This window comes from Mustelus asterias, chromosome 16 (assembly GCF_964213995.1).
Source record: "Mustelus asterias chromosome 16, sMusAst1.hap1.1, whole genome shotgun sequence".
Taxonomy (NCBI): Eukaryota; Metazoa; Chordata; class Chondrichthyes; order Carcharhiniformes; family Triakidae; genus Mustelus; species Mustelus asterias.
The window spans coordinates 27522987-27667165 of NC_135816.1; the positions used below are offsets into that span (position 1 = coordinate 27522987).

The window sequence follows — 144179 nt, forward strand, 5'->3', positions numbered from 1 at the left end:
CTCCTAAACTCAATCCCTCGATTAATGAAGGCTAGTACGCCGTACGCCTTCTTGACCGCATCCTCCACCTGCGAGGCCGATTTAAGAGTCCTATGGACCCGGACCCCAAGGTCCTTCTGATCCTCTACACTGCTAAGAATGGTACCCTTCATATTATACTGCTGCTTCATCCCATTGGACTGCCAAAATGGATCACTACACACTTATCCGGGTTGAAGTCCATCTGCCACTTCTCCGCCCAGTCTTGCATTCTATCTATGTCTCGCTGCAACTTCTGACATCCCTCCAAACTATCCACAACACCACCTACCTTGGTGTCGTCAGCAAACTTACCAACCCATCCCTCCACTTCCTCATCCAGGTCATTTATGAAAATGACAAACAGCAAGGGTCCCAGAACAGATCCCTGGGGCACTCCACTGGTCACTGACCTCCATGCAGAGAAAGACCCCTCCACAGCCACTCTCTGCCTTCTGCAGGCAAGCCAGTTCTGGATCCACAAGGCAACAGCCCCTTGGATCCCATGCCCTCTCACTTTCTCAAGAAGTCTTGCATGGGGGACCTTATCGAACGCCTTGCTGAAGTCCATATAGACCACATCCACCGCTCTTCCTTCGTCAATTGAATGCTGGTGCAGACTCGAAGGGCCAAATAGACTACTCCTGCACCTAGTTTCTATGTTTCTATGTTTCAATGAAAGAAACATGGGTTAAGGAGCCACATTTAATGGTCTAAATGATCAAAGCTCAGTGTTCGATAATATTGTCAAAAAATCAAATATTGTTGTAAAGAGAGGCATGTTGCTGAAGCTTTTTGTCTTGCACTCATCAGAATAAATACAAGAATGCCAAATTTCAAATCAGTACAATAATTTATACGATAGGAGAAAAGGGTGATGATTGGTCTGCAAGTCAACTCTGGCCAAGATGCCACCATGGAGAAAGCAACCGCCAACTAGACTCCTCAGGTTGCTGGGTAATTCCAAAATTGCACAAATTTTGAACATATTCCTTTTGTTTGCAGAGAACAAATTGCTGTGTATGTCATGGCTAGCAAGCATAAAAGAGCCACTTTAGGAGCTTGGTTGATTATTAGATTGGCTATTAGTGTAGCTATTAGTGCTCTCAGGATTGCTTAGCAAGTGCTGTCCAGTCATGGAATCACATCAAACAGTAGACATGTTGTTTTGGGTATTGCAAGCGTGAGCTGATTCAGAATGGTCTGAAATCTGCCCATTATAAAAGAATACGCTGTTCGATTCAATCAGCCAGACATTGTGACGCATGACCTCCGTACCTGGCATTGCACTGGCACTGAAATTCAGACATGGCATTGCCCAATTGTGTGGTAGGCGGAATGTCTTTTTGGACTGACAGCAGCATTTTGTGAGTGGGAAATACCACTCATGTAGCCAATGCAGCAGTGTGAAGCAGCTTGCTTAACCTGTTGTTCATTTTTTTTTAGCTAACTTTGCCTTTCAAATATTTAAAAACTCACTGACTGCCCGACAATGAAATGGATTTAACTTTGGCATGTTTTGACACAGAACCTGCATTAGAGTGCTGCATGTTCACAAAGGACCTCTAAATACTACAGATGAACCACCTTTTAAATGAATAATTTATTATAGTTGAAATGACCTGAGAACATTTATTTCTCAACAAATTAATGAACTTTTATATTTTTCTTCTAAAAATCACAATTCCCCCTTTTTTTCCCCCCCTGTATACACAGGCAGCTAAATAACAACAATTTGTGCTCCGTTCAATGTCACCTCCCAGCACAGGTGGCTTCACAAAGTGCCTGAGCAACTGCTCCTCTAATTGCTGGAACACGGCAGGATTTCTCCTGGGACAGCTGTCACGTCCTACATAGGTTTTTCCTGCATCCTGCTAGGGTCTGGCAAGGGATTGAGTAATAGGACTACAGAGCTGCAGCCCCAGGGCAGCAGATGATGAAGGCAAGCTCTCGGGGGAAAAAAGAACACAAAATGAATAAAGAAGTAGATCTTGAAAAGACCAATTAATTTGTCATTGATGACACTTCCCATTAATCTTCGAATGGGAGGGTTGTCAGCCTCACCCAAGGCTCTGTGTAAGGATTGAGTCTACTTTCCTTTAGCTGACGACGTTGGAGATGAAACGTGACTTCCTTTAATGTTCAAATTTTAAGTAACACGTTTAGTTTAAATGCATGCTTAGAACTGCATCGGGATTGCATTAAATCACAGGATTACTACTGTGTTACTTAAGCAATAGATTTCTCTTCTTACCAGTGCATGACCTACTTACATATGTTATGCACTGCAATAAATATATTGATGGAAGATATTCACTGGGCTCCTTGGGTGCAACATTAATCAAATGAACTGTCAAGATCAAATAAAGCACAAGTCATGTGTGCGTCATGATATTTAGTCCAGTTATTGAAAGAAGATTGAATTTAAAATAGAGAAAGCGTACAATTATAAAGCAACTTAACATTGTGTCTCTGAAATGTCTAAAGGACTCTGCATGCAATGAATTACTCTCAAGTGCAGTCATTCTTGTGTAGGTGGAAGAATTTTGATATCATTTCTGTTTCCATTAGAATGTTATAGAATGGATGCATTTATTGCCAAACAAATATTATGAAAAGGAATGTTCTTGGATAGGATATCACTTCTTGTAATTTAACGTGAGGTGCAGTTTTTTTGTTCACTGTTTGCAGTTTGGATCTAGTGAGTCTTGAATCTAGATATAGCTGTTCTGAGCCCTGTAGCATGTACACAGTGACGATGCTATTAACACTTCTCAGTCACAGATCAGTGCATTAGCTGTTTGTTACTTAGTTTTAAACAGCATAGTAACCAATGAGCTACCATTGGGAAAAGAGAACATGCTATTTTGCACTATTGCATGTTTATTACTTCATTGTGATTGGGCATGACATTTGCAAAACTACGTGAAGGCTTCTCTCTCCTTGGGGAATTCATTAGCGTTTCTTTGCTTTCCCTGAGGTGAACACAATTTTGAATGTTACTTTGTTTAACATTAAGCACTAGTCACAATATTTACAGGAGCATGCCAGCAAGGCATGTGTCATTGGCAATAAAGGTTTTTCTTCCGGTTAAACAGCCCCTTACGACCCTGGTTCATGATCATGTGATCCCACTGCTGTCAAAATTTCACTTTGGAAGCTGGTTAGCTCAGTTGGCTGGACAGCTGGTTCGCGAGGCAGAGCGACGTCAACAGTGTGGGTTCAATTCCCGTACTGGCTGAGGTTATACATGAGAGCCCCGCCTTCTCAATCCTACCCCACACCTCAAGTGATACAGTCAGGTGTGGGGTAGGATTAAGAAGGTGGGGCTTTCATGAATAACCTTTCATCACCACCAGTCAGCTCGCCCCCTCAAAGGAGAGAGTAGCCTATGGCCATCTGGGACTATGGCGACTTCACCTTTGCCTTTTTTCATACTCCACCTTACTTTTCCAAACATACATGTTAAATCTACATGATAAAACGTACAAGATAAAAGCAAAATACTGCGAATGCTTGAACCTGAAACAAAAACAGAAAATGCTGGAAAATCTCAGGAGGTCCGACAGCCTCTATGGGGAGAGAATAGAGCCAACATTTCGAATCTGGATGACCCTTCGTCAGAGCTCTGACGGAAGGTCATCTAGACTCGAAATGTTGGCTGATAAAATGTATGGCAGCCACCTATGGTAACTTAAACAATTCTTATTGGAAAAGGTTAGTATGCACATCCTTTAGTGCCTCAATCTGCATTACATCATATTTGCATAATATCATTGTGGCACATCAAAAACAGACCTAATGTTTGGCTCCACTGGCCATTTTCTGTGCCAAAGAATGTCTTGAACTAAACTGGAAGCCTCACCAAAAAAATTTCCAACAGCTTCTAATCAAACAGGATTGCTGTGCAAGATGCCAAGATTCCTAAGTGATATTATTTTTGACTGTATCAGCTTTGCTCCTACATAAAATGACACCGCAACACAAAACGATTCATAATTTGGCAGTCATTCACCAGTCTTAAAGGGGAGATCTATAGCCATGACTGCTGTTGGCAGAGGTTGGCAGAGATTGTCAGGGTGGAAGAGTGGCAGGGAGGAGCACTCTGACTTGTATCCAACCTGTTTTTTTTAACCTTACCTTGAAGTACTCCAGAATTACACTTTATATAAAAGGAGGAATATTTTAATTCTCAAAAAGTTCATCACTCACTTTGAGAAGCACATTGTTAAGATTAGACGACCAAACAAATCCTGCTGAATATTTTTCTACTGTTAAAGAACTAGTAGAGTGAAACTGTATTAAACACTAATCAGAGGTCAGCTTATAATGGTTAGTGTGCTTAACAAGGTTTCAGCACAGACCAGGAGAAACATTTATTATTGTTCAAGATGGTTTTTAATAAAAAGGATGCTCCTAAATTGCATGCAGCTGTATGCAACTTAGGAGCAGTTAACTAAAAGCAACACACATTGACCCAGATACAAACTACATCTGGTTTTTAATCACTTGAATCTTCGGGAGAACAAATTATGAAGTGCTCTGTTTTAAAGGTGTCCTGTAGGAAATTGATACAGTTTCTGTGATTGGTCACATTTTGCAGGGACGGTAAGGAATTAGAGAAAATAGGCTGGTAGCTCAGCATGTATCCCGAGGTGCAGGGGTTTTGACTATCAAAAAAATACTGCTTAGTTCTGGGAAAATGTACTCTTTATTAGAAACAATTATTAGTGCGAGCATAAAGAACGTGATTTTTACTTTATGTTCTTTTATTAACTCCTACTATCGCTTTGATATTTTACGAAAGAATGATACTGACCCCTAGCTGAATTTACTTGTCAAAGTACAGAACAGAATTCCAAAAGTCTTAGCAGAATTTCTCTTGATTGTTAATAATGTTTGCACCACGATTGCGTGTGTGGGAAGTGTTTTGCTTTGCATCTGGGAAATCTGCAGAGATGACATAATTTTGATGTACGAACAAGAGTTTTATTTATGATGCTTTTAAAATGTCTGCTGTCGTGCTTACAGCATCTTGCTTCAGTTTAGTTCCTCTTTCTCTGTAACCATACCCAGGCTTGACTTACAGCACACAGGACAGAGAAGAATCGACGGACAGTATAATTTGATGCCAACATTGGATTGTTGTATTGCGTTGTCAGGTGGTGGTGAATTCTGTAATTTCAAAGTTTAAAAAAGTTTATTTATTAGTGTCACAAGTAGGCTTACATTAACACTGCCATGACGTTATTGTGAAAATTCCCAGCATATTGGATGTGAACCTAATTACATTGCAGATGAGGGGCGGGGATAATCGGAGATCACTATCGCACCGGCGTGATTTGCAATTTCCAGTTTTTGCCGAAATATGAGCCTTCTCCGGCAATCTCATACATTACGGATTAAGGTCTCACCCAATATCTCAGCATAAGTGATCGCTCGTTCAACATGGGTTTTTATGACAATCGACAGTAGTTTCATGGTCATCATTACAATTCCACCATCTGATGAGATGAGGAGGAATTTCTTCTCTCAGAGAATGGTGAATCTGTGGAATTCTTTACCGCAGAGGGCTGCAGAGGCTGGTTCCTTTGGTATGTTCAACGCTGAGATTGGCAGATTTTTTAATCAGTAAAGGAATCAAGGGTTTATATGTAAAAGGCGGTAAAGTGGAGTTGAGCATCATCATATCAGATCAGTCATGATCTCATTAAATGGCGGAGCAGACTTGAAGGGTCAATGACCTACTTCTGCTCCTATGGCTGGAATTTTACCACCCCGCCCGCCACAGAATCGAAGCGGGTGAGGGGTGGACAATGGAAAGGTCCGTTGACCTCGGCCGGGATTTTAGGGTTTCAGGCCGAGTGAGGCTATAACCCACCCTACGTCTTATGGTCTTATGCTTATGGGTCACCCAAAAAACTGTGACAAAAAATGGACCTGTTTGTCTCGCAGGAGTTTGAGAATTTTTGAAGAAGTAACTTAATTCTTCATATCACCTCATCACCATCCACCAATGGATTAGCAGAGAGATTGGTTCAAATTATGAAATGTGCTTTAAGATTAGCACAAGGGCATTCCCCCATTCAAAAAGTCTGGACACATTTCTGCTGTGGAGATGCCGGCGTTGGACTGGGGTGAACACAGTAACAGTTTTAACAACACCAGGTTAAAGTCCAACAGGTTTATTTGGTAGCAAACACCATTAGCTTTCGGAGCGCTGCTCCTTCATCAGATGTCCATTTCCACTCCACCTGATGAAGGAGTAGCGCTCCGAAAGCTAATGGTGTTTGCTACACATTTCTGCTGACATACTGAAACATGCCACATACATTTTGTTAGTTGAGTTCTTGGAGCAAAAAGAAGCTGCAATGTTGAATCACCTCTGTGCCTTCGTGTATTGATTAATCTACCTGCATCAAAGTTTAGTTTAAAGTTAAAGTTTATTTATCAAGTCACAAGTCAGCTTACATTAACAGCACAGTGAAGTCAATGTGAAAATCCCCTATTAAAATTGCATTAAAACATAACAAAATCCTTTCACACAAGCAAGCAAGAAAGCAACGGTGAGTATCCAGTTCTTATTGGTATATTTCCCTGGCACGTCTATAACTCCCTTGGTTGCTGCTATCTCCTTGTTCTGCTTTCACTGGCTAGTTCCAGGATCATAGTTCCACATCATAGTTCCAGGATGCCTGGGAAACCCGTGGATCCAAAGGTTAAAATTGTACTTCATTTCTCTGTTATTAAGGGATTAACATCCTGCAATTAAAACCACCCTTTCCCAAGGAGCTCACAGGTACATGACCAAATTCATTGGAGTTAAATATGGAAATCTACAGGTTGGCACAAGTCTCACGATTAACTCATATTTTTCCAGGATTTAAAAGCACCACCACCGTTCACTCCATACCTGCACACAAATCCACACTCACCCACATTATATATTCCTCGCTGCCCCTCCCAACAATAAATGCCACTGTTCTCATTTATTTGCCACTAGGAAAGAGCACACAATTATTGGCAGTGTTCACTCAATTCACACAATAGAATTTGACACTTAGCAAGGACCAATTCACATCTGCAGCACTCAAGATTGACTTTCTAGCCTACAGAGTGACAGCGGCTGGAGTGTAGCCTGTTCACAACAATGTCAAAGCCATTCATGCGCTTTTGACACCGTCAAAAGAGTTGGCATTGTTCCTTGATACTATTAACTTTTACCACAAATTGGTTCCTAAGGAGGCGGAGATTACAGAGGCTCTTAAGAAGCTGCTGTGCAAAGATCCACAATGGTAAAGGACAATAGTACAGCAAACGGCATTTGAAATGATAAAGGTGAAGGTAACATCTCCATCAGTCCTCACATATTTCAATCAACACGTATGTTGCACCAGAAGCATCAGGAAACTGCAATTAGATCTGAATGCTCACATTACATTAAAGGAAGTGAATGACCAGCTGCTTGCATGATATTTCCGTTCTCACAACCCTCGACTGGAGAATGGGGAGCATTCGCCTGCATCTACGCATGTGAACAATGGCACATATATCTCTGTGGTAGAACATTCAATCTCTGCACCAATCTGCAAGCACTCTCTACATTGTTCGCTACACCAGAATCAGGTCATCAATTTCTATGCATCTGCAAATGGTCAGATCATCTTCATCAATATAACTTTGAGGTAGAGTATCTTTCAGGTTCATGCAATCTGACATGCTTAGTCATGCTACTTTCATATGATCTCACATTCATAGATCTAATTGCAGACCGAAGGGTCCTTTGTATCTCAAAGACTATTTATGTACTTAGAGATTATAGACGAGTGGATGTATTTATGTTGACTGGTTAGGATGATTTAATGCAAAATCAGATCTTTAGTTAAAAGAGGGAAAGAGGTGATGCTGAATAGTTTAATCGATCTGTGTTTGATTCTGTTGGTCTGGTCACAGATTGATTCTTGATTGCTTTCGCCTGTGGATGGTGCATGAGTGTCTAGTAATCGATTCCCCAAAGAAGATTCTAACAATAGGCATGGATCTGGGCTGACAACATAACCTGGGAAGAGAACAGGAAGAGTATCCTTGCAGTCAATCTTGCAGTCTAGGAAGAGTGTCCTTGCGGTCCGGGTCACCGTGAAGCAGTCTGGGAAGAGTGTCCTGCAGTCAGCATTGCAGTGAAGCAGTCTGGGAAGAGTGTCCTGGCAGTCAGCATTGCAGTGAAGCAGTCTGGGAAGAGTGTCCTGCAGTCAGCATTGCAGTGAAGCAGTCTGGGAAGAGTGTCCTGGCAGTCAGCATTGCAGTGAAGCAGTCTGGGAAGAGTGTCCTGGCAGTCAGTTCTTTTGAAAAAAGCAATGAAGGATATCTGAGAAAAACCTGAGCGAGTGCAGTGAGGAATCTGACACATCTGGATTATTGTGTGCAGTTTTAGCCTCCTTATTTGAGGAAGGATGTTCTGCAGGAGGGATGCAGCAAATGTTTACCAGATTGATTCCTGGGATGCTGCGGCTAATATATGCGGCAGGTTGGTACAGTGAATAGCACTGCTGCCTCACAGCGCCAGTGACCCAGGTTTTATTCCAGCCTTGGGTGACTGTGTGGAGTTTATACATTCTCCCTGTGCATTCTCCCTGTGACTGTGTGGGTTTTATCTCGGGTGTTCCAGTTTCCTCCCACAGTCCAAAGATGTGCAAGTTAGATGGTTTGACCATGATAAATTGCCTCTTATTGTCCCAAGCATGTAGGTTAGGGGGATTAGCAGGGTAAATATTGGGGGTTACATGGATAGGGCCTGGATAAGATATTCCGTTGGATAGTTGGTGCAGACTCAATGGGTGAATGGCCTTCTACACTGAAGGGATTCTATGATTCTATGACAAGATTGAATCAGCTAGAATTACATATGCAGTAGTTTAGAATAATGAGGGGGATCTCATAGAAACCTATAAAATTCTAACAGGACTAGACAGGATGGATGCAGGAAGGCTGCTCCCAATGGCAGAGGCATTCAGAACCAGAGATCACTGTCTGAGGATATGGGATAAAGCATTTAGGACTGAGATGAGGAGATATTTCTTCACGCAGAGAGTGGTGAGCCTGTGGAATTCTCTGCCACAGAAAGCAGTTGGGGCCAAATATTGTATGTTTTCAAGAAGGAGTTAGATATAACTCATGGGGCTAAAGGGATTAAACGATATGAGGGGAACAGGTTACTGAGTAAGATGATCAGTCATGGTCATGATGGGCGACACAATGGCACAGTGGTTAGCACTGCTGCCTCACAGTGCCAGGGACCCGGGTTTGATTCCTGGCTTGGGTCACTGTTTGTGCGGAGTCTGCACCTCCTCCCTGTGTCTGCGTGGGTTTCCTCCGGGTGTTCTGGTTTCCTCCCACAGTCTGAAAGACGTGTTGGTTAGGTGCGTTGGTCATGCTAAATTCTCCCTCAGTGTACCCGAGCAGGCGCTGAAGTGTGGCGACTGGGGGATTTTCACAGTAACTTCATTGTAGTGTTAATGTAAGCTTATTTGTGACACTAATAAATAAACTTTAAATTAATGAATGGTAGAGCAGTCTCAAAGGACTGAATCGCCTATTCCTGCTCCTATTTTCTATGTTTTTATGTTTCTGCATGTGTCAAAATCCTTTAAGTGAAGATATTTTAAAGTATCTCAGTTGTAAATTTAGAACTAGGGTTATTTCTGCATTGTCCTGAGATAAGTATAACTAAGATATACAGCAAACCCATGAGCGCATAATGAGGTTTATCTACAGTCATACAGTCAAGGACTGCAATGGTTCAAGAGGTCAGTTCACCATGTCCTTCTTGAGGGCAATATGGGATGGGCAACAAAGCCAGTGATGCCCACATCCTGCGAAAGAATAACAAAAATCCCACTGAAACATAAGGGGGGGGAAATGTATTTAAATAACACTGCTTCAAGCAGCACTGTGCAGAATTATACCAATTCCCAGGGGTAGGCAACTCCATGCGTTGCTATCCGGGTGACCCACGCCATGTTCTTAATTTGCATAATTGATTTCCCCAATGTAAAATTCCTAAATAGCTTAATAGAATTGGTGTTCCAAGGATGTTTCTCCTGGAGTCTAGAACAAGCGGAAATTATCCCCTTGAACTCGTGACCGTGGAATTTTGGGAAGGATGATAAGGTTCATCAGAACCTTATACAGGGCGGCACGGTAGCATAGTGGTTAGCACTGCTGTTTCACAGCTCCAGGGACCTGGGTTCGAATCTCAGCTCGGGTCACCGTCTGTGTGGAGTTTGCACATTCTCCCTGTGTCTGCGTGGGTTTCCCCCGGGTGCTCCGGTTTCCTCCCACAGTCCAAAGATGTGCGGGCTAGGTTGATTGGCCATTCTAAATTGCCCCTTAGTGTCCCGGGATTAGTGGGTAAATATGTAGGGATATAGGGATAGGGCCTGGGTGGGATTGTGGTTGGTGCAGACTCGATGGGCCGAATGGCCTCTTTCTGCACTGTAGGATTCTATGATACAGAACAACGTGAATGTGCAATTCCAAAGCAATTCACAAACTTTATTGAGCAGTTCCAACTATACTTTCATTTATATTAATTCATTTAAGAAAATCAAGGAAAATGGGGAGGTACAGTTGAAGTAGAAGATCAAGCGTGATCTTATAAATGGCCATGTGGCATATTCCAGCTCCTATTTATAATGTTCACGATCCCTTGAAATAATACTTCATTCCGTTCAAGGTCAATTTCAGTTGTGCAAAGTTACGACAGGAATGAGGGAATTGATAAATGGCAGTGGGTTTCCCAAATCAAGATTCCACACACAGTCATCAACTTGCTTCTGCCAGCCATGAGGTGGCATGCCAATCCCTTTACCAAAACAGAGTTCTGCATCGGAAATAGGCACTTATATCTCAGACTCAATGTTGACTCTTATTTGGATGCATAATGCCTGGAAACAGACATAATTTAACATCCATTACATACAATATCCACCTGCATAGAACTGCACCCTCAATTACAAACTCATATTGCAAGATTTTATTTAAAAGGAAGCTTATTCACTGCAGAAATTCACCAATGATCCTCAGCAGCACCTTCCAAACCCCCAACCGCTTCCATCTAGGACAAGGGCAACAGATACATGAGAAGCTAACCACCTGCAAATTGCCCTCCAAGCCACTCACCATCCTGACTTGGAAGTACATCGCCATTCCTTCACAGTCGCTGGGTCAAAATCCTGCAATCCCCTCTCTAACGGCATTGTGGGTCAACCCACAGCACATGGACTGCAACTCTTCAAGAAGGCAGCTCACCACCATCTTCTCAAGGGCAACTAGAGATGGGCAATAAATGCTGGGATGAGGGAATTGATAAATGGCAGTGGGGTTCCCAAATCAAGATTCCACACACAGTCATCAACTTGCTTCTTAGGTGGCATGCCAATACCTTTCCCAAAACAGAGTTCTGCCTTGGAAATAGGCACTCAGACTCAGTTTGACCAGCCAGCGATGCCCATGTCCACGATTGAATAAAAAAAACCCAAATCTCTGTAACAGTATGAATAATTCTGGTTAAATGGCGGGCCACTTATGAGCCTTTTGAAAGAACAAATGGCCAACCCTCCTAACTCACACCCGGTATGTTTGTAATGGCCAGGTTTTTCAGCAATTAACAAATTGTCACAGGCAAGTGCCAAAACAAATAGCTGACTTCATGTGAGGAAAAAATGATCTGCACTGGCAGAGGTCCTCATAGAATATAACTGTAAATGATAGCAAGTCCAAAGATGTGCGGGTTAGGTTGATTGGCCATGCTAAATTGACGCTAGTGTCAGGGGGATTAGCAGGGTACATATGTGGGGTTACGGGAATAGGGTCTGGATGCAATTGTGGTTGATGCAGACTCAATGCGCTGATAGGCCTCCTTCTTCACTGAAGGATTCTATGAATCTATGATTCTAAGACCATTGATCACCCTCCCCCTACGCCCCCCCCCCCCACGCCCCCCCCCGCCCCCCCACCTTCCACTTCTTCACTGTTTCTAATTGGATTAGAAACTCTTAATCCAAATTGTCCAACTTCAAGTTTTTTTAATAGATCTGAATGCCCCAGTACTAAGTTGTGCTCAGAAATTTTGTTTATTTCTTGACAAGCTTGATCTAATTTCCTCAATGTAAAGGTTCTGGCTATATAGCCTGCTGTAAAAGAATCAATTTTAATCATCCTGTTATGACATTTCACACAGATTTGTAGCTGAGAACTGAGGTTGGGAAGAAATGGGGGACAAAATTGGGCCCAAAAGCAGGTGTTCTTTGTTGGTACAAGGCCTCTTAAGCTTCCAAAATGATGTTTATGATGTTGATGTAAAGCTTACTGGGGTTTCATATTGATAAATCATGGCAGGTCCAGCAGAACTTTGCAGTCTAGACAGATCATGATGTAAATTAGCCTGTAGCACTAACTTGACTCCAGCGCTACTATTTTGCAGCTCTACACTCCACCTAATGCCCATTCTTAACCTTGTCGAACTCAAGGGCAATTAGGATTCGGCAATAAATGCTGGCCCAATCAGAAATTATATCCCATCAAAGTTAAGGAAAAGAAAGCAGAATGAACAAGATTCACTTCAGTGCTGTTAAAAGGGATCATCAGTTGCCTAAATTTTAATTTCTGGTTAACTTCTGGCTGTTGCAGTTCTGCGTGTTTCTGGTGATTTCCACAGTTGGTTCACATTTCTAAAGTTTACTGGAAATTTTGCAGCAAGAGCAAAAGGGCTTTTTTTGTTGACTTCAAGATTTCTAAACAGACCATACTCATGGGTGTACTAATCTTAATCTTGGAACTGGGAATGACTGGGAGAATGAGCAGAGGCCACATAGAGCAAGACAAGCTGCTGAAGAGGGAGGAGGAGAAGGGAAAGTAAAGGAAGCAAAGCTCTCAACAGGAGGCCATACGTGACCAATGTGTTCAGAGAGCAACCCTCTGACCTGAACCTCAACAAGAACCAATGTTTGAGATGTCTGTGTATCGCTAAAGGCGGTGTCACTGAAATCTGGCATTCATTGCAGTTGCAACTCCAACCTCAAAGCATTTCAGTTGTTGCAATGATGACTATGATGATGAATGTTTACACACCTATTTCATAGTTTGCTTTGCACTGTTTCATACAAGAGGCGACTGATGCTCTTTATTCAAAGGCAGATAACTTCATTTCATTCCTTGTTGTTAGAGAGAAGCAGGTCTAGTGAACACAAGGATTGCAGGTTTCTCCACAGTGCTGGGTGCCATTAAGTGCATGCGCGATGCTTTGTAGAACATCAGGTTAACTCTATACTCAATCACAAAAGAACTCCAAGTCCTTCAATATGCAACCAGTATGTTGCCACCGGCAAAACATCGTGCAGATAAATGTATGGTATCCTGGCAACAGTCATGATGCCTGCTTTCTGAGGCAGTATGTTGTACCAGCTGCACGTCAACCACCATGGTCCATCAAAGGTTGCCTACTGGGTAACAAGCGAAATCCTCAGACATTATTGCACACATACACAGCATGCATACAGTGAGAGTCATGCTATTGCAAGACAGTTGATAGAACAGACCATTTGCATGCTGACAAAACAATTCCACTGTTCTGAAGGAGACCTGCAGTGCTTTGCTGTGTCTGTCTTTGGATTTGTGGATTGGATGCTTTCATTCATGAAGGGACAGCCCTTGTCACCACTGATCAGGCGAGAAGCTAAGAAACAGGATCTCGCGACAGGGGAGAAGAGCAATATGGAAGATAAGCTCAAGAATGGTCCGTCACCATTTACCTGCTACTGCTGTTTCTTTCATTTCCCTTTGAAGAAAAGCTCAGTCCCTGCCCAGTGCCTTATTAACCTGACTGCATGGTCAAGATCAGGAACTTACAAGAATAAACCTATGATTTGTCACTGTCTCAGCATTACACATTCCTCTAGTTCTCTGTTGTAATATTCCATGTTGCAAACTACTTTGATGAATCTAATGGCAAGAAGAGAGGAGATTTATGAAAAACAATGAAGGTTCGTCAGTGCTAAAATATTCAATAATTTCTTAAACAGAAGCCTATCTTTCTACCAAATTCCTACAACGTTTCACGTCATCTATTGGCTACGAGGAGAATTTCCACAAGTACGCTGTTTCAGTGAAGAGATGGGCCCTAATGTTTGCTGATTGCTATAAAACAAAGTTGAACTTTGCACTGAGGCACTCCGGAAATACAGATCTGGTTTTCGTAATCAAAACAATTTCGATTATGTGCAAGCACCCGGAAGAACCGCACCTGTGAATCCTTTTATACTTTCACAGAAACGCTTACGTTTTTAAAACATATAGGGAGAAAAAAAATGAGTTGTCAAACAGGATCCGAAATAACCACCTGATAATCCACTTTCTTTTATCTTTCATAGTGAAATCCTTTACTCCCATTTGGAAACATGCTTAGCATTGTAAGGTAAGTGGCCAGTATTTCTTCCTTGACATGGTGCCTTTGGCTACACTCCATCATTCATTGTTAGAAATATTTTAACGGTTCATAACATTAGACTTATTCTGATGCTCTTGCTCAGGTCAAATGATTTACAAGGAAACTCATTTTGCCAAAGGCAGTATGAATGTTCAGACCATTAGTAGTGAACCCACTTATCATTTTGTTCTCACCAGTGATCAGTATTATTGGGCTGGATTTTATTGGGCTTTGAGCTCCGATGTGGATTATAATATGACTTAAAATAGAACATGGGAGAAATTTATAGATGGGGGACAAAACATTCATGTGTCTCCACGTACAGAGTTTTGCATGTAAATGTAAAGATCTGTAATTTGCATGAATGTACCCCATAATTTTTAGTCATTAAAGCTAATGAAAATGAACTGCTGATTTTCAAACAAGAAAAGCCATTAAAAATAATAGATGCATTCCAACTCAGTGAGACCAAATAATTTCTCACAGATTTCCTAAAACTATGCTGAGAATGAGTCCAAGGTGTTATAAGGACATAATTATACTTAATAGTATTGAACAGTCGTTTGATAGTAGAAGACTTGAGTGTTGCTGAAAAAAGACTTGTCAAAGCTTTTCGTCTCGCACTCATCAGGACATTCGCATATGTAAATTAAACAACAATTTATACACCATGGGGAGAGATGCTGATTGGATGGCAGGTATCTCTGATTGGAAGAGGCATTGCCATGGAGAATGCACCAGTTGGTTTGTTTGAATGTAAAACCAGGCACATTAGGCGGAATTTTACCAGCATATACGCCTGAGGTTCGTACGATCCCGCTCGAGGCCAACGGAGAATGTCATTCTCCGAGCCTTGCTTACTCCTGGAACTGGGGCGGGCGTGCTGGTAAAATTCCAGCCAGAGTCTCTGAGTGGTCAAGGCATTACTCTGGGGAATGAACCAGAGCATAGCCTTCACCTATTTTATTTAGTTGAAACAGGTACAATGTGTGTACATACTCTTTCTGACCCTGATAAGTGTGAGGTGATTCATTTTGGAAGGACAAATGTGAATGCGAATTACAGGGTCAATGGTAGGGTTCTGAGGAATGTGGAGGAACAGAGAGATCTTGGGATTCATATCCACAGATCTCTGAAGGTTGCCACTCAAGTGGATAGAGCCCTGAAGAAGGCCTATAGTGTGTTAGCGTTTATTAACAGGGGGATTGAGTTTAAGAGCCGTGGGGTTATGCTGCAACTGTACAGGACCTTGGTGAGACCACATTTGGAATATTGTGTGCAGTTCTGGTCACCTCACTATAAGAAGGATGTGGAAGCACTCAAAAGAGTGCAAAGGAGATTTACCAGGATGCTGCCTGGTTTGGAGGGTAGGTCTTATGAGGAAAGGTTGAGGGAGCTAGGGCTTTTCTCTTTAAAGCGGAGGAGGTTGAGAGGTGACTTAATAGAGGTTTTTAAGATGATGAGGGGGATAGATAGAGTGGACGTTCAGAGACTATTTGCTCGGGTGGATGTAGCTGTTACTACGGGGCATAACTATAAGGTTCGTGGTGGAAGATATAGGAGGGATGTATGAGGTAGGTTCTTTACTCAGAGAGTGGTTGGGGTGTGGAATGGACTGCCTGCTGTGATAGTGGAGTCAGACACTTTAGGAACTTTCAAGCGGTTATTGGATAGGCACATGGAGCACACGAGAACGATAGGGAGTGGGATGGCTTGATCTTAGTTTCGGAAAAGGTTCGGCACAACATCGTGGGCCGAAGGGCCTGTACTGTGCTGTACTGTTCTATGTTCTACGTTCTATGTTCTATGTTCTGTCTGCAAAGAACTGAGTTCTGTCTATTAACATATGAAGTTTCTAGCATGGATAAATGTACCACACCATGAGCCCTACTAATAATCTCCCCTCATTATGTAAAATTGTTCTTCCCTTTACATTTACATAGAAAGTAGGAGCACGAGCAGATCATTTGACACTTCAAGCCCACTCCATCATTCAATAAGATCATGGCTGATCCTCTTTCTCAACATCATGCTCCCATGCTTTCCCCATATCCATTATTGCCTTTTGAGTCTAGAAATCAATCTCTTTCCCTCTTAAATATATTCTGTTAATTGGCCTCCACTGCCCTCTGTGGTAAAAAATTCCACAGGTTCGCCACCCATGAGTGAAGAAATTTCTCTTCATCTCATTCCTAAATGGCTTGCCCCATACCATGAGATTGTGGCTCCTTTTCTCGGTATGCCAGTCTGAGGAAACATCATCCCTGCATCCAGTCTGTCCAGCGTCAGAATTTTATAAGTTTCAATGAGATCCCTTCTCATTCTTCTAAACTCCAGTGAATACAGACCTACCCAATCTCTCCTCATCGGCAATCCTGTCATCCCAGGAGTCAGTCTGGTGAACTTTTGCTGCACTCCCTCTATGGTACCTATATCCTTTCTTCGGTAAGGAGACCAAAACTGAACACAATATCCAGATGTACTCTCAGCAAGGTCCTGCACAGCGGCAGTAAGACACCTTTGTTCCTGAATTCAGTTCCTCTTGCAATGAAGGCCAACATACTATTTGTCCTCCTAACTGCTTGCTGCAGCTGCATGCTTGCTTTCAGTGATTGATGGACAAGGAAGCCCAAGTCCCTTTGTACATCTACATTTCCCAATCTATCACTATTTATATAATACTCCACCATTCTATTTCTCCATCCAAAGTGTATAATTCCACATTAATCCACGTTATACTGCATCTGCCATGTATTTGTCAACTTAACTTGTCTAAATCACCTTGAAACCTTTTAACATCATCCTCATCACTCACATTCCCACCAAGTTGGCTAAGATATATTGGAGAACTTCATAAAAAGGCATGATGATAGATAGGAAATGGCAAATATTTAATGAATTATTCCATGCATTACAGCAGTTATACATTCCTAGTTGGAAAATGGAATGTTGTCCTTCAAGTTTGTGCTGAACTTCACTGGGACACTGCCAAGGAAACAGATACAGGGGTGTGTATCAATATTTCACTGAGGAAGAAGTTTTAGGCCCTGAATGGTTCGAAGCAAGGAGGTAAAATGGAGGTCATGCATCTCCTGTGCTTACACGGGAAGACGGCATTTAAAGGTCACAGCAATAATTGTGAAAAAAAGTACTTTTTCAAATAAGAAAAGTCATTAAAAATAATAGATGCATTCCAACTCAGTAAGACCAAGTGTCATAATTTCACACAGATTTCCTAAAACTATTCTAAGAATGAGTCCAAGGTTTTATAAGGACATAATTATGCTAAATGGCTTTTGAGACAGAGGATCAGATTTTCGCTACTCAGACAAGTAGCTCGAATCAGGAAATGTCCCAACTTGGCAGACCTACCTGGAATTTAAGGGCCTCACTGGACCCAATTTTCACTGCAGGGAGGTGGGCAGGGATTGAGTCTGGCTTTCCAATCCTGGAAATGGATCATAAGTGGCCACAGGGGCAGACGAGGTTCTCAGGAACTGGTCTTAGTTGTATTGGATGCTGTTCATCCCTCTCCTCTTACCCCTCATACCCCCATGACCCCTCCACGCCAGCTCATGACCCCACGCACCCCATACGTTCTCAACCCCTCCAATCCCACACCCACACCCAGCCGTGGCTCCTCATACTCCTGTATCACCTCCATAGACACTCATCCAATATCCACCTCAGGAAACATGTGGAGATGAAAAAAAGAATTCTAACAATCTAACATAGCTCTCACTCATATACACTTGCTGGTGAAAATTCATGAGACCCAGTCAAAACTTTTAAATTGAATTGATTTATTATTTTCACATTTATTGGCATACAGTGAAAAGTATTGTTTCTTGTGAGCTATATAGACAAAACATACTGTTCGTAGAGTACCTAGGAGAGAAGTAAAGGATAGGGTACAGAATGTGGTGTTGCAGTTACGGATAGGGTGAAGAGAAAGATTAGCTTAATATGTGACAGGACCAGTCAAAAGTCTGATGGCAGCAAGGAAGAAGCTGTTCTTGAGTTGGCTAGTGTATGTTCTCAGACTTTTATATCTTTTTACCAACGGAAAAGGTGGAAGAGATTTCGTCCAGGGTGTGGGGGTCTTTGATTAAGCTGGCACCTCAAGTGTTCAAAATGTTATAAAAACAAACAAACTACTATTCAGTACCCAAACTAAATACAGCTAATTCTTTAATAGCCTTTTTCAAAGTGTCAATCAAACTGTGAACTCAGAATCCTGTGCAAAGATAATTGTGGTTTATAAAACTCAACCAAATATTCTTAATGACGGAACAATAACTCTTGGGAATGTCCATTAAAACTGTGGAACAGATTGTCATGGTTTTTTCTGACATGAATCAGAGGGTCTGTCAATCAAAGCAGTCCAGCAGTTTGTGTTTTTAACTCTGATAGTTTAAGCTTGTTTTTTTTCAATTTTGATGAGCTGATAATTTAAAAACCCTCAGATTCTGATACTTAAACCGATCTCATCCACTCTCCAAGAATGTTTCAGTCTACTCCATTGACGTGTGACACCCGCACTGTGGGTTAAAGCCCCCAGAAACACCAAACATCGAGCCAGTTAGAACTCAGCTCTATTCTCAAATGACTCTGCTGAGCTTGGTTTTTATAGAATCATAGAATCCCTACAGTACAGAAGGAGGCCATTCGGCCCATCGAGTCTGCACCGACCACAATCCCACCCAGGCCCTATTCCCGTAACCCCTCATATTTACCCTGCTAATCTGAGGTTTGTCTGCTATTTTTAAAGATCTCTAATGTCAGCCCAACTCTGCAAAAATCAAGCCCAGAATTAGGCTTGAAGTAAATAATTAAAAGACAATGAACACCTCGATGGACAAATTTAATCATGCTTAAAGAGAGATGCTTGTAAAATGTTTTTAAGCTAAGAATATCTATCCATTAGTGTTCTCCTTTGTACATAATTTACTCTGCGTATTTCAGGCTTTTTCTGCATAACTCTTTTTGCGTTTGTCACAGAATTTCTTCATTCCCGACTCTCATTTTTTTGGCTTTTTATACTCTTTATACTGATCTTCGTGTTCTCCTTTAACTTTCACTTTTCATTTCATTGTACGTCAATTCTTAGTAATTTGTTAATTGAAGTTGAGTACTTAATTCCCTGGTATAATTCCGGGTCATGCCATTGAGGGTCAGCCTATACCAGCAGAGTAGAAGCCGAGTGTGTTTGGATTGGATTGCTCACGATTGTGGAATCACTTTGATTTGCATGGTGAGGTTAGTAACACTGAAGAGAATCTATAATCTATGATTCCATTTTATAGGCACACAGATACAAAAACTTTAACGAAACATAGTTATACAATAGTAGGTACCTTATGGCAATTTGTAGTGAACCTGGTAGTTACTGATCCATAGTTTATCTGGTCACATCAACGAGACTTGTCTTGGCACATTTTGTACCCTGTAAGGATGAGATTATAGATATACATATCACAGGAGGTTTATGAAGTTTGAGTTATTTTGGCTGAACAAAAATAGCAATGCATAGAATTGTAAAACATTAACAGTGCAGGAGGAGGGCACTCGGCCCATCGAGTCTGCACCAACTCACTGACAGAGGATCTTACCCAGGCCCTCTCCCCCGCCCTATACCTGTAACCTTACACATTTACCATGGCCAAGCCATCTAACCTACACATCTTGGGACAGAGGGACAATTGATGTAAAGTGATTTTTTTTTAAAGGGGTCAAGCAAACAAAAAAATGTTAGTGGACTCTATACCTTAATTAATGATAAAATAATACCTGCCATTCTTTTGCACAATTCTCCAAGCTGATCTTTACACATGCACTATGACAGGAACAGGTGGTGATTTTAACCCTACTTGCTTGTTGTATGTCGGATGGGCAAGCAGTTAACAGTCAGCACCATTCCCACAGTCTTTTATTTCAATGGCCCCCAACCTTTAATTTCACGGCACACCTCTATACTATGAAAGAATTTTGAGGGACACCTCCTACTTTCTCTGAACTGCCCTCTAGCAAAAGACATTTTGGGAGCGATTTTGAGCCTGCTTTTGTCATCAGAGAGAACAAGGACATGGATGGGAATTCCAGAAAGAATTAGGAAACGTGGGTTTCCATGTTTTACTGTGCATGTGTGGATGCCAATTTCCACCATAATAATGTTCAGCACAGTTTCAGTTGCAGCTATCGCAAAAGCTGGGCCATCGATTTGGAAAGATGTGAATAATACAAACTGTACAAAGGGAACCTTGATTTCCTTAAAAACACAGTTCACAAATAATTCATTCAGATCATATGAGATTTAATATTTTGAAATGGTTATCAACATGAATGTTGACTGTTTTCCAGAACTAGGGCGTCATAGTTTGAGAATAAGGAGTAAATCTTTTCGGACCGAGGTGAGGAGAAATTTCTTCACTCAGAGGGTGGTGAATGTGTAGAATTCACTACCACAAAAGTAGTTGAGGCTAAAACCTATGTCTGATTTCAAGAACAAATTAGATATAGCTCTTGGGCTAACGGGATCAAGGGAGGTGGGGGGAAAGGGTGATCAGGATATTGAATTCAATGATCAGCCATGATCAAAATGAATGGCAGAGCAGGCTCGAAGGGCCGAATGGCCGCCTCCTGCTTCTAGTTTCTATATCTATGCCTATGTTTCTCTTGACAAGGACGGCCTAAACTGGGATGTTGGATTTATGTCACATTATCAGTAACCCCCACAGCTTGTCTCCTGGACTTGCAGAATTTCACAAGCTGTTCTGTCTGGAGACAATACACATCTCTTTAACCTGTGTTGAATGCTCCCTCCACCCACATTGTCTGTACATTTAAGACCTGGCTGGCTGTAGAGATTTGCATTCTAATCAGTATTCTGTGTAATTTGATTTCTGTGTCTGTGCCCTGTTTGAGAACAGATATCCACTCCATCTGACGAAGGAGCTCTGCTCCGAAAGCTTATGGTATTTGCTACCAAATAAACCTGTTGGACTTTAACCTGGTGTTGTGAGACTTCTTACTATGTTTCTGTCCACAGAAAGATTATCTGATTTTTTTTCTTCTTATGTCAGATTTCCAGCTGCAGTATTTTGCTTTTGTGTTAATATTTTGAGTACTGTTATGTTAGAATAGAAAAATAAAGTATGAGAAAAAAGTGGCATCATAATCAAAAAAGAGGAGAAAGCCGAAATGCAGTCCGGAAGTCCCAGCATAATGCTAATCTCATATCTAGACATTAGCTCGACATAGATATAGATACAAGTTATTACCACAGTTTCAATATTGTGATTTTTAGAATAGCATATACCAGCTTTTACCTCTCTCCATCTCTCTTGTTTCTCCCACGGTTTTTGAGCCCTTTCTGAGAATTAGCTATTTGTGCAGGTGGACGGGGCCTTTGCCTTCAGCTCCAAGTCCCGTTGGTTCATCAGGTCTTGGAAATGCTGACCACAGAGCTGAAGATGAAGGTTAGTTTAAGTCTAATTCCATGAATGGCATTGTGCCAGCTGAAATCCTGCTGCCGCTGGCTGGCCAGCTATCACTTGCTACCCATTTGGTACAGGTAGCTGACCAGAGGTGGGAAGGAGTCCCAGCAGTTAAAATAGTTGCATCTAGCAGAGGAGATGTTAGCAGCAGATACAATGGCAACATTCAAGAGACAACTAGGCAGATACATGAATAGGCAGGGAACAGAGGGATACAGACCGCGTAGTGGCAAAATGTCTTTAGCTTAGCAAGGTGTCATGTGTCAGCTCAGGTTTGGTGGGATGAATGGCCTATTCCTGTTGCTGTTCTTTGTTCTTTGTTTATTAGTTCAGGCCTCGAGCTGCTGAACACCTGGAACTATAGATTTCCCAACATAATGGATGAAAGTAGTTCATCAATTGCCAAGACTAACAACTTTTTAAAAATCATTAACAACCATTTTTAGAGAATAGAAATAAAACTTAACTCCATTTTCAGCTTTGTAAACATGACAGCTGCTTTAAAATAATGGACACACATGAAAATTGCATTGACAACATTCCCTCTGCCACAAGTTAGATATTTGAGGTTACATTTAAGCATCACATTCAACAGTTGACCAGTTCCCAATTTAAATATATTTTCTCATTGGATAGCTTCCAAACTTTCAGGTAATGACAAGCTATTTTTTTAACCTTCAGTTTACGTGACCCTGCAGAATTGTAACCCATAATAAGTACTCAGTGATTTTCAACAGGGATAACAGCTTTTGTTCAGATATTGGGGCTGATTTTAATTGTTCCAGTGCGCTGTAATTGTGTGTCATTAGATCAGTGGCCCATTTTATACTCTCCATCGAATGGCATCAATCAGCAAAAAAATGTGTGGCGTGACAAACAAGCTATCCACCTTTGATTTTCAGTGAGACCAGAAGAACTCCAACCCTTGTAAGTATAAGAAAATCAACTTAGCAAAGCACTGTCTTGTAATTCCAAGAAGATGATCCTTCTAAGGACTTTCAAGAATATTGAGTTTCAGATTGTTTCAGCTACTGGATTAATACTCTGCAAAATATTCTGGGCTATTTCTAAAAGAATAAATTATCGAGGAATTTAAGAGAAAATTGTGGAAATTGTTATCTGTTATATCCCATGGTTCTGTTGCACTGCTTGTATCAACTTGCTCTTTTATGATTTATGACGTCATCTGAACAATCTAATGTATTATTGTATGATGGAGATCACATTATCTGTAATCTCTATTATACCGTGAGTGTTTGGCGATGGGACAAAGGGATTCAGATCACTGAATTGTACACAATGAAATCTTTTATTTTAAGCTTCTAAGATGTCCAATTCCATCAGATAACATAACAAATGGTTTTATTTTGTTAGTATGTAGTAGAGAGAACTAATTGTGAGCCAATACAAGCTTGTATGATATGGTTTTTGATCTGTTTAAGCTTATTCTTATACGGTGGGTTTTTAACCATTGAGTTCATGGATCAAAATATTAAATTGTGACAGTATGATGAACCAAGTGTTCCGATTTTAGAAGGCTTCACAGAAAGCTGGATTGGAATTTGACTTTTGACCTCTGCTCCAGGTATGAACCCAGCCGCCTCATTACTTCAGGCTGCCCAAAGTTCAAAATGAATGCCATGAAATGTAAATGCTTGCTTTGAGAGATTGTTATAGGTATTACAAGACATGGAAAGGTGTGTCCTTGGCTAGGTAACTCGGGCACATTACCATATACTGAGATAAAAAGAACCACTATTAGCAGTGAGGTAAACAAAGGTGTGGATTGTAAAACCGGTCACTGTAATACAGGACTCCATAGATATGAAGGGTGGGACGTTGGTTTATTGTTACGCTAGATAAATTTTACTGGAATGTTTAAATGACGCTCATTTTTCGAGCAAGCAAAAAACTGCCGTTGCTATATTCCAATTTTGACTAACTTTGATATTTTACAGTGGCCATTGTGTTCATCAAGGGATGGGGATGTTAATACAGAAGGAACTAGAGACATGTCCACTACAGGCACATAATAGCACCAATGAGCAGTTCTAGTTCAGCATATTGCAGCTTAGATATCCTGAATGTACTTTGACCAATAATTTGCCTTCATACCAAACCTCAGAAGTGTACTGTGTAAGCATCTCTAAATAATATTTCATTCTTGCGTCGCTTGCGGGCTGGCTTGTGCAGTGCCATGGGATTCCTTATGGGTACTTGAAAAAACTGAATTTCACCTGAAGGTCAGCACCTCTGATAGTGTAACGCCCCCTCGGTACCACACTGGATCATCAATCTAGAGGCAAACTGGAGACAAACACACATTTGTTTCCAAATTGGAGGTAAGAGTGCTACCAAGGGACCCACAGGTGACCAGAGGGCAGGGTTAGAAGGGGGTGTATGGGGATGTGGGTGGAGAGGCAATGGGTGAGGGAGCACTTGCAAGGGACAGACCTTTTTGAGGGGGTGAGGTGGTGCCTGATGTTGAAAGGAGGCTATTGATGAAGGTGTCACACCCATGCCCTATGGGAAGCCTGAGGAGAGTCATTTTCTGGACTTCTTTCCTGCCACTGAACACCTCCTGCTAGCTTGAAAATTGAGGCTGGGCAGGAAATGGCGCTGAGGTGGTCATTAGTTGACCACTAAGGGCCTTAATTTGGGCAAAGGCAGGCCAGCCTAGGCCTCATCCATCCCACGTAAAGTTCAGAGTTGAAGAAGGCAGTGGGAAAGCCATCTGAGGAGTTTTACATCCCAATCCCCCGGCCTGCAAATCCACCGGTGGGGGAATGTAAAATTTTGCTCTATATTTTGATAAAAGGATAATATAATGGGAGTGATTACAAGTATCTTGGGTATAATGGAATTTTCCAAATATTAAATGAGATTATTGCCTTGCACTGAACTACATAATATTCTTCTGTAAAAGAAAAATCTCCAGGAATGCTCTGGGTGCTGTTACGGGGTTTCAATATGGCTAAATGTGAAGTCATCCAATTTGTAATTTAAAAGGTTGGAACTGATTACTTTTCTAAATGGCGAAAAACTAGAAACAGTCAAGGTCCAAGGCGACTTGGGGGCCCAGGTACTTAGATCATTAAAATATCATCAGCAGGTTCATAAAATAATTAAAAATACTGATGGGCTGGTCTTTATATCTAAAGGACTAGCACACAAGGAGATAGAAATCTTGTTTCAGCCATACAAAGCTGTGGTAAGTTTGCACATAGATACTTTGAACAGTTCTGGGCACCGCACCTCAGGAAGGAGATTTACCTAGGAGGATATGCAGTGTAGGTTTACTAGAATGATTCCTATGTTAAGGAAAGATTAAGTTTTTAAGTTACTAAAGGGAACAGATGGGTAAATTGGGAGAACCTACTTCCGCTAGATGGAAATTCTAGGACTGGAGGATAATTAGAAGCATACTTTTCAGGAATGAAATTAGGAAACACATCATGCAGAGCTTGAGAGAGGTTTGAAACTCTTGACTGCAAATGGCAATTGGTGCAAAATCAAATGCTCATATTGTTACAATCCCCATAGAGACTGATAATGTTAAAATAAAGAAATTTGAACATCCAGTTGATAGCAGAAAGAATGACACAACATGATGTTTTAATAGTTTTACTGTAAAGCACAGACTAAGAGTGTTATTAACTAAACATTATTTTTAGCTGGCAACTCATGCAGCCTGATATCTTGTAACCCCAGAACTGTCCTTCACTGTGAGAATTTTCTTTGAGATTCTCTGTCTAGTGCAAGCTAGTCAAATCTTCCAGCCTCATTTTAACTCCACACAAATTTAGGCTATTTAATTCAAGCATGGTCATTAGCCTTCATTCCTGGCGAGTGAACTACAGAGACTTTCAGCTTACAGTTGCTTTCTCTCCAAGATTCTGGCAGTCTGACTATGTCTGTGATTTTTATGGATAGCTGAGAAACCTTTCTTCTCTCAAAGCCTATTTCCATGGCAATGTGAATCACATGGGCCTTGGATCCAGGTAGAAATGCTGATTAGCTGTCCTTGAGACCAGAACTCTTTTTTTTCTCTTGGAAGTAAGTGGACAGTTTAACACATAACTGTTTACAACCCAACATTCTCAACACCTTCCTGGGACTTTGGATACAAGTGGTCTAACCACTGTAAACATAAATGCTGCCGTAATTGTCTACAAGTGTGAACACCTTGTGCTTCTTTCCAGCAAAGCAACTTGGGCGCCCCTTTAATTTGTGGTGGCCATGCTACCCAGGCCATTCATTAAGCAGGCTTCAGAACAGGTCAAATTACCTCCTTCATTTTACCTTGAAAGGGCATAATTGTCCCTTCCCACCAGTGGCAGGGTGCATGGCTGTGGGGGGCGGGTGGTGGGGGGGAGGGGGGTGGGGGGTGGGTGGTGGTGTGGACATGATCATTATTGAATGAGCTAAAAAAAATGGGCTTCCTGATGGCAGGAAATTGCAGTCCCAACCATCATGGTGGGTTGCCACTCCCACCAGAGGCCGTGAGGAAAGTGTTTTGCATCCCATTGTCAGGATTCAAATGATCACCCAATTTGAATTCTCTCCCCACCCACAACCCCATCAAATTCACCTCAGCCGTCAGTGGTATTTGACACTGATCCAAAACATGTCTGGACAAATGTGGCATGCACATGTCGGAACTTGCTTGGATGGAGGCGTGGAGCAGATTGTGGCCCCCGAGAATAGATGATTCCACTAACAGTTCCAAACTATAACAGTCATACCTCATAATTGTAACAATTTAAAAACTGAATTTGATAGTTTCTTTAAGTCAATGGCATTAAGGGTTATGGTGTAAGAGTGGATATTCAGATCAGCAATTATCTCACCGAATAGAACATAGAACATAGAATAGTACAGCACAGTACAGGCCCTTCGGCCCTCGATGTTGTGCCGAGCTTTGTCCAAAACCAAAATCAAATTATCCCACTCCCTCTCATCCTGGTGTGCTCCATGTGTCTATCCAATAACCGCTTGAAAGTTCCTAAAGTGTCTGACTCCACTATCACAGCAGGCAGTCCATTCCACACCCCAACCACTCTCTGAGTAAAGAACCTACCTCGGACATCCCTCCTATATCTCCCACCATGAACCTTATAGTTATGCCCCCTAGTAACAGCTACATTCACCCGAGGAAATAGTCTCTGAACGTCCACTCTATCTATCCCCCTCATCATCTTATAAACCTCTATTAAGTCGCCTCTCATCCTCCTCTGCTCTAAAGAGAAAAGCCCTAGCTCCCTCAACCTTTCCTCATAAGACCTACCCTCCAAACCAGGCAGCATCCTGGTAAATCTCTCTGCGCTCTCTCCAATGCTTCCACATCCTTCTTATAGTGAGATGACCAGAACTGCACACAATATTCCAAATGTGGTCTCACCAAGGTCCTGTACAGTTGCAGCATAACCCCACGGCTCTTAAACTCAATCCCCCTGTTAATAAACGCTAACATACTATAGGCCTTCTTCAGGGCTCTATCCACTTGAGTGGCAACCTTCAGAGATCTGTGGATATGAACCCCAAGATCTTTCTGTTCCTCCACATTCCTCAGAACCCTGCCATTGACCCTGTAATCCGCATTCAAATTTGTCTTACCAAAATGAATCACCTCGCACTTATCAGTGTTAAACTCCATCTGCCATTATTCGGCCCAGCTCTGCATCCTATCAATGTCTCTTTGCAGCCTACAACAGCCCTCCACCTCATCCACTACTCCACCAATCTTGGTGTCATCAGCAAATTTACTGACCCACCCTTCAGCCCCCTCCTCCAAGTCATTGATAAAAATCACAAATAGCAGAAGACCCAGCACTGATCCCTGTGGTACACCGCTGGTAACTGGTCTCCAGTCTGAAAATTTTCCATCCACCACCACCCTCTGTCTTCAATGAGATAGCCAGTTATTTATCCAATCGGCCAAATTTCCCTCTATTCCACACCTCCTTACTTTCTTTATGAGCCTACCATGGGGAACCTTATCAAACACCTTACTAAAATACATGTATACGACATCAACTGCTCTACCTTCATCTACACACTTAGTTACCTCCTCAAAGAATTCAATCAAATTTGTGAGGCAAGACTTACCCTTCACGAATCCATGCTGACTATCCCGGATTAAGCTGCATCTTTCCAAATGGTCATAAATCGTATCCCTCAGGACCTTTTCCATTAACTTACCGACCACCGAAGTAAGACTAACTGGCCTATAATTACCAGGGTCATTCCTATTTCCTTTCTTGAATAGAGGAACAACATTCACCACTCTCCAGTCCTCTGGCACTATCCCCGTGGACAGTGAGGACCCAAAGATCAAAGCCAAAGGCTCTGCAATCTCATCCCTTGCCTCCCAAAGAATCCTAGGATATATCCCAACTGGCCCAGGGGACTTATCGACCCTCAGGTTTTTCAAAATTGCTAATACACCTTCCCTCAGAACATCTACCTCCTCCAGTCTATCAGCCTGTATCCCACTCTCATCCTCAAAAACATGGTCCTTCTCCTTGGTGAACACTGAAGAAAAGTATTCATTCATCGCCTCTCCTATCTCTGCTGACTCCATGCACAAGTTCCCACTACTATCCTTGACCGGCCAAGGACTTCTCATGCCCCTCCTAGCTCTCCTAAGCCCTTTTTTTTAGCTCATTCCTTGCTACCTTGTAACCCTCACGTGGCCCAACTGAACCTTGTTTTCTCATCCTTACATACCCTTCCTTTTTCCTCTTGACAAGACATTCAACCTCTTTTGTGAACCATGGTTCCTTCACTCAGCCATTTCCTCCCTGCCTGACAGGGACATGCCTATCAAGGACACGTAGTATTTGTTCCTTGAACAAGCTCCACTTTTCATTTGTGCCTTTCCCTGACAGTTTCTGTTCCCATCTTATGCTCCCTAATTCTTGCCTAATCGCATCATAATTACCCCTCCCCCAATTATAAACCTTGCCCTGCTGAAAGGTCCAATCCTCTCCATTGCAATAATGAAAGACACCGAATTGTGGTCGCTATATCCAAAGTGCCCTCCCACAACCAAATCTAACACTTGGCCCGGTTCATTACCCAGTGCCAACTCCAATGTGGCCCCACCTCTTGTCGGCCTATCCACATATTGTGTCAGGAAACCCTCCTGCACACACTGTACAAAAACTGTCCCATCCGAACTATTCGACCTATAAAGGTTCCAATCAATATTTGGAAATTTAAAGTCACCCATGACAACTAGCCTGTGACCTCCACACCTATCCATAATCTGCTTTGCAATTTCTTCCTCCACATCTCTATTACTATTTGGGGGCCTATAGAAAACCCCCAACAATGTGACCGCTCCTGTCCTATTTCTAACTTCAGCCCATATTACCTCAGTAGGCAAATCCCCCTCGAACTGCCTTTCAGCAGCCATTAAACTATCCTTGATTAACAATGCTACTCCTCCACCTCTTTTACCACCTTCCCTACTCATACTGAAACATCTATACCCCGGAACTTCCAACAACCATTCCTGGCCCTGTTCTAACCATGTCTCCATAATGGCCACAACATCGTAGTCCCAAGTACCAATCCACGCTCCAAGTTCACCTACCTTATTCCGGATGCTCCTTGCATTGAAGTAGACACACTTCAACCCACCTTCCTGTCTGCCGGTTCACTCCTGCGTCCTTCATACCCTCCTCAGTACCTCACTACACTCAACACTGGCTCCCGGACTACAGCTCGTTTTCCCATCCCCCTAACAAATTAGTTTAAACCCCCCCAAAGAGCCGTAGCAAATTTCCCTCCCAGGATATTGGTGCCCCTCTGGTTCAGGTGCAAACCGTCCTGTTTGTACAGGTCCCACCTCCCCCAGAATGTGCTCCAATTATCCATGTAACTGAAACCCTCCCTCCTACACCATCCCTGCAGCCAAGTGTTTATCTGCACTCTCTCCCTGTTCCTCAACTCGCTAGCACGTGGCACCGGCAACAAACCAGAGATGATAACATGGTTTGTCCTGGCTCTCAGCTTCCACCCTAGCTCCCTAAATTCCTGTTTTAAATCCCCATCCCTTCTCTTACCTATGTCTTTGGAACCGATGTGTACCACGACTTGTGACTGTTCCCCTTCCCCCTTAAGGATCCTGAAAACACGGTCCGAGACATCACGGACCCTGGCACCCGGGAGGCAACATACCATCCGTGAGTCTCTTTTGCTGCCACAGAACCTCCTATCTGTCCCTCTAACTATCGAGTCCCCAATAACTATTGCTCTCCTGCTCTACCCCCCTCCCTTCTGAGCCACAGTGACGGACTCAGTGCTGGAGATCCGGTCACCGTGGCTTACCCCTCTGGGTAGGTCATCCCCCTCAACAGTATCCAAAGTGGTATACTTGTTGCCGAGGGGAATGACCACAGGGGATCCCTGTACTGACTGCTTCCACCCAGCCCCTCTCACCGTCACCCATCGATCTTCATTCTTCGGAATAACTACATCCCTGAAGCTTCTATCTATGGCCACCTCTGCCTCCCGAATGATCCGAAGTTCATCCAGTTCCAGCTCCAGATCCCTAACACGGTCTTCAAGGAGCTGGAATTGGATGCACTTCCTGCAGGTGTACTCAACTGGGACACTACTGGTGTCCCTCACCTCAAACATCCCACAGGAGGAACATTGCACTGCCTGCACTGACATCCCTGCTAACTTCCCTTACTAAGAAACGAAAGAGAGAAAAAAAAAGCTTACCTGCTCTCACTCCGAGTCCTTTTTAGGTTAGAGGAGGGGGGAGGGTGGGGGACTCTAAACTGAGATTAAACCCAAACAAACTGAGATTAAATCCAAACAAACTGAGATTAAATCCAAACAACTGAGATTAATCCCAAACAGAGATTAAACCCAAACAACTGAGGTTAAACCCAAACAACAGAGATTAAATCCAAACAACTGAGATTAATCCCAAACGAACTGAGATTAAATCCAAGCAACTGAGATTCATCCCAAACAAACTGAGATTAAACCCAAACAACTGAGATTAAATCAAAACAACTGAGATTAAACCCAAACAACTGAGATTAAATCAAACAAACTGAGATTAAATCCAAACAAACTGAGATTAAACCCAAACAACTGAGATTAAACCCAAACAAACAGGAATAGAGGAACAGGCTTGAGGGGCTAAACAGCGGATGTAGTCTGTTAGAATCTTCAAGAACGTCAAAGACTATTTAGGCTAAGCTCTTACTGTTTATGATTTCAATTCTTCAAAAAGTGAGTGCTTTATAATTTCTCTCAGGTATGTCTAATTTCATGTTGTTCTATTTTTCCAGTTGCTACAGCTGTGGTATGTGTTATTGTAATCTTAGCAAAAACAGAAGGATTTAAGCAGACTTAATTATCCAAGAATGCTTCGGGCCATTTGTGAAATTTACACCAACATTCTCTTCCCATATACCTGCATAGCAATTCCTGACAAAACACCCTACCTACCCCGATCCTGTTCACCAATATTGTTTCTCTAATTTACATTGACTTTACTCCACATGACTGCTTCCGAGTGCTGTAAATGATTGGATACAGGCTCTGATTTAATCGTGCAATTTGGTGTTAGGAGAGGAAAGTGTACCAAATTAATTACTGCGGGTGTTTTTCGGACCAAAATCCAAAATTGGTAAGCACAAAGCGTTACAATTATCTCTGTTTCCTTTGACTCAAAATAGCAGAATGAAACTTGGGATAATTTCTGATTCGGTTATAATTTATAACAAAACAAAAACTCGAAAGGCAAAAACAAACACTCAACATCAACAGTTTTTGGACTAATTCCTATGGTTATACTTTGCATTTACAAGGGGTTGTAAATTATTATTGTGAATCATTGTTCTGTGAGTAAAAGTTAAATGAACATAATTTGCAACCTTAATCCTGAGAGTTATGAACAGAACACTAAAGCTAAAATAATCAAATTCTGTTTTCTCCCTCCAGCTTTTGAACTTGACATTTTCTTTCTTTTATTGAAATTCTTTATCCTTTTTGTTTATATTCCCTCTCCTTAAACTTTTCACACTGAAGTGCATTCTAAAAGAGAAGTAACAACTGTTGTACCAGAGTGTAACCAGTGGGTGAGGTTTACAATCTGGATTCCAGTCACTCACTGATTTGAACTAAATGCTGCAACCTAAGGTTTTAAGTACTGTAACAGTTAATTACTGTACAGTTTTGTGGTGGCTGAAGAAGCATAACAATTTAACAGAATTAACTTTATGTTGAAAGAAGAACTCGGTATCAGCTTCGAGCAAAAATAGACCTCAAACCGGTCATGGGGTTCAGTTCACATATTTACAGCTGTCCCCTTAATCCCGCTATCTCCTAAAACCCACCTTTTCCTGTAATTCTAGTGTTGCCAATCCCTTCAGGATTATCTGAGAATCTCCATGAATTCGAGATTAATCTCCAGGACACTACTTCCAGCAATACTGTGACATTAAACAAAAAGTGTTTTTTTTTCATTTCCAAATATTGAAGTTGGAGGAAACAGGCTGTTTGATTGAATGGGGACTATGAAGATGTTATTTGATGAAACCACCAGGATTATCCATCTAACCAGAGTTGCCAAGTCAACATTTTCTTGCATTGCCCTTCATAGCAAACCCTTCTAATAAACAGCATGCTCGAAAGGTTGACTTGTTACTCTCCACAGAATCTGTCGGGCTTTCTAAGTGCTTCCAGCATTTCTGATTTCAATTATTGTGCCAATATCGTGACATGAATATGCGATTCAAAATCAGTCAGCTCAACATATCTGCGTACGTTTTGCATTTGGAAATCAAATTTATGAAGACTTGTGCCCCATTTCCATAGTGGCGAGCTCTAGGAAATGCTTTCATTTGCCTCTACTCCTGTATTTGTTATTCCACCTGCTGAGAATGTTTAAGTAATAAAACCACAGAATGGGGAAGCTGCACTGAGAGGACAACACTGTGGAACGAATCTGTTGGTGACTCAAACAGAGGTTATAGAATATGATTACACAAGTAGCTTTTGTATTGTTCTATATTTCGGGAGATTCAACTTGCTGTATGACCAAATTGATTGAATATTAACGCACCTCGCTTAAAACCCATTTGAAGCCCATTTGAAACAAATCCTGCTTTGTGCAACAGGATCCAGCGAAAATGCTCCTGTCTTATTTTGGTTTCTCGGGGATGTTTTTCTTTAATAAAAAGAGAGGTTAAATTGGTTGCAACCTTTGAGTCAATAATGTTACTGCCAAAAATATCAGGGTGCAGTAAGAGCAGTTAATCAGTAAGTGGAGTTCAGACTGTTGTTATTGAAGCAGTAACTGAGGCATTTCACGGTGCCTCGCTTTTTGTGTCTATTCAGTGAAGGAAAGGACAAGTTGAATCTCTTAAAGGAACACTTATTTTTTTATAATGGTTTTCACAATCTAAATATTTCACAAACTGTTTCCAGCCAAAGGAATTCTTTTGGAGTGGAGTCCACTGTTGTGTCGGTAAAATTCGCAGCCAGTTTGTGTACAATGATCTTCTAATGAGGTGAATGACCATCTAATCCATTTTGATGGTGTTCCGTGAATCAACATTGGCCAATGTTGCCAAATTGTGCCATGGGAACTTTTACAACTACCTAACCCGACAGACAAAGGCCTTAGCTCAGTGGCTCATATAATCGACACTGCCACCAATGCAGCTCTCCCACACTGAACAATTAGTTGCTCAAACCCTGGAGTAGATATTTTACCTTCTGTCTCAAAACTGATCATACCACCAAAGAACTAAGGTCGTATGAATACAGCAATCCTGGGATGCATATTTTGGACAAGGGGTTAAAGCGGGGTTCAGTCTGACCTCTTGGTGGATATAAAAGATCCTGCGACACATGCACAGAAAACCATGGAATTCTCCTGTTTCCCTGACCAATACTCATCCTTCAGACAACATCCTCCAAAATAGATCATCTGGTCATTTATCTGTTTGCTATTTGAGGACATTGCTGGGTGCAAGTTGGCGTTCACCTTGCCGATATTACAGCAATCCAACATTGCAAAAGTACTTAACAGTAACATGCCCTGAGTTTGTGAAAGGTTCTGAATAAATGCTAAATTATTTCTGTAACGGATACCTGACTTTAACCAACAAATTCACAGGCTTTGATATTACAGGGAGGATGAGGGCGGGGGGCAATATCTCAAACTGATATTTTTAAAGTGCGTGGAAAATTTCAGAAGAATGAACATTAACTTTACTTAATAAAAATTCTGCTGATTACAGGTGAAGCTGAACCCTGGAGTGACTTTAAGATGACGACAGGTGTGTTTTATGACAAATGCAAAGTATTTGGTTAACACAATCTTATCGTGTTCTTACCCTCCTCCCTCACTGTTACCCTCCCCTCCCACTGTTACCATCCTCCCTCACTGTTACCCTCCTCCCTCACTGTTACCCTCCCCTCTCACTGTTACCCTCCCCTCTCACTGTTACCCTCCCCTCTCACTGTTACCCTCCTCCCTCACTGTTATCCTCCTCCCTCACTGTTACCCTCCTCCCTCACTGTTACCCTCCCCTCTCACTGTTACCCTCCTCCCTCACTGTTATCCTCCTCCCTCACTGTTACCCTCCTCCCTCACTGTTACCCTCCCCTCTCACTGTTACCCTCCTCCCTCACTGTTACCCTCCTCCCTCACTGTTACCCTCCTCCCTCACTGTTACCCTCCCCTCTCACTGTTACCCTCCTCCCTCACTGTTATCCTCCCCTCCCACTGTTACCCTCCCCTCTCACTGTTACCCTCCCCTCTCACTGTTACCATCCTCCCTCACTGTTACCCTCCTCCCTCACTGTTATCCTCCTCCCTCACTGTTACCCTCCTCCCTCACTGTTACCCTCCTCCCTCACTGTTACCCTCCCCTCCCACTGTTACCCTCCCCTCTCACTGTTACCATCCTCCCTCACTGTTACCCTCCTCCCTCACTGTTACCCTCCCCTCTCACTGTTACCCTCCCCTCTCACTGTTACCATCCTCCCTCACTGTTACCCTCCTCCCTCACTGTTACCCTCCCCTCTCACTGTTACCATCCTCCCTCACTGTTACCCTCCTCCCTCACTGTTACCCTCCTCCCTCACTGTTACCCTCCTCCCTCACTGTTACCCTCCCCTCTCACTGTTACCCTCCTCCCTCACTGTTACCCTCCTCCCTCACTGTTACCCTCCTCCCTCACTGTTACCCTCCTCCCTCACTGTTACCCTCCCCTCCCACTGTTACCCTCCCCTCTCACTGTTACCATCCTCCCTCACTGTTACCCTCCTCCCTCACTGTTACCCTCCCCTCCCACTGTTACCCTCCTCCCTCACTGTTACCCTCCTCCCTCACTGTTACCCTCCCCTCTCACTGTTACCCTCCTCCCTCACTGTTACCCTCCCCTCCCACTGTTACCCTCCCCTCTCACTGTTACCATCCTCCCTCACTGTTACCCTCCTCCCTCACTGTTACCCTCCCCTCCCACTGTTACCCTCCTCCCTCACTGTTACCCTCCTCCCTCACTGTTACCCTCCTCCCTCACTGTTACCCTCCTCCCTCACTGTTACCCTCCCCTCCCACTGTTACCCTCCCCTCTCACTGTTACCATCCTCCCTCACTGTTACCCTCCTCCCTCACTGTTACCCTCCCCTCCCACTGTTACCCTTCTCCCTCACTGTTACCCTCCTCCCTCACTGTTACCCTCCCCTCTCACTGTTACCCTCCTCCCTCACTGTTACCCTCCCCTCTCACTGTTACCCTCCCCTCTCACTGTTACCCTCCTCCCTCACTGTTACCCTTCTCCCTCACTGTTACCCTCCTCCCTCACTGTTACCCTCCGCCCTCACTGTTACCCTCCTCCCTCACTGGTACCCTCCCCTCTCACTGTTACCCTCCTCCCTCACTGTTACCCTCCTCCCTCACTGTTACCCTCCCCTCTCACTGTTACCATCCTCCCTCACTGTTACCCTCCTCCCTCACTGTTACCCTCCTCCCTCACTGTTACCCTCCCCTCTCACTGTTACCATCCTCCCTCACTGTTACCCTCCTCCCTCACTGTTACCCTCCTCCCTCACTGTTACCCTCCTCCCTCACTGTTACCCTCCTCCCTCACTGTTACCCTCCCCTCCCACTGTTACCCTCCTCCCTCACTGTTACCCTCCTCCCTCACTGTTACCCTCCCCTCTCACTGTTACCCTCCCCTCTCACTGTTACCATCCTCCCTCACTGTTACCCTCCCCTCTCACTGTTACCCTCCTCCCTCACTGTTACCCTCCCCTCTCACTGTTACCATCCTCCCTCACTGTTACCCTCCTCCCTCACTGTTACCCTCCTCCCTCACTGTTACCCTCCCCTCTCACTGTTACCCTCCCCTCTCACTGTTACCCTCCTCCCTCACTGTTACCCTCCCCTCTCACTGTTACCCTCCTCCCTCACTGTTACCCTCCTCCCTCACTGTTACCCTCCTCCCTCACTGTTACCCTCCCCTCTCACTGTTAACCTCCTCCCTCACTGTTATCCTCCCCTCTCACTGCTACCCTCCTCCCTCACTGTTACCCTCCCCTCTCACTGTTACCCTCCTCCCTCACTGTTACCCTCCTCCCTCACTGTTACCCTCCTCCCTCACTGCTACCCTCCTCCCTCACTGTTACCCTCCCCTCTCACTGTTACCCTCCCCTCCCACTGTTACCCTCCTCCCTCACTGTTACCCTCCTCCCTCACTGTTACCCTCCTCCCTCACTGTTACCCTCCCCTCTCACTGTTACCCTCCCCTCTCACTGTTACCCTCCCCTCTCACTGTTACCCTCCCCTCTCACTGCTACCCTCCTCCCTCACTGTTACCCTCCTCCCTCACTGTTACCCTCCTCCCTCACTGCTACCCTCCTCCCTCACTGTTACCCTCCCCTCTCACTGTTACCCTCCCCTCCCACTGTTACCCTCCTCCCTCACTGTTACCCTCCTCCCTCACTGTTACCCTCCCCTCTCACTGTTACCCTCCCCTCTCACTGTTACCCTCCTCCCTCACTGTTACCCTCCTCTCTCACTGTTACCCTCCCCTCCCACTGTTACCCTCCTCCCTCACTGTTACCATCCTCCCTCACTGTTACCCTCCTCCCTCACTGTTACCCTCCTCCCTCACTGTTACCCTCCCCCCTCACTGTTACTCTCCCCTCTCACTGTTACCCTCCTCCCTCACTGTTACCCTCCCCTCTCACTGTTACCCTCCTCCCTCATTGTTACCCTCCTCCCTCACTGTTACCCTCCCCTCTCACTGTTACCCTCCCCTCTCACTGTTACCCTCCCCTCCCACTGTTACCCTCCTCCCTCACTGTTACCCTCCCCTCTCACTGTTACCCTCCTCCCTCACTGCTACCCTCCTCCCTCACTGTTACCCTCCTCCCTCACTGTTACCCTCCTCCCTCACTGTTACCCTCCCCTCTCACTGTTACCCTCCTCCCTCACTGTTATCCTCCCCTCTCACTGTTACCCTCCTCCCTCACTGTTATCCTCCCCTCTCACTGTTGCCCTCCTCCCTCACTGTTACCCTCCTCCCTCACTGTTACCCTCCTCCCTCACTGTTACCCTCCTCCCTCACTGTTACCCTCCTCCCTCACTGTTACCCTCCTCCCTCACTGTTACCCTCCTCCCTCACTGTTACCCTCCCCCCTCACTTACTCTCCCCTCTCACTGTTACCCTCCTCCCTCACTGTTACCCTCCTCCCTCACTGTTACCCTCCCCTCCCACTGTTACCCTCCTCCCTCACTGTTACCCTCCTCCCTCACTGTTACCCTCCTCCCTCACTGTTACCCTCCCCTCTCACTGTTACCCTCCCTCCCTCACTCACTGTTACCCTCCTCCATTTCACTGTTACGCTCCCCTCTCACTGTTATCCTGCTCCCTCTTCAACGGAAACGTTTAAGAAATTTTGAAAAGTTTGCTTATTAATGTCGCAAGTCGGCTTACGTTAACACCACAATTAAGTTACTTTGAAATTCCCCTAATCACCACACTCCGGTGCCTGTTCAGGTACACTGAGGGAGAATTTAGCATGGCCAATGCACCTAACCAGCACATCATTCAGACAGTGGGAGGACCGGAGCACCCAAAGAAAACCCACGTAGACACGGGGAGAACGTGCAGTCTCTGCACAGAACAGTGACCCAAGCTGGGAATCGAACCCAGGTCCCTGGCACTTTGAGGCAGCAGTGCTAACCATTGTGCCACCGTGCCTCCGCAATGCAGTATTATTGTTATCCTGATTCCACAGTCCATGCCCCAACCATTTCCATCCTAAAAAGCAGTTAATTTCTAAAAGGGAAAGGTATACTTATCAAATACGTGATAGACCTTTACAACTTGACGTTTTTATTTATAGAATCCCTACATTGCAGAAGGAGGCCATTTGGCCCATCGCGTCTGCACCGACCACAATCCCAACCAGGCCCTATCCCCGTTTGCCCTAACTAGTCCCCCTGACACTATGGGGCAATTTAGCATAGCCAATCCACCTAGCCCGCACATCTTTGGACTGTGGGTGGAAACCGGAGCCCCCGGAGGAAACCCACGCAGACATGGGGAGAACATGCAAACTCCCCACAGACAGTGACCCAAACTGGGAATCGAACCCGGGTCTCTGGCGCAGTGAGGCGGCAGTGCCACTGTGCCACCGTGCTGCCCCTGTTGATCAGTCCAGGTGAAAGTGTCAATAGATTTGAGATTCCCTCGCTGACAGTGATTTCCATGAAATCCTGTCCTCGGGAGCACTCGAAACTCTGATGAATAACTCTCTTTCTCTCATTACTAATTAGCAAAGATGGTTTCCAAAACCTCAATTTTCAATCCTTGAATTAACATTACCTCACCTCAAATTGAGTCTGTTGTTTAACAATTGTTGGTCTGGTCAATTGTTGCAGATGGGTTAATTTTATTGGATTTGACCATTGTGCCTGTGGAGTCCAGGATGCTTCCCTTATCTGAATTTGTATTAATCTCCAATCATTACCCTGCACACTCTCCAGATGGCCATGGATAAAAATCTAGATTTGCTGCCAGTGGTACCTTACCCAAAGACAAAATGTACAACAGCAAATTCATATTTTTAAACATATCAATGTTAGTATATTTCAAGCCTTAAAGTTGATTAATTACTTATTTTTCAATCCTAACATGTTTGTGGAACACAACACATTCAATCATTTGTTTCTGACTGGTTGGTAGAATAATTCTTGTTCAATACATGTGTGTGGATTTTTAGGTTGTAAAATTATACAGATTACAAAATGACTTCTTTGGCCAAGTGAGGAACCAATCCCTGAACTCACAAACAACATCCAAATTGAATTAATCTATAAATTCAGTTGGGATCTGGAGATGCCCTCCAGAAACGCAATTATCAATAGCACCAACAACACACCAGTAATTGAAAATCCGGCTCATAGTATGCAGAAAGTGAGACTTTCCATTTGAAAACCAACGTACTCATGTCCATTCTTTTTTCCTTTTACCTTTTTCTCGTAGGTTGGAATCCAAGTTTGCCAGAAGGAAAACCCCAGAACAGTTTGGCGGCAAAGGGTTTCCGTAGTGTGAGACCAAAGTTTCTTACATCTGGCAGAAAATCACCAGTTCAGGTAAAGTCTAAAAATCTCTTTTTACCAAAGACATTGTTCTTGTAATTATATAAATCAGAAAACCCTCACTTGAAATCTTAATCATAGAAAAAAGAACATCACTCTCAATGTAAAGGACTTACTCATATTAAGGAGTATGCTAGTATGGTGGTCATGCTATTTGATTAATACCCCAGTAGCCCCAGACTAATTTCTTCATGTGACTGGGAAAATAAATAACAACTATCTGGAATAAATGAAAACCAGCATTGTTTAGGGAAGGAAACATGCTTACCTGTTCTGATGTGGAGATGTCGGTGTTGGACTGGGGTCGGCATGGTAAGAAGTCTCACAACATCAGGTTAAAGTCAGGTTTATTTGGAATCATCAGCTTTCGGAGCGCTGCTCCTTCATCAACAGAGGTCCAAAGGGCCGAATGAATTCTAAAACAACTGAGATAATGGAAAACATATCAGAAGCAGCACCAGGCATTTATAAAAACGAGGTGTCAATCTGGTGATGCTACAACACGGGACTTCTTGTATGTCAAACGGCATGTGCAGTAAGTGATGGATAGAGTTAAGTGAACCCACAACCGATGAATCAGGTCTAAGTATTGCAGTCCTGCCACATCCACTCATGAATAGAGTGGACAATGAACAACTCACTGGAGGAGGAAGCTCCACACAAAAAGTGGGACAGATCCACCCCAACCAATTACCACCCCATCAGTCTACTCTCAATCATCACTAAAGTGATGGAAGGGGTCATAACCAACTCTATCACATGGCACTTGCTGAGCAATAACCTGCTTATGGACACTCAGTTTGGGTTTCACCAGGAGCATTCAGCTTTAGACTTCATTACAGCCTTGGTTCAAACATGAGCAAAAGAGCTGCACTCCAGAGGTGAAGTGAGAGTGACAGCCCATAACATCAAGGCCCCATTTAACCAAGTATGACATCCAAGAGTCCTAGCAAAACTGGAGTCAATGGGAATCGGGGGAAAACATTCCACTGATTGGATTCTTATTTGGCCCAATGGAAAATGGCTGTAGTTGCTGGAGGTCTCAGTTCTCAGTTCTAGGACATCACTGCAGGGGTTCCTCAGGGTAGTGTCCTAGGTCCAACCATATTAAGCTGATCCATCAATGACCTTCCCTTCCTCATAACGTCAGAGGTGAGGATGTTTGATGATTACGCAACATTCAGCACCATTTTGCAACTCTTCAGATACTGAAGCAGCCCATGTCCATATACAGCAAGACCTAGACAATATTAAGGGTTGAGCTAACAAGTAGCTAGTAAAATTCACACAAGTATCAAGTAATTACCATGTGTTGCCATTCCTTCATTGTTGCCGACTCAAATTCCTGGAACTCCCTCTCTAATAGCACTGTGAGTGTACCTACACCTCATGGGATTCAAGAGGCTGCTCACCACCATCCTCTCAAGGGCAATAAGGGATGGGCAATGTCTAGCCAGCAATGCCCACATCCCAAAAATTAAAAAAAGCGAAGTGTAACGTGCACGTTTTAACCAAACTCATCTCAGGACTTTGTGGCCACCTACATCCTGTTTCCAGGGTCAACAGACTTACCTCTATCCCCAACCACCATCCCACCACCCCCATCACCCTCCCCTCTGCAATTAAAATTGTATACATCAGGGCTCTTTACCAAAAAACTTTCCAGGGTTCGCTACCTGCCTTGGTAGTGAAAATCTGGCCCTTGGTCTTTGGCACTAAAAAGTTAAACATAGGTGAGTTCATGTTTAATTGCAACATAACAATGGCAAAACAAGTAATGGCGCCATACAAATAGATGGACGCTGAATCGTTTCAGGAGATAGCTGACCACTTAATTCATTAGCTGCCTCCACTTAAGTGGGATTTTGCTAGGCCAGGAGTGTGAAATGCAAAATGTGGCAGATTAGACTTGGTGAGATCAGATCTGAACTTGGGGTTTTTTTTGGATAGGCCGGTACCCCTTTGGAGAGGTAAGTTACTCCTTTTGGATCTGGTCCCAGGATATCTTTTGTGGAAGGTCAGATGCCCTTTGGAATTTTTTAAGATCAGGCAGAAAAGTACATAAAATTTGCATGAACTCATTAGTGTCAAACTCATTGAAACTGTAAACAGTTAGAAGCACTTGAAAAAAGGAAACCTTCAGAACTGTCGAGATGCCTATCAAGACTGTCAAGAGGACCTATCAGAACTGTCAAGAGGACCTGTCAAAATTTCCTAAGGGAGCTGTCAAGCTCTCAAGACATTTAAAAGACCTGCTCTTTAAATCTTTGAAAAAAAATGTCTGGGGTGGTTTTTAAAAATTGCTTTAATTGGGTACGGGGCATATGTTGACATGGGGGGTATGGGATGGCCATGAATTTTGGGTACAGGGGCATGAGGTGGCATGGGTTGACATTGCTAGGGTATGAACAGGGTGAAGCATAAGGGCTGGAGGGATGTTTTTTGCTTTAATGTTTTCAATCTTTCACACAATACCAATGCATAGAGGTAGGCCTTCCAGTCAGCTTGCCCCTGGCACCAGTAGCATCGGCACTTGGTCTGGGATCACAGGGTCCAACTTCTAATCCAGTTCACTCCAAGAACAAAAACCTACTCAGTCTCGTATTCCTGGGTTAGGTTCATGGAGTCAGAAAATGTCTCAACTTGGCGCTCCTGACCCGGGAGCAAAACTTTAGGTCAAAGAGAGTTTTTTCGATGGAGCATGGACCAGAGCTGAGAATTAAATGTCATTTGATTTAAATTAGTGATGATACAATTTGTGTACGTCCTTGCCTGGGCTACATTAACTTTTTGATTTGATGTTCTATGAAATAAAGTTATTTGCTTATTTCTTTGTCAGTTTCAGCCTTCAATCCACAATGGGATGGAAGATATCAGAGAAAACAGCCACAATGCGAGGACAAAAGAGACTTTCTCTTCAGTATTACCAAACCGAGACGCTTTTTCATTGATGACTCAGTCCAACATCCCATATAACATAGAAACGGAAAACCTATCATCTACTCTTGGTCCAAACCACAATGTACCATCCACCACTGAAAGGGAAAGCCCAGTGTCTTCAGTCAGCGCAACATATCAGATCCTGTATAACGTGCAAGTGGATAACTCTCGGTCTTCAGCTGACCCTGGGCACTTGCATAATGATGAAACAGGTAACCCAGTCTAATGGATTGCAAATTAAGACAAGTTGAATTGTGAATTAGCAACTGGTGCTCAATATTGGTTTGTGCTCAGGATTCCTCACATGGTGATTTCCAAACGCAGCTGTGAAATTTGACAAGGCAGTAAGTAAAGACTAAGCTCATATCCACAAAGACAGATGGAAAACTAGAATATAGTTCTGGGTTGCTCCATTGACTCCAGCATGGCACTGATAGAAGCCTGACAGATGTCCTCATTCCTGCCTCATAAACAAGTCGTGGTGTATGGAATTCAGGCACATTGTGACTGGATAACTAAATATTTTCAAATATTCCAAAGATTTATTTTGATTTCCCCTTAAGTAATTAATCTGTGGATCTGCAATAAATATTTTAGAGTTATAACGGAAAGTGAGAAGAGTCAAAGGAACCGATTCATGATTTACTCCTTCAGAGAAATATAATGACGACATTAAAATCACTATAAGGAACAGCTGAGTCAAATATATGGGCCAATTGCTTGAAGGTTCTTTACCAGTCTTTAAGCAAACATTTTGAGTTCCTAATGTTATATTTCATTCCATAAGAATTGCAGGTCCCAGAGAATATCCCATCGGATTCGGAGAATGAGCTGGATCCAGTCTACAAAACCAACCTGCGGACAGTCAGTGAAAAGATGAACGTTGTCTTCAGATCATCTCCTATTGCTCTGTTGACTTCAGAAAGCAAAAGATCACCACCTTTAATAGCAAAGAAAGTAGGAATTACATATATTTGTGAAAAGTAATATCTTTGAAATATGCAATCCATAGCACGGCATTGATATTCAGCTGGGCTGTCAACTTACTATATCCCATGGCCCAGTTTAAAAGGGAACAACAGTGCCTCCCTTCTTTCTTTCCTTCCTTCGTCTCTTTCCATCTTCCTCCTCCTTTTTTATCTTTCCTTCCGCTTGCCCTTCCTTGCATTCCTCCCTTTTTTCCCTTCCTCCCCTCCATTCCCCTTTTTCTCCTTCCCCCATTCCTTCCCTTTATATTTAAATGTCTTGTCCTTCGTTTAGCTGAGCAATGTTAGACCTAGCCTGGTCAATAATCATTCTTTGTTTATTTCATTGCATAATTCTACACAAATAATCCATGGCTGGTTTCTAGCAAGACCCTAATCATGATCAGAGAAGTGTTAAACATAGTTAAATAGGCCAAAGTCACTCTCCACTGGCATTGCACCTGCTCACTCTCTAATTTATGATGAAATTATTGGAGAGGAAATGATTGCTGCACATTTTCAGTTCAGGAGGATGGACTGTGTGAAACCACTAGAGGGAAGCCAAGCTTCAAATTACCTCCCTCCACTAAATCTATCACAAGGAAGGAAAGGATTTGTAGTTGCATAACACCTTTCAGGTCCTTGGGATATGTCAAAAAACTTTAAAGCCAATGAATTGCTCTGAAGTGTACATAGCGTTGTTCATACATAGAACAGATTTTCTAGTTTTTGTACACTTAGCCAGTATAGTCTGAACATCCAGTATATTCCTGGCCTGGTTATCTCAGTGCACATCCCCTGACAAGGTTGCCTGGGAGTCTCATAGAATGGGACATGGGTCTCCCCTCTCAAGAAATCTTCACATTTCAAAATTGCTGCACAGAAACCTCCCTCCTTCTGTATCATGCATTGAACTGCAGAGCTGTCCCTGGCGCAGTGTAGTCAGTCTTACACACTAAACCCTCCAACACCCAACCCATCCAACAAAGAAAGGGGGGAATCGAGCTGAGGGCAGGGTCTCAGCAGAAAGGTTGCTGATCAGGGAGTTTGGGCATGAGCGGTTATCGGTTTTAAGGTTTAATTATTAGTATCACAAGTAGGCTTGCATTAACGCTCCAATGAAGTTACTGTAAAAATCCCCTAGTCGCCACACTCTGGCGCCTGTTTGGATACACTGAGGGAAATTTTGACATAGCCAATGCACCTAACCACCATGTCTTTCAGACTGTGGGAGGAAACCGGAGCACCCGGAGAAAACTCATGCAGACACGGAGAGAACATAGAGACTCCGCACAGACAGTGACCCAAGCCGGGGATCGAACCCAGATCCCTGGCACTGTGAGGCAGCAGTGCTAACCACCCTGCCGCTGGGGGAAGAGCCTGGGGATTAGGGAATGGGGAAGAGATTTTGGGGTGCTGGGGCTCAAGCGGTAGGGAGGGAGAGAGAGAGAATGGCACTGAGAGAGAAGCAGCAGTAGAGGAGAGAGTGAAACAGGGAGAGGGGATTTGGAGGGGGGAGTTTGCGGCGGGGGGGGAGGTTGGGGGGAGGGGGGAGAGAAGGGGCTTACCCTTGGTAAATGTTAAAAGATTGTCTCTTTCCACTGATGAGTGACTGGGAGAATGAATCAAAAGGGAAGGAAGAAGAAAGCTTTTCACACTATAGATTAGGCGGATGAGTAATTCATTACAATTGGCTGTTGAGATGCAGGCTGCAACAAAAACCAAAAGTGAAAGGAATGAATATTTAAAAAGAAGAAATATGAAAGGGTATGAGGTTGGATGGGATTACAGGAGAGAGTTCCGGATACTCAGTTATCACCCGCTGTGATGTAATCTCTATCATTCTATGAAAGCTCTCTTTTTTTCAGTCCAAGTTGGTGCTGAGTTGTGTTTTGGACAATGGGCCCCGAGTGATGTGTCCCCATCACTGAGTCTGCTGACATTTTCTGTGATCCTTTAGTTAACTTCAGCCAAAAAGGTATATTTGAAGGAGCACCTGAAAAGAGGAGAGAGTGGGAATTCCAGAGCTTACGGTCGAGGCACCTGAAGACATGGCCACCAATAGCAGACTTATTAAAGTCAGGAATGTATAAGGGGCCAGTAGTAGAGGAACACAGATATCTTGGATCATTGTAGGGCTAGAGAAGGTTACAGAGATCGAGAGGACTGAAGCCATGGAGGGATTTGGAAAAAAAGATGAAAATTGAACCAGCACATCCCGAGGATGTGAAAGGTTTCAATCTAATTATTAATTTCAGGGGAAGAAAATATGATAAAATAATTTGTGGTTATTTTCAACCACTGCAAGAGAGAGAAAAACCTTCACGTATGATACTTGCACTGATGTCAGTCAAGAAGAAAAATTACAGAATTATGGAGTTAACATTTACAATTGGACTGGAAGAAATGATTTATAACTTGGATGCTGACCAGAAAATGACTGACTTTTCGAAAGCAAGTCATCTGCATGATTGCAGAATTTTTGAAATGATTTTCTCTGCTAAAAGTTATTGCTCACTGTGTGTTCCTCAACTACACCTTTTAAATCTGGTCCTTGGGATATCCTGTACTGTAACATAATGTTCCAGATTAAATTGATAGTTTATTATTCTAGACGGTGAGAAAAAGTTTGGGGACCACTGCAGTGGAGGAATTATTCATAATTGCTTACTTTTATCAGAAAACACTCTCTCTGTAATAGGTTCAAGGTTCTGTACCATTTTGCAATTTCGGTTGCAGTAATTCATGCAGAAATAATAACCCCACAGGTTTCCAGGTGACAATATTACTTAATGCTGTATTTTCGTAATCAGAAAAAGTTTGCAGAAACCATAGACAGGCTGGTGCAATGAGCAGACACAAAATTCAACATGGAAAGCTGCGAGGTGGTGCATTTCATTAACAACAGTGAGGTGAGACAAGTCAAGCTAAATGATACAATTTTAAAGCTGTGCAGACAGAGATCTGGGGGTGCTTGTGAACAAATCCATGAAGATGGCAGGACAGTTAAGCTACACTTTTATATACCATTAATTCGGACCCAGCTGGGATATTATATCCAATTCTGGGAATCACACTTTAGAAAGGACATGAAAGCTTTGGCGAGGGTACAGAAGAAAAGTTCTAGGGGTGATATGGACAGGCCGCAGAAAGTTTGGCTTGTCTTCCATAGAGCGAAAAAGGCTCTGTGAAAAAAGAAGGGATTTCACAGAGCTTTTTACAATCATCAGTGGATCAAATAGAATAAATGGAGAGAAACTGTTTCTGAGGGTTGGGAATAAGTATGTTGCTGGCCATTCCACATCTTATATTCTCTTTTCTTATCAAGTGGATTAGATTTTTCTCACATGTTGACTGATCCTACTGAATAAGTAAGAAGTGGAATCACTGCACCACATTCTTTGGTGACTAAATTAATGAAACATCACAACTGGTTAACAATCTTGCAGATGGCTAGATAGGAACACTGTGGGAAACATCTTTCTGCATTTTGTAGCAATGTGGTAAAATATTCAGATAAATACTGATTTAATTCATCTGTTTCAGGTATCAGTTGAGGAAGGATCAAAGGCTTGGTATAAATCAATGTTTAAAAATGATTACAGTGTACTAAAGGCAGGTAAGCAACATTCCATTCTCTGTTGCATTTACATGGAATTAATACCTAATACAAATATATAACTATGTAACCTCTCCAGTCCAGAATACTTGGAACAAACCATTTCTGCATTTTGGAATTTCCTGGGTTATGGAATTACTTGAGATTTTTTTTAACTCTTTGATGGGATGTAGGTATAAGTTTGTTGCCCACCCTGAATTGCTCTCGAACTGAGTGGCTTACTAGGCCATTTCAGAGGACAATTGTGTGTTGTGGTGTGAATCTGGAGTTGCATGTAGGCTAGTTAGGTCAGGATGGCAGCAGATTTCCTTCCCAAAAGGGTTTACCCAATAGGATAGTTTTATAGAATCCTAAGAAGGCCTTCTGGCCCATCGAGTCTGCACCAACTCTCCAACAGATCATCTCACCCAGGCACACATGCCCCTGCCCCATTCCCTTAACCCCATGCATTTTCCCCCTAACCTACATATCTTGGGGTACTAAGGGGCAATTTAGCATGAACATTCCAATTACCTAGACATCTTTGGGCTGTGGGAGGAAATCAGAGCACCTGGAGGAAACCCACGCAGACACGGGGAGAGTGTGCAAACTCCACACAGACAGTCACCCGGGGCTGGAATTGAACCCAGGTCCCTGGGCGCTGTGAGACAACAGTGCTAACCACTGTGCCACCATTATGGTCACCATTCCTGAGACTAGCTTTCAATTCCAGGCCTTTTATTAATTGAATTTAAATTTCATCAGCTGTTATGAACCCATTTCCGTAGAGCATTAGGTCAGGATTACTAGTCTAGTGACATTACTACTGCACTCCCTAAGCATTCCTAACTACAAGTACGTGAACACACTGTAGATAAATATTTACCTGCAATATAAAAAAGTGACAAAACATTATAAAGCAGTAATGAAAAATATTTTTACTTTCTGCTCCCAAAGTACTGTGCTAAAACAATGCTATAAGCTGCTTGGGTTTTCTGGATAGCTGGTGTTTTGGAACAATACATTTCTGAACTGGAAAGGTTCATTGCACTTAAATATTTGTTAGCAGTTGTTATCAGAAAGGTTTGGAAAAGCTTCATTTTGTACTGTATCTGTGTATATGTCTATATATGTATATCCTGTTATCAGTCTCCAAGACTGACATTTGTGCATTTGATAAATGACCATTTCAGGATAATCTTTTCCCCATTCTATTGTAGCTTTTATTAGACTGTTTTGAAATGTGAAAATAATGATTAGATTTTTAGAGAGGATTAGTACAGATCTCATCTACATCACTGGCTGCATTTTGCAATCTGAGAACTCACATAAAAGTACAATGATTTATTTGTGTTCAGTTGGAATACACTGTCAGAGTCCTGATTTCTGAACTCATTGCAAAAGGTGGGGGAAAGCTACACGCAGTCCACTCCATCTGATTGCTATTGCAGGCAGGACCATAGGGTAAGGATAGAATCGTGGTTCAGTGGCCTATCTCTCAGAACTTAATAACCTAATATTTGAGATGGGAAAAATATACTAATATTCCAGGGACCTTTTTCTGTTTTCTTTCAATTTCCCCCTACCTTTATTTTCATGTCCTCAGCTCAGATAAGTCAGCCAAGGCTGGAATTTGAACTCTGATCTCTTAGCAGAGAGGTTAAGCACTCTTTCATTATAGTTAACAAACCAGCTTGTTCTGTTCACATCTTGAAGGGACATCATTTATCACTGACAATGAAGGATAACATATCTTATTGTGATGGCTACAATGGAGCAGAGATCTGTTGGTTTGTTTTCCATAATAGACTTTGTGTAGATACTTTTACAGGGCTTTATAGCTGTGATTATTTTACATTGATCATTACTTTAGCTGAACACTGGAATGACTATTTGCAGTACATACATTCTCTATGTTTAATTGTTATTAAGATGCCTTTGAATTCCTTTTTCTTCTCTGGTGCTTTTAATTACATTTCAGGAAATGACCAAGGACTATTTACCAAGTTGTTTGCAAACTGCTGCCATAGTAATTGTCCATTTCATCTAGGAATTAATAGTTCAGGGATAAGGGAATCATGTTCATGACACGTCTGTTCAGAAAGATGTAACTGTTTAAAAATGTGAATACCAGGCTGCAGTAAAGACACAGAGCTATTTGTTACTGCTGACTCACCAAGGGGATATGAGTCTGTTCCACCAGGCATTTCACCCTTGGTGTCTGGAGCTGATGTTAATTGACAATGTCATGGCCAGAGTCGGACTGACAAAAGAATAAATCTATAGCATTTCCCAGTTCTCTTTTTCAGTGTTGCCATTTGGGTGGAGGCAAGAGCCATTCAAACAAGAACACACAGTGTTTACATTAAACAGCTAACAGTTCCCTGACTTTCTTTGAAAGGAACACTGTGGAATTACCTAACGTATTCTCATCTGCTGGTCTTGCTTCCGTTTAACTTTATTCCGAATCAACTTGATACACAATGTAGTCTGGCAGATGTAATCTGTCAGATTGCTACATGTTCATACATTGAAAGGACCTAGAGGGCAAAAAGTATCCCCTGCTACAGTCAGTAAACTTATTAGCAAGGACGGGGGATTTATTCTGCAGTCAGATATGCTGCTTGCAAGGTTACAGCGCCTAAAAACTCAGGTTTCGGTACTTTAGAAGTGTGGGCTTGCCTGTGGAAATAGTTTTCCACGCTGCACACATGGCATAATGGCCGGAATTCTCCAGTCTCGCTTGCCCTGCTACTGCTACCAGCGAGAACCGAGAACTTGGCGCACAGCCAAGTGGGGAAGCGATGGCCTAGTGGTATTATCACTCGACTATTAATCCAGAAACTCAGCTAATGTTCTGGGGACCCGGTTTGAATCCCGCCACGGCAGATGGTGAAATTTGAATTCAATTAAAAAAAATATCTGGAATTAAGAATCTACTGATGACCACGAAACCATGGTCAATTGTTTGAAAAGCCCATCTGGTTCACTCATGTCCTTTAGGGAAGGAAATCTGCCGTCTTTACTTGGGCTGGCCTACATGTGACTCCAGAACCACAGCAATGTGGTTGACTCTCAACTGCCCTCCAAGAGCAACTGGGGATGGGTAATAATTGATGATGTGGAGATGCCGGCGTTGGACTAGGGTAAATACAGTAAGAAGTTTAACAACACCAGGTTAAAGTCCAACAGGTTTATTTGGTAGCAAAAGCCACACAAGCTTTCGGAGCTCTTAGCCCCTTCTTCAGGTGAGTGTGAATTCTGTCAGGTGAGTGAGAATTCCCACTCACCTGAAGAAGGGGCTTGGGGCTCTGAAAGCTTGTGTGGCTTTTGCTACCAAATAAACCTGTTGGACTTTAACCTGGTGTTGTTAAACTTCTTACTGTAATAATTGATAGCCAGCCAGTGATGTCCCTGTCCCACAAATTAATATGAAAGAAAAACCAAAGCTCTGTTCCTTGCAGAAGGACCGCAAAATCCCAGTTGCAAGCGAGGTCGGAGAATTCCGGCCAATATCCATAAAGCTTTAAATTACAGAATAATTATTTTAACCATGATGCCCAATTGAAGTGATTAAGTTTGCATGGTTGTGCAATTCACCATTTGGAAGAAGATTTAACTCAAAGCTGTTCATCTTTAAATTATTTGCGTTCTTTTTGATCACTGCTTGAAGTTTATATGTGAACATTTTTGTGTGTAAAATGTGGAAATACTTGGAGAGTTTACAATTTGTTGAGGCATTTAATTATATTATTGCCTCTCTATTGCAGAGAATTATGGGATGTCTTCTAATGTTGATGCCAGGATGAAGCAGTGGGAGCCCGATTCAACAAAACAGCAGCCTCTTTCCTGTTCTGCCACAGATTATAGATCAAGATCTCAACTAACTGGACCCTTGCCCTGCAGTTCAACAACAAAGGACAACTGCACAATTAAAGGGCCACTTTTGCCAGGGCCACTCAGCAGCTCTGATAGTGAAAATCGAAAATGCAACCCTCAATCACAGTGTCTGCATCCCAACATTTCAGACAGCAAAAGTGATCAAAGCTGCACAATATCTTTATCAGCCGACCTTCGTGATACCCTCAGTCGGAATTGCACAGCCCCCCCAAGTGTTTGTCAGCCTACAAAACCTGGAGAAGTACCCTGCAATTCACTGGCAGCAAAAGATCCTCATTCATGTCCTTTTACCAAAGCTACTGGTGAAGAGTAAGTTGTGTATCTCTTGTCCTAAGGAATTTATTGAACAAAGGCTCCAGATATTACAAGCTGCTTGGGTCACAGAGCAAGCGCAGAGAGGTACTTCCATTTTACATAACTCATAACCCACCCCCACCCGTTCTCATCAGGAAACTTTCTGGCAGGGGGCACATAAAATATAATGGTGGCTGTGGTTGGCCTTACCTCACACCTGCCCCCTCTCTGCCCAACACAGTCCCCATAAACCAGGCAGCCTGCCTGCCATTTTAATAAAAAAATTATTAATGGGCATCTGAGGTTCGTAACAAGCTAATTGACTCAAATATTACGCTGCCCATACCCTAATGAGAGGGTGGGCAGGAGCTAGAACTCAGTTTTTTAAACACAACTGGTTAAACGGCAGGAAGGAAGACAAGTATGTCCTTTGCGGGGGGGCTTTGTTGCCCTTACGGGGCATCTCCCAAAGACAATGCCCGTCCCTTTATGCTTCCTCTTCTGGCCTCCTAAACACATCCCCACCCTCTCCCACCACCCTCTCCCTCAGGTGCCATATTCCTTCCCGTCCTAAGTGCCCTGGATTACCCTTAGACCCGGATCCATTGCTCTTCTTCCAGGGACCAGCTTGCAATTCCAGAGCATCGCTGAAGGGCAGGGCTTCTTCACACTCTGCTCGTTTAGGGTGTCCCTGAACATAATGCCACTGGGCGGCCTTTACTTAAATTGGTCAGGTTGAAACTGACTTTTGCACCATGGGTGAGTTGCCATAGGTTTTGGCACCGTAATGGTGAAGTTGGGCAGGTGAGTGTGGGTGGGGGGATTATCATCTACTCCGGCCACTCAGAGAGATGCTATTTCAAAAATTACACCTGAAGTCTCAACTTTAGGTGTATAAGGAGTATAGTAGGGAGCTGAGAACACAGCCTTGTGGAGCACTGGTGTTGAGGATGATCATGGAGGAGATGTTGTTGCTTATCCTTACTGATTGTGGTCTGTGGGTTAGGAAGTTCAGGATCCAGTCACAGAGAGAGGAGCCGAGGCCCAGGCCAGGGAGTTTGGAGATGAGTTTCATAGGAATAATGCTGTTGAAGGCTGAGCTGTAGTCAATAAATAGGAGTCTGACATAGCTTGTTATCTAGGTGTTCCAGGGTTGAGTGCAGGGCAGGGAGATGGTGTCTGCTGTGGACTTGTTGCAGCAGTAGGCAAACTGTAACTAGGCAGTCCGGGAGGCTGGAATTGATTCATGCCATGACTAACCTTTCAAAGCACTTCATAATGATGGATGTCAGAGCCACAGGACGATAGTTATTAAGGCACGCTGCTTGGCTTTTCTTTGGTACTGGGATGATGGTCATCTTCTTGATCAGGACCTCAGATTGTTGTAAAAAGAGGTTGAAGATGCCAGTGAATACCCCCGCCAGCTGATCTGCGCAGGATCTGAGTGCTCGCCGGGTACCCCATTCGGGCCAGGACACGGATCCAGGTTCAATTCCCCGGTGTCACTGTCTGTGCAGAGTCTGCACGTTCTCCCCGTGTCTGTGTGGGTTTCCTCCGGGTGCTCTGGTTTCCTCCCATAGCCTGAAACACATGCTGTTTAGGTATTTGGCCATGCTAAATTCTCCCCAGCGTACCCGAACAGGTACTGGAGTGTGGCGACTCAGGGATTTTCACGGTAACTTCATTGCAGTGTTAATGTAAGCCTACTTGTGACACTAATAAGTAAACTTTAACTTTAAACTTCATGAGAGTTAATGGAACAGAGTTAATTGAACAGAGTCATATTGGCCTCAAAACATTATCTCTGTTTCTCTCTCCATTTTCTGCCCGACCTATTGAGCTTTTCCAGCATTTTCTGTCTTTGTTTCAAATCTTTGTTTCAAAGTCTTTGTTTCAAATGCAGCATTAGCTGTATTTTCCTTTAATATTAGTTGGGGAGCTGGGAGGAGATTACAGATAGGATGAAGGAGGGGTCCACAGAGGGAATGGAAAATAAAGGTGATCATTTAAAGAACAGGATGTTTCTTGACTGAGAGCCAGTGTAGATCAGCAAACACTGGGGCGCAGGGGAGCAGAACTTGCTGAAAGCTGAGACAGAGGCAGCAGAGTTTTGGATGACATCAACCTTTTCGAGAGTAGAATGGGCGAGATGGAGTGCATTGGAGTAGTTGGGCCCAGAGATAACAAAGGCATGAATGAGAGCAGCAGACTGGCTGAGATAAAATTGAGCGATGTTACCGAGGTGGTAATAAGTGGTTTTGCGATGGCATGACTGAGGTCGGAACCTCACCTCGGAATGAAATGTCACATCGAGATTTAAAATAGACAGACTTAATCTTAAGATCAAAGCAAAATACTGTGGATGCTGAAATTTGAAACAAAAACGGAAAATGCTGGAAAATTTCAGCAGGTCTGACAGCATCTGTGGAGAGAGAATAGAGCCAACGTTGCGAGTCTGGATGACCCTTCATCAAAGCTGACTTAATCTTAAACGATTCCCAAGGAGAGGGAACGGAGTTTGGAAGGAAACTATTCTATTACAATCACATCTGTTATATTGGGTACCTGTGTAGAGTGGGCAGCTCTGACACACTCCACAATCATAGTGTCACGGTCGGTTTAACTTATCCACCCTTCAGTCCCTGCTCTCATCCACACAAACTGCCAAGGATCTTGAACCTGATGGACAATTGTAGGGGCTGAGACTTCTCCATTGCTACCTTGTGGGTCCCTAGATCTACCTCTTCACATCACACCCTCCTGTCCCTGATCACAGACTGAATCAGAAGGACTTAGCTTAATGGATGAGACTGCCACCTGGAATAAAATGCCCAGGTAATCTGTCGCAACCTCTCCATGACCTTATTAATCATAAGCAAACAATTATCAATTTAAAATAGTCACTATTGTTCTATTTATAATTTTTGTTGGGGCTGATCAAATGGTGCGATGACAAGTATGCGAACCAATCCTTTCCTTGTGTAATGCCAATGTCAACATCAAGAGCTCACAGGCCAAGCAAAGCCTTTGGGGTTCACTCTCGACTGTAGAGAATAGTGTCCATCAGCCAAATGATAATGTCTCCTATTACAACTACATTCCTTTTACTCCCACCACTTTCCTTCACAATAGTGTCACGGTCGGTTTAACTTATAAAATATCCAGATAACTCTCACCCTCCCTGTTGCACTGCAGTCTCTGAAGTTCATGCTCCAGCCCATCAACTCTGAGCCAATGTTCCTTGAGGTGTAGACATTTATTGTCGATGTGTTTGCTGTGGATCATGCTAATGTCCACCAGCTCCCAGTGCTGCAGCCACAACGCATCACCTGCCCTGGCACCTTTATCGTGTTTTTATAACCAATTATTTTTCAAGTTTAGACATATCTTTCAGTCATTATCCACAGTTAGAAAATGAGAACATAATAAGAACATAAGAACTATGAGCAGGAGTAGGCCATCTGACCTCTCGAGCCATTCAGTAAGAAAGATCATGACTGATCTTTTTATGGACTCAGCTCCTTTTACCCGTTTGCTCACCATAACGCTTAATTCCTTTACTGTTCAAATTTATCTATCCTTGCCTTAAAACATTCAACGAGGTGGTCTTAATTGCTTCACTGGGCAGGTAATTCTACAGATTCACAGCCCTTTGTGTGAAGAAGTTCCTCCTCAGCTCAGTCCTAAATCTGCTCCCCCTTATTTTGAGGCCATGCCCCCTAGTTCTAGTTTCACCCACCATTGGAAATGCAATACTTATATCTGCCCAGCACTGGTTTACTGCCCCATTTACAGGGATCATCAATGACAATAGTAGTTACATCCTGCTTTTGGGAAGCAGGAAAGACCTGGCCCCATGAGATACTTCACAGTGTTTTTTCTTCTAGTCCAGCCAAGAATGGCAATTTGCTCTCTGGCAAATCATTGACGCAGACCCATACTGTATTGTGTTGCCGAGGTGCGCACCACCATGCAATCATTGTAGTGTACTGACAATAACAAGGCAAAACATGAAATTTATTGCTAATATTTGAACATTTTTCATCAGAAGCAATTGGTTACATACAAATGACAAAGTTGATGCCTGTGGCTATCGTGTTAAACCAAGGAGTGTGTTTGATTATGAGCCTGGAAAATCGTCAGCTTTAGACCATGACTATCCAGTAAGTGCTACTATTTTATTCTGTGTAAATATAGTTGTGAAGTAGTAAATATTATAGGAACAATAGACATTTGGGAGCAATCCCCGGAGAGGCTCAGGTGGTTAAGTAATAGATACTTGGAAACAATTATAAGGTTATCATTTAGTCAAAGGGTTTGGGTAGTTTGATGAATGAGTAACAGCAGAAATATAACAGAGTATTTTTGATTGGAAGCCCTATTTATTTCAATTACAAATGGCTGCCTTGAGAATTTCAATTACATGATGATTACTTGTTCATATTGTTACAAGCTTACACCTGGATTTAATGAAGAAGATAGTACAAATGCTATGATATCATTGAGAAAAGGGGTGAAATTGGCAGAGAGAAAACCATTGCTTGGTGGTATAGAATTTGAGTATTACTGAAAAAAGAGACATGCTATAGAAGCTTGTCACTTTGCACTCATCAGGGCAGCCACAAGAATACCAAATTTCAGAAGGAATAACAATTTATGCTGCCTGAGAAAGCATAAGCTGATTGGTTGGCAAGTTGGATCCAATTGGTTGAGATATTGCCATGGCATATGCACCAGGGAGTTATATGCTTTTGTTTAAAGAATGCTGCATTGTCTGGACATGTTCCTTTTGCCTGAAGAGGACAGGTCCCTGCGTAATGAATATATGTAGTTTCTAGTAAGCATATGTGAACTAAATTGCAAATCCAACTGATAATCTTAAATTAGTTGTTAGTGTAACTCTTAGCACATTTGAGATTGTTCATTAAGTGCTGTCCAATCGCAGAATCACATCAAATGGTAGACATTATGGGGGTGTTTCTCCCATCCTGCTGCACTGATGTTTTAGCGTAACAGGCCAGGAGATTGAAGCAGCCCTCGATTCGTGGGATCCGCACTGGGTGTCCGGGCCTGGGCGCGTCTCCCAGTGCCGGATTTCTGGCACCGTCAGCTCCGCACCTGAAATAGGCACGGAGCTTAATGAATTATGCAACAGGTAACTTATATGCTATATCAATGCTAGTAGCGGGCCTGGGACTGAAATCTGTGGGCCCAATAGTAGCTATAGTAGCCACAGAAGCTACAGTAGCTCCCCACTTGCGGGGAACTGGCAGCCCGATCCCTCTGGAGTGAAGGGGGGCAATCGAGGCCCCCCAGAGGGATAAGTGTTGGGGGTGTGCCCCCTGAGCATTGGCACTTTGGCAGTGCCAGCCTGGTCCCCCTGGCACTGCTCAAATTCAGTAAGAGTTTTAACAACACCAGGTTAAAGTCCAACAGGTTTATTTGGTAGCAAATGCCATTAGCTTTCAGAGCGCTGCTCCTTCGTCAGATGGGGGCAGCGCTCTGAAAGCTAATGGTATTTGCTACCAAATAAACCTGTTGGACTTTAACCTGGTGTTGTTAAAACTCTTACTGTGTTTACCCCAGTCCAGCGCCGGCATCTCCACATCATCACTGCTCAAATTGCCAATGTCCAGGAGGCATTGCTGTGGCAGCAAAAGTGGTGATTTGCAAGAACAATATTTAGACATCAGGCCAAAAAGACGTCCTGCCTGACACACAAATAAGCAATGGGGTATATGACGTTCAATGCCAGTGCAATTCCAGGTCCATATTCAACCAACCCGCAATTCCACAATTGAGCAGCAATTTCTGAACAATCTTGAGTGTGCTCAGAATTACATGAACAACCAATTCAAGATTATCAGTTGGGTTCACAATGTAGCTCACTTCTGCTTGCTGAAAGCTACATCAGTTCAAATGCAGGGACCAGTCTTCTGCAGGCAAAAGGAATATATCCAAACATTGCACCTTGCTTGAATAAACAAAAGCATGGCGACAGCAGCTCCCCGGTGCATTTGCTATGCCAATGTCTTGACCAATCAGAGTGGCCTTGCCAACCAATCAGCCACCCTCTTCTCATCCTATATCAATTATCAATATTCCCTTTGAAATTTGGCAATCTTGTGTCTCTCTTGATGAATGCGAGATGAAAAGCTTTGGCAGCATCATGTCTCTTTTTTTCAAGAATGCTAAAGAAAAAAATCAATCAGAAAAAGAGAAAAAAAACATTTGTTTCCCCACTATTATTTATCAATGTTAAGAAATCTCCAAATTAGACTTGGATTATTCAGATGAGTTACAATGGGAGTTCAATTTAAATTTTGCAAAATAAATATTAGCATGAGGGTAATGATCTCAAAATGAGAATGATAGACTTACCATCCTGTTACCATCATCCTCTGCCTCAGTCACTTTCAAAGTGAGCTAACATTGGGCCCCAAAGCACCTGTTTGAGGCAGCAGACCAATTTCAGTTGGCAATTTAGATACATTCCCCGTCAGAATGGATCAGGATGTGGACTGAACGCTCTCTGACCAGTTTTATTAGTGACAGAGCTGGTGCATAAATGTTCAATTATTTATCTAGTGACAAGAAGAGCAGGAGTGCACCTGTAGGCCTCCCAACGATAATCTGAGGCACTGCCACCCTGGGCTCGTAATAATGACCATTAGGGGAGGCGGTGGCATAGTGGTATTGTCACTGGGACCCAGAGACCCAGGGCAAGACCTGGCGATTCAAGTTCAAATCCCACCATGGCAGATGGCGAAATTTGAATTCAATAAAAAAGAATCTGGAATTAAAAGTCTAAGATGACCTTGAAACCATTGTCGAGTGTCGTAAAAGCTCATCTGGTTCATGAATGTCCTTTAGGGAAGGAAATCTGTCATCCTTATCTGGTCTGGCCTACATGTGACTTCAGACCCACAGCAACGTGGTTGACTCTTAAATGGTCTCTGAAATGGAGGGCAGTCAGGAAAGGGCAATAAATGCTGGCCCACATCCTGTAAATGAATAAAGGAAAATAGCCCTCATCTCCTTGATTTCCCACACCACGCAGTTGGTGTTGGCAGGCTACTTAAACATTGAGCATTAGATCTAAGCCAGGTACAGTCCCAATCTAACATATATCAGCATATCTACGCTTTCCTATGATGAGCTGAAATGAATCACTTTCCACAAGGCTGGACCAAAAACTGGAGACTGAAGCAATCACTTCCTCCTCAGGCCTACCAGCACCCTGCTCAGAAATAACATCAATCGATGTGCAATAAATTATGCACAATGATTTGGTGCAACCAAGTGCTGGCTCTTTCAGGAAATAGAGCTGCTCCAAAACATTCCAATACAGTATTGAGTACCTTCAAACATTATTAGTTTTTTTTTTAGAAGGTGCTTTTTAAAGTTACCAGTGGCGAAAACTCGCCACCCTTTGTTTTCAAATAAAACAGTGTGCTGGTAGGTATTGTCATTATTCCTGTGTTTATTCTGGTTTCAGATATCAATACAAAGCACTACGTCAGGGTCTGTACTTCGCAGTAAAACTAGGTATGTACTTGTCTGTTTACTTATTCGCACATGACTGATACGTTGAATTTTACAGCACTTAAAAAATTTGTAGCCAAGGAATGTTTTAGAGCCACAGACAATACCTCGATAAATGTAATCTTGGTTCAATTCCAGTTTCCTGATTGTACGGGCAGAGTCAAAATCAAAGCCCTAGATCTAGAGATCTTAGGTATGAGGAAAGACTCAGGGGAACTGACTTCTTCACTCAGAAAACAAGTTGTCTTGTCGTCCCTGTCTTGAGAGGGAGAAGCTGGAATCAGATGTAACGGTTTTCGAATTAAATAAAGGTAACTGTGGTAAACCACTGTCGTGCCTTCGGCACGGTTGAGCTGTATATATTGTTGCCACTACTGTTCGGATATGAGACTCTCCCTGACACCTTTAATTCGGCTGCACCTTTAACTGGAAGCTCCGCCCTCAGGGTATAAAGGCTGCAGCCCTCCCCCTCCAGCCTCAGTCGGGAGATCCTCATGCTCAGTATTGTTCTGTTTATTGTCTGTTCCACATCGTTCCTTTTTAGCGAATAAAAGCCTTCTGTTCCTGGCAACATCAGCCTTGTCTATTTATCAGACGCGCCTCAGTAACTACAAAGACATGGGTGAGGAGCTGGCCAGACTTGATTGGTAAGGGAGCCTAGCAGGGAAGACAGTGGAACAGCAATGGCAGGAGGGTTATGCAGGAGGCACAAAAGAAATTCATCCCAAGGAGTAGGAAACATGCTAAGGGGAGGATGAGGCATCCATAGCTGACGAGGGAAGTCAAGGACAGCATAAAAGCAAAAGAAAAAGCATACATAGTGACGAGGATTGGTGGGAAGCCAGAGGATTGGGAAGCTCTTAAAAGCAAGCAGAGGACAACTAGAAAAGCAATAAGGGGGGAAGAAGATGAAATATGAGTGTAAGTTAGCTAGTAATATAAAAGAAGATAGAAAGAGTTTTTTTCAGTATATAAAAGGCAAGAGAGGGGCAAAAATAGACATTGGATCACTAAAAAATGAGACTGGAGAAGTAATAATAGGAAGCAAAGAAATGGCAGAGGAACTGAATAGTTACTTTGCATCGGTCTTCACGGTGGAAGACACCAGTGGGATGCCAGAGCTCCAGGAGAATTGGGGCACAGGTGACTGCAGTATCCTGCAGTGGCCATCTCTAAGGAGAAGGTTCTGGGGAAACTGAAAGGTCTGAAGGTGGATAAATCACCTGGGCCGGATGGACTACACCCCAGGGTTCTAAAAGATATAGCTGAGGAAATTGTGGAGGCAATGGTGGTGATCTTTCAGGAATCACTGGAGGCAGGGAGGGTCTCAGAGGACTGGAAAGTAGCTAATGTAATACCGCTGTTTAAGAAGGGAGGGAGGCAGCAGATGGGAAAGTATGGGCCGGTTAGCCTGAGTTAGGTCATTGGCAAGATTTTAGGGTCCATTATTAAAGATGAGATCTTTAATAATGGAAGTGCATGATAAAATAGGACTGAGTCAGCATGACTTTGTCAAGGGGAGGTCATGTCTGACAAATCTGTTAGAGTTCTTTGAAGTGGTAAAAAGGAAGTTAGATAAAGGAGAACCAATGGATGTGATTTATTGAGATTTGCAGAAGGCCTTTGACAAGGTGCTGCATAGGAGACTGTTAAGTAAGTTAAGAGCCCATGGTGTTAAGGTTAAGATCCTGGCATGGATAGAGGATTGGCTAACTGGCAGAAGGCAGAGAGTGGGGATAAAGGGGTCTTTTTCAGGATGGCAGCCAGTGGCTAGTGGTGTGCCTCAAGGGCCAGTGCTGGGATCACAACTTTTCACAGTATACATTAATGATTTGGAAGAAGGAATTGAAGGCACCGTTGCTAAGTTTGCAGAGGATACAGGTAGTATTGAGGAAGCAGGGGGGGCTGCAGAAGGACTTGGACAGGTTAGGAGAGTGGGCAAAGAAGTGGCAGATGGAATACAATGTGAAAAAGTGTGAGGTTTTGCACTTTGGAAGGAGGAATGGAGGCATAGACTATTTTCAAAATGGGGAAATCAGAAGCACAAAGGGACTTGGGAGTCCTTGTCCAAGATTCTCTTCAGGTTAACGTGCAGGTTCAGTTGGTAGTTAGGAAGGCAAATGTAATGTTAGAATTCATGTCGAGAGGGCTAGAATACAAGGGCAGTGATATACTTCTGAGGCAGGAGAAGGCTCTGGTCAGACCCCATTTGGAGTATTGTGAGCAGTTTTGGGCCCCATATCTAAGAAAGGATGTGCTGGCCTTGGAAAGGGTCCAGAGGAGGTTCACAAGAATGATGCCTGAAATGAAGAGCTTGTTGTATGAGGAGCAGTTGAGGACTCTGGGTCTGTACTCATTGGAGTTTAGAAGGATGAGGGGGGATCTTATTGAAACTTACAGGATACTGCGAGGCCTGGATAGAGTGGACATGGAGAGGATGTTTCCACTAGTAGGAAAAACTAGAACCAGACGGCACAACCTCAGGCTAAAGGGACGATCCTTTAAAACGGAGATGAGGAGGAATTTCTTCAACCAGAGAGTGGTGAATCTGTGGAACTCTTTGCCGCAGAAGGCTGTGGAGGCCAGGTCATTGAGTGTGTTTAAGACAGAGATAGATAGGTCCTTGACTCATAAGGGGATCAGGGATTATGGCGAAAAGGCAGGAGAATGGGAATGAGAAAAATATCAGCCATGATTCAATGGCGGAGCAGACCCGTTGGGCCGAGTGGCCTAATTCTGCTCCTATGCCTAATGGTTTTCCCAAAGGGTTATACAAAATAGCAAATGGTATGGAAAAGTTAAATCTGTACATTATTTTAAATTCAATTAGGAATAGGACATAGAAACATAGCAACTAGAAGCAGAAGACCATTCGGCCCTTCGAGCCTGCTCCGCCATTCATTTTGATCATGGCTGATCATCAAATTCAATATCCTGATTTTCCCCCCCTTCCCCCAATATCCCTTGATCCCTTTATCCCTTGATTCCTTTTGGACAAAAGGATATAAGATGAAAGTAGTAAAAGGTCATTCTAGTATTAACATCAGGAAGCTCTTCATGCAGCAAATAGAAAATGTTTGGGATAGACTTTCAGTTTCTGAAGACAAAACACTGGATTTATTTAACATCCAATTGATTTGATAATAGGGGTACTTTAGGGTGCACCTAGATGGGTGAACAAATATTACCCAAATAATATTCTTCATCCATTAATATCTTTAAATCTTGTGAAACAAGACCAGCCCAGGGAAATCACATATATTGCTCTGTGATTAATTGGGGAGCATTGATATACCCTTTTAGTACTATTGATACTCTTATGGTACTGATATGCTGAAGTCAATTTTCACCTTCATCAAATCGGCAGTAATTAGACATTGTGAACTGTCCACCCATTGTAGAACAGTCTTAATTGTCATCCTGATCGAAGAGGTAAAGTTCCCTTTGTTTTCTTCACATCTGAGATCCCGAGAGGATTTCATTTTTAATCTTCCATCCCACAGATCGGGGTGAGTTGATGGGGAATGGGTAAAATACCAGAAATTTCAGTGGTAATATTTGCAGGACCAGATCATGCCCTGGACTAAGCTCCCGGCAGTAGCAGATGGTGGCAAAAGCTGAGCCTGATGATGTTCTCAGCATGCAACATAATTTTAGCCTCACCACAGGTACATACAAAGGGGGATTCTGCACTGTCCGTGGCCTAGGAGATGAAACAAGGCTGGAGGATTCAACTAACTGAGAGAGGCAGTGTTCAGTTTTACAACTTTATTTGTTTTATGTTTTAAATTTAGGGGCTAAATTGCCCCTTATTGTTGGGGGATTAGCTAGGGTAAATGCACGGGGTTATGGGGATAGAGCCCTGGGTGGGATTGTTGTTGGTGCAGATTCGATGGGCTGAATGGCATCTGAATGCACTGTAGGATTCTAAATTCCTTCTGGACCCAGAGAGCAAGACTGCACCAGCCCCATTTCTTGTACCACTGGACCCACCCATGTTTCATAAAAAATGCCTCCCCAGCTGTGACAATGCTGATCTCTCAGATTTATATCCCTCTATCTCAGTCATGCCATGATAACTCAGACATCCCCCTCACCGCCTTCTCCCCTCGTTTCCACCCCCTCTCCCCCCCCCAGATCACTGCACCAATCCCTCAGGCTGCTCCCTCCACTCCTGATGGCAGCTCTCCTGTCTGAGAGTCTTCCCTCTCCACCCCCGATCAAAGCCCTGATCTCTCAGGCCGACTCCATGTCCCCCAAACTGATTGCCAGCTAGTGACCATTCCAATGGGCTGCCTCTGACTGTGGCCTTCTGCCACTGATAACAGCTCCCAGCCAGAGGTTAAGCTAATCTCCTGGCTGGCTGTCAGGTGGGAGACTGCAGTGATTTATTAAAACGAGTCCCTAACACTAAGATTGGCTGGGCTTCCATTTCCCAGTGCTTGACAAATTCCTTACCAATTACTAAAATCCCTCGCACCCTCTCTGCGTCTGTTAGTCTCGAGGAGCAAGGAGCTGGCACATCCCTCTTGCACTATCTCCACAGTATTTCCTTGGCAACCAGAATCGGGTGTAGTACTCAAGCTGTAGACTGACAGATTGACCACGAGGGCCTGTGACTTATATTCAACTTTTTTTTTGATTGTCACTTTGTTTCTACCCATTTATCCTTGAAATATACAGATTCTTAGGTTCCTTTCCACTTCACCACTTTAATACAATTCATGAAGTATGTATGTTGCTTTTTTAAAAATCCTATTGTGGTGAACCATTGTTGGTTCCCACCAGGTAGTGCTGAGCCATGGTCTGGCCAGTACTATGAGTCTGTAGATATGTTACTGTTGGGGTTAGGGTTGGGCTGTTCGACCTGTTAATATAGTCCTATGGTACACCCCAGTTGGCTCTGCCCCCTGGGAGAGGTATAAAGGTCACTGCTCTGCCTGGTGACCCTTTAGTCTGGGATCGTATACTGTATATGGTAGCTCTGTTATTGTTGGCAATAAAAGCCTTTATTTCCCGAGTACATCACGCCTCTCGTGTGTTATATCGCGCATCACCTAAATTTAGAGATTTTTACTTGCTTGGATTCGATTTCATCTGCTTTCTATTTGCTGAAATATTTGCTTTGTCCAACTCATTCAGAAATTTTAAAGTTGCTTCCTGCAATTCCACCCATTTTGGTACAATTGGAAAACATTAACTCTTTTGCATTCTATTTCTGAGTTTAGGTCAGTGTGCCCTCGGTCTCCTCGCTCAGTGCTTTCACCCCATCCCCTTCTGACCTAACTTCCACAACTTGGCACTTTCCACCGTTTAACCAGTTCTCAAGGCTTGCTTGAATCCCTGATGCTTTTGATCAGTCGGTTCCAATATTCCAGGGGTGGCAGGAGAGAGCGTGTCAGTGACTGGGAAAACAGAAGATACTGGGAAGGTAGAATCTCACGAGAGTTCTTTGACTCCATTTCCCACATGGGTAGATTGAACGCTGCCTCCCTGCTGGGTGAGAAAGCCAGCAGGTATTCCAAACAATCAAAACAAAAGCCACGATTCTCCCAAATTGGGACTAAGTGCCCGCCAGTGGGAAACCTGGAAGGGCTCAATCTTCGCCATCATTTCCCGGGCCCCTCCCTGCAAAAATTGAAATAGTGCCCCCCACCCCCCACTCATCAGCGGAGGACCACTAACCCCTCACCAAAAGGGAGGCATCCTCCACCGCACCCACAAATAATCGGTAACCACCCCCTCCCACACACACACACCACGCAGGCATGAGGGCGAGCCAACCTGAATCCCCCCCAAGACCCCCCCCACTCAAGCTCCCTTCAATTTCAAAAAGCCTTCAGTGACAGCCTCAGCGGTGAATGTATCTGCGGTGGTTTCATTGATCCGAACCGCAAGCTAAGTCTGATTGACAGCCTACGGTTTATGATTTGTAATACAGGAAGTGAGACCTGTTTGGGAGTCTGAGGGGAGGAGGGGGAGTCGGAGATCTGAGGGGGGAGGGGGCCTGAGTAGGGGTCTGAGGGGGGAGGGGGAGTTGGAGGCCTGAGGGGGGAGGGGGCCTGAGTGGGAGGCCTGAGGGGGTAGGGGGAGTCGGAGGCCTGAGGGGGGAGGGGGCCTGAGTGGGAGTCTGAGGGGGGAAGGGGAATCGGAGGCCTGAGGGGGGAGGGGACCTGAGTGGGAGTCTGAGGAGGTAGGGGTGGCTAAGTGGGGTGGGAGGGGGGGTGGTAACCTCTGTCTGGCTGGGCTGGGGTGGGGGAGGGGAGAATACCTCTCTTTGCTGAGGGGTTGATGGTGCCTCCAGACCCTTGGGATTTAACATGCTAGGTCCACAACTGTGAAGACCTGTAGTGAAACCCACCCGGTACCAATGCAGCTGGAGGACGGCTGCATGGTGCGAGGCTGTTGAATCGGCCTCCAAGCTCACTAATGAGGCCATTTGAATATTTATTGGGCTCCCACACGCTCTGGCTGGATACCCAATCGCGAACAGTGGGCAAGGCCATCGTGCTGGCTTTGGTGCCCGGCACAAAACCTGTTTTTGCACCAATGCCCAATTTTCCAGGCAATTACGATTCGCAATCAGAGTCAGAACCCCCCTCCAGAGTTTTGCTGGAGGATGGGGGCTGTGGGGAGCCTTTTCTCCTCCCTCGGGGTGCCCACTGGTCCCAGGGACACTCCATGGGACACCAGGGTAGCTGGACTGAGCTCCAGAAGCTACGGCGTCACCTGGCTCCGCCAGTCCTGGAGGCCCAGATGTGTCTGCCCCATGGTCTGTGATCCCTCAGCCCTGGCCCTGGGAGATGCGGCCAAGCTCTGGAGCACCTCCGCTACAGCATTCTGAGAGCAAACCAGGCTCTGGAGCCCCTCAGCATTAGCCCTGTGAGACTGGGATAAGTTGTCGAGGCTCACAGCCCCGGCCTGCTGTGTCTCCAGAATGCCAGCGAGAGCACCAGCCATGGCCAACAGTGTCTCCAACATGCCCCCTACACCCGTGGCCATGGAACTTTGTGCCTCCCGGATGCTGGCGGCACCCTCAGCCGTGGCCTGCTGTCCATCTGCAATGGCCCACTGTGCCTCCAGGATAGCCTGGATCCTGGTCGCCCATGAGGCCAAATCCCTGACCCAGGCTTTCCACTGCGGACACCACCCTTGCAGTGTTGGCCTAGCTCCCACGCTGTGCCGCACCACCTCCTGCGACAGCACTCTGTTTGGCTCCCCTAAACAGCTTTGCAGTCACAGCATGGTTACTGACAGCCCATCCACAACTCCCCGGGTTTGCTGATGCATCTCCACCAGTTTCGGGATAAACCCTGAGGTCTGGCACCTGGCTTGGGGCCAGCTGAATCCTCACCTCCGGCAGACTCCCGTGTGTCCGAGCCCTCGGATGTGTCCACCTCTGCCTGATGTGATGTGCTCACCAGTAAGTGACCCAGAAGCCTCAGCACTAACATGACCCACCGCGGTGATAGTCTCTGTGTTAGTGGGTTGTGTTGTTGATGCCTGTGCCAATTCACTGGTGGTGTCTTTGGAGGATTCTTCAGGGTCTCCCTCCGAGGCGTCGTTCGAGGTATCCAGAGGGCTATCTTCAGGAGCAGAAGTGGTGGTGCTGGCACCAGAAGGGCCTGGTGCATCAGGATCACGCAGCCTAGCAATTACTTCAAAGAAGACTTAGGAATAAGGTTCAGATGATGCTCACTTGCATGCATGTCCCTCCTTTTCAGCTCCAGTGCATGCTGGTCATGCACTGTGAGCATCCATAGCTCTGGGGCTCCCCCAGACTCGGGTGCAGGCGGGCACATCCGAGGGCTCGGGCACACGGAAGTCTGCCGGAAGCGAGGATTCAGCTTGGCCCAGTCTTCTTCCTCTCATGCTGGTTGTGCACATTCTTCTCCTGTGGGGACATAAGGGGGATTGAAAGCATGATGGATGGAAGGGCATGGGGTGCAATGTGTATCGGGATTGGGGAGCTTATGGCGGTTGATTCTGGAAAATGGGTCCACACTGGGGTGGGGCTGATTAGGGGGAGCACAGGAGTTGGAGGCTGTACTGGGGGTGTGGGGAGGCGGTGGGGGTGGGGTGGAGGTTGGTGGCTGCCCTTGAGGTGTATGGGGGATGTTTTGACATTGTAGACATTGTAGGCACAGCACATGTAGAGGTTTCTGAATGGGATGCACACTCACCCTTACAGCTTGTAGAAGGTAGTTCATTTTCTCGAGGCACTGCTCTCCAGACCAAGGGGTCAGTGTCCTGGCATTTACAAACGATGCCACCGCCCTCCCAAAGCGCGCTTGTTGCGTGACCCCTTGGGCGACAGCCCTGAGTGGGGGTAGAGCAGCTGGCACCTCTCCTCCACCACATCTAGCAGGCAGACCTGCTCACTCTCCACAAATCTTGGTGCACTTTTCTTTGGGGCCATCTTCCTGGGGCGTGACTGTCTGTGTGTCCATACTTGCAGCTAATATACAGCTCTGGCTGTTAAGGGAGTCCAGGTGCTGTCAGTTTGGGCCACGCTTGGGCCCATTAGTTAAATTTCATGGTGAATAATGCATTAGGTTAGAAACAGAAAGCTGGAGACCTGAGTTCGAAATTGAGCTTTGCTCTGCTCACCCTCCAGTTTTGTTTAGCAGGCAAATGTTTATTTGCTGAAACCTCACTTCAAGTAGCACAGCCTCACTTTACACCTGTGCTTCCAGCTAATTGAGTTGTATTGGGTGGGTCGCTGAAATGCTTCTCATTTTTAGCTGTTGAATAGACTGTAAGTGATGGTTTGCAACTTGTGAACAAAGATTTAAATTATTTATTATTTCTGAGTCGTAGACCAAATATTTAGCTTTCAAAACCGACTGTCTACATTTTAAAATCCATTTGCTTATTTTTCTAAAACGGAGTTATGCTTTTGTGTTGATTTCACTAGATCACTCCCAACATTGGCAGAATCAACTAGTCAGCCGACCATCAATAATACCGGACAACAGAACGGTTTAGAAATAGATCCGTCTCATCTGAACTTCTTGGAAATCCAACATTTCTTATCTGCTGATCAAATCTCCATCGACAGCAAAAATGGTAAAATAAAATAATTCCAACGTAAAATGTACAATAAGGTAATCAGTGTTACAATCACAGTTGGTATTACTAACGGAGATTCCAGAATGGAACTCTGGCTCGATAAGTTTTTTTTTTAAATGTGGAGGAACAGAGTTACAGGACCGCCAATTCATTTTTAACGACAGGACCCCTTCCCCCATTTCCCCAAAAAATGGGTGGAATCGGGCTGGGGGCAAGGGGTTGATTTCACCACTCTCCGCTGGGATAGGGGTGGCGTGGCTGGACTGCTCCTTCTAGCGCTGGCAGACCTAAAGATCAGCCCTGGCATGAGGATTTCAGGCTGCCCTGTGATCAAGTTCTGCATTCCTGACAGTCAGCTGTGCAAATTCTGAAGTGGCCAAGTCACTTTAACCTCCATGTCGTTTCCCCCCCCCCCCCGCCCCGTCACCTGGCAAGATTTTAAATCATTGCAGCACTCCATTCTGCAGCAGAGATTTTCCTTTCTCCCTGTCAGAAGCTGTAGGTGTGAACAGACCCTTTTGAAGGGATAATGGGGCACCCCGAGGATCAAATACTGGCTGTTCACAATATATACTAATGATTCCGTATGGGGACCAAATGTAACATTTCCAAGTTTGCAGATGATGCAAAGCTAGTTGGGACTATGTGTTGTGGAAGATGTAACTGGGCTACAGGAGGATTTGGACAGACTTAGTGAGTGGCCGTGTCAGATAGAATATAATGTGGAAAAATGTGAGGCAATCAATTTTAGTGAAAGGAATAGATGTGCAGTGCATTTCCTAAACGATAAGAAAGTGTAGATTTACAACAGGAGCTGGGTGTCTTTGTCCATAAGTCATTAAAGACTAACATACAGGTGCAGCAAGCTATTAGGAAGGCTAATGGAATGCTAATAGAATGATAGCCTCTATCGCAAGAGGATTTGAGTGCAGCAGTCGTGAGGTTTTGTTTCAATTGTGTAGGAGCTTGGTGAGACGGCATCTGGAGTACTGTGTGCAGCTTTTGTCCCTTTACCTCAGAAAGAATAGTATTACCATAGAGGGAATGCAATGAATGTTCATAAATGTTGTTCCAGGGATGGTAGGACTGTCTTATGAAGAGAGATTGGACAAACTGGGCCTGTATTCTCTAAAGTTTCGAAGAATGAGAGGTGATTCTATTTAAACCTACAATATACTGAATAGAATAGACAGGGTAGATGCAGTTAAGATGTTTCCCTTCATTGGGGTTTCTAGAATCGGGGGCACAATTTCAGAATAAGGGGGAAGCTGCTAAGAACAAAGATTAGGAGAAATTTCTTCATGCAGAGGGTTATGAATCTTTGGAATTCTCTGACCCATAGGCCGTGGAAACATTTAGTATGTTTAAAGCGGAGATTGCTAGATTACTGATTAACAATGCTGCAAAGGGTTATGGGATAGTGTGGGTAAAAGGCATTGAAGTGTCTGATCAGCCATGATTGCACTGAATGGCGTGGCAGGTTATCTACCCAGCTAGTTACAGCCTCAAACATACACTATTAAATTTGTCAAACACATTTTCCCCCATTTCATAAAACCACAATAATTCTGCCTAATTATATTATGATTTCCTTAGAATGATTGACATCAGGCGATTTGTTTTGGAGTTCTTTGTTTTCTCTCTCCATCATTTTGTGAAAAGTAATCTTTTGCTAGATTTCACTTCAATCTGAAAGACATTTGGAAGATCGCAACCACAATATTTCTACAGCTACCCCCTTTTTAAACCCCTAAATTGCAGGTCGAGGGGATTTGTGGGCTTTTAGTCCCATTAATTTTCCTTTACTAATATTGATTACTCAATCTTCGTATATCCTTCAAACCCAATTATTTCAGATACACAGTCTGTGTCTTCTACTGTGAAGACAAACACAAGATATTTGTTTTCATAATTGTTTTAACATCTCTACCAAGTCCACTTTTAATCTAATACTACCCTTAACCGCTTTGGTTAGCCACATGATGTCACTTTTTCCGTGGAGTTATTATTGCTCAATCTTTTGGATAGCTAATTTCCAAAGAATCCAACCAATGTTCACCGCTTATTAACTCCAGCAGAGCAATGACATTGGATGGTATGTATTCCTTTAGCATATTTTTTAAAATGTTCTATTACAAGAAAAATGCAACCCATGTTGTTCTGGACCAATGCAGCACAGTTTGTCAACTAACACGTTGAGCTAGTTTAATCTGTTTACAAATTGGCTTTTAGAACCAATGTCAGATCTTTCGTGAAGTGTGGTTAACAGAACTGTGCACAATATTTGAGCTGTGGCCTAATCAGAGTTTTCTACAGGTTCAGCATAAATTTCCTGCTTTTTAACGTAATGCCTCTATTAATGAAACCCAAGATTTGCAATGTTAACTGCTTGCCCAATATGTCCTGCCGACCTTACTTTCCCAGTTACTGCCATGCTCTCTCTCACTGCCACTCCATAAATATCAGAGCAAATGCATAGAGAGTTTTACAGCACAGAATGAGGCCCTTCAACCCAATGGGTGAGATCTTATGAAAAAAATTCTTAAGTACTGAACGAGCGAGAAAAAGGGAGAGAAACGCGTCATTTTTTTTGGTGAGCCATGAGTTGCAATCTTATGGCACTTAGTGGAACAAAAGTGACAGGATGCCATTCTCACCAGTAGGGGGCAGAGTCTAAGCTCACCAATGAAGCCGGCTGCTGAGCTCTTGGTGGCACCATTGCGCAGGTGCCCCCATCTCCTAGAACACTGGGAGTTCTCCTGTCATAGAGGCATTAAGTTAAAAAGCAGGAAAGTTATGCTGAACCTGTAGAAAACTCTGATTAGGCCACAGCTCAAATATTGTGCACAGTTCTGTTAACCACACCACGAAAGATGTGACAAATTTGAGAGGGGGAGCAGATTTACCGGAATAGTTCCAGGGAATGAGGAATTTTAGCCACAAGATTAGATTGGAGAAAAGCTGAGGTTGTTCTCCTTGGAGCAAAGAAAATTCAGGAAAACTTTAATTATGGTGTTGAACATTCTGACAAGAGAAGGTAACGTAAACAAAGTGAACCTTTGGCGGCACGGTGGCACAGTGGTTAGCACTGCTGCCTCACAGCACTAGGGACCTGGGTTGGATTCCCGGCTTGGGTCACTGTCTGTGTGGAGTTTGCACGCTCTCCCCATGTCTGCATGGGTTTCCTCCAGGTACTCTTTGTCTCGTCACTGGACACAGGTGAGGTCCCAGAGGATTGGAGGATAGCTAATGTGGTCCCATTATTTAAGAAAGGTAGGAAGGATAACCCGGGAAATTATAGGCCGGTGAGCTTGACGTCCGTGGTCGGGAAGTTGTTGGAGAGGATTCTTAGAGATAGGATGAATGCGCATTTAGAAAGGAATAAACTCATTAACGATAGTCAGCATGGTTTTGTGAGAGGGAGGTCATGCCTCACTAACCTGGTGGAGTTTTTTGAAGAAGTGACTAGAATGATTGACGAGGGAAGGGCCGTGGATGTCGTTTATATGGACTTTAGTAAAGCGTTTGACAAAGTCCCTCATGGTCGGTTGGTGCAAAAGGTTGGATCTCATGGGATAAAGGGGGAGGTGGCTAGATGGATGGAGAACTGGCTTGGTCACAGAAGTGATGTGGAGATCCGGCGTTGGACTGGGGTGAACACAGTAAGAGTTTTAACAACACAAGGTTAAAGTCCAGGACTGTAACGTTGGTCACAGAAGACAGAGGGTGGTAGTGGAAGGGTCTTTTTCCGGCTGGATGCCTGGGACTAGTGGTGTTCCGCAGGGCTCTGTATTGGGACCTCTGCTATTTGTGATTTATATAAACGATCTGGAAGAAGGTGTAACTGGGGTGATCAGTAAGTTTGTGGATGACACGAAAATGGCTGGAATTGCAGATAGTGAGGAACATTGTCAGAGGCTACAGAAGGATATAGATAGGCTGGAAATTTGGGCAAAGAAATGGCAGATGGAGTTCAATCCAGATGAATGCGAAGTGATGCATTTTGGTCGAACTAACGTAGGGGGGAGCTATACGATAAATGGCAGAACCATAAAGGGTGTAGATACGCAGAGGGACCTGGGTGTGCAAGTCCACAGATCCTTGAAGGTGACATCATAGGTGGAGAAGGTGGTGAATAAGGCATATGGCATGCTTGCCTTTATAGGATGGGGCATAGAGTATAAAAGTTGGGGTCTGATGTTGCAGTTGTATAGAACGTTGGTTCGGCCGCATTTGGAATACTGCGCCCAGTTCTGGTCGCCACACTATCAGAAGGACATGGAGGCTTTAGAGAGAGTGCAGAGGAGGTTTACCAGGATGTTGCCTAGTATGGAAGGGCTTAGTTATGAGGAGAGATTGGGTTAAACTGGGGTTGTTCTCACTGGAAAGACAGAGGATGAGGGGTGACCTAATAGAGGTGTATAAAATTATGAAAGGCATAGATAGGGTGAACAGTGGGAAGCTTTTTCCCAGATCGGTGGTGATGTTCACGAGGGGTCATAGGTTCAAGGTGAAGGGGGGGGAGGTTTAACACGGATATCAGAAGGACGTATTTTACACAGAGGGTGGTGGGGGCCTGGAATGCGCTGCCGGGCAAGGTGGTGGAGGCGGACACACTTGGAACGTTTAAGACTTATCTAGATAGCCACATGAATGGAGTTGGAATGGAGGGATACAAAAGAATGGTCTAGTTTGGACCAAGGAGCAGTGCGGGCTTGGAGGGCCGAAGGGCCTGTTCCTGTGCTGTATTGTTCTTTGTTCTTTGTTTGTACTCCGGTTTCCTCCCACAGTCTGAAAGACGTGCTGGTTAGGTGCATTGACCCGAACAGGTGGCGACTAGGGGAATTTCACAGTAACTTCATTGCAGTGTTAATGTAAGCCTTACTTGTGACTAATAAATAAACTTTAAAAAACCTGTTCCCGTGAACAGATTTGAGCTTTTCTCAAAGGATGCACGGGAAACATGAGGAGGAATTTTTTTATGCAAGTGGCAATGAGCTGGGATTTGTTGCCAGTGAGAGTGATGAGAGTGGAGATGATCATTGATTCCAAAAAGAAATTGGATGGGCACTCGAGGAAAATAAACTTGCAGGGCGACTGGATTGAGTGTAAAAATGGGACTGATTGGATTGCTCTTCAGGGAGCCAGCACAGAATCAATGGGCTGAAAGGCCTTCTGCCATTAATTCTATTGGCTGAATTTTACATGTCCCCTGGCATGGAAGTTGGGGGTGAGTTTTCCTGTACCTGGCTGGCATGCACTGCAGCTGCTTAATAGCCGGTAGGCCTTTAATTGGGTTGAGGTGCAACTCTTGTCACCATCGGACAGGAGGCCCTGCCCCTCAGAGTTGCTGGCCAATCAAATGGCTGGCAGGACACTTGTCCTAGCAGTGTCACCGGGAGTGGTGGTCATTGCTGGAACTGCCCGAGTCCATAATCTGTCAACTACTATCCCCACTATCAACATCCTGTGGGTTAGCACTGACCAGAAACTGAACTGAACCTTCCAGGACAAAGCAACCCATTCGACTGGCACCCCATCCACCACCTTAAATATTCACTTCCCCCATCACCCACGCTGAGTGGCAGTAGTGTGTATGCTCTACAAGACGCACTGTGGCAAATCTCTTGTCCCCAGCCTCAGCTTCTTTCACCATGTGTGACAATGGTGGCAGACGCATGGGAACACCACCACCTGCAAATTTCCCTCCAAGTCACATGCCTTCCTGACTTGGAACCATATCGCCGTTTCTTCACCATCGCTCGGTCAACATTCTGGAACTCTCTCCCTAACAGCACTATGGGTGTACCTATACCACATGGACTGCAGTGGTTCAAGAGGCAGCTCACCACCACCTTCTCCAGGGCAATCAGGGAAAGGCAATAAATGCTGGCCTACACAGTGATGCTCACATCCCTTGAAAGAATAAATAAAAGGCAGCATCATGAAATCCGTGGAATGATTTATTAACTCGTGACCTCAATGAGTTCAATTGTACCTTGGTTTTCAATTTGTAGTTGAATTAAAGAGGCTGAAGCTTGACTGAGTGCCAAATATTCAATGGTTAGAAAAAAAATATTTGGGTCAGTGATTTATGTAACCATGTGAAGAATGCAACTAGATCTGATTTTGTTATGGCAAATTAGACTTCATTGACAGTTCCATGGAAATACCCTGATGAATATATTGTCAGAACTCACTCGACAAGTTGAGCCAACTCTTTTTTTTTCATGAATTTAAATTGTTTTTCCCTTTACTAGTTTTATCTCAAAGGCATTGATACTTGCTGAGGTACATTAGTACAGAGTATCCAGTAGTTTGCCCTTGGGGCCAATGTTCAGCTATAAACGGCAGTGAGTGTTGTTGACAAGCAGTGCTATGGTTTTGTGCCAGTTTACTTGGGTTTAAGCTGGGTCTCCTCTGTTGTACACAACTGATACATCCAGCAAAGGTTAATGGGTGGCAGTCAGAATCATGGGCTTGTTTTTAATTCACTTGTTTTCAACCCAAGATGCCTAGACCAGTTTTAACATTCCAGACTGAGATCATCTAACTCATTCCAGCTGAGGGATCTAATGTTTTAATTAAATGCCCAAGTGAAAGATGAAAGTTTTAATGTAAAGTTTTAATGTAAAGTGCTCATTGTAAGTTTCCAAGGGCAGGCAATGACCTAGTGGTGATATCGCTAGACTATTAATCCAGAAACTCAGCTAATGTTCTGAGGACCCGGGTTCAAATCCCGCCACAGCAGATGGTGGAATTTGAATTCAATTTTTTTAAAATCTGGAATTAAGAATCTACTGATGACCATGAAATCATTGTCAATTATCAGGAAAAACCCATCTGGTTCACTAACGTCCTTTAGGGAAGGAAATCTGCTGTCCTTACCTGGTCTGGCCTACATGTGACGCCAGAGCCACGGCAATGTGGCTGACTCTCAACTGCCCTTGAGCAGTTAGGGATGGGGTAATAAATGCTAGCCAGCCAGCAATGCCCATGTCCCACCAATGAATTTTTAAAAATGTGGCCTATTTATTCCAAGCCTATCTACAGGATGTCCATTCTGAGGGCTGGGCCTCAGTATCATTCCCCCATTATCTTCAAATTTCTGCACCATCTCTGGATCATTTTTGGAACTGGTTCCAACATGGATCACCACAGGACACCACTTCCCACCTTCTGTCAGTCTCATGAACTATCCTTGGCCCCTACCCTCGATATATTTTATTTTGTAAACACACTTCAATCCAAAGTGCCTGACTCCACACTGCCTGACCTTTGTCATTGTTCATAGAAGCCCTACAGTACAGAAGGAGCGCATTCGGCCCATTGAGTCTGCACTGACCACAATCCCACCCAGGCCCTATTCCCATAATCCCACATATTTACTCTGCCAATCCCTCTGACACTAAGGGGCAATTTATCATGGCCGACCAACCTGACCTGCACATCTTTGGACTGTGGGAGGAAACCGGAGCACCCGGAGGAAACCCACGTAGACACGGAGAGAATGTGCAAACTCCATACAGACAGGGACCCAAGGCTGGAATTGAACCCGGGTCCCCGGCACCGTGAGGCAGCAGTGCTAACCCTGTGCCACCGTGCCACCCACCACTGTGTTAACCACTGTGCTAACCAGCAGTGCTAACCATTGTGCCACCGTGCCACCCCATCTTTTTGATTCCCGACCACTGACTATCGCCAATTCCCTGAAATATTTCTGTCTCCCCTTTCCATTTCAGAAAATATGTTTGCTGTTTGCTAGTCCTCTCGCTGGCCTAGTTCCTTTTTCTTGTTAAAAAAAATCTGTCAAATAGTCTCTCTTGCTCTCTAGCGAAAGTTTTGGTCTGATTTTAAAATGTGTGTGTTGCTTATTTTACTCAGCAGGGACACAGTAATTAGAGAACAGCAGGCCAGTTCTCCCTTTGTAATTGAATTTTTAAAAATATAGATTATTTAAGACTCCTCTTTTCAGAGATTGATTTCGATAAACATATGGCTCTTCTGTTGCACAAATATGGTTCTTAAACCAGTTGAGTACAACTGACAGCAATGCCACCACCCATGCTCAGAATGAGGGAAGTTCCATTTCCTGTGGGAGCTGGATTTTCAATGGGCGGAATGAGTGTTCAGTGTGACGCAGGAGCAGGGACTAGGTCATAGCAGGGAGCAGTTGTACCAAACAGGATCTGAGTCAGATTTTTCTGACAGAATGTGGGGCGGCGGGTAACATGGGGATCTTGCTCAAGACGGGGAGTGGTGGTGAGCAAGTTGCAGCAAGCAAAGTGATGTATGAGGACTTCTCAAGAAATCAAGAAGACTTTAGACCCAGAAATAACCCTTATTGCTGATAATAGCTTGTGAGATTTTAGGCTTAACAATGAACAGGCTGAACTTTTTTGGAATGTTGAGTGTTGGTTAATAAGCTTTTTTTGGGGAGTGAAAGGGGGAGAAACATTACAGGCAGAAACATGTCAGGGCAGGAGCTTTCTTCCTGGGCTGCAACATCATATGATTCAATTCTAAAATGAAAATAATAAGTAACATTTAACTGCTATCCCACTTTCCCAGTGTAACATAAAAATTCCAGTTAGAATAAAGCTGGGGGGGATTAAGGGAAAGTGAAATCAAGCTGAACATGCCACCCAAATGTTTTAATTGTTTGTTGCTGAACAAAAAGTTTGCTTTTATATGTTCTAAACTGCAGTGCTTCCCAAACACTGAAAAATCCAGAGTTTGCTGATGGTCACCATTCATCCTATGGCCCTGCACTCTACCCATCCACCCACCCTTCCCCCACCTCCGATTGGCATTCTATTCACTCGCAGTTAACTCTTCTTATCATCGGATCCCAACCCCAATCCTGGTTGCTCTACATCTCCTGGTCAAACTCCTCCCAATTGGCATCCCCTTTAAGAGCTTACCTTGGATACAGCAGGCCAATACACAAAGCCTCTTTGCCAGCAGGCTACCTGGGCCTGTTCAAGAATGCAGTAAGAAGTTTAACAACACCAGGTTAAAGTCCAACAGGTTTATTTGGTAGCAAAAGCCACACAAGCTTTCGAGGCTCTGAGCCCCTTCTTCAGGTGAGTGGGAATTCTGTTCACAAACAGAACTTATAAGACACAGACTCAATTTACATGAATAATGGTTGGAATGCGAATACTTACAACTAATCCAGTCTTTAAGAAACAAAACAATGGGAGTGGAGAGAGCATCAAGACAGGCTAAAAAGATGTGTATTGTCTCCAGACAAGACAGCCAGTGAAACTCTGCAGGTCCACGCAACTGTGGGAGTTACAAATAGTGTGACATAAATTCTGATTCTAGGATCGCATGATAAAGACTCAGGAGGGAAAAAGCAGAAATATTTATGTGAAATAGTGTGACATAAACCCAATATCCCGGTTGAGGCCGTCCTTGTGTGTGCGGAACCTGGCTATCAGTTTCTGCTCCGCGACTCTGCGCTGTCGTGTGTCGCGAAGGCCGCCTTGGAGAACGCTTACCCGAATATCAGAGGCCGAATGCCCGTGACCGCTGAAGTGCTCCCCAACAGGAAGAGAACAGTCTTGCCTGGTGATTGTCGAGCGGTGTTCATTCATCCGTTGTCGCAGCGTCTGCATAGTTTCCCCAATGTACCATGCCTCGGGTGCCTGTTCAAGAATGCCATTTAAATGAGACACTAAGTCAAATATCGAGTGCACCTGCCTTTTGACTGTTGCTAATGAATTTCTCTCTCTATATTTTGAAAATGACAACAGGCGGCACAGTGGTTAGCACTGTTTGCACATTCTCCCCGTGTCTGCATGGGTTTCCTCCAGGTAATCCGGTTTCCTCCCACAGTCCCAAAGATGTGCGGGCTAGGTTGATTGGCCATTCTAAATTGCCCCGTAGTGTCCCGGGATGCATAGGTTAGAGGGGTTAGTGGGTAAATATGTAGGGATATGTGAATAGGGCCTGGGTGGGATTGTGGTTGGTGCAGACCCAATGGGCCGAATGGCCTCCTTCTGCATTGTAGGATTCTATGATTCTATGATTCTATGTGCGGGTTAGGTTGATTAGCCAAGCTAAATTGTCCCTTAGTTTCAGGGGGACTAGCAAGGGTTAATAGAGATTACGGGATAGGGCCAGGGTAGGTTTGTGGTTGGTACAGACTTGATGGACTGAATGGTCTCCTTCTGCACTGTAGGGATTCTATGATGCTAACCCTGAGTGGTTTTAATTCTTTCGTGGGATGTGAGCGGAATGGTAGTGAGCTTCCTTCTTGAACTGCTGCAGTCCATGTGGTCACAGGTACATCCGCAGTGCTATTAGGGCGGCAAATCCAGGATTTTGACCCCCCTACAGTGGAGATAAAGAATTGAATTGTAATGGGCGCACAGGCCCACAGCCGGTGGATGGAAGGTTGGGGGATGTAGGAGGATCAGGAGGTTGAATAGATTGGTTCCTCCACTATGTACCTCCATCAAGGAATCATTATAATGGCAGGATGAGAATTGGACAGGCTTCCCACCTCAAGGAGGTGGACAGTCTATATGTAAACATCCTATTTGGAGCCATTTTATCATTTGGACCAAACCACACCCCCCCCCCCCCCCCCCCCCCCCCGCCCCCACCACCATGTGAAGAGGCTGCCAGCTAAATGGAAGGGTCCCGGTGGTGTGGGGGAGGTAATATGGAGGAAAGAGAAGGCTGTGAGCAAGAAAGGCAGTCCTGTGGCCCAAGGGATTTCCCCAGAGAGAGGTTTCCACTCGAGCACATGGCCCTGTAATTTATTTTTAAGGTTCTATTTCATCTACCTGCCTGCCTACTCCTGAACTGCTGGCTCTCTGATTGGCTGGCCGCTCTTGGGGATTGTCCTTTATAGGATGGCTGCCACTTAATTGGCTGCCACCCGTAAAATTCAGAAGTCCTACTGGTCACGCGTATGCGGCAGCAACATGCATTTCCTCCCAACGTCAGGCTGTCTGGTAAAATTCTGCCCATTGTTCCAATTCAGGATGGTGACTGACCTGGAGAGGAACTTGCAGGTGGTGGTGTACCCATGTATCTGCTGCTCCTCTCCTTCTAGGTGCTAGAGCTTGCGGGTTGGCAGGTGTTGTCCAAGGAACCTTGGCATGCTGCAGTGCATATTGTAGATAGTATGTAACTGCCATTGTGGGCCAATGGTGGATGGTATGAATGCTCAGGTTAGTGGATGTCAAACAGGTTGCTTTATCCTGGATGGTGTTGAGCTTCTGGAGTGCTGTTGGAGTAAACTTCGGCTAATACTCCATGCTCGTAACCATTGTTTTGTGGCTGCTTAGGTCGATAATTTAAAACTGTCTAATTCTTAGATTCTCACGAAAGAAAATGCTTCCAAACATAGTTAAGATCTGCTATGTTTCAGCCGATACTTAAGTAACTCCCACAGGCACCTTTCAACCTCCACTGCACTGTTGTTGGTGATGAAAGGGTTGTGGATGGAGCTCTCAAAAGCATCTCTTTATGGTGCAGACTTACTTGTGGTTCCTGTCGTGCTGCCAGTATTTGCTGCTATCATATTCTGTAATATGTCAATGCATTTCATTTTAGCAAAGAATTCACTTGTAAAGATTACAAAGCCAAGAATAGTTTACATTATAAAATAAGGAATGGGTCTTAAGAATCAATCAAAGTTCCATTAAGGGTTCCGAGAGTTTATCCAAAAGCCATGCAGTACAGAAATATCCGAGGTTTGATGCTTAATCAGGGTAAACATGCTACCAATGGCATCCGTGCCTTTTAGTTAGTGAAGGCTATAAGAAATAGGAACAGATGTAGGCCATTCAGCCTCACGGATGCTTCAGAATGACTCCAGTCCCCACTCCAGCTCCCAGTTGAGGGGTCAGTCATGAGGGGCATAGTTTTCGGATAAGGGGAAAGAGATTCAGAGGAGAAATGAGAAAATACTTTTTCACCCAGAGGGCAGTGGGAATCTGGAATGCTCTACCTGGGAAGGTAGTCGAGGCCAGAAACCTTATCACATTAAGAAATATTTGGATGAGCATTTGAAATATCATAACATTCAAGGATATGGGACAAGTGCAGGAAAATTGGATTAGCGTGCCTTTAATGGTAGATATTGTTGGTGTAGACTCGATGGGCCGAAGGGCCTTTTCTGCACTGTATGACTCTATGACCACATGGTGGGATTTTCCGGCTGTGCTCGCCCCGAGACTAGAAGATCCCACCCGAGGTCAACAGCCCCATTTCATGGTGTGTCCCCCCACCCACCCACCCCCCACCCACTACAATTCCCATGTGGCAGGCGGGGTGGGCAAATTCCGCCCTATGACTCTATCTTACATGGATATTTCCAATAGCTTCAACTGGTGACACTTCCTGCTCACACATTCATCCTGGACCCTGGAACTCAGGATTTCTCATTGTGATCAAGATCCACCAGTCCCTGCGATTGTTGCATTTGTGATTTACCTCAGCTGTGATGCTCCTGTGGTTGAATAGTTTGCCAGAGTCAAAATCCACGTTGTAATAATGTCTGCTTGAATGAGACATCAGAGGGTGGTATAAAACAGCCAGCCAATTAATTGTTGCTTTAAGGGGGAGGGGAGGAGAGGGGATTTGACAGATAAAATTGGCAAGAACGTAAATGCCTCCAGCCACAAAGAATTATATTTTCCTCCAATTGCTAATGTTGCTAATAAGTTTGGTGCAAGTAGGAAATAGAGTAATTGGCTTTGCAGTTACTCAGGCTTTTTCATTCACATTAGTGACCCGAATCTCGGAGACACCAGGGCTAGGAAATTGGTGTTGTACCCGAAACCAACGGAAGTGGGACAGCATGCCTACAACTGGCCATCCAAGATATGTTCTGAGGCTCATCCATACTGAGCTTCAGGTCCACAAAGAGGCAAAGTAGCGTCAGTCAGGCATCCCGATATGGCTTGTCTGTCAGAGTCCAGGCAAACTGGGCCAGCTCCTGTGCAAAGATAGCCCGCCCTCTCCCCTGAGGTCAGTGGGAGGGTTGCGGGGGGTGGGGAGGGGGGGGGTGGTGGGAGGGGTGGATGGGCTGAGGTGAATGGGAATCATAGAATCATGGAATCCCTACTATATAAAAGCAAATTACTGCGGATGCTGGAATCTGAAACCAAAAGAGGAAATTGCTGGAAAATCTCAGCAGGTCTGGCAGCATAAGGAGAGAAGAGACCTGACGTTTTGAGTCCAGATGACCCTTTGTCAAAGCTCCTTACTGTTACATAGAATCATAGAATCCCTACATAGAATCTACTGTTCAGAAGGAGGCAATTTGGCCCATCGAGTCAGCACCAACAACAATCCCACCCAGGCCTTATCCCCGAAACCCCACATATTTACCCTGTTAATCCCCTTAAGAGGCAATTTAGCATGGCCAGCCTACCTAACCCACACATCAAGCATAGGTTGACAACCTCCACCCCCCGGGCACACTCCTGCTTCTCTTGCCTCAATATTAGCACTCTTTTTTAAAACAATATTATTTAACTTTTTGTCAGTGACTTCACCAGTTCATTTTAAGCATCAGAAAAACATTTAGAATATATGGCATGTTCGGCAACTGACGCACTTCAGGAGGAGATCTCTCATCCAGAGACTGCTGCCCACTTCACTTAATCTTTTGCCCCAAAAAATACCACACAAATGGGAGCAAATGCTCAATGGTAATTATTTGTCCTTCATTACATATAACCCAAAATCTAAGTGTAATCTGCAAAAACCACCTGAAATCTGTGAACATCTGGGACAAAGATCCTTGCTGATTATTGAACTTGCACTTGCTACTTTCTCCATTTCATCAAACATGTTGCCAATTAACATTCAATCAGTAACACCCCCTCAGAAAAAAATTCCAAATAACCGAAGAGAACTGACATTATGACAAAGTAACACTGACTGTAGCAAGTTCCTGTTACTCTGAATTAGTAACATTTCAAAGAGTACAAGTGTATCTTAATCCATAGTGTCACAATTAAAAGCCGATTGATTTAATATGTTCTTTCTTCATCCAGAAGAACTGGCTGATGCGCTTCCAGATGTCAATCAAAGCTTTCAGTCCCGAAAGCCAGAGGAGCTATGTGATCCAAGACAGCAACTAAAAATGGTAACAGTACACTCCGTGTAACCCTTTGTAGGTTGAATGTCTTCAGCAGCTTGAACACTTTGAACCTGTTACTATTTATCATAACTGCTGCAAAAGGCATTCTGTGAAAATGATTTATTCTGTGCCATCTAAATGTTGAAGAATGGACAAATTGCGCAGCATTCTTCAAATTACAATATTCCTCAGGATAAATGATAACATATGGGATATGGGGAGCTCTTTGTAATCCTCCATATCAAAAAACCCAATGTTCTGTGAAATCCTGTACTGCTTTCCATCACAAGCCTATCATTCTGCTGTGTTACCCCAGGCCGTGTGGCATCAACGTTCAAGATTTTAAAAGAAGGATAATAGACTGTTAGTTAAGAGATTCGACTGGATGGCAAACGGTTATAGACAGGGATCCCAATTTTAAATTTCCACCCCACCCCAAACCTGGTCTCTGCCAATTAAAATGATTCCAGTCACCTAACACCTTGGATGCCTCTGCCTTGTTGATCTTAGTAAGAAGTTTAACAACACCAGGTTAAAGTCCAACAGGTTTATTTGGTAGCAAAAGCCACACAAGCTTTCGGAGCTCCAAGTCCGTTCTTCAGGTGAGTGGGAATTCTGTTCACAAACAGGGCATATAAAGACACAAACTCAATTTACATGAATAATGGTTGGAATGCGAATACTTACAACTGAACAAGTCTTTAAGAAACAAAACAACGTGAGTGGAGAGAGCATCAAGACAGGCTAAAAAGATGTGTATTGTCTCCAGACAAGACAGTCAGTGAAACTCTGCAGGTCCAGGCAACTGTGGGGGTTACAAATAGTGTGACATGAACCCAATATCCCGGTTGAGGCCGTCCTCGTGTGTGCGGAACTTGGCTATCAGTTTCTGCTCAGCGACTCTGCGCCGTCGTGTGTCGCGAAGGCCACCTTGGAGAATGCTTACCCGAATATCAGAGGCCGAATGCCCATGACCGCTGAAGATCTCCCCAACAGGAAGAGAACAGTCTTGCCTGGTGATTGTCGAGCGGTGTTCATTCATCCGTTGTCGTAGCGTCTGCATAGTTTCCCATGCCTCGGGACATCCTTTCTTGCAGCGTATCAGGCAGACAACATTGGCCGAGTTGCAAGGGTATGTACCGTGTACCTGGTGGATGGTGGATGGGCATTCGGCGTCTGATATTCAGGTAAGCGTTCTCCAAGGCGGCCTTCGCGACACACGACGACGCAGAGCCGCTGAGCAGAAACTGATAGCCAAGTTCCGCACACACAAGGACGGCCTCAACCGGGATATTGGGTTCATGTCACACTATTTGTAACCCCCACAGTTGCCTGGACCTGCAGAGTTTCACTGGCTGTCTTGTCTGGAGACAATACACATCTTTTTAGCGTGTCTTGATGCTCTCTCCACTCACATTGTTTTGTTTCTTAAAGACTTGATTAGTTGTAAGTATTCGCATTCCAACCATTATTCATGTAAATTGAGTTTGTGTCTTTATATGCGCTGTTTGTGAACAGAATTCCCACTCACCTGAAGAAGGGGCTTGGAGCTCCGAAAGCTTGTGTGGCTTTTGCTACCAAATAAACCTGTTGGACTTTAACCTGGTGTTGTTAAACCTCTTACTGTGTTTACCCCAGTCCAACGTCGGCATCTCCACATCATGACATTGTTGATCTTAACCAGTTCTGAGCATGTCAGTGAGACAACAGCAAGAAGAAATTGGGTCCTTTACTGACATATGAAATAGGAGCAAAGGAAGGCCATTCTGCCCCTTGTGCTTGCTCCACCATACAATATGATCGTGGCTCCTTTGTTTCATATCCCTCATTCCCACTTACCCCTGATACCCTTTGACTCCCTTTGCCTAATATGAATCGATCCACTCCTGCCTTAAGAAGATTCAGTAACGACCTCCACTGCCTTCTGAGGCAGAGTTCCAAAGCCACACAACCTTCTGAGAGAAAACAAATTCCTTCATCTCTGCCCCTAACTTTAAAACCATGCCCCGTAGTTCTGGACTACTACAAGAGGAAATATCCTTCCCACATTCATCTTGTCAAGACCATTCAGGATCTTATCTCCAACTGAGTCACCCCTCATTCTTCTAAACTCCAGCAGAGTTCTTTCAATATACCTCTCAACATTCAATAATGTCAGGCCAAGACAAACTGTGGGCCAGAAGAGATTTTCAGAAAGTTTTTGACAAAGTCACATAGAAGAGGTTGGTGTGCAACATTTAAGAGCATAGGATTGGGGTACGTTGGCGAGGGTTACAACTGCTTTTTAAAAAGGGGAAACAGATGACAGGAACCCGTCGATGCCGCACAGGTTGGTATAGTCCCCGTGGGGAGAGGGGCATGCCTGGACAATGCCGCCGATCCCCTGTTACTGCCCCCTGAACAAGACCACTCATAACCTTGATGCAGTACTTGAACCTAAGACTAAGGCAAGATTCCCTGCCCCACCCCCACACAGCACATTTCCCAGCGGCGGGAGGTGGCCCGCCATTGGCCAATAGCGGGATCTTCTGGCCTCGCCGCTGTCAATGGGATTTCCCATTGAATCCAGCCCCCACTTCCAGGAAGCTTCCACCGGGATGCACCATTGGCGGGACTGGAAGACCCCGCTGGCAGGAAGGGTGGGAAACTTTCACCCATATGACTGCTCCACCACCAAGACCATCTACTTTCAACTTTGTAACATCTCCTGACCCTTCCCTACCTTATCTGTTGCTGAAAAGCTCACCCGTGCCTTTGTTACTTTTAGATTTAATGATCCCAATGCTCACCTCACCATTCTCCACCTTTCCATTCTTTATAAAATCTGATCTCAAATTAGCAGAAAAAATTCTGCTGCCCATATCCTAACTCACAGCAAGTCTTATTCAAAGTTTTAAAGTTTATTTATCATTGTCACAAGTAGGTTTACATTAACACTGCAATGAAGTTACTGTGAAAATCCCGTAGTCACCATACTCTGGCGCCTGTTTGGGTATACTGAGGGCGAATTTAGCACGGCCAATGCACCTCACCAGCATGTCTTTCAGACTGTGGGAGGAAACCGGAGCACCCGGAAAAACCCACGCAGACACAGGGACAACGTGCAGACTCCGCACAGACGGCATGGTAGCATAGTGGTTAGCATTGCTGCCTCACAGCGCCAGGGACCTAGGTTCGATTCCTGGCTTGAGTGACTGTGTGGAGTTTGCAAGTTCTCCGCGTGGGTTTCCTCCGGGTACTCCGGTTTCCTCCCACAGTCTGAAAGACATGCTGGTTAGGTGCATTGGCATGCTAAATTCTCTCACAGTGTACCCGAACAGGCGCCGGAGTGTGGCGACTAGCGGAATTTCACAGTAACTTCATTGCAGTGTTAATGTAAGCCTTACTTGTGACTAATAAATAAACTTTCACTTAACTTTAACTTTGACAGTGACCCAAGCCGGGAATCAAATCCGGGTCCCTGGCAATGTGAGGCACCAGTACTAACCACTGTGCCACCATGCCACCCTTTAACTCAGTGTTCATTGATCCATATTGGCTCTGGTTTCAATGGCATCTCAATTTTAAAATTCTCATGCTTGTTTTCAAATCTCTCCTTGCGCCTCTCTATCTCTTTTACTTCCTCCTACCCCACAAGATCTCTGCACTCTTCCAATGCCTCTGACACTTCCTCAATTTCAACCATTGTCAGCTGTACCATCCTAACTCTGGAATTCCCTCCCTACTCTCTTGCCTCTCTACCTCCTTAAAACCTAAAACACATGACAATGCCTTTGGTCACCTGCCCCAATACTGTCTTCTGTGGCACGGGTTGAATTTTGTTTGTTAACGGCAGTAAATGCAATTTGTTGTTGTTGAAGCTTGAGTTTTCCTGAACCTGGGCTGCCCCCTACCTCAATGAACTGAGAGCCGGGTTCAATCCCAATGCATCATAGAATCATAGAATCCCTACCATAGCAAAAGGAGGCCATTCAGCCCATCGAGTCTGCACTGCCTGATACCCTGGCCTTATCTCCGAGGTAAGAAGTCTCACAACACCAGGTTAAAGTCCAACAGGTTTATTTGGTAGCAGAAGCCACTAGCTTTCGGAGCACTGCTTCTTCGTCAGGTAAGTGGGAGTTCTGTTCACAAACAGGGCATATAAAGACACAAATTCAATTTACAAAATAATGGTTGGAATGCGAGTCTTTACAGGTAATCAAGTCTTAAAGGTACAGAAAATGTGAGTGGAGAGAGCATTAAGCACAGGTTAAAGAGATGTGTATTGTCTCCAGACAGGACAGTTAGTGAGATTTTGCAAGCCCAGGCAAGTCGTGGGGGTTACAGATAGTGTGACATGAACCCAAGATCCCGGTTGAGGCCATCCTCATGTGTGCGGAACTTGGCTATCAGTCTCTGCTCAGCAACTCTGCGTTGTCGGGTGTCATGAAGGCTGCCTTGGAGAATGCTTATCCGAAGATCAGAGGCCGAATATCTCTGTAACCCCACATATTTATCCCTATATATTTAAGCCCCCTAACCTATATATCTTGGGACACTAAGGGGCAATTTAGCATGGTCAATAAACGTAACCTGCACATCTTTGGACTGTGGGAGGAAACCGGAGCACCCGACACGGGGAGAATGTGCAAACTCCACACAGACAGTCACCCAAGGCCGGAATTGAACCTAGGTCCCTGACACTGTGAGGTAGCAGTGAAAACCACAGTGCCATCATGCCGCATCCCTGCCTTTGACCAACTGTCAACAAATTCCTGTTCCCACCTATGAGCCAGGTAGTGTATTTATGCACATTCGAGCGCAAGTCCATGAAAATGTATTTAAATAAAGCCTGGTGGTTAAGATTGAGCAAGCTACTCCAATGAATGAATTGCCAGACCTAACGAGCGGCGTTGTTAAGAGTTCAGAAACTGCAGCTCACGCTTGGGATACAACTTGGATTAAGCTTTAATCCAGGATCAAATGAAGTATATATTCTGTCTGACTTGATAAATGAGTTTTTTCGCTTTTTATCAGTCATTTGTGGAAAGGATGGAAAACTGGCTCGAGAATTGTCTCTCTTCCTGTTTACTCAAACAAGTCCTGCATCAGGATTTATTCTTATTAAGGCATCAACTATGAAAACTATTTCAGTGTCTTCTTGAAGTGGAGGTATTAGAGAGCCATTAAAATGTAAATATAAAACTGAACAAATCAAGTATGAAGTGGCATCCTTAACTATCATAGTACAAAGCAGATTTTCCTTACTGCCCTTTGCTTCATCATCGGGAATGAAAATTATACAAAAGAGTAAATAATACCCAGCATTAAAATTTCCCAAAATATACTCTGTGAAAATTCTTACAGTTCTCAATGGCCACAAACTAAAGCAAAGCAAGATAGGAATTACTTATTTTTTGTTATGGATAAAATGGGGGCAAAGCATATCAATTTAGCAGTGGAACATTCTTCATTGAATCTGCAGGCATTGGTCCCATTTGTTGACCTTTTTTTAGATTTCCCAAGCCAGTGCATGGGCCCCTTAAATACGTAATTTCGAAGTCTACTGAAAAATGTAGTTGGAGATTTTATTCATTCATTCATGGGACATAGGGGTCACTGACTGACCAGCATTTTATTGCCCATCCCTAGTTGCCCTTGTTCAGAGGGCAGTTAAGGGTCAACCACATTGGTGGATAGACTTACCTGGATAGTCACATGAGCAGCCTGGGAATGGAGGGATACAAACGATTGGTCTAGTTGGACCAAGGAGCGGCACAGGCTTGGAGGGCCGAAGGGCCTGTTTCCTGTGCTGTACTGTTCTTTGTTCTTTGTTCTTTGTTCTTTGTGTGGTTCTGGAGTCACATGCAGGCAAGACCAGGTAAGGATGGCAGATTTCCTTCCTTCTCTAAAGGACATTTGTGAACCAGATGGGTTTTTCAAACAATCAACAATGGTTTCATGGTCGTCAGTAGATTCTTAATTCCAGATTTTTTAAAATTGAATTCAAATTCCGCCAACTGCCATGACAGGATTCGAACCCCTGTCCCCAGAACATTAGCTGAGTTTCTGAATTAATAGTCTATAAGATATAGGACCAGAATTAGGCCATTCGATACATTGAATCTGCTCCACCATTCAAACATGGCTGATATGATTCTCATCCCTATTCTCCTGCCTTCTCCCTGTAATCCTAGCGATAATACCACTAGGTCATTGCTTCCCCTAAGCTGGGCATGTGTTGGATTGGCTTGGCTGAGGATTGGCCAGCAACCCTGTCTCTACCTCAATCTCCACCAACAACAGGTAAGCCTGATTCTACACTCAAGCTGGGAATAGCAGGGGTTCTCCTCTGCATAGGAATTGTGACCAACCCTTTGCCTCATAGCCCACTCCAATCCCGCACCCTGGAACTTACCTGAGGGCCTCTGTCAGTGAGGCAGACAGCCCGACATTGATGACTTTGTCCAGGTGATCTGCCTGTGATGACTAACCACCACTCCTTGATTCAGGCAAGTGGACACATGTCACCAACCCAGACTAATTTCTCAGCCTGTTAATCAGACGGTTCCAACATTAAAGAGATTATCCTTTATCTTTGACTTTTATTCTTTCAGGAATTGACTGTAAGAGTGAAATATGACTTCCAAGGTCAAACATCAAAGTGAGTTCAATTAATCTATTATCATTCAAATCATTTCTAACGTACTAATTGATTAATCATAGTTGTGGAGAGTGAAACTTCCCTCCCATTAAACATTCAACAAGGTTTTCACACAAGCATGTGGAATTGTATCAAAGAACATTTTAAGTTTTATATTTTCACTATTTCCTTTTTCAGCTCTTCACTCAACAGAATTCAAACCAGCATGATCATTGTAATTGGGATTAGAATTTGTATTTCCAAGGATCTATCTTCTAAAAACAGAAATATTTTACACAGAGTAGTTCTGATCTTGATTAGACTGCAAAAAAGTCACCACTCCTACTGAAATAAGTCTCTAACTGAACTAAAATTATTTTGTAATTCAAACAAGTAATGGATTCTACACAAAGTTATATATAAAGCTTCTGCTTTGCTTAAAAAACAGAACCGTCCTACTGCTTTTTGGGATTTTGTTCTTGGGATGTGGTAAAACTGTCAACTTCTCATTTATTGTCCATCAATTCTTGCCCTGAGAAGGTATTGTTGAGCCTGCTGCTGGGACTGCTACAGTCCTTGTGATGATGGTTCCCATAACATTGGCCAGTAGAAACCCATAGATTGTTTTTCTGATGTTCCAGTCGGTCTGCTCTTGCTGAATGAAGGGACAGACTTTCAACACCATTACTCAGTAGGTAAATCAACTGTTTGAACCCAATGCCAAAGCTGATACGGCAGTGTAGGAATGAGTCATCACTTTCAGGAATTTGGAATTAAGTATGAAGAATTGAAAGAGGAACAACTATATGAGAAGTAAATCTGGTTCAGAAATTTGTTAAGGCACAAATTGAGAGCTTTGAAAGTTCATTAGTAATGCTCATATATCACCAAATCTTGGAAATTGAAACTGGAGCAGAAATTCAAAAATGAAGATTTAAGTTGACAATAAAGCTGCCCATTTAGAAGAAAACAGAATGGAGGCTGAAGTAAATGTTGCAAGGCTTTCTTCAGTTTTATCTATCTTCACATAGCTGGGACACAGCACTAACTAAAATGAGAAAGAAAAGAACAGAATCAAAGGCCAAGGTGAGGAAACAGTTGCCCCACCAACTGGCTGGAATGTCAGGACAAGCCCATCTCCATTAGCCCTGGAAGCCACAACCCTATATTGCACTAAGATAAGAGCAAATTACTGCGGATGCTGGAATCTGTAACAGAAACAGAAAATACTGGAAAATCTCAGCCAGTCTGACAGCATCTGTGGAGAGAGAACAGGGCTAACATTTTGAGTCAGGATCACTCTTCATCAGAGCTGCAGACAACTGGAAATAGGATGAGATTTATACTATTGCGGGGGGTGGGGGTATGGGGGCTGGATAGCAAGTCAGTGGTAGCTGGAGGCAAGGGAAAGATTGACAAAGATGTGACAGTGGTAAGGGAAAAAGCAGGATAAAAAAAGGGAAAGAATGCATTCGGCATGCTTGGTTTCATCGGTCAGAACATTGAATACAGGAATTGGGACATCTTGTTGAAGTTGTACAAGACATTGGTAAGGCCACACTTGGAATACTGTGTACAGTTCTGATCACCCTATTATAGAAAGGATATTATTAAGCTAGAAAAAGTGCAGAAAAGATTTACTAGGATGCTACCGGTGCTTGATGGTTTGAGTTATAAGGAGAAGCTGGATAGACTGGGACTTTTTTCTCTGGAGCGTAGGAGGCAGAGGGGTGATCTTATAGAGGTCTATAAAATAATGAGGGGCATAGATCAGCTAGATAGTCAATATCTTTTCCCAAAGGTAGGGGAGTCTAAAACTAGAGGGCACAGGTTTAAGGTGAGAGGGAAGAGATACAAAAGTGTCCAGAGGGGCAATTTTTTCACACAGAAGGTGGTGAGTGTCCGGAACAAGCTGCCAGAGGTAGTAGCAGAGGCGGGTACAATTTTGTCTTTTAAAAAGCATTTTAAAAGATGGGTAAGATGGGTATAGAGGGATATTGGCCAAATGCAGGCAATTAGGATTAGCTTAGGTATTTAGAAAAAAATGGTGGCATGGACAAGTTGGGCCAAAGGGCCTGTTACCATGCTGTAAACCTCTATGACTCTATGAATGGAAAATGAATCAATGACAGAAATGAAAAAAATATTGATGAGAATCAGGTGAAGAGGCAGCCTGAAGTTATTGAACTCAATGTTCTTATAGAATCCCTACAGTGCAGAAGCAGGCTATCCAGCCCATCAAGCCTGTACTGACTCTCTGACAAAGTATCTTACCCTGGCCCTCTCCCCTGCCTTATCCTTGTAACCCCACACATTTACCATTCACCTAACCTAAACAGCTTTGGACACTACGGAGCAATTTACAATGGCCAATCCACCTAACCTGAACATCTTTGCGACTGTGAGAGGAAACTGGAGCACCCGAAGGAAACCCACGCAGACACAGGGAGAACGTGCAAACTCCACACAGACAGTGACCCGAGGCCAGAATCAAACCTGGTCCCTGGTGCTGCAAAGCAGCAGTGCTAACCACTGTGTCACTGTGCCACTAGAAGTTAGGCCCAGAAGGAACAATTTTATATTGTTCTAACAATTAGCTGCCTGAAGGTGTAACTTCCAACACTATGTGGCAGAATGCCCTCTCTCCAAAGGTTTGCTGGCTGTTCAGAGAGCTGGCAGCTATTCAGGCCCAGCAGTGCCACTAGGAGCAGTGGCCACTTTTGGGACTGCAGCAGGCTCCAGCATAGCAACCATTGAGGGGTCTATGGTACAGCAATAGAGGTTTGGGGTCGCTAGGGTCAATCAGGTTGGCGCTGACTTGGAGGGAGTACAGGGGAGTTCTCACATACAGATTCTTCCAGGGAGGCATCAACCCATGTCCCTCCAGGGTGCCAGATCAGAAAAGACTTCTGCACAACTGAGCCCACATGGAGGCCATCAGATTTACTGGACGACCTACCCCGATGGAGGAGTAGCCATCCATCACTGGTAGAGTACCAGTGGCAGTGCAAAAAGGCTTTAAGCGTCCATTATTTGGTCACATAAGGACTTCAATTAGCCTAAGCGCCACCCAAAATGTCAAATAGAGAGAACCTTCCCACCTAATTTTAAACAACCCCCACCCCGGCCACACGCACACATTCTTCCAAGGTTGGGTGGTGGGGGTGGAGGAAGGGGAGATATAAAATTCCAGCCTAAGGAATTATGGCTGCCCTACTTTTATCCTTCGAAATGAGACTTTTACAATCAATTTTTGCAGATGGTGTTTCAACTCTTGCCTATTCCATCAATGGAGTTGGAGCAGCGAAAGCTTGTCATTGTCAAATTATTAAACATAGTCGTTGACTTTTATCCATCATATAATACATAAAGAATTGGTTATAAATATATTGGATCAGCACAGCTGTAATACGGCTAATATTTTAATTGATTTAATAAAGATGAAGTGATCCCCATGCAACCCGGACATTCTCTTTTCCACCTTCTTCCGTCAGGAAAAAGATACAAAAGTCTGAGATCACGTACCAACCGACTCAAAAACAGCTTTTTCCCTGCTGCCATCAGACTTTAGAATGGACCTACCTTGCATTAAATTTATCTTTCTCTACACCCGAGCTATGACTGTAACACTACGTTCCGCACTCTCTCCTTTCTTCCCTATGTATGGTATGCTTTGTCTGTAGAGCGCACAAGAAACAATACTTTTCACTGTATATTGCAGGGCGGCACGGTAACACAGTGGTTAGCACCGCTGCTTCACAGCTCCAGGGACCTGGGTTCGATTCCCGGCTTGGGTCACTGTCTGTGTGGAGTTTGCACATTCTCCTCGTGTCTGCGTGGGTTTCCTCCGGGTGCTCCGGTTTCCTCCCAAAGTCCAAAGATGTGCGGGTTAGGTTGATTGGCCATGCTACAATTGCCCTTAGTGTCCTGGGATGCGTAGGTTAGAGGGATTAGTGGGTGGATATGGGGGTAGGACCTGGGTGGGATTGTGGTCGGTGCAGACTCGATGGGCCGAATGGCCTCTTTCTGTGCTGTAGGGTTTCTAAGATTTCTAAGATATTAACACGTGACAATAATAAATCAAATCAAATCAAATGATCTGAAATTCTGTGAATCTGTGCTTTGCCACTGATCATTCCTGATGATGCAACAGGGAGAATCTAGAGAGAAAGGACTGACTACTTCATTTACCAACTATTTCCCACTCCAAAAAAGGGATTGGTATTTAGTTCAGAACATAATTAATTTATGCGACCTTTGTTCATATTTGCCCTGGACTCATGAAATGAAAGTATCTCTATTCTGAGAGGTGGCAGCGGGAGCCTGGTATGAAACGACTTCGGGCAGTTTAGACTGAGTATGATTACCTATAAAACGGGACTTTTGGCCATCCGCTTTATGCATCAACAGATTTTTATCGGAAAAATGTTTTTTTTAACTTTGGATAACATTCCAAAGTAGCACACCAGCTTTTCACATCGGGGAATTTCCATTAAAACAGTTTGAGCCTTTAATTGTTGGCGAACACATCTGAGAGAGTCCATCTCTTAAGTGACGGCTTCTTTTGATGTGGTAACACGATCACGTTCAAAGTTCAGTTGCACGACTGCATGAAACTTGATAATCTTTCTACAGAGAATTGCCTGTCAGAAAGGGAGACATCGTCTTCGTCCACAGACAGAGGGATCACAATTGGTATGAAGGCAAATGCAACGGAAAGAGTGGCTTGATCCCAATTTGCTATGTGGAGGTTGGAGAACATTTTATCCATTAATTTCCATTTAAAAATGAAGTTTAATTACAGACCTTAATCTGTATTGAATTATTCCTAATTGTGACATTTTTTTCATCAGCCTTTTTCTGAGCCACAGCCACACAAACAAGAAGTGCTTGATGAAGTTGCAGTAGCCAAATTTAGATTCACTGCTTTGACCAACATAGAACTGCCGCTGGAAAAGGTAAACTTACCCATGTTGATCTAGCCTGAAACCAAGGATCTGGATCATTTTTATGAGGTCTCATGAAACAAAGCCTGGTATGGATGGAGACATTATAAAACTTGGAATGGGAAAATCAAAGGATAACCACCCGTGGATGCTCTCGTTGAGGGAAATATGGCAAAGACTTGAAAGTGAAGTTAATTGCCCCTCTTTTCACAAAGCCAATAGGGATCAGGCAGGCCCTTCAGTTCAACAATCTATTGGAAAAAAACATACAAATTGGGGCTGAAGTTTTGCTCTTGAGTCAGGTGCGACAGAGTAGGGAAATTTCTCGATTCCGCACACCCGACATGGGAGAAACCATCCTGAACCGTCGGATTTTCATTCCTGTCCCGGGAAGGTGCTAACTGAAGTTGAGTTGGCTGACCTCAGAAACAGTGCAGAGGTAGTCAAAGGTGCTCCAGCCCTCACCCCCACACACTCCCCAATCCTCCACCCATGCCAATTAATGCCACATTTTTTATTTGTCCATGAGATTTGTGTGTTGCTGGCTAAACCAGCATTATTGCGCATCCTTAATTGCCCTTGAGAAGGTGATGATATGCTTCTTGAACTGCTGTAGGCCCATGTTGTGGGGAAGGGATTTCCAGAATTTTGACCCAGCAACAGTGAAGGAATGGCAATATAGTTACAAGTTAAGATGGTGGGTGATCTGGAGGGGAACTAACTACTGTCCTTGTCCTTCTAGATGGTAGTGGATGTGCTTTCAGAAGATGCTGTCGAAGCATTCTTGGTGAATTGTTGTAATGCATCTTGTTGGTGGTGCATACTGCTGCCACTGTGCATTGGCAGTGGAGGGAGTAAATGTTGAAGGTGGTGAATGGGGTACCAATCAAGTGGATTACTTAGTCTTGGATGGTGTCAAGCTTCTTGAGTGTTGTTGGAGCTGTACTCATCCAGGACAGGGAAGAATATTCCATCACACTCCTGACTTGTGCTTTGTAGATAGTGGACAGGAGGTACATTATTCATAGAATCATAGAACCCTACAGTGCAGAAAGGGGCCATTCGGCTCATCGAGTCTGCACTGACCACAACCTCACCCAGGCCCTATCCCCATAACCCCACACATTTACCCTAGCTAGTCCCCCTGACACTAAGGGGCAATTTAGCATGACCAATCCACCTAACCCGCCCGTCGTTGGACTGTGAGAGGAAACCGGAGCACCCAGAGGAAACCCACGCAGACACAGGGAGAATGTACAGACTCCACACAGATGGTGACCCAAGCCGGGAATCGAACCCAGGTCCCTGGCACTGTGAGGCAACAGTACTAAGCACTGTGCCACCGTGCTGCCTCAGAATTTGCCTCAGAATTCCCAGCATCTGACCTGCCCTTGTAGCCACAGTATTTATATGGCTGGTCCAGTTCAGTTTCTGGCCAATGGTAACCCCTAGGATGTTGATAGTGGGGTTTATAGTTGGACTTGGGCTTTGGCACCGTTTTAGGCTGAGGCGTGGAGCCCTTCTGACTCGGTGAAAATTCAGGCTTGAAAGTATGATTGTAATGTTACTGGATTCATGCAATTTCAAATCACACCTGGGAAATTTGAACATTGGAATTCAATTTTAAAAATCTGGGCTAAGTGAAAAATGACCTTGAACATGTTGGATTGCCAGAATTAATGTCCTTTTAGTGTAAGAAATTTGCCATCTTTATCAGGCCCGGCACACATGTGACCTTTCTCCCTTTCAATTTACCTTTGTAATATTCCACATTTCAGAGCCGTTTCATAATGCTGCCAGATGTCAATTTCTTAACATTTGGGTTTTGTGATATTTGACTCACATAAACATACTCGGCCAGAAGTGCAGCTCCCCAGATAGTTGGTCATTAGTTCTGGTAGTTTAGGTACGTCTGCGATTGTACAAAAGGAAGTGGCAAAGCTTTCAGATTTGATCAAAGGAAAGTTCAAAGCCGGGCGCTTTAACTCTCTGTAACATTTTGCCATTAGCATTCCTCATTTACTTATATTATTTTTCTCGAAGGTACTATTCAGCCATATCCATTCAAGGATTTTCCTTTGGAATATTAGCTTTTATAGTTTTTATTTCAGCTGGCCCTGCCTGCGTCAAGTTCAGCTGCAGAGATTACTCAGTGAGCGTGACAGCACGTGATGCTGCCTTCACACCACCAGGGTCAATGGCTTCAACCTACTACAAATGCCGGAAGTCTGGAATAGAAACAGAAAGTGCTGGAAAAATACAGTGACCTTGGGGAGAAAGAGTTAACTCTTTTTCAAAACCAGTTGACTCTTGCTCCCCCTGCATGCACCAAAAACAGTTTCCAGGGGCAATTTTTGAGTTGCCTTGACTTTTTTTTTTAAGGACATTTAATTATGTTACTCAGTGCCTGTACAATGGGGCTAAGATCTCACATTTCATATTTTTTGTAAAATGTATGGATATCCTTTTCGCTAATTTCAAAAATTTTAAAAACATAGGACATAGGTTTTCAAAGAACTGAGGCTATCCCTGCCAGTAACCCTGAACAAAAGGAACTCACTGGCAGTATCAGACTCATTATCTCAGAAGATAAACTAACAACGTTTAGGGGCTGCAATGACCAAATTCGAAGGAAATGATACAAAGGCCATCTGCATGTCATAAGCCAGGCCTGGCCACTGGGGTCTCTGAGTCTGCTAGGACAAAGGACCCTACAACCTCTTTTCAAATGTTTAATGGTTGGAACTTTAACAACCTTCAGGAACCCAGATGAAGGAAAATACACCCTTTGTCAAAGCCAAAGTGGAGAGGTGGGAGTCAGGCAATATAATCCCCCTAGCTGGGAAAACCACTTTTACTACCTTTCTGTAAATCAATCTACCATCTTCCATCTACCAGGCAGCAGCACGGAAAGAGGATTTTGTCCAGGTTTGAATGCCAGGCCCTGTCAACATTGTTCCTGCCGGAACTTCTGAACTTCATTGCTGACGAGACTAATTCATCTCTGTCTCTTTCTCATCATGGAAGTCATCTCTTCGGGAAATGTGAATTATCCAACATAAGTTTTCAACCTGTTGACCTCTTTGAAGGAACACACCATTGGATTTTTGATTCTGGATTCATGTGAAACAATAGTCCTTTGCCTGTGGTCGTTGCCCTGTGAATCTTTCTTTCTCTAACCCTGTTTTATCATATGAATGCACAGGGTCTACCTTGCGGCAAGCATCACCCCCCACTACCCCAAGTTATGAACGTTTGTGAATACATTAACCCTTTGAGTTTACCCTACCTTGAGTTTGCTGTGCGGTTATTAATAAAAATTGGAGCACACCAAAACTGAGGTTGGGAAATATGCCATCACTTATGGACGGGGAAATTAAAATCAAAACACATTTCTAATAACAGATGGTGAGAGGAGAAATCAGGGCTGTTTAAGTTAAACCCCCTCCTGTCTATAAGAGCATGGTGCAACTGTGTGGAACTTAGATGTCCAGTTGCACCTGAAATTTGCAATAGCAAGCCTACTTTCAGCATGGGATACCGATTTTCATTCTTTCACAACTTTTCTGCTCTTTCATGTGGATGAAAGTTGCATCCAGTAGGCCTTGGCGATCAGTGGGAGATCCAAGGTATCCATCTTGATTTTCAGTGGCCAGTTACTTATTTTTCATGGGGTGGGAAGATTGGCGGATATTGGCACAGGCAACTAGCAGCTGAAAATTCTGAAGAAGAGTCACATGAATTTGAAATCTTAATTCTTTTTCTCCCTTCACAGATGCTGCCAGACCAGCTGAGTTTATCCAGCATTTTCTGTTTTTATTACAGCTGAAAATTTTGCCCACGAAATGCATGCCAGCAATAATTTTAAGCATATGCTATGCAGGAAACTTGTCACAGGATAGGTGGTAAAAGCATCAAGTGAAACTCAACAACAGTGCAGAGCAGTGGGTGAATGATTTTGAGGACAAGCCAGCAACCACACTGGAGATGACCAAATAATGAGGGCAGCCCAGAAAGTGGCAAGACAAGCAACACAGGAAAAGATGATCACAAACCAGAGTGAGAAATGGATACTACTTTAACCCCCTACCAGAATCCTTTCAAAATATACAGACTTAGCAAAGATGTTTCACCTGGTACCACAATGCCTAAAGTCATCAGACAAAGAGAACAAAGATTAAGTTAGCAAAAGCAGAGAATGTTGGAAAATCTCAGCACATCTGACAGCATCTGTGGAGAGAATAGAGCCAACGTTTCAAGTCTGGATGACCCTGCATCAGAGCTAATTAAGTGAGCATTTCATTACGTGCAAGATCAGATTCTAGACTTGAATTTGCTATTTTGGGAAAGAGTGGAAGAGATTGTTAACCAAGATGTACCGATATTAACAATTTGTCACAGGAGGAACATTGCTTTAATTTTTGAAGATGGCATACCTTCTGATGAAGTTCCAGAGTAGCTCAGGCCCACTGAGGAGAAAATTCACATCAAAGAGATTGTACAAGCAGAACCAATGCACACAGAAAAGGAAATTCCTATAGTATTAGCAGGACAATCCTCATTTTTTTTCTTTGGACTATTCTTCTTCCTTCATTTCATCCAACTGATGGGTTCATGGATTATGGAGGGATTACATAATTTGTTTGTAGATCCTCTACAGCTGTATAGATCTTCACAGGAGCTGAACAAACAAGATCAGCCAGCGTTCCACCAAAGTAACAAGAAGAAGGGAAAGACAAAAGAGAAAATTTCTGTTTATTGCCTTTTATATTTAGGGTGGCACAGTGGAACAGTGGTTAGTACTGCTGCCTCACAGTGCCAGGAACCCGAGTTCAATTCCGGCCTCGGGTGACTATCTGTGTGGAGTTTGCATATTCTTCCCGTGTCTGCGTGGATTTCCTTTGGGTGCTCCGGTTTCCTCCCACCGTCCAAAGATGTGCAGGTTAGGCCATGCTAACTTGCCCCTTAGTGTCAGGAGGACTAGCAGGGTAGATACATGCAGTTACAGGGATACAGCCTGGGTGGGATTGTTGGTGCAGACTCGATGGGCCAAATGGCCTCCTTCCTCACTGCAGGGATTTTATGATGATTTTATACTGTGGGCCAGAAGCAAAAATCTCTATCTGAGGAGGTTGGTGCCTTCCAAGGAGAAGATTCTGGGGAGCATACATTCCAGGCATCCTCAAAGAGAGATGCGAACACATTTGGAGATTGATGCCACCAGCACAAGGAACTGTGACGGGGATTTGTCAGAGAACATTTGTATAATAGTGTGGAGATGTAGAATAAAGGGTTAACTCTCATGATAGCCACTGAGCATGTGTGTAAATAGCTACATCACAATTTTGTCACTCAGAGAGGTGGTAAGTGTGAAGCATCTCAGAGAGTAGATACAGCGAGTTCTTTATCTTATTTAATCTTCTATAAATAGTTAGCAAGTAAATATTTTTGAACAAAGCCTCCAGCAAGATTTCTTATAGAATAAGAAGCTAGTGAACCCTGAGATAAACCTACAATAACAAATTGTATTGACTGCGGGCACTCCCAAGCAGGCGAAAAGGGAAGGAGAAGAAAGAGAAAACTTCATTGGCTGTTAATGGTCATGAATCAAGCTGTGGAAATCTGCTGTAAACGTCCATGTATTGTACTGTAGCTTTAAATAATGATGATGTCTTTCAGGATCAGACAGTTGTTCTGCTCCGGAGGATTGATGAGAACTGGTATGAAGGGAAATACCCCGGGACTAATCGGAAAGGGATATTTCCTGTCACATATGTTGAAATCATTGGGAAACCACCAGATGAGCCTGTCTTCCACCAAGACCTTCCAACATCTGGGAGTGATTTGAAAATAAAAATGGCTTCCCAGAGGCCTTTTCAACAGGTAAGATGGCACACGGGATGATTTTACTTGAAGTCTGGGATATCCATGGAACTAAAAGATAGATTGTAATTTTGACAAGAGGCATTTTATTACCTTCCAGTGCTGCTGTGCTGATGCACCACACAGGAATTCAAACAAGGCTGAGGCAGCATGTGTAACATGGAGTACAGGCTTACAGACAACACTGTGAACAGAGCTTCTGGTCCCCCATCCCCTGGGCCAATCAACTGATGATCTGAGTTTAAATGAAGCCTGTGGTGTTTCCTTGTGTGGTGAGGTAACAAATTAGCTAAGAGCCTCATTTCCAAATTACTGTTGTCTGCTAGCTGCCCAAAATGACCATTCATGAAAATCTGGAAGAAGGTCATCCCAACCACCCATGGATAAAGCCGGTGAAATATTGGAACAGCTAGGAAAGTAAATGAAACCTTTCGCTCCAAACAAAAGTTGAGAAGATGGGAGCAAAAATATCAATAACAAACATGTAGTGCAAAGTCCCAATCTAATGTGCATAAGTTTCATGTAGGTATGTATGTGTGTAAATGAGGTTATGTAACTATATTTTAATGCCAATCTCTAGTTTGAGCTTGTGATCAAGAGCTTGCAGTGCGATAGATGGAGCATGACCTATCAGGATGTTGGAATTTAACATTATACAGCGTTAATTCAGCATGTTCGATACCATTTGAAAAACACCATAGAAAGACATATGTGCAAGTTCTCGCTTTCGAAACGCTGCGATAATTTGAAGAATGCCCTGGCGACTAGTCTGTAAAAGCATAATTCAGTCTTTAATTTCAGTGCCATGCTTTTGGTATTTTAACTTTTATACTATTAGCAAACGTTTTTTGGACTGCCATTGGCTTTGTGGCTCCCTTGTTTTCTGAGTCTCTGACGTCCTATTTATTGACGCACAGATGCTAAGGTGCCCTAAAATGAGATAACTCTTCTTTTTGTACTGCATCTGGTTTAGTAATTTCAATCAAACCTGTCAGTGATAATTCCCTTCACTAATCTAGATGGTGTGATAAATTGATTTTGACAACAGGAGTCAAATTGCCGCTGCCTTGTGTTGAAGCAGTTCACTTGTAGATCACCCTGTTTCATTGTTCAGTAGAGTTTTATGCTTTCCGCTAGACTTTTGATATCTGTCAATGCGACCACAATAGAAAAAAGGTAAGTAAAAAATTCAGGAGTTTACTGTTCAGTATCTAGACCCACAATAATGTGTGTCCGGATCAAAACAATGAAACAATGAAGCTTGTAGATCAAAACAATGAAACAATGAAGCTTGTAGGAATTGAGACTATAATCCCCCCTTGCGTCACCATGTTTATTGCCAATGTTTCAAAAGGCAATTTGATGAACATTTGAGTGAGCTGAGATTAATTATAAATGATTTGGCTCAATTATTTTACAAGCAATATGTGGACGAACAGAGCAACATCTTAAAGTAACTCTCACACCATTTCAATTTATTTCCATAACATAATGTGGAAAATAACATTTGTCAAGCTTCAGAGAATCTGGCACTGTATCCACGTGAGAAGCTGGTTGTAATGATGCACTTTCACAGACATCATTAGAAACACAAAGGATATTTATTAATAAGGAAAATTATACAGCTGTATGGCAGCCACACAGCTCCTGATAGTCTGCTCCATATCTCCTGCATAATAGAAGGACTTGACCCCCTGGGGTGATCACCCACTCTTGAGCCCCAATTGATCACCCAAGCTAAGTGATCCTTTCTCTGCCTTGAAAGGACAATCACCACAAATCACCCTAATGTTGGATCCAGGGGGTAGATATAATGGCACTCACCTACAGTAGGTTAGTGCCATTACATCCATCTCCTGGATCCAACATGAAAGCCAGAAGAAACATCCCGATTATGGGCACTCTCCATGAGCTTCCCCTGTAAGGCCTCAAGTTACCTCACCCTCGTGCCTCCACTCCCCCCATTGACCCTCCCATGCGAAGGTCAGACCTCATCCGTTCTCCCACTCAACCACAAGAACCTGCCCCACCCCACCTCATAGGTTTCCAATCTGACCTCCCCTAATATCTCACCCCTCCAACCCTCTGACATCCCTAACCTTTCCTTCTCCCCAAACCTCCCCTCCCCTCGAACCCAAGATCAGCAAAACTCCCAGGACTGTGTCCCTCCTAGTCAACAGGCCTGTCCATCTCCCAGATCAATCCCCATCTGAGATTAACACTCCTGCCCCAGATTTAGCTGGTCCTGTGGACTTCACCAGTCAGTTCCACATCTGACTGAAAGCCCAGACTGTCAATCAGCCTAGCTTTTGGGTGGGGAAGCGATTGGTGACCGCACGTATGCTACCAAGTTAAAACTCCACACAATGCAGGCCAGCATTTATTGTCCATTCTTAGTTGCCCTTGGTCAGGCCATTTCAGAGGGCAGTTGGGAGTCAACCACATTGCTGTGGCTCTGAAGTCACATGTAAGTCAAACCAGGTAAAGACAGCAGATTTCCTTCCCTAAATGACGTGAATGAACCAGATGGTTTTTTTTCCAACAATGGTTTCATAGTCATCAGTAGATTCTTAATTCCAGATATTTTTTATTGAATTCAAGTTTCACCATATCCCGTGTTGGGATTCGAACTCGGGTCCCCAGAACATTAGCAGAGTTTCTGGATTAATAGCGATAATACCACCAGGCCAGGATCCGCCAGAGAGAATAACAACATGGAAGGACCAAAAGCCATGAAAAGTTTTACCAATTCCAAAGGAGAAATCTGAATTACTGGCCCTCACCTCAATGTAGGAAATAGTCTGTCTCATTCCCTGTTTAATCGTGGCTATAGTGAACTTTCCATCCTTCTGCTGATTCTAGGCTTAAGTTTTAGAGATCACATGATGTGCATGTTTCCCCATCTTGTATTGACAAGTGTCACAGTAAATAAATGAAAAGTATAACAATCTCTTTGGTGTAGCTTACCTTTGACACGATTGCTGTGAGTGATTGATATGGCAATCATGAAAGTTCAGACTGGTGTTTGCTTTTAATTACACATGGACAGGCTGGCCTTTATGTTGACAATACATCAAACTGTCAGCAAACATTTTTTTAATGAGTCTTGCGCTTACAAATGGCGATGTGTAAAAGTGCATGAGGAATGCCTGTATTTCAGCATTGAAAGAAAAGCCATTTGTATGCTTATAGCACAAAGCACTTAGTGGATACATCAATATAAAAGTACCTTTAGCCACATTGTTATCATAGAGATTTAAACCACATAGCAGACGTACTGGTGTCCCAATGATTACATTTCTTCAGCAGCTGTTTTACTAATTGACTTTCCAGAATAGCAGTAAGGAAGTCTTCACGCATTTCTGGTAGGAAGTGCACTGCCCCTCCATTTTGGAAAAAGTTTATCATCAACTTTTGTCTATTTTCTACTGTGTTCCCTCACTCAGGAAAGCTTACTCTGTGTAAACTGGGAGAATTTGACAATCTTACACTGTTGCTGGCTGCCTCCTGGTTTATGGGTGATCCCATGGAGGTGGAAGACGAGGGTGATTAGAGAGGAAGACGCCACAAGGCAGGACCAGCTGCCAGAAGAGGGAAACAAAGCAGGAGAAGGGCAATGCACGGGGGGGCCATATTTCACGCGGGTATTCAGGGAGCACTTTTCATGGTATAGCACTTTATGCAGGAGCCATGTCTTGGGTGCATTTGGTTCACCACGGAGGCTGCCACTGAGCAGTATCACCTTTTGCAGCCACAACTCAAGTCTCAACCTAGGGCAAGGGCAGTACTACCTTTAGCTGTCAAGATCACCATAGTTGCGAACTTTCATGCTACTGACTCTTTTTAGGTTGTAACAGGCAATGCTGTACACCCATGTACCAGAGAACCATAGAACCATAGAAACCCTACAGTGCAGAAACAGGCCATTCGGCCCATCAAGTCTGCACCGACCACAATCCCACCCAGGCCCTACCCCCATATCCCTACACATATTACCCGCTAATCCCTCTAACCTACGCATCCCAGGACACTAAGGGGCAATTTTAGCATGGCCAATCAACCTAACCCACACATCTTTGGACTGTGGGAGGAAACCGGAGCACCCGGAGGAAACCCACGCAGACACGAGGAGAATGTGCAAACTCCACACAGACAGTGACCCAAGCCGGGAATCGAACCCAGGTCCCTGGAGCTGTGAAGCAGCAGTGCTAACCACTGTGCTACCGTGCCGCAGTCAGTGAGGTTCTCATGCTGCAAGAAATATTTACATCTCCTTTTCAGTGGACAGAACAAAATGCGATGAGAGAGAATGGAAATTAATTCTTGATTTGTGTGGGATTTTCAATGAGTTTACATAAGGCTGAGAGGACTTGTGCAATACCAATATGTTTTAAATCAGCTACTGGCATTTTGGAATGCTCTTCCTAACACTAGTACTCTGTTTATGTGATATTGCTGGATTTTCTAATTCTTACAATGGGTTGCCCACTGTGTTATGTTCCGCTTAGTTAGTGCATTGATATTGAACTTAAGTACAAAAAAAATCACACAGCATTGAAATACTTTCTATGCAAGGGTAAGCAAAATTAAGACAACATACACTGTGCTGTAATCCAATCATGATAACTGTAGACTTATGCCAAGAAAAGTTATGCTTGAATAATGTTAGATTACTATAAACTGCAGATAAGGCGGAGCCAGTTTATAAATCTTTATACCACACAGACTGTTGAACAGTTATTTCAGCAATTTAATCTGAGATTAAAAACAGAAAAGAAAACCTTAAGAGCCAAGAACAATGTTTTATACAGTTGCGATCATAACTCTGAAAGATTATATTTTGTGTTGAGAAATGAAACAGCTTAGTTGGGTTTGTGAAGTTAAGAAAACTTCATCTTTTTTACAAACACATTACCATTCATCATTCATGAAGCCATCAAAGCGCCTGCCCTCCCTCATCGCCTGATTACATTGTGCTGTGGTTCCTCATGCACTAGCACCCCTGCTTCATTATAATTAGCAGGATTGATCTTGAGGGCAGCGCGTGCTAGCCCAGTCCTGCCTTTATCCAGTAGCCATCTTCAAATTTGAAAAGTCGAACATTTTACTGCCACCAACAATTACAAAAATGCTATTGTCTAGAAATTGATTTGTCCCATGCCTGTTTACATGCAGCAGTTCAGTGTCATCCACCATATTTGTTGAGTGGTCAGTACCTATCCAGATTGTGCTCAATGCATGTGGGCACGAGACCTGTTTCAAGCCCGTGAATCAAATTAGGCTGTGATTCCAGCATATGCTGTGTATCCCCTAATTGGGAAATGGCTCATTATCCCTAACTACTGGAGTGAAACTGGGAGAAAGGATACAGAGAGGTGTTGGTTCCAATGAATTGCAATCCTTCACACCTGAAAGGAACGCAAAGTGCCATGTGGAGAAGGTTGAAATGAAACTGCAGACCAGGACAGTTTTGAGATAGTCAGTCAGTGCTGCTTATATGTTGACATATGAGCAAGTGGTGAGAATGGTGCTGCGAAGCGTTCTACATGTCTAGAAGATAACTTTAATCGTGGGTGAATGGAAACCATGAAGGGTGGAATTTTAGTTACAATTCACATGGAATAAGTTGGAGCTAGAGACAGTTGCAAAGGAAGCAGACATGGCTGTAGAAACCTTTTCTTTAAAATGCCTGGTCAAACATAGAAAACACCGGAATTGAACAAGGTATAAGAGACAAACTGAATTCCTGTAGGAGAGAAGAGCAGAACATCTTCAAGATGCATGGGCATTCCCGCAAGAGAAGTAGCAGTGTATCAAACATTAGAAGCAAAATTTGCATTATATGCAAAAAAAACCCAGAAAATGCTGGAAATACTCAGAAAGTCTGACAGCATCTGTGAAGAAAAACAATTTCTTATTGACCTGATGATTTTTCTCTCCATGGATGTTGGCCTGGCCTGCTGATTATTTCCAGAATGTTCTGTTTTTAGATCAGATTTCAGTTAGGTGGACTGGCCATGCTAAATTACCCCTTAGTGTCCAAAGACATGTCGGTTAGGTGGACTAACCCTGGTAAATGCATAGGGTTAAGGGGATAGGGCGGAGGGGAGAGGCTGGGTGGTGGGCTGCTCTTTTGGAGAGTCGGTGCAGACTCGGTGGGCCAGATGGCCTCTTTCTGCACCATAGAGATTCTATGGATTTCCAGCAGCTGCATTATCTTGCTTTACCTGCAGTATCTTGCAGTACCAATAAACGTCTGAATGATTTCCATTATAAATGTTAAGAATTTAGTGCTGGATCATTGGAATGTTCATTCCCTTTGAACGAGAACTAAGTTTTATATCTTTGCAGAAGAGACAAATAGCAGCCTTTTATTTTCTGGGGGTCATAACTCATTACGGCTTGGCAGACATAGAAACATGACTTCCCCTGAGACCTGGTGCAGGCACAGAAAATAAAGGCTTTCAACATATTAAAAATGGTTGCAGGCTTTGGTGAGTCAAACGTAGGTAAATTATCGGTCACTTGGCCTAAACTGTTGTCATATAACTTCTTTCATTTTGACAGAGAATTTGAAATATTTTGTCAGATTCCTGCAATCTATCAATTCTCCCCCTGCGGTCTCTCGGGATTATGAAATCCTTAAGACTCACTGGGACATAAAATGATGCCGACAATTTAAGAGTGGAATCTTCTTGAAACAGTTTTCCAAAATATACTAACAAAACACAGATATGATATTTTTCCTAACATAGATGCAGTTATTAATTAAATTCAATTCTTATCTTTCACTGTCCTGTCCGAGGCATTAAAGGAGCATATGTTTTTTTTTCTACAGTTTCACCCTGATGAGAGTTATGAGAATGTTCAGACTGGCGAAGAAATGTGAGTACTTAATTTCCTCAGGAAACCACACACTGAGCACCCAAAGCAGCGAGCAATCTACACGAACACTTAATTAATTAATTTTGCCTCAGGAATTGTTAAGAACACTGTTGTTTAACAAAACACTTACTCTGTTTCACACATCAAATATTTATGTATGGGTAAAGAGGGACAAATAAGCAAACCTCATGCTAAACAGCTGGATATGATTAGAAAGTGTAACAAATGACCAAGTCACAATGCACCTTTTTACGGAGCATTTGGGCATTTTTCTCTCATCCATGTATCAATGCTGTCTTCCTTGGCTGGGAAGGTCAGATCAACCAGTCTGCAGATAGCTAAGCAGATGTTGGTTGAAAGTAATGTAGAAAAGGACCTCACTTTTGAAAAGCATAACGGATTGAGTACGAGTTCAGAAAGAAAGGTTAAAAAAAACCAAGTGCATCATTAACCAAGGGAGGGTGTTGATTGGTGGGTGTTTCTTAAAGCAGTCTTTCAGAAGCCTTTAGTTTATTTCTGTTAAATTTAGTTAGTCCAATAAATCAAGGTGTTGCAGGGCATCTCGCTCCCATGGAATACACATCCTGTAACATGTGGGAACTCCAGAATGCTTCTCATGTCTTAGATAAATTCATTGTCACGGATGCTTTAAATGTGTTTCCTCAAGATTGCCGTGAACACTGGGCCTATATTGGAATATGTGTATTTTATATGTTCAGAGTGAGTTGAAATAACCCAGCAGCAAAGCATTTTGTATTTAATAGGAAAAGTGAGTTTATTTCACACTTGTGCCAGTGGTTACTGGAGAATGACACCACTCACATGCACATAGGCTGGGACTTTCCTGGATACTACAGAGGCCAATGTCAGCTGGGAAAAATGGTGTTGTAACTGCTGACAGTAATGGTTGCTTTCTCTGCAATATAGTTTGGGACTTAGAAAGAAACATTTCAGCGATGGGTCCCACAACGTATTGCTAGCTAGCTGGCCCCTGATTCACCCAGCCCTCCAGCAATTTAGAAACTGAAGAATCTGGGGTGCCATAGTTAAAGGCCACCCCAGTGCACAGCAACCAAACCAATTAACCCTGGAAACCCTATTGGCATTCCCATTCAGGCAAAGCCGGGGGTGTCAGGGCAGGACCTCTCCCCAATGAATGCTGCACTGACCTGAGCTCCCCAGGAAGGCTTGGTCACCAGGTTCACACCTTCGATCACCAGTAAGCTATGCGCCGTTCTGCCATCACTCTGCTGCAGATAGTTTTTTTTGATGCAGAGAAGTTGGGGGAATTAATCTTACGTACGGTCCTTACAGTGACATGTTAACGTGTTCCAATGAGGTTTCCAATGTTTAACATCGGGAAGCGTATCCTGTCACTGATGGGATGGAGGGATGGGGGAGTCCAAACTGACTGAGAAACTAGGTACACTGCCAATTTTCTCTTTTCGTTTAATATTTATTTGAAAAGTGAAGTTTACTATCTTGACCTTCCTTAATATAAATGACTTTACAGAGAAATATGGTTAAGATAAATCTTTTTATTTTGTTCCATCCGTTTTTATTTATTGAAATCTGTTTATAGATGGAATGCTCATTAAGTTATAATAGCTGGAAGGAATTTGTGAAACTATCAGGGTACTTACTGAATTATCATTAATGGGCAAAAATCGTAAACACAGGAATGTGTCAGCATTAACTCTGGTTGTTAATTCAGACCTATTCCAAGTCTGGCTATGTTATGTTTCCAAGTCTATACTCCCAAATAAAATCATTAGCACTAAATTGTTGCTAAGAGAGCACACAGTCACAATGAATAAATGTTTGACAAACATGTATTTATTTCCACGGGGAAATGAGCCAGAATGGCATCATTATAGTTCTGATGATTTCATGTATAAATAATGTGACCATGTTGTCTGTCTTTTGATGAGGCAAATGCTTTTTCACGAAAACACTGCATGTTAAACATTTTTTGAGGCGCCCTGATGGTGAAACTCATTTAAACCACCACAGATCATTAAAAAATGCATTCAGTAACTGATTCCAGTTGGACCAAGAAGCTAGAGCAACAATTGGCATTGCCCAGCCATTTGCCTAAAGGCAAGGAAAATTGTGAGGGTGGGAGAGGTACTCTCATGCCAGATAAGGAATGGCCTTGATATGGGTATACATCCCCTTTCTTCTCTTTCAACCGAGGAAATTATATTTAGGATAGAGGAGCAATTTCAGAAAGAAGTTCTTAATGGAGCACAGAGATCAAAACAATATTCATTTTGGAAAGCTAGGATAGGTGGAAAACCCAAATGAAGCATATAGGCCGGGATTTTCCTGGCCCGCTGCACTACTCGAGCAGACATCATCGGGGGGCCTTTAGCGGGATCCGCAACCAATACCTGGCCGATCGCGAGTCTCCCAGGCCCTTTGGAAATCTCAATTTCCATATGATTAGCATGCCCAGGATGGTAGTCTCCGGGCCCGCTTGCATCTCCCCCTGCACTGGGAGTGGTCCCCAAATGTGAGGTTTGCAACTGTTCCCCACCAGTGGAGAACAGGCGTGCTCACCCTGCTGGTGAGGGCAAAGACCATTCTGGGCCCCCGGGAAGTCAGGGCCAGGGGGTTCCCCTTGGGCAGTGCCAGCCTGGCACTGGCCACAAGGCACCGGGCAGTGCCGAGGGTGCAAGGCCAGAGGGGCAGGGCCTACTGAGGGGGTGGACCCTACTGGGGGGAGGCGATCGGTGGTGTGGGGGGACCCACTGCAATGGATGGCGGAGGGAGGGAGGAGGGCAATCGGGCTGGCCATGGGAGAGAGGGGGGAGGAGGTATGGAGTTGGGGCTGGCCATGGCAGAGGGGGGAGATCAGGGCTGGTCTGGGGGCAGGGGAGTTGGATAGGCCAGCAATCAGTGATGACATTGGGAGGCCGGTGATGGTTGGGGGTGGGGGCAATGCGCATGCGCCGATCGCCCCATTGACAGATTTGCGCATGCGCAGTGGCCCGTTCAGCCCACTGATGCCGGTCTCTCAAGCGGGGTTCAGGCCCTGCCCCCCACTTTCCAGTGAGAATCTCTCTAAGGCACTCTGTGATGGACAGAGTGACGAAGATTCGTTCAGGTAAGTGCGCTCAAAACAAATGGACCGGAAAATCTCCAGTTTTCCCACCCGTTGGGCACTTAGTTTTTTTGTGGGGGGGGGGGGGGAGAATCCCAGCTATAACCTGTGACTCCTCTTCACAGACAAAGGGCTTTTAAATCAAGAACATCAATTGTATAGAGATTGGACTTGAATATTTGGAGCACTCCATCACCTGTGAGTCATTCAATTCATTCTCTTGTTGCCCAACTCTTGTTGGGTGGTGTCACCCTTTTGAGCTTTTGGAACTTCACACCCTGTTGTGTACGACAGTGTTTACACAGAGTAACATGACCTGTCTGACCCACAGAGAGGCTATCAGCTGGTTTTGGTTTTTGGGACACAGATTTCTGGACCTTTTTGTTAACTCACATAAAGAAATCCATGAATATTCACAATGCTCTTTGTACGGGAGTTTATTGCATAGATCCAAGCCCTGACACAAGAAGTAATCATTAAACTGTCAAGATGGTGTAATAATGCTCAAACATGTTGTGCCACAGGCTGGTAGAAAGTGAGTTCAAGCCTGCAAATTCACCATGTGGTAAAATCAGAGGGAAAACCTGTCTGGAAGGTACGGAGAATAGGAAAATGTGCCACAAAAAAAACACAAGTGCTAATATAGTGCCTTTCGCTGTTGTGATTTAGCAGCTCATTTGCGCACAGCAAGCTCCCGCTAGGGAGCCATAATGACAGTGGGTCTCATAATGACCCAGTAATCTCTTTTCTGATGTTAATAGAGAGGTAAATATTGGTCAGGACACTGGGATTTTCAGGATTTTCTTTCACAGATCTTTTCCATTCATCGGAGAGGACATATTGACAGGGCTTCAGTTTGTTGTCTCATGTGAAATGCAGCATCTCAGACAGTGCAGCACTCCCTCAGTACTGACAAGTGTCAGCTTTGATTCTTGTACTCAAATTCTGGAGTCGGACTTAAATTCACAATTTATGAAGAGTGCTACCAACTGAGACGCAGCTGACACACAAATGATACACCATCATATGTAAATTGCTGCAGGCACCTCTAATTACATAGTTCCAGAATAAAATTATATAGCCTGGGAGAAATGATCAGACTATTCTGTCAGAGGTAATGTGTGGCGCAGAAAGTCCTAATAATGATCTAAGAATGTTCTTTTGCATCCCAAGTGATCTGAAATGTCCGGACAAATAATAAAAGCTTGTGTTTCATTGCAGGTATTTGGTTTTATATTCCTTTGCTCCCAACAAAGATGATGAACTGGAGCTCAGACAAGGAGACCTCGTTAATGTTATTAAAAAATGTGGTGACGGTTGGTATTTGGGTAGGTTACTGCCAGATCTATTACAATATATTAAATACAGCCTGTTCTTCAGTGCACTATTAAAATAATACCCACAAGCTTTATCTCATTGCTTTGGGAGTGACATAGTACAAGACAAATGTGGCCTGACTCCCATCTACAGCTGATGTTCATGAATGCTTCACACCACAGAGCTCTCGGTTCAACTTTACTGTGCCTCACATTATTCTCCCAGTGTGATTAACATTTTCCTGTATGTTTTCTGTGCATCTGCAACAGTAAAAATGCATCATGTGTAATGTTGAAATACTGAACTTGAACTAATATTTTCCCAAATGGGAAGAAAATACATTGAAGATGTGCAGGTTAGGTTGATTGGAAATGCTAAATTGCCTTAGAGTATTAGCAAGGTAAATAAGTGGGGTTACGGGACAGGGGCCTCGATGGGCTTGTTTTAGATGCAGGCTTAATGGGCCAAATGGCCTCCTTCTGCACTGAAGGAATTCTGTGATTCTTCGATGATTCTAAGATATATTTATTCTGACTATTCTATTTCTATTTAGATATCTAACATACTGCATGGTGTTAATAAACAAACACCACAAACTTTGACTCTGTATCCAGTTTTCTATCTTGCCTCCATAATGGGGTCCATGAAATTTGAATACAAGTTTTCTGGTCTTAGCTGTGCCAGATGCCATTTTAGTGAGGGTTTTGGAATGCATCCCTGGAACATCTATCAGAAGTATACAGAATTGACTGATCATGATGTTTTTTTATTCATTCATGGGACATGGGTGGCGCTGGCTGGCTCGCATTTATTTCCCATCCCTAGTTGGGCCTCTAGACATTCCTAGTTGCCCGAGGGCAGTTGAGAGTCAACCACATTGCTGTAGCTCTGGATTTACAAGTAGACCCCCAGACCAGGTAAGGACAGCAGATTTCCTTCCCTAAAGGACATTAGTGAACCAGATAGGTTTCCCGACAATCGACAATGGTTTCATGGTCATCAGTAGATTCTTAATTCCAGATTCAAATTCCACTGTCTGCCGTGGCAGGATTTGAACCCGGGTGCCAGGAACATTAGCTGAGTTTCTGGATGAATAGTCTTAGCGACAATACCATTAGTCCATTGCTTCCCGATAATTGTGTAATGCCGATTTCATCTCCGTGCTGCAATTTTGGAGCTCCATGTTGTAATTAATGCTTTGTTTCTTAGCTTTCATTCAACAATAGCAAAGGCCTCCACAACAACTATTAAAAGAGATAATCAACTACATTAATGTTACCACCTGATTGGCATCTTTAATCTACTCTGGAAACCACCGAACATTTCCACAGTTGCAGCAGGAGCCAGTAATCAGTCTTCAGGGAGCAATGTAACTGAAGAGCTTTATTTCAAGACGAAGGATTCTGCACAATGTATTTACTCTCTGACATGGGTGCAGTAATTTGTAGCTGAGGAAAAAGAGGAAGAGCAGGTGAAAAGGAGAAGGCATCCAACAGAGCCCTTTTCTGGCCGCACTATTTGTGCTTGACACATCCGATTGTGATACCCCAATTCCCCATTCACCACATTACCATTCCTCTATTATTATCCATCTCAATATTTAGCTTGATCACAATGTAAACATAAAACCCATCACAACATACATATTCTATATCAAACTGTAACCATCAGTGAACAAAGGAACAATACAGCACAGGAACAGGCCCTTTGGCCCACTTAGCTTATGTCGATATGTGGTTTCTATCCCTCTGTACGCCTCCCATTCATATGTCAATCAAGATACACCTTGAACGTTGCTAACATGCCCGCTTCCACCGATTCCATTGGCAATGCATTCCAGGCACCCACCATCTTCTGTGTGAAAAACTTTTCCTGCATGCCTCCCCTAAACTTCCCACCTCACAAAGATTGGAGAGTGACAAATGTTGTGCCTTTGTTTAAAAAGAGCTGCAGGGAAAAGCCTGGGAACTACAGGCCAGTGAGCCTCACATCTGTGGTGGGTAAGTTGTTGGAAGGTATTTTGAGAGACAGGATCTACAGGCATTTAGAGATGCAAGGACTGATTAGGGACAGTCAGCATGGCTTTGTGAGTGGAAAATCATGTCTCACAAATTTGATTGAGTTTTTTGAAGGGGTAATCAAGAAGGTAGATGAGGGCAGTGCAGTTGATGTTGTCTACATGGACTTTAGCAAGGCCTTTGACAAGGTACCGCATGATAGGTTGTTGCATAAGGTTAAATCTCACGGGATCCAGGGTGAGGTATCTAAATGGATACAAAATTGGCTTCTTGACAGATGCCAGAGGGTGGTTGTAGAGGGTTGTTTTGCAAACTGGAGACCTGTGACCAGCGGTGTGCCTCAGGGATCAGTGCTGGGTCCACTGTTATTTGTCATTTATATTAATGATTTGGATGGGAATATAGGTGGCATGGTTAGTAAGTTTGCAGATAACACCAAGATTGGTGGCATAGTGAACAGTGAAGAAAGTTATCTCTGATTGCAACGGGATCTTGATCAATTGGGCCAGTGGGCTGACGAATGGCAGATAGAGTTTAATTTAGACAAATGCGAGGTGATACATTTTGGTGGATTGAACCAGGGCAGGACTTACTCAGTTAATGGTAGGGCATTGGGGAGAGTTACAGAACAAAGAGATCGAGGGGTACATGTTCATAGCTCCTTGAAAGTGGAGTCACAGGTGGACAGAGTGGTGAAGAAGGCATTCGGCATGCTTGGTTTCATCGGTCAGAACATTGAATACAGGAGTTGGGACGTCTTGTTGAAGTTGTACAGGGCATTGGTAAGGCCACACTTGGAATACTGTGTGCAGTTCTGGTCACCCTATTATAGAAAGGATATTATTAAACTAGAAAGAGTGCAGAAAAGATTTACTAGGATGCTACTGGGACTTGATGGTTTGAGTTATAAGGAGAGGCTGGATAGACTGGGACTTTTTTCTCCAGAGCGTAGGAGGCTGAGGGGTGACCTTATAGAGGTCTATAAAATAATGAGGGGCATAGATCAGCTAGATAGTCAATATCGTTTCCCAAAGTTAGGGGAGTCTAAAACTAGAGGGCATAGGTTTAAGGTGACAGGGGAGCGATACAAAAGTGTCCAGAGGGGCAATGTTTTCACACAGAGGGTGGTGAGTGTCTGGAACAAGCTGCCAGAAGTAGTAGTAGAGGCAGGTACACTTTTGCCTTTTAAAAAGCATTTAGATAGTTACATGGATAGGATGGGTATAGAGGGATATGGGCCAAATGCAGACAATTGGGATTAGTTTAGGGATTTTTAAAAAAATGGCGGCATGGACAAGTTGGGCCGAAGGGCCTGTTTCCATGCTGTAAACCTCTATGACTCTATGACTCTCACCTTAAACCTATGCCCTCTTGTAGTTGACGTTTCCACCCTGAGAAAAAGCCTCTGACTATCTACCCTATCTCATAATTTTGTAGACTTCTATCAGGTCACCCCTCAGCCTCTGTCTTTCCAGTGAAAACTTTCCAGTGAAAACCTTCCAGACCAGGCAACATTCTGGTGAACCTTTTTTGCACTCTTTCCAAAGCATCCACATCCTTCTGTTAGTGTGACAAACATAACTGCACGTTATACGGCCTAACTAAAGTTTTATACAACTGTAACATAACTTGCCAACTCTTATACTTGATGCCCCAGCCGATGAAGGCAGGCATGCTGTATGCCTTCTTGACCATCTTATCTACTTGTGTTGCCACTTTCTGGGATCCATGGACCTGTACGCCCAGATCCCTCTGTATGCCAATGCTCCTCAGGGTTCTGCCATTTACTGTATAATTCGCACCTGAATTTCATCTTCCAATTTGAATCTTGTAAGTTTACAAGAATTCCAATTTGATGTGCTGAGACTAATTTTACTGTCCATGTGGGAAATGCACTGTTCAGAATAGTCATTATTTTCAGTTAATTTCTTCATTTCACATTTGAGGATTTCCTAATGAGATTATGACATATCTTTCACACTGGGGCGTGTTAACTTCTGTCCTTTAATAATCTCGACTGACAGAAATTTTATGACATGTTAAATAACCTGAAGAGAAAAGTAACAATTTCATCAGCTGTTAAAATAAGTTGCATTCCAGGAGGTATCAAATTGAAGATCAATTGATTGGAAGTGGAGGAAAACAATCTGTAACCCAGCCCCTTTTCTATGCAATTTCCTGAAATAACACTGAAAGATCTAATTAAAGTAGGAATAAAGAACTGTGAATGCTGGAAATGAAATAAAAATAGCTGGAAATACTCAGCGAGCCTGGCAGCATCTGGAGAGAGAATAACAGAGTTAACGGCCGGAATTATCTGGGCATTCACGCCCTGCCCCCGCTGCAAACAAGGATGGAGAATTTGGCGCTTGGCATGAACGACCAGAAAATTCCACCCAACATTTCAAGTCTTTTACTTAGAACAGAAGGAAGTTAGAAATATGGGTTAATGCCATTGAAAGTTAGGAGGGAGAGGAAAAACAAAAGGGAAGGTCTGGGTAGGGTCGAGGGCCTGCTGAATATTCCCAGGACTTTCTGTTTTTATTCTACATATTATAATAGCATCTAATTAGTTGTCTTGGGGATTGCCACTGAGTCACTTTATTGCGTCAGCCCGCTGAACTGACTGGTTGCAGTCACAGCATTAAAATTACTTTCTGCTGCCATTTATTGTACAGGGATTGAGTGAAGGAGGAGAAATTGGACCTTCTTGCATCGATTTTCTTGGCAAAAGCAGAGGCGCAAAGAGCTATTTTCAGACGGGTATGTCCAGTGTCCCAAAGTTGCCTGAAATCATTCCAATCCCATATCTTGCAATGCGACTGCCCCGAGTGGAACAGATGGTGAGTGTGATGGAACACTGGGGCCTAGAAATTTGGTAGTACCGCCTGCTGAGTACTAACTGCCCATGCTCAAATTGGGAAGTCAGAGTAGAACAGGATCCTGGGCCTTGGACCTCACCACTACATAAAACCTCACAGCACCAGGGACCCGGGTTTGATTCCTGGCTTGGGTCACTGTCCGTGAGGAGTCTGCATGTTCTCCCCGTGTCTGCGTGGGTTTCCTCCAGGTGCTCTGGTTTCCTCCCACAGTCCAAAGACGTGTAGGTTAGGTGAATTGGCCATGCTAAAGTCTCCTTCGGTGTACCCGAACAGGCACTGGAGCGTGGCGACTAGAGGATTTTCACAGTAACTTCATTGCAGTGTTATTGTAAGCCTACTTGTGACACTATTAAATAAACTTTAAACTTTTAAAAGGTGGAGCACAGTGAGACTGTGCAAGTTCTGGTTATCGATTGGGAAAGATTGCAGAGGTCTGGAGGAGCAATGACTCAGCCTATGCAAGTAAATTGAGGTGAGGGGTTAAAATAAAGAACATTGCTTGAGGTTCTGCACTTTTGCTGGTTGAGCCTCAGATGTGATTGGTGGGGACTAGGATGGTCAGGAAAGAAAATCAACCTGCAGTATTGTTGGCTAGGTCTTGGAGTACATTTGGGGTTGTGTGAATTTTGGGACTGGGGCTGGGGGACACGAAAGGTAATTGTTAGGTGGAGGGGGCAGCTACTGGAGGTCAAAGTCAGGAGTGACATCAGGTCCGAGATCTTGGGACAAGGAGTGAGGGTGACTAAGGCGCATACTAATTTGTTTCCTCATTGAACATCACTTAGTATTGGTCTGCTTGGGAAATGTCAGTAACTGTGCTGGCTGCCTTGAGGCAAGCCAAAGTTGCAAAATAGGGCAGAAGCAGGCATTAAACACTTAATGGTGGCAGTGGCACAGTGGTATTGTCACTGGACTCATAATTCATAGACCCAGGGCAATGCTCTGAGGACCTGGGCTTGAATCCCACCATGGCAGATGGTGAAATTTGAATTCAATAAAAATGTGGAATTAAGAGTCGAATGATGACCATGAAACTATTGTTGATTGTTGTAAAAAACCATCTGGTTCATCAATGTCCTTTAGGGAAGGAAATTTGTTGTCCTTCCTTGGTCTGACCTACATGTGACTCCAGATCCACAGCAGTGTGGTTGATTCTTAAGTGCCCTCAGGGATGGGCAATAAGTGCTGACCCAGCCAGTGATGCCACATCCCATGAACAAATAAAAAAAATTTAATTTGCAAATATTAATGACTTCTTTTTTGGATCTTAGCAAAATCTTGTAAGGCATTAGAATTTATGCATGCAGCATTGACACCATTTTGGACACAAAACAGCACCCACAGCATTTAAACTCGGGTACTATGGAGCCAAATGTCTAACCCTGGGTGTTACTAATGAGGGACTGTGTGAATAATCAACATTGCTTTTTTGATTAAGTATTTTCAAATGGTTAACAATGAATTATATGTCAGTGAAGGCAGCCAAATACAAGGAACGGGTGATTGAATCTTGGAGTACTGCTGGGAAAAATTCCTAATGCCCTCCATATAATTGAAAATAGTGCTTTTAAATCATGTGGGATTAACCATTTTAAAGCACATTAAAGTAAGAGACCATCAATAATTGCCAATATTTATATTAGAACATGAAATGGACACCTGGGAGGGTGTTTTGTCAAAACTTACTGTTGCCTCATATTTTTGTCATGTTTTTACATGGATTATTTTTAGGTCCCCCATAAACAAGAACTATTTTTATGTTTGTGCAAAGAATGAGTCAACTATGCCCCAGTGTTTAAAAATGATTTATTGTCTGCCCATTAATTTTCAGTATTTTTATAGCACACTGTTGGGTATGAGAGAGGTTAGTGAATGAATAGTCTTTGTATTGTACTGCTGTGAAAAGGTTTTTTAATCATCTTTGGCCACTTTATCTGTAGGTATTTTCAAATTATTTATTACAGAGTAATCACATTTGTGCAACAAACAATACCCATTAAATATTTTTCAACTCAGTTACATGAATATGCTCTACTGATGGGATATTTCAATCTAAACCGAAGAGTGTACTGTTTAAAGCATTCATGGCATTGGTGTGTATATTTTCTAGGTACATCTCGAAGAACCAGGAAATTTGGCACCTTCCCAGGAAATTATGTGGAAAAATTGTGTCTGTGACCAACACAACTGATTCTCCAATTCAACTAATAAGTTATTCTTGGTGAAATTGTGGACTGAATGGGTCAGAAAGTGCACCAAAATGTACACTCTGTAGATAAAGTTTTAGATTCAATTGACTCAGAATTTCCTTGGAGGTTTGTGTCACTGTGGCATACGTGTTGCATTGTTTTTTTTTCTCAAAGGAAGTTTGTGTACATCTGATTTAAGCTGGTTTTACACCTGACCATTGCCACATGAAAACATCCGTGATCATGATATATCCACCAAAGTCTCAATTCACCAATTTACATAGCTCCATCCATATGTGAAACACCAGGAATCTTAGAATCACACAGTGCAGAAGGAGGTCATTCGGCCCATCAAGTCTACACCGACCACAATCCTAACCAGGCCCTATCCCCATAACCCTATGGAGAAACATGAATTTGATACATTTTCCCAAGTTTTGAACATGCAAGTTTCTGTGCAACATTTCACAAATGGCAAAAACCAAAGTCTGTTTTTGATATTTTAATGTGATATTATTTAGCGATTTTCAAAAAAAAGTTATTTCTTACTGAGATCTGCAATATATTTTCTGTATCTTCGGATGTATTTTTATGGTGTCAGGACCTGTTACATTCAAAATAATTTTCACAATTGTATTTTCATAAACAAGCAAAATTGACGGTTTGACAAATACTCCGTGAGTTCCTCTGGCCTTGATTGTGTTTGATGATTTGACTTCTTTTATGTGGGTTTTTAATTCAATTTCACAGAAAATTCACCTTGGGAAAAGCAGCTTAAAAATGACTTCTCTTTCAGCAAAAATGAAATCCAGGAAATTTCTGGCCAAATAGCTGATGCTAAATGTAAGTTTGTATAAAAAATCTTTTAGACCTTATGTTCTTCATTTCTCCCAATTAACCATTTTACATCTTCTCCCATTTAAGAAAACGGTTAAATGACCTTTTCCCATGTCACTATCAAGGCTGGTTTAGTAAGGGGTCAGTGGGAGTTGTGTAAGAGTTCTGTGGATTAACTCACCCTTGTTTTTTCTGCTTTTTGTTTGTGAAGTTGGATACAAACCCAGCTCAGACTGCTGAGTCATGGAGATGAACTCATGCCCTCACTTTCCTTACAATAGTGCACTGATCTAACAAAATATATTGCCATAAGTCTGCCTGTCTCAAATACGTTTGTAAATAATCGAGAATTTTTACTTTAAATGAATGTGACTTGTCATGACAAATCATAGTCAGAGAGTACGTCACCTCCATTGATTGCAATTTCCTTGTTCATTAGATGTGATTTGTACAAGGCAACGGCGAGTCTAACTGATAATTGAAAATGGTTCATAAATGACAGGAAAGAGATTAAAAGTCTACTGAGTAGAGACAAGTGATAAAGTTATAAATTCAATCTTCATCAGATAAATGGAGATATTTAGAAGTATCAAAGAATGTCACAGTGATTAAAGAGAAGGATAAGCAACATTGCAGATCGTTCAGGCTGATCACATTATTTCCATTTTTAATTTATATGTAATCCTACGCGAGGTTTATTAATACAAGGTGTCACTGACAAAATGTATCTGCTCTCTTACTGCCAGTAATCAGTATGTTTTGAATAGAAAGAGGAGTGATTTTTCTTATACTGTGTTGGGTATTCCAATTAAATAATACAGCAGCAAACTGCCGTGAGTTTAAACTGAAGAAGGTTATTTATTTTCTCACCTACTTACAGTGAATTAACACCACTTAAAATACTTCGTCTCATGTGAGTACACAGACACATTCACACTCCTCCCATGCACACACAGACCCAGACACACACCACTCACACACTCACTACCCACAAACATACCACCCACACCATACACACACCCCATCGGCACCACAACACCCACATCTCACACTCTCCACCTACACACCCAGACACACACCACTCACACACTCACTACCCATAAACTTACCACCCACACCATACACACACCCCACCCACACCACACACACCCACACTTCACATCCCCCACCACACACAGACCCACACACCCAGACACACACCACTCACACACACACCACCCACACCATGCACACACCACCCAACTACACACATCCACACCTCACAGCCCTCACCCACACGCAGACACGCAAGTCACACCCACACATACACCGCCCATACCACACACATACATCACACACGCATACACCGCACACCCAATTACATACACACTCCACTCACACACCCCTCCAATACACCACAAAGCACAGATAAAGAAAGTGCATGAAGCCCCATCCTTACTCCATCATGTTGTGTGATCTTAGCAACATGCAAAATGCGATAGACTTCGAAGATATTTAGCAACTCAAAACTGGGCATCCATGAGCTGCTATCGGCCATCAGCTGCAGCAAAATTGTACTCAATTACAATCAATAACCTCATAGCCTGGCATATTCACCACTTCATAATTAGATTCAAGCTGAGGGATCAATCCTCTTCTCAATGAAGGGTCGCAGGATGTATGTCAGAAGTGACACCAGATAAAATGGAAATGGTTAGATTCCCTGGACCCAGTTTCAATCACATGACTGCTGGTATTGTGGGGTAAATTAAGATGGCCAGTGCTGTCTTTAACTATTGACAATACAAAACTCATGATATAACATTTATTCAAAACAAAAGCATAACAAGCAGCTGCTTGGAGATCACCAAAAGAGTTAAGTATCTCTAAGATTGAGCAACAGAACTTCTTCAATGAATCTGATGTATACAATCAGAAAGAGATCAATTATAGTTTTTCTTATCAATTATTCCCGCCTCATATTAGTTTGAAATCAATTACATTCAATAAACATGTATCAATAATAATCTCTGACATTCACCTCAGCCAATTGCATTCCACCATCCAGTATAATGATATCCCATTTGTTCATTAAATCCGGACGCTAACTCCTATCTTGGCTAAAGTCACTTCTTGGTTGCTTGGTTACCCTAGATGCTTGCTACCAGGGTCAAAGTGGACTTTCCCACTGGATCATTGCCAACCTGGATAAATGTGTGATCCTGTGTCCAGGCATGTCCTTATCCTGAGTCGAGACGATGGATGAGCCTATTCATAATGTTGCCAGGCGTGTTCCCTCATAAGAACTTTCTGATATGAATTTTGCTAACTATGGGGTTCCCAAGCCTTTGGCTCTGAACTCTTTACCATCACACCTTGCGGTAGCCTGCTTTCTGCTGAAATGAGCAATGATCCATACAATACTTAAAATATATTTTTAAAAATATATATATGTTTTTAAATCATAATTACTTGTTTAATCCTCTCACTGCATCCCATCCACACATAGATTTGTAACTGTTTGTCTCATTAACTTATTAACTTGTTTCAAGAATCATTTAACTCTTTACTGGTAGTCTTGTCAGTGCCTTAAGGTGTTCTGTTATGAACCTTCTTAAATATTGAGAAACTTTCCACTTCAGCTGGGTTAACACTTCTGAGCCCCACCCCAAGTACTGTTTGGATTGGGGACATCCTGGTGATATACTGGGAAGTTGATAGTGGCCATTTAGTTTTGATCTCCGTGACTGTCCAAAATGAAATATGGAGATAGGCAGTCTTGAAACTCCATAGTCTTTAGTCTTCTGGCCCATCCTTAAACAATGTGATGTGTGAATTCCACAGATGACTATGAGGTACCCTTAACAATGTCCATATTTAATTAGGTGCTCACCAGGACTTGTCTGCAGTCCAATTGCCAAATGTCATTTGCTTTGTGACATCCATCTTAACAGCTTGTTCATGTCAATTTATAAAAATATTGACTGAAGGTTCATAGTATGATTTGGCTTTACTGGGTACAACAAAGGAAAAAGCAGAGCTGCACCTGACAATGATCAGGGGAATTCTGGGTTAAAATATTGCCTGGTTGTTGCCACAAATTAACTTTTAATGTGACAATAGACCAGATGTCAACATTGACATTGAACAAAAGGGAATACACAGCTCATGGTATGGTACTTTGTTCTGATGGATGTGAAAAACCTGCTTTGTACAAGCTATCACTTTTATCTCACAAAATCCATTTGACCTCAAGTTTCACCAAAAAAAAAATTGTTAACTGTGATTTTCCCTCTGGAATTGCTCAAGTCTGTGTTTACACCGACTTCTAACATTGTAAAAGATAATTCCTTCCTCAATGGATTGCAGAGGACTGAATTGCCTATAATGGCAATGCAAAGGCAAATGTCAAGCATATCAATGCTCTACTTGTATCAGAAACATTTCCATATACAGCCATTTCTCATTCCCTGGCCCATCATTTTCAGTACAGTATGCAGGAGCACCATCTGGAGTAAGTTTTCTCTTCCTCTGTGCACATGATACAATAGTCAATAAAGATTGTAATCTTGTTATCATGTCATCTTTCCTTTGTTTTGGAAGAGGAAAGTGTAAGACAACCTATTCATACAGAGCTTCTTAAATGAAATTATATTGTGTTATGGACAGGGGCAGGATGGGGGAGAGATAGACCCAATTCCCTTACTCTTCTGGCCGTAATCAGAGGATTTTAATTTTCATAAGTGTGTTCCCAACACTAACCCCTATTAGTGTGCACTCAATTTAAAAATCACCAGCAGCAGACTTTCACCTATTTAAACAGAATATAATTAATCCACAGTCACCCCGAAGAGGCCTATTGCTACTTCAATCATGCAACAAACATACACAAGAACAATACAATGAAAGACGTCAATACACTTCTACAAATATTAAAACTAAACAGAACAGTTAACACTTCACATGTCCTGGAGAGTCCAGTAAAGGCGGGAGCTTTCCCCCACAACTAAATTGCAAATGAGCTATGTTCAGATGGCTGGAGTCAAACCCAGATTAACTGCTGAGCTCCTTCGAAGTAAAGATTTTTCAGCAAACCATGTAGGACAGGCCCTGATGGTTGTAGCGACTGGAGATCCAATTTCTTACAGGCAAATTCAGAAGTTTTTCCAATTAGGTTGGAGGAGGCTTACAAAAGACATTAAGACTCATAGATCTTGAAACTACAAGGTAATACAACCTTTCGACAACAGCTGTGCTGTAGTTGCTGATGTTCTGCGAACAGCCCAGGCTGCCTCTTTCATAGTGAATGAGATGTTTCAATCACATTGTCAAAAGCCATTTGTGAGGTAGGTAGTGGTTTTTGGCATTTCATTCTGGATATTCAGAGACTTCTTCTCCTGAATAGGGTGCACAGAGACCGGAGGATTCCTGGCCTTGCAATCTCAACCTGTAAATAAATGGCTGCCGCAGGTCGGATTTTTGTTCTGGGGGTGTGGAGGGGTAGAGTTGGATTGTAAGTCAGAACTATCACCCCGAGAGTATGTGTGGAGACTGCCAGGTGTGGAGGTGGACTGTGCAGAAGGCCTGCCTCTGTCCTCCATCAGTGTAGTGAACTGAATTTTAAAAAATAATAAAACAAATAGCAGCCCTCATCTCTTGCCCCTCCCCCGCACAATTGCCATACCTTATCCATGCCAATCTATTCCATCTCATTCTCCCATCAACCCCCATGCCTTTTCATACCCATATGACCCCACATCTCCATGAACCATTATAGCCCCTATGCCAATCCATGCCTCTCATGCCAACCCACTATTAACCTTTGCCCTTACCTCCTCCATGGCATTTGACCTAGTATCCTTTGACAGTTCCTTGACAGCTTGACAGTGTTTTGACAGTTTACGCACTTTTCAGGCACAATCATATTTACTTCTAACATTCCCAAATGGTGCCTTACCTCCCCCAAAGGGACCATGTTCAAAGGGGCATTCTAAATCTCCAAAGGGTTACCCCAGACTATTTAAACAAATCCAGAAAGTTCAGACCTACTCTTACCTGAGGTTTCACATGGCCGACCAAAATCTCACTTCAGTGAATGCAGCTCACCATTTAAATGACTAGCTGCCTCTGAAAACATTGTATATGTATATACAGGTGGCACGGTAGCACAGTGGTTAGCACTGCTGCTTCACAGCTCCAGGGACCTGGGTTCGATTCCTGGCTTGGGTCACTGTCTGTGTGGAGTTTGCACATTCTCCTCGTGTCTGCGTGGGTTTCCTCTGGGTGCTCCGGTTTCCTCCCACAGTCCAAAGATGTGCGGGTTAGGTTGATTGGCCATGCTAAAATTGCCCTTAGTGTCTTGAGATGCGTAGGTTAGAGGGATTAGTGGGTAAAATATGTAGGGGTATGGGGGTAGGGCCTGGGTGGGATTGTGGTCGGTGCAGACTCGATGGGCCGAATGGCCTCTTTCTGTGCTGTAGGGTTTCTATGATTCTATAACCTGGCCGAACTCTATTGAAAATGGAACATGCCATGTTTGGGTGCGTGACTTGGAATTTCCAGTCAGTTCAAGGATTTTCACCATGATGGAGGGAATGTCCATCATTAAAACTTGCTCCTTAGTCTTGATAGCCCTGCTTTGTTAAGTGGCAGGCAAGGAGCCAGAGTTTCTGTGAGTTTATTGTCCTTGAATTTTGGAGTAAACCTTGACAGTAGGAGGTGTGAACTTTTCCAGAATAGTGTTGTTCAGGCAAATCTAATCAAGAGGTACCACTGCCCATTATAATCCAATTCAGAACTTAGAAACCCTACAGTGCAGAAGGAGGCCATTCGGCCCATCGAGTCTGCACCAACCACAATCCCACCCAGGCCCTACCCCCACATATTTACCCGCTAATCCCGTTAACCTACGCATCTCAGGACTCTAAGGGGCAATTTTTAACCTGGCCAATAAACCTAACCCGCACATCTTTGAACTGTGGGAGGAAACCGGAGCACCCTGAGGAAACCCACGCAGACACGAGGAGAATGTGCAAACTCCACACAGACAGCGACCCGAGCCGGGAATCGAACCCAGGACCCTGGAGCTGTGAAGCAGCAGTGCTAACCACTGTGCTACCGTGCCGCCCCTTGATAGTAAGTTTGTGATGCCGTTGACGTTTCAGAAGTCAGGTGACTCCAGAGCAACTAATCTATAGTTCATCAAGGTCCATTTCAAAAGAAATGTGTTTTTTTTCAAAAAATGTACTACCTTCATGCCTGCACTAACATGACATTATAAGAGAGGTAGGTTTGAATATGATTAAACCATTGAAATTGAAACAAAATTCTTTGATTATTCAGTATTTGAATATTACTGAAAAAATAAAGCATCTTGAAGATTTTCATCTTGCACTTACCAGGACAATTGCAAGAATACCAATGTCAGGTGAAACAACAACTTTATTCTATATGAGAAGGGAGAGCTGATTGGTTGGCAAGTGGACTGTGATTGGCAGAGCCATCGCCATGAAGAGCGCACCAGTTGATGGTGACCAGCAGTTAACTGCTAAGCATTGTTTGAAATTTAAACCAGGCAGCTTGACTCTGATTGGTCAAGGCACTGCCCCTGTGGAATGAACCAGTGAATAGCTGTCAATTATTTTGTTTAACTGAAATAAGCGCAATGTGTGTATCTGTTCTTTCTGTCTCCAAAGAACATGGCCCCATGTTTTAATGTATCTTGCATGCACTGGATAATTGTAGTCAGGGAGGAGGACAGAAAAGCATAAAGGCAAGGAGAGATTGCTGAGAGGCAATTCCACAATTGGGCAGTGCTGTAAATACATTTTAAAAAGTTAACTTATTTATTAGTGTCACAAGTAGGCTTACATCAACACTGCAATGAAGTTACTGTGAATATCCACTAGTCGCCACAAACCGGCGCCTGCTCAGGTACACTGAGGGAGAATTTAGCATGACCAATGCACCTAACCAGCATGTCTATCCGCCTGTGGGAGGCAACTGGAGCACCCGAAGGAAACCCACGCAGACACGGGGAGAAAGTGCAAACTCTACACAGACAGTGACCCAAGCCGGGAATCGAACCCAGGTCCCTGGCACTGTGAGACAGCTGCGCTAACCACTGTGCCACCGGGCTATCTTAAGGATCCAGCCCTTCTCGCCTCCTTTTATCTGCCTGGTTAATAGAGGCACCCGCCTCCTTAAAAAGCTTTTAACTGCTGACCTACCTCCTTAGAGCATGTATGTCACTTGCACCTACCCCAGCCCCCGACCATCTCACCGGCCTCCATTTAAACCTGAAGTCATCATGATTGAGGAAGGTTAGGATTGGGTCTCAAATTTTGAAAAAATAATTTCTCACCCAAATCACCTGTTTTCTGGGTTTTACAGACAGTTTCATTCATTCCTGTTCAGCTGCAGTTAAACAGCCTCAAGATCGCAATATTTTGGGAAAGACACAGAACTATTCCAGATCTACAAGCTGAAAAAGCAGAAATGCAGCAACTTCATTAGAATCCTGGAATCACTGCATTATGAATGCAAGTTGTATAAGTACTTACAAGTCTCGCTCTTTGTGACCAGTATAACACTCAATCTGACATCAACTGACATCTTGAAGGGCAATCTTACCAAACAGGATTTCAGTATGAATTGCCTTCTGAAAATCCAAAATTTAATCTGTGGTCATATGAAAATCTGCTTTTGGCAGACAAAGGAGTAACTTTCTAGTTTGGTCACGGGAACTGAGGAATTCTTCATTGCGTCTGCTCAAACGATGTCAAAACCTCAGAAAAGCCCCTTTCAGATGACTTCAGAGTTTTGTTTGTACAGCTGCTGTTATCCAGAGAGTACAAAGTGGGTCAAGTACATTCTGACTGAATCCCAGGAAATTGCTGGCTTCCTTTTGATGCACCCAGTTAAAATTAAAGGGCAATTAAAGGACATTCAATTGCATTGTAAATATTGTAAGAGGAGATACCTGTACAAGGTTGTCCCTGTCTGATCAGAGACTGTCTGTCAACAGACATTTATTTTGGGAGAGAATTTTAACTCGGACCTCACCTGATAGAAACTGGGCCAGCTAAAATAAAGCAGCAGAATTACCTGCTAGTCTCCCACCCTGCCCCTACTGACGATTGCAATTTAAAATTACAGGTATCTCTGAATTAGAACAAAGAACAAAGAAAATTACAGCACAGGAACAGGCCCCTCGGCCCTGCACTGACCATGCTGCCCATCTGAACTAAAGCCCCCTACCTTTCCGGGAACCATATCCCTCCATTCCCATCCTATTCATGTATTTGTCAAGACGCCCCTTAAAAGTCACTATCGTGTCTGCTTCCACTACCTCCCCGGCAGCGAGTTCCAGGCACCCACCACCCCCTGTGTAAAAAACTTGCCTCGTACATCTCCTTTAAACCTTGCTCCTTGCATCTTAAACCTATGCCCCCTAGTAATGGACTCTTCCACCCTGGGAAAAAGCTTCTGACTATGCACTCTGTCCATGCCCCTCATAATTTGTAGACTTCTATCAGATGGGATCTTTGTTTAAGCGTGTAGATCAGGTCCTGACTAAGGTATCAGGAGCTGTTTATGATATGAACTCCAGGCCAGTGTGGGGGAATCCCTTGTTACTTTACCGTCAAGCTGAATCTACTGGGTGTAAAAGAGGCTTCGCAAAGTAATTTTACTTTGAAAAAATCAATCACTTCCTTGAGGTCAGGTGTGCCCTTCTAGCCCAGCACAGAAACTCTGGACCACGCCAGCCCCAGCTCACACATACCCATGATCACTTCCAGACACTGTGCCCACTAAACCACTTACTTTATGCTGCGGATCATCTTCTTGAATCTTCAGTGGAAGCTTTCTGCCATCCAAAACCCTGTTTCTGCCCAATACACTTCTTAACCTGCCCACCGAGCTCAGGGAAGAGTCCAAGCCAGAGAATGTAAATAAGATCAGCTATTAAAATCAGCTGAGTCTCCCAGCTTTCTCTCACGGGCAGTCCAACCACTTGCTGAGTCACATTTACAATTAGGAGTTACATATTTACATCTTTTTGTAGAATATCCACCATCCCACCACCCAATGCGACATTATGTAGCACCTATCAGAGGGACAGTATTGACTGCACCCATTGCACTGAAGTGTACAAGGGACTGCCTCCCATTTTAAGGCACAGATGCTCGAGGTCTGTACTTATTATGTTCAGTATCCTCTGTTAACGACTCATTTAGATCCCAAACTGCAACAAAATGAGGCCCAATCCCAATTTTGCTATTGGTTCAGCAGCATTTCAATTACTCGCGTAGCCATTAATAATGGGCATTGAAGCAAATGTCTAATATTATAAAACACAAACATTTATTTTCCTGGGTCGCCTTGACTTTGCACTGAGGTCAGCCAGTCCATTCGGCCTCCACTGTAATATTCCTTCTCCACAACACCACCCCTCTCTTTGGACCCAAAGAATCTACCCCAGTAAACATGTTTCACTCTCGGTATTTTAGTACAAGAAATATTTCAATCGTAAGATATTTGCTTGATCAGGCACATGGCACGGTGGCACAGTGGTTAGCACTGCTGCCTCACAGCACCAGGGACCTGGGTTCAGTTGCAGCCTCAGGTCACTGTCTGTGTGGAGTTTGCACGTTCTCCCCACGTCTGTGTAGGTTTCCTCCAGATGCTCTGGTTTCCTCCCACAGTCTGAATGATGTGCGGGTTAGGTTGATGCTAAATTGTCCTTTCGTGTCAAGGGGATTAGCGGGGTAAATATGTGGGGTTACAGGAATAGGGCCTGGATGGCACTGTGGTCAGTGGTGACTCGATGGGCCGAATGGCCTCCTTCTGCACTATAGGGATTCTATGGCACACTCAGTGATTTCAAACAGAATTGCATTATGAGCCACCAATAAAGGAATGGTTGGTTCTGGGCAGGACTTCTTACATTTAATGTTATTAGAAAGGAACTTCATTGTGTTAAACTAGGCAAAGTTTTACCTAAAATGGTGGACTTGGTCAAGTAGCGGTAAAGCATAAAAAAGCATAAACATTGTAAAACCTAAGAAACACCAATACTGTGGAAGTTCAGGTACAGCGAGGTGTTCCGAGGCACTTTGTTTTCTCCTCACTGCCTGTCAGCTGTATGTTATTGAGCCTGAGCCCAGGACATGGACCAGGCTTCTCAATTGCACAATTAGACATCTGGTTAGCACAGTTACACCAACTGACCACCCAAAGACCATGTTAGAAAACAAAAACTACCCTAGCAGCTTAAAACTTAACTTTTTGGAGCCAAGATTAACCAGACTGTTTCTTCACACGAAAAGTTTATGCCCCTAAAGGGTGGCAGTTGGATGTCTGTTTCGGGCATGAAGCCTGGCCGTTAAAATCAAGTAAGAAGTCTCACAACACCAGGTTAAAGTCCAACGTTGGACTTTAACCTGGTGTTGTGAGACTTCTTACTGTGCTTACCCCAGTCCAACGCTGGCATCTCCACATCGTTAAAATCAACCCAGCCTTTTGCAACAACTCCTCAGTGGGAAGTTTGGCACCTTTCCCCTCCATTCCTCCCTGGAGTTTAAAATCACCACTTAAGTCCTTCCAATTTCAATGAACCACTGACTTCTATTTTTAAAATTGAATTATATAGCCCATATACACGAGCACCGCTCATGCATAACTGGAAATTTGCAACATTTGAAAGCAATCACCAAACCCAAGAATAGAGAAGCTGAATGTAAGATAACTCTGAAAGAATTCGTTTCCAATTTATTCCAATGCAGTGCGTTGCAGAGTAGAGGACAACGGTGGCTATTCTTAACATTAAGGAACATGTACAGTCAACTTATTTATCTATTCAAAAGCTGTTGAACCAGATGTTATTTTCAATTCCACCATGTGTGTGGTCTGGCAATGTAACTGCACATTATCTGGTTGGTTTGGAACTGATTTCCACCTCATTTTTTGGTCATCTGGAACATCTAACCCTTTCTCCTACTTTGAATCTTAATGGCGGTGGTGAGCTCAGTCCCGAATACCACTTGACGCACCATTCAATTTCAAAACCAATCTTGTTTTTTTGGCTCCATCATACAATGGTCCGGAGTTTTCACCTAACATTGACATAAGGGCCATATTGTACCATGTGTTTCTGAGGAGGTTCTCATTTGCGTAACATATGCTCATTTTAGCAGTTTACCAGAATTAGCTATGTGTGAATTTCCTCAATCGTTTGTTATGGTTCCCAACTTACATCTGCTTGACACATAATTAATTCATTAATATAGTTCACATGCAAAAGACTAGAAAACACAGATGGTCTGCACTTGAACCTGTTCTGAATGGTTGTAAATTTTCATGCAAAACTTTAAGATGCCATAGATTCAGAAATTACTCATTACTCATTTTTATTGTCAATGATTTATTGAAAAACATTCTCCTGGGACCTGCCCTGTACTTTCCATAACTTTGAATGATGTTTAATGGAATCCGAATCTGTTATATTAAATAAAGCTTCCACAATGCATTTTCTTAAACAAACTGCGCTTAAAATGTATATTTTTTAGATTGATTCAAATTTCAGTTTTCATGGCATTAATAAGATCAAAACAGACTTTTTTAAGAAGGAAAATCCCACAATCATCTTGAGCCCTGATTGTGTATGCTGATTTTACTCATTTTGTGTTGGTTTATATTTTCTGGTGGAGGTTAATGAGATTCTCAGGGAATGTAGGTATAATTTGGCAGGATCAGCATAGATACAGAAATCAGTTTCAGCAAAAGGACACTGTAAATTTGACCAATGAAATTCCAGCCCAATACAAGGCAAAGAACATCTGATTGTGGATTCCAAGCACCACTGCAGAGATTGAGGACATAATCCTGATGCTGAAGAAGCATTGTGCTGTTTAAAATGCAGACCAGGGTTTCCCGCGCCCATTCGTGTTGGGCAGGTTCAGCGATGGGAACGATGAATATCACGAGAAGTGCAAAGTCATGTTTTATGTCGGCGTGAATGCATGAAGCAATTGTCCCCTCCCCCCCCATTTGAATACCTTAACATCTCATTATCGAGCCCGTACGCCAGAATGCCCCCTCCCCGTCAAAACATCCAAGCACAGCGACATGATGACAGAACAGCAAGAAGCACAACTTGCCTCCAAAGGTGTGCACCTGGCAAGCTGACTTCCCAGGGGAGTTCAGGTGAATGCTGTGCTCAGGGCGCTGAGTGTCTCATGCCAGGGTACCACCTGGGCACTACCCAACCACTACTCCTGTCAGTGCCCAGGCAATGCCATGGTAGCCTGCATGGTGGCACAGTGGTTAGCACTGTTGCCTCACAGCGCCAGAGACCAAAGTTCAATTCCGGCCTCGGGTGACTGCCTGTGTAGACTTTGCACAATCTTGCCGTGTCTACATGTGTTCCCTCCCAGTGCTCTTGTTTCCTCCCACACTCCAAAGACGTGCTGGTTAGGTTGATTGGCTATGATAAATTGCCCCTTGGTGTCAGGGGGATTAGCAGGGTAAATACTTGGGTGTTACGTGGATAGGGTCTACGTGGCATTGTTGCTGGTGCAAGCTCGATGGGCTGAATGGCCTTCTTCTGCATTGTAGGGATTCTATGATTCTGTGATTCGAGTATCCAGGTAGCGCTAAAGCATGCCTGAACGTCTTGTGTCAATATTGTTGCTCACATAGTCTAGAACGATATTGAGGTTAGTTTGTATTATGGTGTCGCAATCAGGCAACAACCGGAGAGTTAAATCATAGCTACATGCATGTTAATTTTTCAGTTTGATAGGTTATGAGATGAATGGGCTCACAAAATTTTGTTTCTTCCATATGAGGTTTGCTTAAGATAATGAGGCTTAGCCAAGAACTTCTTGCAATATTTCCACCTTTAAAGTTGGATTTGCTGCTATTTAGACATGCCAGCAGGGTGTAATTTTTCAAGAAGTGTGGTTACCATGGTACCTGCACCAGGCAGGTTTAAGGTGATAGTTTTGCCAGTGTGATGAGTCAGTTCTCGTCTTTGAGTGAATGTTTAGCTTTTGGCTCACACTCTCTGAATAGATAAAGGTCAGTGTGTAGCTGATTCAAATCTGAAAGTTTTCAATTTAGAAAGGCAGAAATCTCCCGAGTACCATCAGTCAGTGATTCTGGTTAGTGAACTGACAAAGACATGTATCAAGGACAAAGTTTGCATAACTAATCGTCTTTTGATGCTTTTCAAAATGCAGGAAAATTTATTCTGGAAATGCCAAGAAAGAAATTCTGGGGATAGGGTGAGGGATCGGGCCAGGGTAAGTTCCTCTGTCAGAGATCATAAGACCATAAGACCATCAGACATAGGAGCAGAATTAGGTCACTCGGCCCATTGAGTGCACCGCCATTCAATCATGGCTGATTTTTTTCTCCTCCCCATTCTCCTGCCTTTTCTCCATAACTCCTGATCCCCTTATTAATCAAGAACCTATCTATCTCTGTCTTAAACACACTCAATGACCTGGCCTCTTCAGCCTTCTGCGGCAAACAGTTTTAAAGAATCGTCCCTTTAGCCTGAGGTTGTGCCCTCTGGTTCTAGTTTTTTCTACTAGTGGAAACATCCTCCCCATGTCCACTCTATCTAGGCCTCGCAGTATCTTATAATTTTCAATACGATTCCTTCCTCATCCTTCTAACCTCCAATGAGTACAGACCCAGAATCCTCAACCGTTCCTCATACAACAAGCTGTTCATTCCAGGGATCATTCTTGTGAACCTGCTCTGGACCCTTTCCAAGGCCAGCACATCCTTCCTTAGATATGGGGCTCAAAACTGATCACAATACTCCAAATGGTGTCTGACAAGAGCCTTATACAGTCTCAGAAGTACATTCCTGCTCTTGTATTCTTGTAGAGAGTCGATGTAGACTTGATGCAGGGTGGCACGGTGGCACAGTGCCACAGTGCCAGGGACCCCTGAGTTTAATTCTCAGCTTGGGTGACTGTCTGTGTGGCTTTTGCACATTATCCCCGTGTCTGCGTGGATTTCCTCCGGGTGCTCCGATTTCCTCCCACAGTCCAAAGATGTATGGGCTAGGTGGATTGGCCATGCTAAATTAAGCCTAGTGTCTGGGGGATTAACAGGATAAATGCATGGGGTTATGGAGGTAGGGCCTGTGTGCGATTGTGATCAGTGCAGACTCATTGGGCTGAATGGCCTCCTTCTGCACTGTAGGATTCTATGATTCTATGACTCGATGCTGCCCCCCCCCACCTCTCTCACATTACAGGGCTGAGCACAGAAGAGGCGGGATGAACAGTCACCCAATTTTATGTGCCTCCTCCTTCACATGGAGAAACACACATACCTAAAATTCAGCCACATGTGTACATTTAGATTGGGCATGTCCCACTGAAATACCACAATACATACATTTTGACACTTTCCAGAAATATAAGTCTATGGTTTTAAAAAAACTACAACAAACTTTATTGTAAACACTCAGAAACTTTGTGGAAATCATAGAATCATGGAATCCCTACAATGAAGAAGAAAGCTATTCAACCCATCGAGTCTGCGCTGACAACAATCCCACCCAGGCCCTATCCCCATAACCCCAAATATTTACCCTGTTAGTCTCCTTGATACTAAGGATTTAGCATGGCCAATCAACCTAACCTGCACATCTTTGGGCTGTGGGAGGAAACGCACGCAGACACGGGGAGAATACACAAACTCCACAAATAGTCACTCGAGGCTGGAATTAAACCCGGGTCCCTGGTGCTGTGAGTCAGCAGTGCTAACCACTGTGCCACTGTGCTGCTCCAAATTGAAATGCTCAATTACTTATTGCTTATCCATATACATGGATCTCAAATAGTTCCAGCTTTATGCTCAGTTTATAGTCCCCTAAATTGAATTCCGTAGGCCACTTGTGATTGCAGATCTAAGAGAAATTAATTCAATTCGGTATCTAACTTGGTAGGACAACAAAAGCCAGAGCTTCCTGGATGACAAAATAAATAGAGATTAAGATGAAGCGAAAAAGGGTGAACATGAAAAATGTCAGGTTAATAATACAAGTGAAAACCAGGCTGAATATAGAAAGTTCAGAGGGGAAATGAAAATAGAAGCAAGGGAAGCAACGAGAGTGTATGCAAAGAGACTGGCAGCTAACATAAAAGAAAATCCAGCAGGCATATAAATATTAAATGGTTATGGGGAGGGAGGAGTAGAATTAGGGGCCATAAATAGGACCTACGTATGGAGGCAAAGGACATAGCTGAGGTATTAAATGAGTTCTTTGTATTTATCTTTCAGAAGAAGATTCTGCCAAAGTCATAGTGAAAGCGGACATAGTTGAGGTACAGGGTGGGCTAAAAATTGATAAAGATGTGTGCTAGAAAGGCTTGTAATTGAGAGCGTTGAGTACACCTGAAAGCAAAAATGATATTAAAATTTTTTAGTAGGGGTTGCAGCACTTTAGAAGGAAGATTTACAAGAATGGTTCCAGGGATGAGTGAGTTCAGTAATGTGGACCCGTTGGAGAAGCTGGGGCTGTTCTCCTTATAGGACATAACATTGTGGGGAGATTTCATTGAGGCATTCCAAATCATGAGGAGGCTACTGGGTATATAAAGAGAAACTGTTTCCATTGGTGATGGGGGTAAGAATCAGATTTAAAGAGATTGGCAGAAGAACCAAAGATTGTAAAAGGTTTTTAGGCAGTGAGTGGAGTAAGATCTGAAATGCACTGTCTGAAAGTGGGGGTGGAGACAGATTCAATAGTGGCCTTTAAAAAGAAATTGGATAAGCACCTGAAAGGAAATGGTTTGCAGGGCTACCAGGAAGTGGCAGTGGAGTTGGACAACAAAACTACTCTTACAGTAAATCAGTATGGACTCAACAAGTCGAATGTTCTGCACCTTGGGTTAAACATTATATGACTCTAACAAGCCATTAGAATATTTTATTGACAATTGAAAACCATTGCTTCTGAGGAAAAAAATACACAGAGCTCATTGTTTGGTACTGTTGTTGTTGCTGTTATGGTAATTGTGCATTATCTTATTCACCCCTTACATTATATGCGTCATTTATCTCTTGTAGCCAGAACAGGAAATATTTAACAGTGTTATCTTTATATGATAGCTGAATGATTGGGTGATCAATTAGTTCATCTTTGCATGGTACAATTGAGAGATTAGCTAGGGTAACTGAAATGAGAATCATAACTGTCAAACTGGCAACTGCAATCACCCACTCCCCCTCACCCAACTCTCTTTCCTACCAACACACCCAATCCAACTACCTCCTTAACCAAGAAATCCCTGACCTGATGAGCCCCCGACCCAACTACCCACCTGACCCGACTAACCCCCAACCCAACTATCCCTATATCCGATGCCCCTCCCAACCCAACTGCCCACTGAACCGACCACGCTCCCCCACCCAACCGCTCCCTCGACCTGACTATCCACCTGACTACTCACTCGCTCACCCACTCACCACCCCACCCCACTCACTCACTGACACACAAACTCATTCACCCACCCACTCGCTCACTATCGGTTCAGCAACCAACGCTCATAAGACCTTTAAAAACTAATGTGAATTGGGCAGCTAGTGCCGTAAAACAGGGGACGTCCCTTCCTTCCTTCAACTCTTCTGTGCTTAATGCACTTACCCTGGAAAGGCTTTGCTGGCCCATTTCTGCTTCAGTCAGGATTGGAAGTGTCCGCTGAAAATGGACAGTTCCCTTGGGGGCGTGGGGAACTTCCCGGATAGCAGCAACAGACCCCATGGCATTGCCATGACTGCAAGATTAGGACCTCCGTCTGCAGATGGGCCAGAATATAGAAAATAAAGAAGGAGGCCAAGATTGGATCCTTGGAGAATCCATAATGAGAAAAGATGCCATTGCTAGACATATTTTGGTTAGGGTCAGATGGGTGACAGTGCAACGAAGCTAAGGGAGTCACACGGAGCTGGACAATGGAGAGTAGGCATTGGAAGAGTTGTTGTCCAATTTGAAGGCTGAAGTGAAACACCCAGACAGTTCAAATGATAATATTAAACCTCAACATTCAAGTTAATCATTTTTTTATATGAATGCAAAGATCAAATGAATGCTGACTCTGAAAGGCAAACAGTTACCATTGTGTATTTAATCTATTTGCTTGGTATGAGCTGGAATTCTCCAACCTCACCCATGGCTGGGATTCTTCTGTCCCGCTGCAGTGAATGGAGTTTTGACTGAGCGCCAAGTTCTCCGTTCTCACTGACAGTATGACATCAGAGAATTCTGGCCATAATATCTGATAATTCAAGCAAATTTTATTTCATTACTATATCAGCTCATTTTAAAGTTCCCCTGAAACCCAGCAACTTTATCTCGTAAGTAGCTGCGGTACAGTTCATGAAGGTTTCAAGCATTGTTTCAATAAGAGATGGACTGGCTGTCCTTCCTGCCTATTCTTCATGTTTGTGTGTTCACTGGCTCAGCCGACAATCTGTACTGAATTAACTGATCTCAGCTGGAACAATGCTTGGGGTGCTTTAATGTTCTCCTGGTTCAGGAAGAAGAAATTGGTTAGGGTTTCTGCCCCTGACTGCTATCCAACTAGCCCTGCTAGAACAAAGTGGCATGGATGTCAGGCTAGGACAGGATCAAACTCAGTCAGAATGCTCCCATAAAGCCTGTCAACACTTAACTCAAGGATCACATAGCAAAAATGAGCAAGGTACCAATGTGGGGATTGACAGCTTTATGGAACTGTATCACCTCAAGGAGTCAATACTTTCACAAGAGATGGGTGAAAATTGACCATTGAGTGAGTGGGGGGAAGAGTTTAAATCTATACTGTGGTAAATGCAGAAAGCATTTTTTTTGTGTCAAGTGTTTCCACTTCTGTCTAGACAGCTTGAAAACTCCATGAATAATTGTTACAGTTCAATAGGTACTCAAAGCCTTTTAGCATTTCACCCAAGTGGCTTTTCTTCAGATGTGAGCCTTGACAGTAAAAATTGGCAGACTACATATGGGCATCATTAAATTTGAATCTATCCTGTTCTCACCTGACAACCACATATGCACACTTCATAGCAAAGATCACTTGACAGTGCACTTTTTCATCCTCTGCAACTTTTGACATGATCAATCACACCATCCTTCTCCATCGCCATTCATCTTCACTCCAGTCAGTTGGAATGTCCATGATTGATTCCAGCCTTACCTTCAAATCATAGCCAGAACATTTTGTCTCGAAAAGGCTTCTCTTTTGTGGTGATTGTCCCATTAAGGGCAACACAGCAGAAGAGGGCCACGTGTCTTGAGGGACCAATTAGGACGAGAGTGGGTAATCACCCCAGGGAGTGGAGTCTTCTCTTAAACAACAGACAGTCTGAAGACATGTAGAAGACATTTGGGACTGGGGTAGCCGGTGGGCTGCTCCAGGGCAGCCAGAGGTGGGGAGGGAGGAGTGTTGCCAGCCTCTGTACAGTTTTTCTTCATTAACGAATACCTGTTGTGCTCCTGACAAAGTCTGCAATTTTTTTTTACTCATTCGTGGCCATGGATGTCACTGGCTGGCCAGCATTTATTGCCCATCCCTAGTTGCCGGAGGGCAGTTCAGAGTCAACCACATTGCCATGGCTCTAGAGTCCACATGTAGGCCAGACCAGGTGAGGATGGCAGATTTCCTTCCCTAAAGGACATTAGTGAACCAGATGGGTTTTTACGACAATCGACAATGGTTTCATGGTCATCAGTAGATTCTTAATTCCAGATATTTTTTATTGAATTCAAATTCCACCATCCGCCGTGGTGGGATTTGAACCCAGGTCCCCAGAGCATTAGCTGAGTTTCTGGATTAATAGTCTCACGTTAATACCACTAGGCCATCGCCTCCCCATGGGAAATGTGCATCATCACATCTTCCCACCTCCACACTGTTATTTCCAGAGGCCCGTGGATCTATCCATGGAACCCTTCCTTGTTCTCTTCTACATGTTGTTCCTTTGACCTTTGGCAGCTGGTAACATGTTACTATTCAACATCAGATTGAAAGAACACAATATTTACCGAACCACAAACCTAGGAAACAAGAGTTTCTATTGACCTCTCTCGGGGCGGGAATAGATGGCCCCATCACGGCTGGGGTGGGGCCATAAAATGCGGCAAACTGTTCAAAAGTCCATTGACTCATGCGGAACTTTAAGATCTCACCAGCATGAAATTCCGTCCTAAGTCTAAGGTTAATCATCTCTTGGTATTCATTATCTAAATAAAAATAATCTGAATGCCATTATTACACCATTCTTCACAATGCATTCTATTTAAATAGTGGGGGGTGGGAGAGGATGAAACTCTGCTTTGAAATGATTGAATGTGTTTTTACAGGTATCTATAGTTATGAATTTATTAGTCAATTTATAAGCTGCCCGGCAGCCTCAATTACATTATTGCCTGTAGTTATTTTTGGTTAGTTGCAATTCTTATGTTAATTATGCCACATTCGTTAGATAATATTGCCAGCAGAGGGCATGGGTTGTGAAAAATAACTGGAATGTAGGTCAGTCAGAATTCCAGAATCCCTCCGAGTATGGTCAAAAATTTACTGAGAAACAAATGGATAGTACAACAGTGGGAAACATGTTAAGTAGTGACCGATAAAGCCCGGGGAATGCATCCCACCAAAAGGTAAGAACAAACTAGCCAGTAATGGCACGCCAAGGATGAATGACAGAACTGAAACTAAGAGAAAGGACTGACACCAAGTATGCAGGGAATAGAGGGGAGGATAATAAAAGGGACTATGATAAAGTTAGGAATGAAGTTATAAACAATTAGGAAGTCAAAAAGAAACTATAAAATGTAATTGCCAAGGAATATGCAAAAATGCAAAGTATTCCACAAACAAATAAATAACAAAAGCAAAATCAGACAGGAGATTGGGCCACTATGGGATACACATGATAAATTCACAGGCAGTGTCAGTGAAAGAGTAGAAATATAAAATAATTAGGTTACCTTACCACAGTATTAATCAGGGAGATGAACATGGTGGACATGATCTAGAAAGAGATCAAACAAAAATATTTAAGATATAAAATAAAAAGATCAGAGATATTTGGTAAACGAATCAAACTTTAAGATGATAAAACTCCTGGCCCAGATGGATTACATTGTGTTTATTAAAAGAAGTTGGGAAAAGTAGTGTTATGATCCCAAGTTTTTGGTTAGATCCAGTTTGGGACCAATAACATTTTATTTAAAGTAGATAAATTTGATATTCAAGACATTAACTGAGAATAAAACAACAAGATTCCATTTGTTTTTAAGAAACAAAAATTATCATTATATTACAAGGTCAGAAAAATAAAACAATTTACAATGGCCACAATTTAGCGGCCCTGTTGATCATGGGTGCAAATCCTGCAACGGTCACTAAATCTTGCAAGCGTCCAAGAACAGGATTTGTGCCAGCGAGATCTCAGTTTCAATCCTTGGGGTGATTACCCACTCTCATCCTAATTGGTCCCTCAAGACATGTGGCCCTCTTCTGTGTGTTGCCCTTAATGGGACAATCACCACAAAAGAGAAGCCTTTTCTCGACAATTGTTCTGGCTATGATTTGAAGGTAAGGCTGGATCCCCAAACTCCCACCAGTGACGTAATCAGGGGATGTGAAACTGATTTCCACAAATTTCACTACATTAACATACAGTTACTGGACTTGACACCATAATGTTCACCCACAATGTATCTTGCTACCTTCTTGGCATGGCATCACATTGGTGAGAATCACGTCAGGTTTTGCAGAAAAATTCGAGACATTTACAAAGAATAAAGCACCAAGATTTCATTTTTTTTGAGCAAATAAATAACAGCTGAGTGTTGTCCCTGGGTGGTGAGGGACATCAACTGCCCCCTGGCACTGCCGGTTAGCTGTGATAGGCTGGCATCGATAGATTACCATTGGCAGGTTGGGAGGCCCATTGAGGCAGGTTCCTCTTATATGTGGTTGGGTGGGGTGTGAGAACCCCAGTACTCACCTGGTGGGTGGGTGCGGGGGCAGTGGTAGCTTATTGGGTGGGGACTGGGAGATCCCCGATGCCTGTGAGGCAGGGAGGTGCTCCAATGCCTGGTGGGGGGGGGGGGGGGTATGCCCCAATTCTGGGGAGGGGTCGAGTCACCCCAATGTTTGCGTGGTGGGTGGGGAGGGAAGCAGTGGTGCCCCGATGCTTGGGCAGGGGATTCCCTATGTGTGCATGGCGGGGTGGGGGGGGGGGGGGGGCTTTTATTTAAGTCGAAGATTGGGAGCACCCTTTAAAAACAGTGCCCGATCTCAGGATTCCGAGCCTTGACGGTTTCTTAGGCCCTGCCGCTCCAGCTCACTGCCTGATTCTCGCTTCCTCTTTTAAAATGGACGGTGTTGCTCAATGCAGCAAGCTTCACATTGGTTTTCTTGCCCGAGCCAGCACTCTGCATTTTTTGGAAGATTCCTGCCAGTATCTATCTTACACATGAACACTCAGGGTTAATCTGAGGTCTATGTGAATTAAGAGGTAAACTGTTGTCAATCAGACCACACTGCACAATAAATGGGAGGTGTGACCAAGGGAGATTCCATAGATATCTCAGCAACCCACCTAGACGTCAGTAAACACAGAGGTCAGAGCATTCCGGCCGTTCACACCAGCAGGATCTTCCTGTCCCGCCGAACACGCACCTCTGCCGCAGATTCCACGACAGCAAAAGTGCATTCAACAGGGAACCCTGGTGATAACAGCGGGACCAGAAGATCCTGCTGTTGTCCAATGGCAGGCTGCCTCCCACTGCCACAAAACACATGACGGGGTAAGCGGTAAACCCCGTCCGATGAGTCAATCCAGCTCATTGAAATTCTGTTTGAGTGGGGGGAGGGGATGTGGGGAAGATTTCAAACTGAGATTTCACAGCGGCAAATCCTGTTATGGCCCTCTTGCGAGGGTCAATGGCCATAACAGGATTTGTATCTGTGGTGAATAAGCCCTGAGAATCGTGCCCAGCATTTCAGCAAATATCTTTTGGAAAAGACTTCCAAATAACTACCGTGACCAGGACTCTGCCATGGCACACAAGAACACCAAGTCAACAGCATCAAGATATTTTCAGTCTTTATCATTTTTCATTGGGCATTAATCCAACCTCAGCAAAGAATATATTTGTCTTGTCTTTCATTTACTTTGTGTGTATGCATGTATGTGTATGTGTGTGTGTCTCTGCCTATGTGTGTTTGTGTGTGTGTCAGTGTCAATGTGTGTCTGTGTGTGTTTGTGTGCCTGTGTGTCTGTACCTATGTCTGTGTTTGTGTGTGTGTCTGTGCCTATGTGTTTATGTGTGTGTTTATATGTGTACGTGTGTGTGTGTGTGTCTCTGCCTCTGTGTGTCTGTGTGTGTGTGTCTGTGTGTTTTGCAGCCACAGAAATTGCAAACTCTCCCCATCCTGGTCATAACAATATACACATGATAGATGCAAACTCTAACTGGTTATAAAAGCATAATTCAGAATGCTTGAGCACAATACTTTTCAAACTTCCAGACTTTATCATAGTTGCCATCACACATGATACATCTCTCAATCCGATGTTCCAATGGTTCACCTTGTCTACTATTGTTTCCATTTTCAATTAGTTTCAGCATCATTATCAGCAGTAACAAAAACAATAAAAAGTTTCATGAGTTGAGCTTTCACATGCTGTTTCTAGTTTGCTTTTACCAGATTATATTTCCAAACTTACTAATGTTTAAATATTCACGAGGACTTTTTAAATACTTCACATATAATATAAAAATGATGTTAAGCTAGCTAGGAGAGAGGTTGGAAAAGACTGGGAACTGTTTCTAGATTCAATAGTTACTTTATAAAATAATCTTGTTTAAGTTTAAGTTTATTTATTAGTGTCACAAGCAGGCGTACATTAACACTGCAATGAAATTACTGTGAAAATCCCCTAGTCGCCACACTTCGGCACCTGTTTGGGTACACTGAGGGAGGATTTAAATTGGTCAATGTGCCTAACCAGCACATATTTAGGACCGTAGGAGGAAACCAGAGCATCCGGAGGAAAGCCACGCAGACACGGGGACAACGTGCAGACTCTGCACAAACAATGACCCAAGCCGGGCATTGAACTTTGGTCCCTTGCACTGTGAGGCAGCAGTGCTGACCACTGTGATGCAGCAATTAACAATGAGCAAATAGAGTGCTGAATTATACTGGAAAATAAGTAAAGTGCTGAATAAATTTAACCAGGCCTGGCACCATCAAAGGGATGTCCTGTGCAACCCGCAGTTATTATGCAGTTATTATGCAATCTCAGGTAGTTCACCCAGGGGTGTAGACATGGGTGAGCCTGGGTGGGTTACGACCACCCAAATAGTACATGGGGGCATGCAAGTCTCAACCTGTGCGAATTTTTAAAAATCAGTTTTTGGCTTTTGAACCATCTGCCTTGAAGCACAGCTTACATATTGGATCAATAAGTAATTTTTAAAAATATGTAGAACACCTTGGTCAATCAAAGACCAGGGCCGTGATCCTCCCATCCCGCTGCACTAATTCTTTAGCACAGCAGGCTGGGAGAATCGTGCGTCGACCGATTCGCGGGGTCCCCACGAGTGTTTGCGCCGTGCTGGCGTCTCCCAGGGCCAGATTTCCGGCAGCGTCTGTACCGCACCAGAAATCAGCTGGGAGGCAGGATCAGCATTTAAATAGTATTTAGCACACTATATAAATGCTATTAGCGGTCCTGGGACTGAATTCTCCAGGCCCGCGAGAAATCTCCCAGCCCACCAGAGTGGTTCACTCCAGCGGGGTTTAGAGTAGCTCCCCACGTTCGGGGAACTAGCGGCCCGACCCACCTGGAGTGAAGGGGGGGGCAATTGGGGCCCCTCCTCAGAGGGTCAGGCAGTGGTAGGGTGGTGCCCCCTGGACATGGGCAACCTGGCAGTGCCAGCCTGTGCTCCCTAACACTGCCCAAGGGGCAAAATGCCAATGCCCAGGCAGCATCTTGGCACTGCCCAGTGGACATCAGGCAGTGCCAGGGGGGCAGGGCCCATTGGGGGGGGTGGGGCCTGGGGGCGATCAGTGGAGGTGGGGGGGTCCTCAAATGGGCTTCCTGCTGCGTTCCTGCCCACACCAACCTTTCTGCAATTTTTTTTAAATATACTTTTCCAATTCAATCAAATCAAGTCTAATTCAGAGTCTCAACAAGTTGAGACAGTTCCGATCCAGGCTGACAAGACAGGGCATGCAATCCTCTACCCTGTCTTGGGCCTGATCTGCATGAGCCAAGCTGATTGGAGTAGGCGGAGAATTCCTCCTCCAAGGCTTGATCTCATTTGCATCTTAGCCAAAAGGCCGAGATACCGCTTTCAAAAATTGCTTCACATGAAACATATGAAGCTTAAATGCAACCCAATGACCTCAACCAAGTGCAGCATCCGCACAACTGCAGTTGATCCTAGCCAAAAGGCCGAGAAGCGATTTTATGCAGGGTCAAGCGAGGTCTTGGGTGGCCTGCCTGCCCTTACCCCGATTAAAGCCCTTAAGTGGCCAAGTATTGACCACTTACAGGTTATTCCCTGCCCAGCCCCAATTTTTAGGCTGGCGGGGGAAGCTCAGAAATATTTGGATTCAGGCCTTGGGTGAGAAGTCAGAGATATCAGAAACACCCTTTTAACTTCAGCTTCCCCCCTAAGGTGCGTAATGGCAAGGCCTCCTCCCCCAAGTCCCCGGCCTCTCACCCAACACTCCAATCCTCCTCTCTCCACATCCCCATACTTCTCCTACTTCTCTGTCCTGAAACTCCTAAAACCTCCCTCTCCCTGGAATCCTAGGATTTTGGTTTGCACTCCCAGCCCTGTCCACTGCAGCTTCTGGCGCTACAGAGACTAGAGAGTGCCGGCCAATCAGATTTGTTGGCAGCTCTCTAAGGCGAGACTTCCTCCCGAGAAAGGGAAGGGTGTGTTGTCTGCAGCCAATTGGCAGGACAGACAGTGTCTGTGGGGATGTGTTCCTCGCTGAGTCTTTGGATGACAGGATGGGAAACCCTGCCATGCTAAAAATCCTGGCCCACGAATCAAAGCTGGGACTTCCTTGGTTGGCATGTCTCAGTGCAAAATTGTCTGGTGCATTCACCCAGTGAGCCAATATGGGTCTTAGATATTACATTTCTCAAATCATCAAGCCTGTTTCTTAAATCTGATGCATTCATTTTAACAAACAAGCCTATATTTTCCATCAACTTTAATTTAACGCCAGCTTTAACCCACTTAAAGTAAATGAGGTAATGCCAACATTAAAATAACACTCAATCAGAAAATGTCGACTAGAGTTCACCTCAAGTCCCAAGTCTAATATATTTAATTAGATGCATGCCGATGGCCCAGACACTGTTAT

The 144179-nt window shown here is 43.6% G+C and overlaps 1 protein-coding gene across 6 annotated transcripts; it reads left to right on the forward strand.

Annotated features, from left to right (window-relative positions):
- Window positions 1-14293: 14293 nt before the first annotated feature.
- Window positions 14294-119608, forward strand: LOC144505058 (uncharacterized). Of its 6 annotated transcripts, XM_078230795.1 has the most exons (19): window positions 14294-14488; window positions 22734-22923; window positions 34275-34313; window positions 39537-39646; window positions 42492-42804; window positions 43380-43549; window positions 47104-47176; window positions 50926-51364; window positions 55398-55512; window positions 58848-58897; window positions 67812-67963; window positions 81994-82085; window positions 88676-88722; window positions 93337-93451; window positions 93555-93659; window positions 99327-99530; window positions 106369-106415; window positions 110743-110849; window positions 117849-119608. In XM_078230795.1, the coding sequence occupies exons 3-19, from the start codon at window positions 34304-34306 to the stop codon at window positions 117914-117916; spliced, it is 2217 nt and encodes a 738-aa protein (XP_078086921.1). In that variant the 5' UTR covers window positions 14294-14488; window positions 22734-22923; window positions 34275-34303; the 3' UTR covers window positions 117917-119608. The 6 variants fall into 6 exon arrangements, with proteins under 6 accessions (XP_078086921.1, XP_078086920.1, XP_078086922.1 ...); XM_078230794.1 differs by lacking the exon at window positions 22734-22923; XM_078230796.1 differs by lacking the exons at window positions 14294-14488; window positions 22734-22923 and adding an exon at window positions 24126-24338.
- The last annotated feature ends 24571 nt before the right edge of the window (window positions 119609-144179 follow it).

What these genes read in the sequence shown, in the direction of transcription:
- LOC144505058 (XM_078230795.1), top strand. An exon ending in CACCTTTAATAGCAAAGAAA is followed by an intron (nt 43,550 to 47,103) that starts GTAGGAATTACA and finishes CATCTGTTTCAG; the next exon opens with GTATCAGTTGAGGAAGGATC. An exon ending in CTTTAGACCATGACTATCCA is followed by an intron (nt 55,513 to 58,847) that starts GTAAGTGCTACT and finishes TTCTGGTTTCAG; the next exon opens with ATATCAATACAAAGCACTAC.